The following is a 141913-nucleotide window of genomic DNA, read 5'->3' on the forward strand; positions in this document are numbered from 1 at the left end:
CTTGTTTAGTTCCGAAAAGATTTCGGATTTTAGTACTGTAGCATTTTCGTTTATTTATAGTAAATATTGTCCAATCATAAACTAACTAAGCTCAAAAGATTCGTTTCGCTGTACAATTAGTTTTTGTTTTTTTTCTATATTTAGTGCTTCATATATATGCCACGAGATTTGATATGATGGAAAATCTTAAAAAAAAAATTTGAATTTGGGGCTGAACCGCAGGAACGCCAGAATTGTAGAATTCGTTTGACCGCGACCCGGCAGACCGACAAGGAAAGCGACCCAACATTGTCCGCGTCAGATATCAGTCGTGCCTGTGCGCACTGCACCACAGGTCCACCCTGGACCGAAGAAGCTGCTGGTTGCACTTGCACGAGTCCACCACCAGGATATGCGCGGCTGTGACCGTGCCGTGGTGGCCCTTTCGGCGCAATTTCTGAATCGATCAGCATTTTCCCCACAGATGCGCTAAGGACTGTACTACTCGGTTTTGACACTAGTGTAGCTGTTGACCTATAGCAGATAATTAGCTGTTGACACTAGAGCAAACTAACTACAGCAGATAATTAGCTGTTGACCTATAGCAGCTAATGGATCTAAATAGACCATAAGCCTTTGGGTTTTCACTTCTGTCTAATCTAGTACTTCAGTTAGGCCAGTCTCAATGCATGTTTCATGAGAGTGTCATGCACATTAAATAGGGTGCCACATAAGTAAAATTGCTGACTTGGCAGGGTCATTAAATGAAGGAGTTTCATCAGATGAGAGAGGAGTTTCATCCCCATGAAACTCATATGGCACGGTTACCTAGTTTATAGTCTTGGTAACTGTGTCATAAAACTATGCATTGAGACCGGCAGTTTGAAGCATAGTAGATGAGTATCAAAAGATCGTTACTTCAATTATTAGATAAATAGTATAAACTTTTGTCCCAGCATAGACGAGTATCACAAGATTGCAACTTTTGTCTAGAAGTGACGTTTTGGAATTGTATGAAATCAGTCAGTAGAAACTTTGACTACAGCAGGTTGCTTTTTAATTACTTGTGCAGTTGGAATGTTTGGAGTGATATGGGGAGTTTGTCGAGAAAAATATTTAAATAGGCATTTGCTATATTGACGTGTATATATTACACAAAAATTAGTAACAAAAATTTAAATAGTTGACTGTAGACGACTTCATAACGCTATTTATTTGTGATTGAAGGGAGTATCTTTTTTTAACCAAAATATATATTGGCTCCCTATATATGTGTGTCAAATAATTACATTCAAAGTAGCAACAAGGCAGTTTGGGCACATCTATAACACTTAGAAGATAGACTTGAGTTGAACAGAACAATGTGTTGGGTCTTGGGTGACTTGGGGTCCTTGGTCCACTGTGTATATACTAGAGCTTAGGCAATGCAAGGGAGATGATAAAACAACAGAAAAGAATCTTTCGCCCTGGATTCTCAGATATCTTGAAGCTCAGTCGTCAGGATGAAGCATGATTGCCTCTAAAGGCCTTGTTTAGTTCACCCTGAAAACCAAAAAGTTTTTAAGATTTTTCGTCACATCGAATCTTGTGGCACATGCATCAAACATTAAATATAGATGAAAACAAAAACTAATTACACAGTTTAGCTGTAAATCACGAGACGAATCTTTTGATCCTAGTTAGTCTATGATTAGATAATATTTGTCACAAACAAACGAAAGTGCTATAGTACCGAAAAGTTTTCACTTTTCGGAACTAAACAAGGCCCAAGTATTATACGTGCTGTGAGCCTATCAGCCAATGACAGGATCATGATGAATTTGTACTTTGAGCAAGCGAATGGGCTGGCATGCATGATGGATATTATGTATCATATAATGTAGGCATAGCTGAATATGAGGTTTAGCTTAGGTAGTACTAGTACAAGCTAGTTATATTTGCCTCAATCCCAAAAAAAACAGTACTTATTGCAGGGTGTACCTGCCTGCCCCAACAAAAGCCATTATTCCGTGATCATTAGCTCGAAAGCCATGCAGCAAGACGGCTTTTTTGGAGGAAAAATGGATAAAATTTTGAAGTGGTGGCGTTATGTATAAGAGCACCACCGTCTGCTTAATAAACCCAATATCATTATATTCACTGGAGTGGAGCAGCAGTCACCTGCGCATTGGTTTGTCTTAGTTTCAAAATCTAAGAGAAAAGATTCCAACCTTTATTCATATAAAGTGTTCGATTAAATAGTTAGATTCACATTATAGATATAGCATATCATTATATATATATATACACACACACACACCATTTTGTATATACATGAAGGCCTTGTTTAGATCCAAAAACTTTTTAGATTTGAGTACTGTAGCATTTTCGTTTATATATTGACAATTATTGTTCAACTATGAACTAACTAGGTTTAAAAGTCGTTTCGCAAATTATAGATAAACTGTATAATTAGTTATTTTTTATTTATATTTATTGCTCTATGCATGTGCTGCAAGATTCAATATGACAAAAAAATTTGAAAATTTTTTAGATTTTAGACGTAACACAAGACCCAAAGCTGGCTATGAATTTAAATTTGCTAGCAGTCGTCCTGCAAGTGTGCAGAAACAGGAAAGTTCGATTCGTCATTCGTGCCACGAAAGACTACACAAGATCGAATCAGGCTAGCCCTGCAAAGTATATATGCGCAACTTGGTCGCCCGAAAGAATTTGCTTTCGGATTTGAGTAGTTTTTAATTTTTTGAAAAAAGAAGCCTTGTGTGCCGGAATCATATGCCGGCCTCTTTTTTGTGCTCGGGCGCGGCTTTTTGGCGGTTAGGGTTCTCCACTGGCAAATGGATATCTCGTTGGTTGCACTTGCTTGCATGCTGCTGAGGACAAAATCATCGATCAGATCAGCTAGTTGCGCATCCGGTCCTGGCATGGACGACTGAACAATGGATCAGGCCGGGTGACCAGAAGAGCAGGGGCAGAATTTAACCATAAACGTGGCGCGATGGCCGTGCACTTACTTGCACCATCACAGATTTGTTTTCTTTTTCTTGGGGTATGCTCACATCTTTGATCGAACCAATTCCTTCCGAATTTTGACCGCATGGAGATGGAGAGGGGAGCAAGAAATCTCGTAGGAGCTATTCTTTTTAGAAAATGTTTGTTTTATTTATATATATAATCTTTTTTACATTAGTCGAAGTTCTAGATGTTATAAAAAAATGACACAACTAATGACCGAGCGCGCAGGCAGATAATATAACTATATATATATATCTTACATCTATGCACCCGCAAAAAACATTGCACTCCGTTTTATTTTGTTCTAACTTTGCCGCAAAAAAATGGAACTCTTGCTTTCCCATGTGTCTAATAATTTGAATTTAATTAAGTATATACAAAAAGAACTAGTAATATTTATAGTGCATATATAATAAGTATAATCATTAGAATAAATATGGAATATATCTTGATAAATAAATTTATTTTAAGATACAAATGTTGATATTTATATTCTAAATCTAGTTAAACTTTAACTTAGAATGTTTGTCTCCGCGTGGAGTGTGCGCCTTCTCTCTCTCTTTTGTGTGTGTGTGTGGGTGGTGGGGGGGGGGGGGGGGGTGTATAACATTAGTGAAGATTTTGTGTATGGAAAGGGAAAAGTGTCACTTCTCTATCTGTGAAATTGAGGTGTTTTCTTGATTAGCTAATCATGTGCAATAAAGCATCCAAAGAAATGGATGGGGAGGGGATCGATCATATGACTCCATATCAATGCAGCCACACAACTTCCATCAAACAAATCGCAGGAATTATAATCGCTATAGCGTGCCGAAGCTGATGAGCTCTGAAAACTAGCTTATTATTAGGCGCAAAGGCTCTCTCGCTATCATATCTGCCGCTAGCCTGCAGAATGATCAGAGATGCTATTGTTCGTCAACGCACCCGCGCGTGTGCGTGTGCAGCATGTGAATCAATACTGTCGCAACTACCAAGCAACAACTATTCATATTTCTTTATTTCATTAGTTTTTTAGGACACAATAATTATTCGTGCACTATATGGATATGCATGCAGCACGCTCATACAGATACAGCAGTATATCATTTGCAGGCGCCAAACTAAACGTACAATATGTCCAGAGCGCATCCGATTAAAGATATTCCGGTTAGGTCAGGAGTAGATCGCCGGCCGCTCGTCCGCGCGCGCGCCTGCAAAAAAAGGCACTCTTTTTTCTCTCTACTCTTTTTTTGGATGAAATTTACAAAAATTCCAGCAAATCAGCTAATTTAAAAAGAAGAATGTACTACTATTTCTGGTGAAAATCATAGGCAAAGCATATTATTGCTTCTTGTTCATTTCTGGTGAAAAAGGCCCGCATAAACAACCTCAAATACTATACTTGCCAAACGGGACGATGAACATCTCCAAGAGTTTGCTAAAAGCACTTGCTATCTTTATTTGTTCTGATAAAATATAAAAAAATCATGGTCCAACAGTTTGTTAACTAGCTTGGCATAATTTGAGAAGTTGGTATTTTTCAGCACACCACGCGCATATTTGCGCGCAGCTAAACGCTTGCCATCCGCAGCTGCTCTTGCGTACGCCAATTGCATCTGCCAGAGCCAGCCAGGCCAAAAGGTGAGGGGACGTCCCCTTGCAGTGTCCGTGCGGCCTGACACGTTCAATTCATCGTTTGTCACATCATCTGGCCGGCAATCTCCTGTTATGGTTTTGTTTACTCCTAAAATATTCCCTAGAGTACTTCCTAAAATATTTTAATTTCTCTGTCACATTAAATTTTATGATACATATATAAAATATTAAATATTGAAAAAATAATAGTTAATTATATAGTTCATATGTAATTTATGAAACAAATCTTTAAAATCCACTTAATCTATGATTAGACAATATTTGTTAAATACAAACGGAAGTGCTACAGTAGCATTTTGGAAAATTTTATGGAAGTGATGCGACGGTAAAAATTAGTTGATCTAGTTTGAAAGTAGGCCTAATTTTTTAATTTTACCAAATTTAAATGGCAAACTATTGGAGATATAATCTTTTTTCACTTGCCATATAGTTTAGGCACTTGCCAAATTATAAGATTTGCCAAGTGAAATTTGGTAAACTCTTGGAGATGCTCTTACATTCTCATATCTCAGCAGAGTCTAAACCATAGCCAATATGCTCGCGAAGGTAGCTTGTATTAAAAAAATTTATGTTTTCTCAAAAACAAAATCATTGACCGTAAAATGAGCTAGAATTGCACAAAGATCAAATAATTTTCTTTTAATTTTTTTATGGAGGTAAATCCTACTTTTTTAATCTTTTCTATGTCAATTAACTTTTTTGTGAATGATGATCAACAAATACGCACACTCAATTCTATAAACACACTACCCTTATGAGTACCTTCAAAAGACTATGCCGGTACATTTCAAAATTGACAAAGTCACCATGGATTGTATGAGATATGGATCTAGGTGAAGTTAACCTAGCAACTATATAAATAACTCTCTAGATAACATTTTAGCATGTTGGCAAAAAAAAGTGGTGCTTAATTATTTCATTGCGATCAACACAAACAACACTTTAGATTCTAGACAATTCTTTTTAGCTAAGTTAATTATATCCTCTGTTAAAGTTACACTGAAGAAAAAAAACAGAGGAGTTTCATGCAGCTTCCAAATGAACTTTTTTATGAAAAGGAAACCTTGAAAGAAATTTTAGAATAAATACAGAAAAATACTATACCAATGTCGTCGTTCAATATCCTAGTATAAATTTAGAAAATGCGAGCACTATATTAAATCGAAGAATTAAAACCTTTTGATCAGCCAGATAGGCTCAAGAAAATAATTAGTGGCATATGATTCGTAGCAATAGCCACTGTAGGTACTGCTGAGGGTCTCCAGACTCTGGCCGGGCTGCGCCGGTGCTGACATCTCATCAGTTTCCCTTCCCAAACAGCAAGGCCGACCAGAAAAGACACTTGTTTTCTTCTTTTCCTCCGTCGGTGAGATTTGGTGACGGCCTGACGGGGACGCACCGCGCCGCGCCGACCTCGCGACCGCAGGGCCGGCCGGCTCGGCGGATTTGTCTGCACAAATGCGTGCCTTCCCCTAACGTCGTCTAGCGATCCAGCCTCCAGCAGTCCAGCTCGCTTGACAGCGGCCGGAGTCGGCGTGCTTGCTTGGCCCCTAGCTCGCATTTGGCACGCTCTAGCCCGGCCGAGCCCCAGAGCACAGCTGGGGATGCCATGCCGCCGTTGGAGTTGGAGCCGGGAGAATAATTCCGATGGATCCGGCGACGTCTAGCCGAGATATTCCGCTGCGGGTCGCCGGCGTTCGGCGGGACGACACGTACGTCGGGCCTGCCTTGCCTGTCCCCGCGTGCGTCCGAAGGAGTTAGGCGACAGTGGTGTGTATACGTCGAGCTGAGCTTGCCAGCCAGGTCGTACGTCGTCTCTTTCAGCTTTCAGATGACGACGATGTCTGCTGCTGCGGATGGTGGGAGAGGAGGGGAAAAAAAATATGGGATGGTGTCCTGTGCGCCAAAAGGGGATAAATGGCTGCCTTCAGGCTCGATCTCCCTCGACAACAGCAGCAGATACGCCCGGGATTTCTTGGTGGTTGCTATGAGCTTCCTGCGCGTCCGTCCATGCCCTGCACAGGTGTGTTTCGGCGTGGTGTTTGTCCTTGGAAAGTGATGTTTGCGTTAGGAAAACCGGCTGGAGCAACTAACGCACGGGTCACCAATGAAAGCAAACTGTCCTCTCCTTAAAATACCACTTTGGTCCTACCCATGCATGATGCATGGATTAGTAGGTGCCGTGCTGCTGATCTCTTATTTTTTGAAAATCAGTGTTTTATTCTGGCCACGGCATGATCGCAATCTCTTTTACAGTTATTACAGCCTTCGGTTTGTAAAAACGATCTCTTTAAAAGCTCCCGCGGTGTAAAAGAGAGAGTGAGAGTGGCAACAATTTGAATAGTAAGTCTATTAGAAGACTGCCACACCACCCATGTTTAGTAAACAACTTCATTGTTAATAGTAGCTCTGTGGTACGACTTGCCCGCTTTAACCTCGATCTATCGTATTCCTTTATGCTGTTAGAGGATGGCCCTAAAAATAAGATTGTAATATCTTTTTGTTAAAAACCAATCATTTTGTCGCAATTAAATAGACCAAATGATTGGACTTGCTTCAGCATAAACTTGAGAGCACATATTGCCATCTATATCTATACTTGTTCAAGCTGGTACAACTGATCTCTAGCTACGTATAGAGTACTTTTGCATATCATGTCATCGAAACTGGATGTAGATATTCAGCCTTAGAATTTAGAGTTGGTATTGGCTAGCTCCGAATAACAACTTTTCAGTTCAATCATTTGGCCGAGATGCAATGTTCTTTTGAACGAAGAAACTTGATCGATGTAAAGATTGTATACTAGTTTTCAGCACAACTGCTCCATCATCAGTACGCTGACGACTGATCATCTATACATCTAGGGTGATGCTGCGATCAAGTTATACAACTTATGCAGAAATGACTAGTACATTACAAATATTCAATATTCAATCAATGAACGACATGTATCATGAGATGAGCCTAACCCATCATTTTGTTCCCATATATACCAACTGATGTATGGTTTTCTTTTCTTTTCGGAACTTATACACATTTTCCCTAGAAGTTGGACCTTGTTTGCTTCTATTCAAATATTCTGCATGTGGTTTGTGCATTGTTTAGGCACAATATACATATATAATGTGGCCTAGTACTCTAGTGCACTATTTAACTCATAAAATTTATTTAGGAAATGCTGTTAATTATTTCTGTAAAGCTTCTCCCAGATTTTTTAAAAATTTCTTGTGTACTAAATGCAAATTGCAAGGCGAAAAGGAATAACAAACCAGGGCCCAGCGGTGCATTTTCAAATCTTTGCTTCCCAATGATTGAGTCATCTTTGCAAGCACCATGCGTGCGAATCTTCTCTCCCGGAAACTCCTATAAATACAGCTCCGCTCCCCTGCTGAACCTCACACCACAGCACAAACGCAACGCAACGCAACAGCTAGCAGCAAGCTCTGAAAGTCGCAATGGAGAGCTCAGTTGAGAGCTGGTGGGTGCTTCCCATGACCTTGATCCCGGCCATCTCCGGCCAGCAGCACGAGAACATGGCCACCATAGCCACTAGCTTCGTCTACCTCGCCATCTTCGCATGCCTTGCATGGGCAGGCGCGTCCCTGCTCTACTGGGCTCACCCAGGCGGCCCTGCGTGGGGCAAGTACTGGAGGGCGAAGGGGAAGCCGTCGTCGACGATCCCGGGGCCCAAGGGGCTCCCGGTCGTCGGCAGCCTCGGCCTCATGTCCGGGCTGGCGCACTGCTCGCTGGCCGACGAGGCGTCGCGCCGGCCGGGGGCCAAGCGGCTCATGGCGCTGTCGCTCGGCCCCGTCCGCGCGGTGGTCACGTCCCACCCGGACGTGGCCAAGGAGATCCTCGACAACCCGGCGTTCGCCGACCGCCCCCTCAACCACGCCGCGTACGGCCTCATGTTCCACCGCTCCATCGGCTTCGCCGAGCACGGCCCGTACTGGCGCGCGCTCCGGCGCGTCGCCGCGGGACACCTGTTCGGCCCGAGGCAGGTCGAGGCCTTCGCGCCGTACCGTGCCGCCGTCGGGGAAGGGATCGTCGCGGCCCTGCACGGCGCCGGCGGCGGCGTCGTCCAGGTGCGCGGCCTCCTGCGCCGAGCTTCGCTCTACTACATCATGCGGTTCGTGTTCGGCAAGGAGTACGACGTGTCGCGCGCCGTGCCGGCGTCCGGGAAGGAGGAGGTGGAGGAGCTGCTCGAGATGGTGCACGAGGGGTACGAGCTCCTGGGCATGGAGAACTGGTGCGACTACTTCCCGGGGCTCGCCGCCCTCGACCCGCAGGGCGTCGGAGCACGGTGCGCCGAGCTCATGCCACGGGTGAACCGGTTCGTGCATGGCATCATCCAGGAGCGCCGTGCCAAGGCGATCGCCGGAGGAGACGCGCGTGACTTCGTTGACATCTTGCTCTCCCTGCAGGAGAGCGAGAGGCTCGCCGACGCCGACATAGCCGCTGTGCTCTGGGTAAGAACTCATGCACTTAACTAGAGCTAGTAGAGGTAGACTGCCAACTTAATAACACATCTACTCGACTACTCCTACACCAAACTCACTTATACGAAGGGTTCAACCAGTATTAAAAAAAAATTGCTAAATTTTAAGAGCGTGGCAAATTAATCATGCAAAGTACTTTTGCTCAGATCGTATCTGAAAAAAAAGTAGCGAAAGCTTTAAAAGATTAAAAGTGCGTGCGTACGTGCAAAAATTCTACCAACTTTTCATCTTTATTTCCAATTCTTTACAATTGTTTATCTGTAGAAAGAATCCCATAAACCGATAAACGGATGGCTAGCTGCACCACTAAGCACTAGTAGTAGAAACTAAAGTAAGCTAGCTGCCCTTTGTATTCATCAGGAGATGATCTTCAGAGGAACGGACGCCATGGCCGTGCTCATGGAGTGGACCCTAGCTCGCCTCGTCCTCCACCGTGACGTCCAAGCCAAGGCGCACCGTGAGCTCGACGAGGTCGTCGGCGGGAACAGCCAGGTCGTCACCGAGTCGGCAGCGGCGCCGTCGCTGCCTTACCTGCAGGCGTTGCTAAAGGAGGCTCTCCGGATGCACCCGCCGGGGCCCCTCCTGTCGTGGCGCCACAGGGCGATATCCGACACGTACGTCGACGGGCACCTCGTCCCGGCAGGCACCACCGCCATGGTGAACCAGTGGGCAATCAGCCGCGACCCCGAGGTGTGGGACGCGCCGCTCGAGTTCCGGCCCGAGCGGTTCCTCCCTGGCGGCGAGGGCCAGGACGTGTCCGTGCTCGGCGCCGACGGCCGCCTCGTGCCGTTCGGGTCCGGTCGGAGGAGCTGCCCCGGCAAGTCCCTGGCTATGACCACCGTGACCACCTGGATGGCCACCCTGCTGAACGAGTTCGAGTGGCTGCCGGCGTCAGACGATACAGGCGGCGACGTCGACCTCTCGGAGGTGCTCCGTCTGTCCTGCGAGATGGCTGTGCCGCTGGAGGTCCGCGTGCGCCCGAGGAGCGGCATGTGAATGAAGTATCTGCCGATAGCCATGGCACCCCCATTGTGCAATGTGTAGCAGTAACCCTAAGCGTTGTGTTAGTAAACTGTGAATAAGCAGCAGCTGGTGAGGACTGTGCATACCAGCTCAGCTCAGTTCAGTATTTGGTTCAGGGTTTCAACTTGCCTATGTATCATATATATAGTGTGACCGTGAGTACAAGTTATCCGCAAAAGGTGTACAAATCACAAAGCTATCGAACGAAGATTGTGTGAAGTGTGTCATACTGGCGTCTAAACCTATATTGATTGTCTATAAATGGCCGCCCGTCGATGGGGTCGACGAGGTCCTTCTGGACTCGCATCGACGAGTATGTACCGGTCGATTCTGCAGGGATCTTCTTCTCCACACCTACGCCTATGTGTTATGGGGAGTGTGGAAGTGATGACCACAAAAATCTTGACTTCGCCTGCAAAAAAACTGGCATCACTCAAGGATGCTATATTGTGCATTTTGATTCTTGGAGTCTGATTTGTGGAGAAAGAGTCAGAGGTGCCGAGACTCATCTAGAGTCTGTCTCTCACATGTGCATGGTTCGGTAGCAAACAAAATACTTCTTTAATAAATGTGCATCGGTACTTCTACACGCATCGCTTCTAAATCTTTCATTTCAGACATCGGTGTTGGCATCGGCTCATAGTGTGGGCAATAATGCCTCAAATGGAAAGAGAAAATTTTAGCACCACTTCAAGAGCACACTACACAAAGGCCCAAGGCTGGGCACAGGCCTAAGGCTAGGCACGACAAGGACCTGGCCAAGGCACGACCGGATAGAGGTCAGGCTGGCACGGCACCGCTGACGCATCAAGCCATGTTGTACCTTTCTATAGGTTGCATATATAAGGCTTGAGCCATGCCGGGCCGGCCTGTCGCCATGGTGAGCCCACTATGCTTGAGACCACCCAAGCCTATTGCACCACCATTGCTGGTGTGCTTTGCTCCTCCCCTGCACATATCGGAGAAGACCGTCACGCCACCCTTGTGTGGATTGCAGAGGAGGGCGGTGCTCGGTGGCCATTGCTAAGAAGAGGAACTGAGAGAGAAGGGATTCCTCTACATAGGCTGCATACATCGAGGAACATGGGAAAGACGACGTGTGATCATGAAAGGAGAGGATGGGCATGGGAGAGGTGACCCTGGATTTGGTTGGGAGAGATGAATCACAACGAGGCGACGCTAGGAGGACAAGGTGATGTGGCCGAAAGGTAGGGTTTGGAGAGTTAGCACTCAACAGTTATATACTAGAAGTTAGTGGGCTCCATCGGGGCGACTAGTAATTAGGCAGGGCTGTGTTGGCATGTCATGCCGGAGTAGCATCCCAGGCACGACCCGCCTATCGTGGCGAGCCATGTTAAGCCTCAACTGATTGGTTGAATTGGTTTAAGTTACATGCTCGAAGTGTGAAGTGATGAGGAATCTTGAGTATGCATAACCAATGTGGCAAGCAGAGCTTTAAAGGATGTTTGACTAGTAGTTTAAAGGTCGTTAAGGATTAAGAGAGATGCATCATTGAGTTTTAGATAAGTGAAAGTCACCATCCAGTGCTGATGGGGGTGGTCCTGCCACCGCGGCTGTTGATGGCAGAACGCCTAATGCAACGACCACAACTTTGACCAAGGACTTCATTGTGACATTCAAGAAGCCATTCACAGTGCCTGTGTTGTTGTCGCCTGACATAACTATGGCTAAGCCAGGTGACCAGAGCAAGAACGGGAGAGCTAGACGACTCAGAGCTCGTCCCCAAGAGGAGCGCTAGGCTTGCCACCAAGAGGAAGCATAGGGAATATAATCCGGAGGCTTAGGTGCGGAAGGTGAATATGAAATGTCTAGGGCTTGATGAGGTGCTGATCGAGCTACCTGATGAAGCCTCCTTTGAGGAATTCTAGACCACCCTTCACCCTCCCCCAATCGACGTCGATGGGGATAGCTATGCATGTTCTCTTCTTAGGTAGGAACCAACAATTTTAGTCGCTCGCTTTTGTATTGTCAATTTGGTCACAAAGCACTTTTCCTATGCAATCTACTCTAAGTGAATCCAGAGTAGCTAGGTGACAAGGTGTGTGTGGTGTCATGAAGGCTTCTCACTTCACGTGATTGTGCATGGTTTGTACTGCTAATTTTTCCTCTTAATAAAAAAAGGGTGAATGGCCTGATCACAAAAAAAGATAAGTGAAATTGCTCAAGTTAACCCATGTGGGGAATTTGAAAGTGAGAGATAAAGAGATTTTGTGTTGATCCATGTAGCAAAACCAACCATGCCTTGATGGCTAGTTTGTGAGTGGGCTCAATAAGTATCTCCCCTCTCTCTCTCTGTCATGCTTTTGGCTGGTGCTATTGCTCTCCATTCATACACCACAACCATGAGTCCTTCACTACTCCCAAACTTCCCTTTGTGGGTGAAAGTGACTAGAGAGGTGAAATACTGCCTTGCTTTGTGAGAAGCCTTAGTGGTATTAGAGAGCTTGAGAGACTTGTGAGCCGTCAAACACATTGAACACTTAGAGAAAAGTCAAGTAATTTTAGTTGCTTGCGTTTGTGTTACTCATGGAGTTTTGCTCCTAGGCTAGACGTTACCAGTAAGCACCCAAGGTTGTGGGTTATTGCGTAAGTTTGTGAGGGCTGATCTTGCCCATAAAAAAGATTGTTTAGCGAAAGTATGAAAGTGGTTGAAAGAAGCTCAGCCATAGTAAACCTTTGTAGGTTGTTCATGGCTTCCACAATGGAGAGGTAGGATCTAAGGGGATCTGACTCTAGGAAACAAATCGTCGTGTCACTTTTGTTAGCCTCATATTTGTTCATATTGCTTATATTTATAGCGCTTCTGCTTGCGTCTATTTGAGTGTGCTTGTTTGTGGTTGCAAGGACCATGTGAACATACTCTAGAGAAGTCACACATAAAGTTTGCATCGACGTAAAAGAGACAAGGAAGCTCTAACAAATTTTCTATAGAAAACAACTAGGCCAGTATAGGGACCTGTTAAGCCTGGTTTGGCTATTGTTGACTATCAGCCAGGCAAATTTGGTCGGGGCAGGTTTGGCAGTGTGCACTATTCAACCATTTTAATTGTTGATGTTTGTTATAAAAGTTTTATATAGCGTATTCACCTTCACCCTCCTTCTAGGCATTAAATTTGTCATTCCATAGGTTAATCTACAAAGGACATCTCCACCATCATCCATTCTTGGAAACCTCTATACATTGTTGTTCATGTCTTTTATTAGGCATGTGTGTTGTAGTTGTGGCACACGCACAAATACATGTCGATGTGTGACTAGACAAGGTAGCATTTGTATTCCTGACAACAGCAGGCTGGCCTAACTATGGTGGTGATTCGGCAGAGCAAAGGGGACACTGGCGAGTAGGCAGCAAGAGACAGAGAGCCAATGGGAGAAGGTGTGGAGAAGGCGACAATGACAGGGCATCATTGGCTTCTCGGTAGGCGAGGTTGACGGCGGTAAGGCGGTGGGTTGACTACTTCAATTTGGATTAGGGCAAGGTGGAGCATTGAGGTGGCTGATGGCAGCATGGCCTGCAATCGGGTGCCGCTAAGCGGCAACCGGGGGTGGATGAAGGTATAAGCACCACTAAATATTGCAGTGCACACATCAGAAGTATGTCTTGATATGACTAGTAAATATACATGTGTGTTACAACAAAATTTATATTTTTTCCTCATTTATTAAAATATATTTTGGAATCATATTCAGCAGTGTGGTTAGACATATGCAATTCTAACTCATAAAGGTAAATGTAGTAAGATCACATTGCGGGCAAGGCAATAAATCCACTAGGACTATAATAATCTTTAATTCATCTACTATTTCTCTTCGTAAAACTGGCTAGGATTCTTGTGCTCCAGTGAGTGGAGACACACGAGAACATGAAGAGAAGATGGACCAAAATATGAAGGAAGAAGTTTTTGCTCTTTAATTTCTATTTATTACATTGATTTTGTATGTCACACTTTTTTATCGAAATTTAGCTACTAGCTAAATGGTCTCATAAATTAATTTTGATTCATTATTGAAATATTTTTCAGGCCCATGTGTTGTAATAATACATACAACTTATTACGTTGTGGTTTGAAGATTTATGCAACAATCAAGCTACTAGTTGTGTTTCTGACATATCTACTCTTGATGAACTAAAATTGTCCGACCCCACTAATTTGTGAATGTTCACTTAATTGTAGACCAACGATCAATCTGACATGCCCCACAAGTTTCGATTGTAAGAGAAAATGAATTCGCACCACTTTCCCTATCTGGACAATGCCATGCATGCGGTTCGTTCTCTTTTCGTGCACTCTGTTCTCAGACCTAGCTAATAAGTGATTCTAGCAGTCCAACAACTTTCCTTTTTTGAAAAATATATTTTTATAACTCTCCTTTTGGAAAGTTATAAAGTTATACTCACAACTTTTATGTTTAATGTTTTTGTACAAAATTATTACCATATTTTCTTAGAAAGTTGCAAAGCTATGCACATAAATTTTACATATAATATTTTGTAAAATATAACTTAACAACACAATTTTATTTTTTTAAAAAATCATTTATGAATTTTTCCTTTTTGTAAGTTACAAAATTATCCATATAACTAGTATGTGTAACTTTGTACGTAATAACTTATCATCATAATTTTCTATCATAACTTTTATTTTTTTAGATTTTTTTCATAACTTTTCATTGTTAAAAAGTTATAAGTTATATACATAAATTATATGCATAATGTTTTATGGGACAACTTATTATTATAATTTGTCATCATATTTTTTTGACTTTTATGTTTTGAAAAAACTATAACTTTTTATTTTTTGAAAATTACAAAGTTATACACACAACTTATGTGTATAAGTTACTATGTGACAAATTATCATCACAACTTCTTATTAGAACTTCTGTAGATTTTTGATCATAAGAGTTAATTAGATTAGAAGAAGAGAAAAGGTGAAAGAAGAAAGAAAAATGATGAAAACAAAAAAAACATGGTGCACTGTTTTGTACTATATGTTTACAGGCATAACCAGTTTTTATTTATGTCCTAGAATATAAAACGTGCTGTTTTTAGACACACGTAAATCAATGTAGTAGTACTATTAGTGTTGAGAGAGAGAATTAAATATAATCATTAGTCTTTGAAAAGAGGTGAACCAAAAAGGCCCAAACAGGAAGTGAGAGACAAGGAACAGCGGAATTAGGAAACAAACACTATTCGTGAAAATGGAATTTGGAAAACCGACAACTCAAGTACACCACATCCTAATCCAAAAACTTATTTTATTTAGACACTATATCATTTTCGTTTATATTTAACAATTATTATTCAACCATATACTAACTAGGCTTAAAAGATTTATCTCACAAATGTCAAGCAAACTGTGTAATTAGTTATTTTTTTACCTATATTTAATGTTCTATGTATGTGTCGTAAGATTCGATGTGACAAGAAATCTTGAAAAAGTTTTTAGATTTTAGGGTGAACTAAATAAGGCCCTGCTAGTAGCTGCATTTTTGTTTTCCTCTCAAGGCATTGTTTAGTTGGTGAAAAATATTTGGGTTTGACTACCGTAGTGTTTTCGTTTATAGTATTTGATAATTATTATTTAATTATAGATTAATTAAACTTAAAAGATTTATCTTTTAAATTACAAGTAAAATATATAGTTAGTTATTTTTTATCTGTAATTAATGATTTACGTTTAAAGATTTGATACGATAGGAAATCTTAATTTTTTTTGGTAACTAGGCGTCTAGGCATAAGCCAGCGACCTTGTCTGGCTCTGGCAGCCGGGATTTCCTTTCCTGCTCTAGAATTCCCCACAGCCAGACGGCACGAAACACGCAGCCCAGGCCCAGGACGGCGCGCGCGTTCCAGCTCATGGTCATGGCACCATCCATACGTCCACGGGCCACGAGCGCGCAACGTTTCCGCGCACCACACCCACACGCCTCGAGCCCCGTCCACCGACCCGCGGACGCCGCGCCACCGTCCGTCCGCGCCCTGGGCCCCCGGCCGAAAGGCGTAGCCAGCACAGGGCAAAGCAAAGCCGTGGCTGCCGTTGCAGTGCATTCACGCCGCACGCCCCACGCCGCCGACCGGCCAGGTCCCCACCGCACGCCGCAAAATCCCCGCGAAAAGCTGTGACCAGACAGCAAAAAACGCAACCCGCCAAAACCCTCTCACCGTCACCGCCCTCGCCGAGCACGCATCCCCGTACGGCGTCTCCCCCGCCGTCAGTGGTCGTCTCGGCGATTCGGTTTTGCTCCCAACCGCTCTTTTTTCTACTCTACTCCCCTGTGTGCGCCTTTGCCGCTTTGCGCCCCTCCCCACCTCTGCCCCTGCCCCGCCCCGCCTGCCTGGCCGCACGCGCTCGGCTCGCCGCGTCGGGCCGCCGCAGGGGCGAACGAAACCCTTGGATCAGGGAGGCTCCGGGCATCGCTGCTCGACCCCCATGACGTCCTGCGGGTGCCTGGTGCTCGAGAAGGTGGAGGGCGACGCGGCGGCGAAGGCGAGGGTGAAGGCCGCGCCGGGCGCCGGCGCCGGCGCTGGGTGCGGCTCGTGCGCCGGGGACTGGCGGGGCCGGTCCGAGGCCATCTTCCCCATCTACGTGATGGGGAGCTCGCGGGGGAGCACCGTGGCGGCGGCGCGCGGCATCGTCGACTCCCCCGAGGACCCCATATGGGTGGCCGTCAAGGCGGAGGCCAAGTCTGAAGTGAGTATGCTTCGGGACCTCGATTGGAGTATTGGTTGGAATGGATCGCAGCTTGCGCTTCTGTTTGCGCCACGCATATAATGAATTAATAAAGCTACGTTTGTTTTGGGTGGTTGTCAATTGTCATCAGCTTTTGGTTTTGAGCATCTTATTTAAGGACCTGTTTGACTATATTCTCTTTAGTTTCTGGTGGCAACACGCCAGTATACTACTATTAGTAACTTAAACTATTTGATTTTCACTGTAACCAGCTCTTGTAGTTCTTGGATTTGATGGAACCGTTATCTCCTTTTGCGCAGAGTACGCAAGTCCACATCTTTTTTCCTTCTTTACTTCAACGGTAGAGTGGATTGGCCACGATAATCTATTGGCTAAGCTTAGTTGATGTGACAAAAGGAACTGCCTTTAAAACTATTGGTAGTTCTGATTTGTTTGTGTGTGTGTGTGTTTGTAATAGTTTCAGCTTAGCCAAGGCAATCAAGAGGGCAAAAATGGATTCGATTTCAAACTATGTGTTTTTTTTCTAACTGTATATGTGCATATGCCATTGCGTTTATAACTTTATATGTTGCGCAGGCAACCCTAGTAAAAAGGAAACGTTGCTGGCAACTCAATTTTGATGATGCTGTGATCTGTTTCTACCAAAATGTCATGTGAAGATGCATATCTCTTGCATTTATTATGTAGGGAAGCTAGGTATTACTCAGTTAAGCTTAAAAAGCAGTAACACAATCCAGTTCAATGCAACTAACATTAAGCATAACTACAGTCTACGGAAGAGCTTTATGTCTACCTAATAACTGAAATAACAAATCTTGTAAAAAATGGAAAAACACCATTTTGATGTTTTTTTTTTCACTCATACTATTCTAACGTTATGCTCTCACATCTTTATGCAAGGTCATGTTTGTCATGATTTTACTGTTGTATTGGTTACCTGATGGCTGACCGTGCGATGCTTATATTCTACAGGCAGAAAAGGAACCTATTTTAAGTAGCTTCTTGTACGCCAGTGTGTTGTCTCATGACTGTCTGGAGCGAGCGTTGAGCTTCGTCCTTGCAAACAGGCTTGAAGATCCAACATTGCTTGCTACTCAGCTAATCGATATTTTTAACGATGTTGTGCTTAATAACAAAGATATGTGCCGTTCCATTCGCCTTGATGCTCAGGTGAGTCACTGTTATGCTGCTATTTCATTTTGTTTTATGTTTACATATTAATTCTTCTATCCATCCTGTTAATGAATTGATAACTATGGGAACTGCTTTGCTAATTCAGGCTTTCAAAGACAGAGATCCAGCTTGTTCCCAATATAGTTGGGCACTGTTATACCTAAAGGTGTGTAGTTATGATATCCATTCCAGGATGCTGTCTGAGTAGGGAGAATTTGGTTGCTCATTTTACTGTGTAGGATAGGGTTGAATTGCCTCTCGCACCCTTCTGTACCTTGTTACATGTTTCTGACAATGGTTTATCATCTAATTCTTACAAACATATACGATACTGATGTCTAGTGTCTTGTCATGCTGCTTGTGCGCTATTTTCAGGGTTACCAATCGTTGCAGTCGTACAGGATAGCTAATGTATTATGGAACCAGGGACGTAAAGTTTTGGCATTGGCACTGCAAAGCCGTATTAGTGAGGTGAAGCATGATTTCTTAATCAGCAGATAGATTTCTATTGTATCCATATGGTTTTCCTCTGTGAGTAACATTTGCTATCATTATTGCTCGCAGGTCTTTGCTGTGGATATACATCCAGGTATTTCATCTATGAATTTAGAAGACTAAATTTATGTAATATAATAATATCAAATTTATACATGCAACTCAGAACACTAGAAAATACACAGTGGGCCTTGATAGATCAATCTACTTAGTAGTGACTTGATTACTATTCATTTTATCTGTTGATCTGTACTGTTTGATCTTAAAGTTCTGGGTCATCATAGAAGTTTTTTACTTAATGCTTATGTAGCTATATCTATTGACATCCTGCAAGTGCTTTGTTGGTTTGTTCTTCAGGCTAGAAAATAAATAGCACGACTCTACAATGGGTGCTTACACCTTCTAAGTTTTCAGCTGTGAAATTCAAATGCTTGGTTATTTATTTATTTTTAGGTTGTATTCTTTGATAAATTATTTTTTAGGTATTCAGTGTTTTTTATTTTTAACATGCAGCTGCCAAAATTGGCGAGGGAATATTGTTGGATCATGGAACAGGCCTAGTCATTGGTGAAACTGCTGTAGTTGGAAATTGGGTTTCATTAATGCAGGTGAATGCATGAATCAACCATCTTTTTTCCATAAAGAAACAACACACTTTTTGTAGTATGATTTTTATTAACACAATTTGGCATGTTCCTTTCTTGTTTGAGAGATTGTTTCATTCTTGAAGTCCATATTAAATGCTGAGTGGTTTGTTGAAGTATGGTCCTTAGCGCTTTCCAAGATCCTTTTGGTTGTTACTTTCTTGTATTCTTATGGAGAATGGAAGATAAAGTAGTTGTTATTTTACGAAGCGTCTTTGTTTAACCATTGGTTGTTCTTTATATGTAAGTCAAGCTGGCGTGCTGCAAAATTTGTTGCAGACATACTTCTATCCCATCGACTCAGTGTTTGATATCTATCTTGAGCATCGACTCATACTTATTCACAAAAGTAGTGCATATGCAGCACATAAAATTGATGATGGTGTTATGGTAGCTATCACCTTAGCAAATTTGATGTGCTTTTTTCTCGGACACGGTGGACAGCTGCGTGTAATTATATTAAGGAAAAACCGGGTAGAGAAACCCTTACAAAACACAAACCAACACCCCACCATTCCCAAACAACTAGATCGCCCATGATACACCACAAAACACTACCATGACCAGGAGGAGAAAAACGTCTTTAAGTCCCCTCACGAGACAAGGCAGCTAGATAAGCATTGCCCTTAGCCCCTGCCAAACCCCCATAATACAACGTGATGCTCTCAAGGTTTGGTGAAGCGCCTAAAAAACACAGTAGTTACGATGGTCCAAGTTCTGAGAATTATAATGGAATTTAAACCTTGCCGAACCTGTCCGATTACCCCTCATTGATTCTACCAGCCATCGAAGGAAACTCTCTTGATTGAGGGGAGAGGTTCAGGAGCCCCATCGTTTGTAGCAGCCCAAACCAAAACTGCAGAGAGTAAACACATGCCACCAAAAGGTGATTAATTGTTTCACCTTCCTGATTACACAATGGACAGCAAGGGGGCATATTGCAAACCCTGGCAAGCCAGCGGGTCAACCGTCCAACATTTGTTGTGGGCCGCCAACCACATGAAGCGGCATTTACTCGGAGCCCAACTCTTCCAAATGCTCAAGGACCAAAAGAAACTGATCCTTGGAAGAAACCATCATAAGCTGACCTTACTGAATATTCCTTGGAAGGTGCAGATGCCAAATGTGATCAAGGAATTCAGCAAGGACACTGATGTTCAAGGCCCCTGTAAGTAGGTGATCCATGTCAGATTGGTGAGACTCCAGAACCATCCAGCTGTTGGCCCAATAGCTTCAAATTTGCTTCCATGTATAGCAAATTTGATGATATTTCAAACAATTAAAAAGACAGGTAGGTTAAACCGAAGCCTTTAGTCCCAGGCAAAATCATGTGTAAACAATTGAAATGGTTTGGTTATTCTCCATTCATCCGTTGTTCCTTTCATATAGCAAGTTGCATCCTTAACAGCTAATCAGTTATAGAACTAAAGCAGGCAGCAGGCAGAAATGTCTAGGTTTTTATCAACTGAAACTACCGATCTTCCTTCGATAACTATTTTGACAGCCATGTGTGAATAGGAAAACTTGGCAAGCCTATGCAGTATTATCCTATGATATAATATACGAACTAGATATAAACTTTAGACTGTAATATGCCAAATTAAGTAGACTTGTTGGATTATGTTTGTTCCTTAAATGATTTCTATGCACACATTTGTATTTATTCAATAAATATTTTGTGTGTGTAATTGCGACCCATTCAATTAAGTTCAGAAGATTTTCCATTTTTGTCTAGATTCTATAGGCATGAGAAACCTTTTGATGTGTGCATATACAAGTAAAATGGGAAAAAAGTGGGGAAATTTTAGGGGCATATGTATGCTTGCTTCGCAGTATCGCATTACTATTTTCCTGTCATTTTTTTCGTAAATCTTAAATGAACTTAGTCCTCGCTTGGCTACAAGCATATCTGTATCCTATAAGTATGCCTTGATTGCCCTATTTCTATATATTTTCATGCCGGTCCCTTTTTCATATCATAGACCAACCTAGGAGGAACTAGCTGGCGTTCCATTTTATTAATATTAATAAGAAAATAGTCACCCAAATTTGCCTGGACGAGGATTTGAACCTGGATGGTCTGGGTATACATGCACACCCTTGACCAACTGAGCTAGCTCAGCTTCCTTTTTTTTATCATAGTTAAACTCTATTAAGATTCCAAAGCTTTCTTAGGGAAAGTCGGAAGTTCACCATCTTATGAGTCTGACCTTTCGTACAGGGTGTTACACTTGGAGGTACAGGCAAGGAACATGGAGACAGGCACCCCAAGATCGGTCAGGGAGCTCTTATTGGAGCTGGTGCTACTATCCTTGGCAATATCAATGTAGGCGAAGGTGCCATGATTGCTGCTGGCTCCCTTGTTTTAAAGGATGTACCTCCCCACAGGTTAGAAACTATACTACTGTATTACAATCTTACATAATAACACCTCAGGTGAAAACTTTAAGGAACAGATCTGAACTTGGATGTTCTAATGTTCCTGCAGTGTGGATAGTCCTTGTAAAGAAAGAAAACATTAAGAAAATTATTAAAATGGTACTGTCCAGTGTCCAGCGCGTGTTATTCATATATTAACTGATTGAGTGTTTTCTTTTAAAAAATGATTGAGCTCCTAGAGGCGGCACCTATGCTCATTTTATGCAATGTCCAAAATTAACTATGTAAGTTGCAGGGTTTTAAAAAAATGGAGCAGAGCTTTGGTTGGAAACTTGATTGTACTACATTGCCAACAAATAGCCTGGCAGGTGGCAGCAGTACGACACCTACATCATCATGTGTCTAAAGGCCCTAGATCTAGTCTTGCTAACTAATCCCTCCATTTCAAATTATAGGTTGTTTTGGGTAATATACATAGTTTTTTACTAGGTATCTAGACATAGTGTATATCTAGGTGTACACCAAAAGCTATGCACATAGAAAAGCCAAACGACCTATAATATGGGACAGAGGGAATATATGATATGCGATTTTCCTGGATTTTCTGGGATTCAATCTTTATCTAAAAATATAAGCATTTGACATTTCAACACTTCAATGTCCTATTGATTGATCTGCTACCTCCAGTAAATTCGGACCTGACTTTGCTGGCTATCAGTAAAGAATCAGATAAGACAGTCCATCCAAAGTGCTGGTGGGAATCAGGCTTGTATGGGCCCATGGATCCTTTCCTCTCCCCTTCCAATTGGACGTACCAGAAAAGTCTATATTTTTCTTTTGTGTAAAGGTGTCCTTAGTGGTGTTTAAATGGAGATCTGTACTGTTAATAAGTGTCCAGTGAAACTTAGGGAGCCCAGGGCCAGGACGGCGCGCGCGTTCCAGCTCATGGCACCATCCACACGTCCATGGGCCACAAGCGCGCAACTTTTACGCGCACCACACCCATGCCCCGAGCCCCGTCCACCGACCCGCGGACGCCGCACCACCGTCCGCCCGCGCCCGGGGCCCGGCCGAAAGGCGTAGCACAGGGCAAAGCAAAGCCGTGGCTGCCGTTGCAGTGCATTCACGCCGCACGCCCCACGCCGCCGACCGGCCAGGTCCCCACCGCACGCCGCAAAATCCCCGTGAAAAGCTGTCACCAGACAGCAAAAAACGCAACCCGCCAAAACCCTCTCACCGTCACCGCCCTCGCCGAGCACGCATCCCCGTACAGCGTCTCCCCGCCGTCAGTGGTCGTCTCGGTGATTCGGTTTTGCTCCCAACCGCTCTTTTTTCTACTCTACTCCCCTGTGTACGCCTTTGCCGCTTTGCGCCCCTCCCCACCTCTTCCCCTGCCTTCCCGCCCCCGCCCCGCCTGCCTGGCCGCAAGCGCACACGCACGCCCGCCTGCCTGGCCTATGATCACATTAAGGCCTTGTTTAGTTCACCCTGAAAACCAAAAAGTTTTCAAGATTCCCCGTCACATCGAATCTTGTGGCACATGCATGAAACATTAAATATAGACAAAAACAAAAACTAATTGTACAGTTTAGCTGTAAATCACGAAACGAATCTTTTGATCCTAGTTAGTGTATGATTGGATAATATTTGTCACAAACAAACGAAATGCTACAGTACCGAAAACTTTTCACTTTTCGGAACTAAACAAGGCCTAATATGCATTTTCGTTAGTGCAATAATTAGTTTGTTAACGATTTGGTCACCATTTCTGCTATGACAGTGGTCTTTGATCATGTATATTATGTATTTATGTTATGTACCTCAACTTAACCATTGATTTTTACATTATTGTTTTCCTTTTATTTCAAAGTATGGCTGTAGGTAATCCTGCAAAGATAGTTGGTTATACAGAGAAAGAAGATCCTTCTTTAACTATGAAACATGGTAAGCATGTTCAGAGATTTTTACAAGATAGGATTTCTGGGTTACATGATCTACAATGCTAGGTGCTTACTTTATGTTGCCATTTTTCTGATTGGATGCAGATGCAAGGAGAGATTATTTTGAGCATGCTGCCGTCAGATTCAGATGATTCATACAGCTAATGATGAGTCTTCTCTCTATTCGTCTGTGGTGAGCTTATCGTTTTAGCCCTAGTACCAATGTTCCTATAACAGTCCATTTTTAGTTAGTTAGTCTCCAATTTATAAATATAGCAAATGCACTTGTAAAGAAATGGTTGATGCATGAATGTCGAAGTTGCTGCTGCCCTGAATGAACCTGTCTTATTTGCAGGAATGTTGTGGAGTAAAAAAGGTTTCGCTGCCTTATTGGCAAGAAGTTTGTTGAAGTAAAAAGAAAGGTTTCATCGTCTCATTCGCAGAAAGCCCAGTAAAAAAGTTTGACGAAACGCATACCAATGGCATTCTGGACATTTCGTCACTGGCACAAGGCTGGATAGTTGTGAGCTTTGTGTTCCTCTTTCTGTCCAGGCAACCTAATGAAGATGGAAAAGGGTCACCCAGGACTCCAGAATCTGCCATTTATAGTTTTATCCCCTTAAATCTTCTGTAATAACACCAAACATTGTGTTAACAAATGTGGTAGGAAACTAGGAACGGTTTATTTTCCAGAGTATGTAGAGATTTCCAGTTCAAACATATACAGCAGTATAAAGCAGGTCAGCAACAATTCGGCGTAGACATCGAGACGTGGACTGTGCTGACTAACCTTCATGAAGCTAATAAGTTATATCAAGTGTTTGTGGTAGAAACAGAGAAGCATTCTTCAGTGGTCTTTCAAAGAAGTTAACAAAATTTTGAATGCCGGAGTTATCACTGAACCAGTCTTTTTCTTTGACGGGGCAGTCCTTCCAGAAACTGAGGTGCCCTATCATCTGAAATTTTATCTATTCCCTACAGGCGTTATATTGTTCAATGTGTTTCTCGAGCTGTACAAGAGTTCAGTCTACCCAGGAGAATTGGCTGCTGGGCAGCGATCTGTGTGACTGTCCCATGCGAGTGCGCCGCCGTGCGCGCAGCGTCAGGCAAAGCTGCCTGGGTGTAACCAAACAACATCTAAATATTTATTGTGATGCAAATGAAAGTGGCATACTAGTAAAAAAAAAGGCTTTTGTTTTGCATTGTTCTGAGTCTTTAGTACAATAGTCTCTTCGTTCTAAAAAGAATGTAATTATATGTGAGATAAGTAAGCTTTCTTAAACTTTACTAATTTATTTCCAAATAGATTTATTGGGCATCATAAATATAAATATTTTCTTAGATGAATTTGATCAAACTTAATTTATTTGACTCATTGAGAAGTGAGAATTATATATGATTTTTTTGGGCGGAGTGTTCGCAATTGGTCCTATACCTTATCAAATATTTATTTAGACATTTTTGGCCCCTTTCAGAACATAAAATTGCAAAACCATAGGAATAGGAAAAATGTAGGAATTCCTTAGGAATGTAATTGCAGAACAGAGTATTTAAAAGTAGAAAATGGATGTTTGGATACTTATAGGAAAGCCGCAGAAATAGGAATATTAGGAAGTGCACAATCGCATTTATTGATTTAACTAATGGCGTGAGACTTTACCCATTTCAAAGCCGATTGTTTTATCCACTCGGTCTCAAGTACTTTTTTTTTGTGAGATTTAGTTTCTAGATGTTAAAAATACAAGTGCATATTTACCTTTATAAACGTACGCACCCACACCCTTGCCTCTTCTATGCAAGGAAGGAAAAATTAGGTTGTAGTGGATGTTTCCATTTCTATGAAATAGGTTCAAAATCGTCCTTTCCTATGCATCAATCCTGCAAACCAGATAATTTTACAGTATCTTTTCCTATGAATTGCTGATTCCTGTGTTTATTTCCTTTGGAAATCCTCCGTTCCAAAGGAGCCCGATCAATTTGTCAGAACGCCACTGCCTTCTTATCTGCTTCCAACAGCCGGTTGTGATATCATTTTTTATTCAGTTATACGACTGGGCGTCTGGGCATCTACTTGATTCTCAGGCTACTCTTTTTAGTCAGCTTCATCATATCCTATGCAATATGATAATCCGATGCCTGGGTGCATATTAAACTGACCCAGAGGGCGTATCTACTTCTTTTTGTAACACTGTGACTGTCTAAATCATCTGCTAATGTCTACTTTAATTTCGGTAAAAATCACTCTATACGAAGGGGTGTCGCTTCACCTTCACATGTGTGAACTTCAGCTCCAATTCTGTGCGAACTTCAGCTACTGCCTTGCTTTTGCCGTTCCTTTATTTTTCAGTAGCCAACGGTTAGTTTTAGTTTTCAGTTGTGCGGTGTTAGGGGAGGCTCACCGGTGGCTGAGCTTCTGCTGCCCTGTTTTGTAATTTTTGTACAGCTCTACTAATAAACTTACGATAAAGCTTTTATCGTCCTTTATAAAAAAAAAATACTGTAGTGTATAAGACAAGCTTATCTATCATCCAAGACGAGTGAGTGCTACAGCTACAGCTGCGCGGCCTGCACTCGCACTCGCACATGCCCTGTTCCTGCTGCCGCAGCCACCAGTGGCGTATAGAGACATGAGAGCCGCGGCGGCCTCTGCGATCCGCAGGCTACTTCCCCGCTACAGCACCAGCGGCAGCTCGCTCTCGCACTCTCACTTAGATAATCAGACCCGCTACTACTTTAATCCCCACTGGGATTACTCTAATCGCCTCGCACGACCTCGCACGCTGCTTAATTTCTCGCCATGCCACCCGCGCGGGTCGTTGCCTTCACCTCCTCCTCCTCCTCCTGCTGCTGCCGTGCCAGCAGCGGCGTCTCTGCTGTTCTTCTCCAGCCTCTCGGGAACAGAGGAGGGGGAGGAGGAGGAGGTGGTGGTGCTGGACATGGAGGCCGGCACGGTGCGGTGCGCGGCCAACCACGCGCCGCTGTCGCCGATCAGCTTCATCGAGCGCGCCGCCGCCGTCTACGGGGCCCGCCCCGCGGTGGTGTACGGGGACCGGCGCCACACGTGGGCGGAGACGCGGGGGCGCTGCCTCCGCGTGGCGGCCGCGCTCGCCACACGCTTCGGCGTCGCGCGCGGTGATGTGGTGAGTGCTCCGCTCCGCTCCGCTTGGCTTGCTCTCTCCCTCCCCTTTGTCGTGATTAGGCGATCGCGGATAAGTTGCCGACTTTCCACTCCATCCGTTGTCGTTAGTGTAGCACGCTGTCTTATCACAGCTTTCCCGTTAGAAAGGCCAGCGGGGCGGGGTTGAGCGCCGAGAGAACGAAGCTACTTGTGTTGGCCGTTTGGATGCGCTTGTATCGATCAATAGTGGAAAATCAACTAATTTCTATCAGTATGTTTCAATTTACATGGATGGAGGAGTGTACCTGAATAAGATCCGAGTTTCGAGGTTTTATTTGAATATAGTCGGATTCATATCAATTCAAGACGTGGAGGGAATAGAGTGTCACTAAATTCCACTTGAACACGTCGACTAAGTTAAATGCGACAACATCCATATAAAACTTGACATGGATAGAAAACACGAGGATAGTTTGCTGACTCAAAGAAGTCATATGCTCTAGTTAATTCGGCTCAACTTATGAACTGTAGTGTCAAAACAAAGTTATAATATGATAAACAAAAGTTATATTAACTAATTTCTACCTTAATTCATTCAAAGCACACATTGATTGATTTGAATATAAGTGTATCTAAACAAATCCTCAAACAATTTGTATCTCTATATAAACTGTAATAATAATAAGGTAGTTGTTTCTTGTTTTCTATAATAATATAGCCCTATATTTTTGTATACTTCCTCTATTCTAAATTGTAAATTATTTTAATTTTTTCTCATCAATTTTGCTATTATAATTTGAAATGGATGAGTACTATCTTTAGAGAAGCTTAGGCGATCTAAATCTAGATCAAATGGAACATGGACCCATTTGGCAAGGTTCTAGTAGAAATATAGAAAATGTCCAATCATGTAATCGTTGTCATTTCTAAGGTCCATGGCCCATGTGGACCTGCGTGTCGAAATGGGGATATGATTGAGTAGATAGAGACGCGTGCAATATAAAATTCGAGCATTCGGAATTCTAGGCCTTGTTTAGTTAAAAAAAATTTACAAAATAGGAATAGTAGCACTTTCGTTTATATTTGACAAATATTATCCAATTATGAACTAACTAGGCTCAAAAGATTCGTCTCGTTAATTCCGACCAAACTGTGTAATTAGTTTTTATTTTCGTCTATATTTAATACTCTATGTATGCGTCTAAAAATTTAATGTGACGAAAAATCTGAAAAAATTTGTAAATTTTTTTGAACTAAACAAGGCCCTAGTGGACTCTTTTCACAATGAGATCGAGATTTTAGTTTTGGGATGCTCGACGGTCCACAATCGATTTTGTTTATAGTTTTTTGCTCGGGCCACATTGGGATGGCGACTACAAAGCACGGCCTGTGGGCTCCGGTGTTAGTGAAAGTTTCATTTAAGTTTCATTTATATTTAATAGGTTGTTATATAGGTATTTTAGATGACATGACACTATATTTAAAAAGAAAGAAAAAAATATATTTCATTTAGATAAAACTCTATTATCACGATTGTCAACTCTCTATGAGTCTTGAAATTAAATGTCTATGAAACCATGGAATGAAACACTCCATTGAGAGTGGGTGTTTTATCCAAGTTTTATTTTATTTCATATGATATGGCAACCTTGGAAACAACGCTATGAAACTCTCCACTGAGACTGGCCTAAAGGCCATAAAGGCAGTCTCAATACATAGTCTCATGACACGGTTACCAAAACTATAAATTAGGTAACCGAGCCATATAAGTTTCATGGGGATGAAACTCCTCTCTCATTTGATAAAACTGCTTTATTTAATGACTCTGCCAAGTCCGCAATTTTGCTTATGTGGCACCCTATTTAATGTTTAACTAGCCTAAAAGCATCTCCAGCAGTTTCCTCTTTTTTAATCTCCAATGGGAAAAAATAATTATTTTAAAAATCTTATTACTCTAGCAGTCCCCAAACCCAATCATAATAATTTTTATCTCAATCTCTCAAATCCTGCCCCTCAACCCTCAAATAAAGGGGAGACCTCTCCCCTCCCAATTCATTATTTTTCTTATTAGAGATTGGATTTTCTCATTTTGTTAGAGAGAGGACCTTTAAAAGCAAAAACATAATTTGTATCTCCTCCAATAACTAATTTTTGGAGGTTAAAGTTTTCGTCGGAGATGTCCCAATTACATTTGGTCCGTTTGAGAAATTCGTAGCTATGGGCTCATCCCAGACAAATGGGCAAATGGCGAAGAATTTTCTTTATTACTAATAATAAAACAAAAAATAGCTAAAACTCACCATTGATGGTCGATGTGTTCACATTCAGGTCGCTGTCCTCAGCCCCAACGTGCCGGCGATGTACGAGCTGCACTTCGCCGTGCCCATGGCCGGCGCGGTGCTCTGCACGTTCAACACGCGGCACGACGCGGCCATGGTGTCCGTCCTGCTGAAGCACTCCGGCGCCAAGGTGTTCCTCGTCGAGTCGAACCTCCTCGACGTCGGGAGAGCCGCGTTGAAGCGCCTCGGCGAGTCCAACTCCGCCGCCCTTCCGGTCCTGCTCACCATCTCAGACGACACCGACTCCGACGACTACGAGGATCTCGTCAGGAACGCCCCCGACCGGTTCGACATCCGGTGGCCGGCGGACGAGCTGGACCCGATCTCGCTCAACTACACGTCCGGCACGACGTCGCGGCCCAAGGGCGTGGTGTACAGCCACCGCGGCGCGTACCTCAACACCATCGCCACGGTGCTCGCGTACGACATCACCGCCATGCCGACGTACCTGTGGACCGTGCCCATGTTCCACTGCAACGGCTGGAACCTGCCGTGGGGCGTCGCCATGCAGGGCGGCACCAACGTATGCCTCCGCCACTTCACCGCCGGGGTCATCTTCGACAGCATCGCGCGGCACGGCGTGACGCACATGGGCGGCGCGCCCACGGTGCTGAACATGATCGCCAACGCGCCGCCCGCGGACCGGATGCCGCTGCCGGGGCCCGTCCGCGTCATGACGGGCGGCGCGCCGCCGCCGCCGCGCGTCCTGTTCGCGGTGGAGGAGCTCGGCTTCGTGGTGTACCACATCTACGGCCTCACGGAGACGTACGGCCCGGCGACCGTGTGCACGTGGATGCCCGAGTGGGACGCGCTGCCGGCGGAGCACCGCGCGCGGCTCAAGGCGCGGCAGGGGTTCCACCACATCGCGATGCAGGACGCGGACGTCAAGAACCCAACAACGATGGAGTGCGTGCCGCACGACGGCGAGACGGTGGGCGAGGTGATGTTCCGAGGCAACACCGTGATGAGCGGCTACTACAAGGACCTGAAGGCGACCAAGGAGTCGATGGCCGGCGGGTGGCTGCACACCGGGGACCTCGCCGTGCGGCACCCCGACGGGTACATCGAGCTCAAGGACCGGGCCAAGGACATCATCATCTCGGGCGGCGAGAACATCAGCTCCATCGAGGTGGAGTCAGTGATCTTCAGCCACCCTGCCGTCCTCGAGGCGGCGGTCGTGGCGCGGCCAGACGACCACTGGGGCGAGACGCCGTGCGCGTTCGTCAAGCTCAAGGACGGCGCCAGCGCCACGGAAGCGGAGATCATAAGCTTCTGCCGGGAGAGGCTGCCCCACTACATGGCGCCCAAGACGGTGGTGTTCGAGGATATGCCCAAGACTTCAACGGGGAAGACGCAGAAGTTTGTTCTCCGTGATAAGGCTCGCGCCATGGGCAGCCTGACAAAGATTGCCAGCAGCAAAATGTAACATCGTTTGTCACTTGTATTGTCGTATGAATGTATGATCGATTCAACTATACATACGTTATTCTGTTTGGACATCTCGATCTCGTCCATTGATGTTTTGCTGGTGGCTAAACAGGCAAGCACTCTTTCGACTCCAAACATGTGTACAGCAAAAACTAGCACAAATTTTGTCAAACGTAGAAATGCTCAAATTAAAACTCCAAGGAAAATAACTAATCCTCTGTCTGAATCGGCAGATCTCTGGTATACCTGACAATAAAAAACACTGTCTAGTATAGTAGTATTCCTAATAGAATCCTCTCCTCCAACGCCAGCCGCCGTGCGCTCTCCCTCTCCCTATCTCCGACTCCGACGACTGGGTAGGCTACCGCCGGCGCCGCGCTACGCCAGGTGCCGACTCCTTCGCCGGCAAAGAACAACCACCAGTTATTCCCACCACCCTCCTCTTCGCCGAGATCCCTATTTGCTTGAGCTTATCAACCGAATTAGTCAGCTATTCAATAGTATTTTTCTATCGCGATAAATCACAATAAATCAGCCAACAGTACTTTATTATAGATTATCAGCCAAACGGGTATACAGGTATACTATGTACACCATGCCTTTTACTAGATCCACCCCCTGATTTGAAGTAACAGAGCTATAATCTGCAAATGCGTCGGCGATATTAAATGAAGACCGCTTTCTTGCTCTAGGGGATGGAACATGTCTGAAGTATCAGGAAATGGGCAAACCAAGTCGTTCAAGGGCCAGATCGTGGGGCTTATCTACACTACACAATTTCTGAGGATGCCCTTAATTTTTTTTGAAGGTCAACGGGGGGAATTGTTCCCCACCTAAATTTTATTACTTTTGTTGGCCCCGAAATGGCCCATAATTGCTCTCAATGTTCTTATCAGCGTTGGAAATTGGTGTCTGGCTGTGTTTGCGATGTGAAAATAGTACTCAAGGTTGCAGTAAATATGTTGTTCCTGATGACTCTAATGTGGATTTCTGTTATTGTTCCGGTAAATTAATTTGATCAGAAAATGGTTGTCAATGTACTATCATAGTATCTGTTTCTAATTTATAGTATCTATTTCTAATTTACAACTCATAACACGCTCTACAACTCGCTCCTCTACGATAAAAATACAACACATAAACATCTCTATTGTATAGTTAATAATAAATATAAAAATATATTCCATAATACAACCATATTAGTTTAATCAACATATGCCTAAATTATTTATTATTAAAATGAATTTAGTTCCAAAGATCAAAGAGCCTAGACCAGTCTCAATGTATAATTTCATGGCACAGTTACCAAGACTATAAACTAGGTAACCGAGCCACATGAGTTTCATCCATAAAACTCTCATCTCATCTGATGAAACTCCTTCATTTGATAACCTGCCAAAATCAGCAATTTTACTTAATGTGTATGACACTCTCATAAAACATACATTGACACTGACCTTACACGACGACGTGGGAATCGTTTCCACTTCTCATGCGGTGCCAAACGTATCACTGCTGATCCGTTTCTAAGGCAGAAACAGCTGGAAGCAATCCGTGAGTTTCTCACTAAAAAATTCTGTGAATTAGTATCATCTCCTCTTATTTGTATCAAAAGTTGGAACTATGCAAAATCAGAATAAAACACGTTGGAATGTTAATTATTTTAACACAAACTTGGATCAGTACGCCCAAACCAAGTGTTCAGTGGCTGGATGCACGAGTGCTTTTCGACAAAACCAAAGCCTCGCCAGTCTCCTGGTGTTAACTTCCGGAGACCGACGCAATTTCATGGCATCGCTTCAGAGAATAGGACCCTAGACCGACGCGTTTCTATTAGCACTTCAGCAGAATATACACAGATTGATCACATTCCCATCCAGACTACAGAATATATAGGGCACTCTCTCTCATCCACGTGGAATTAAAAACATTATTGCTAGCGATTTCGATACCTGTTGGGGACGCCCTTACCTTGGCTCTGAATGGCGTGCGGCCACAAGTTCAGCTGTTGGTGAACATCACTATGGGGGTTAAGAAAAAAAGCTTGAGCTTTACAGAATGAGTAATGGCCAACCGCCAATGTAAAGTTGCCCAAATTTGCACACATCAATGAGCTGATAAAAAATTCATCTGCTTGACTAGAGACTATAAAATTTCTAACTTGTCTTGTATTGTATGCAATCCATCAAATGGCTCCTTTCTTTGTTATCTCTTGATTTCATATTGTTTGGTGCTTTACTTCGACATACCTATAACAAAATCAAACACAATATGAATAACATATCTCCAGATGTGTGCTGTATTAAAAAATAAAGAACAGAAATATTCTATTTCACTAGTAAGCACAGTACACAGACTGCAAGATACGTTTAGGCCTTGTTTAGTTCCCACAATATTTTGCAAAATTTTTCACATTCCCCATCACATCGAATCTTGCGGCACATGCATGGAGCACTAAATATAGATAAAAGAAATAACTAATTAACCAGTTTACCTGTAATTTGCAAGACGAATCTTTTGAGCCTAGTTAGTCCATGATTGGACAATATTTGTCAAATACAAACAAAAGTGCTAGTGTTGCTATTTTGCAAAATATTTTGGAAGTAAACAAAGCGTGGTCATGCCACATTGTTCAAGCAATAGTTTACTGGAAATCTTACTGGTGGATCCTAAAAATATTTTTTTCTTTCACAAAGTACAAATAATGTAGCAAAAATGATGTGAGCCACATTTGCTCACAATTCATGTGCAAGTAAAATGTGAGATGTCAAGCCACAAGGACATGTTACTTTTCAATGTAGTGTAAGGAAAGCACTTTAAATGCGAAAAGCAGTTGCGCGAAGTAATTGTGCACAAAATAGATATAATTCTGGGCCAGGGATAAAATATTCAAACTACACATGTTCCTATGAGAAAAGAAACAAAATTATGAGATTATTATTGTTTAATTTCTCTTTCTTTTATAAGAAAGCATGTATCCACCGGTTTTATTATAGCACAAGACCGATTTGTGCACAATTACTTCTTTTAAGTTCAATATCTTTCTTTTCAAAATTAAAGAAAATACGATAGAGCAGCTAGTTAAATCTTAAAGTTTGAAGTACATGGTATCAAATGGGAACTTAAAAGTCAAGGATTCAAGGGCATACTTTGCAAGTGCTATACTTTCATTTAATAAATGGTAATCCAGAGTGTACTCTCTGTGCGTATTCATCGTACTCTGAGCCAAAGAACTGCCTCAAGAAAAATTCTTCATACCTGCTCTGAGTGAAGGAATCACAAGAAAAAACTAGTTTTACTCTTTTCACAAAGATGTTCATATTCAATGGGTGATGAAAACACATAAAGTGGTATGCTTCTGACAGTTCAATAATAGAGACGAAGAGTCTAAAATATTTTTTAGGCAGGATACGGTATCCGTTTTGAAAAGAATCTCCACAAGACCAGTGTGAATGCAACTGTTGATAATGGATTACACAGCATAACCTGGGTTCCTACTGCCCATATAAGAAAGCCAGAATACCCAGGATGGCGCATAAACCTGTATAATTAAGCAGAATAGAACAAATTAAACTTCTGAACTGTTGTAGTACAAATGTAAAGTAGTACCTCAATAACTTTGGAACTATTGCAAAAAGTAAAGAATCATTTACCTATACAGTCCATGGGTGATCAACTGATGCTGATCTTCATAATAAGTTCTTATAACGTGCGTGAAGGAACGTCCAGCTGTCACTACAGCAAGTTTACGGATAATTTCACCGACAATAACCATTACAAGGCCAGTATTACTGACAAACCAGTACTCCTTTACTTCCGGGAAAATAAGAATTTCTGTCAGGTGTTCCAGCATTGCAAAACCCATTGCCAATACATACTGCTTGCTAATAAGAAGTGCTGCAAGAGAAGCAACTTCATTACTAACAACACCGCCAAAAATAAAGATAGAATAATGCAAAGTATAACCTAAACTGTAAGAAATTAAGGAAAAAAACTAATAATCAATAGTATCAACATACGCATGCCAAATGCTTCTTCAGGAGCTGTTTGATCAGTGTCCAGTTGCTAAAGAAAAAAAGCTTTGGGCTTTTGGCTGTGTTACTTGAATACTGAATATCAACCCATCCTACAGTTTTGGTGGATTGGACTTCTTGTCCACAAAAGACCACAACAAGTTTGAGAACTCTTGATATATTCACCATCGCCATCAGAGCAAATTTAAAGATTTAACAGTTTAAAACAAAAAACAGCATCACGCTACGCTATGTTTCAGAATTATTTATGTATGTATTAGTGTTCTGAAATGAGAATATCATGAACGTTGGTGTGACCTAGTGCCTGTTTTGGAAGGAACCCATGGTTTGATCACATAATACATGAGCTGGCTAAATGCAAGCTGCAGTTGAACAAGCCCAGTTAAAAGTAACTAATCAGTTCATATTCTATTTGCTTTGCGGGGAAGAGAGTAAAGGCTCCAACAGAGATTTTATGTTTGATTTGTTCCATGCTGGTATATTAGGCAGGGCTTTAGAGATAAGAGGTTGCAACTCAGATGGAACATGGGGCGGTGATTCTGAAGTCGGCAGATTTGCAATTCCACCAGCAAGTCCAACAGAGGGGGATGACTCTCAGGCGATCATCAAGACTTGAAGGCTTCAGTTCTTTGCTGCTTGGAAGTCGGTCTTCGCTGGCCTGCGTGAAGTGGCAGCCTCATCTGGCTTGTATTAAGTCAGGTCAGTTTTCAGTGTTAGGTTCTTATGTCAGTCTCAAACCTGTTGTTTGCTGGGCGTGGCATAGCTGCCATTGCTTTTTTGGTTGCTTCTCTGGCTGAGCCCTTTGTGCTTGGGCTGGAGGGGTAGTAATGTCTCAGGAACTGGGCAGATGACTTGAAACCTGTGTAATATCTTTACTATCCGTAATGAAATTTGGTTCGTCCACTGTGGAAAAATAAACTGAGGACTTATGAAGCAATTAATTAGCTATAAGTTTCATTTGTCAAAACCTGCTTAATTGATGAATTTTGATCATACTTTCCAACCTTGGAGATTTTAACTAAAAAATCCCATTATGATATGTTCCTTAATTTCTAGGAGCAACACTTGGCAGCTTGTTTCTGTTAAATGGAATAGATAGGTGCTAGCTGCCAAAGTTGACATAGATCAGACAGCAAAAGCAGTTTACAAAGTATAGACTACAAAGTCTACTACAAATACTCTAGCTAGGCCAAATGGCAGTTCAGACCCAAGCAAGAAATTACCAAGACATAGTCACATCTTTACTCAGCAGCAATTTGCTTCAACTGCTCAGTGAGACTGCTAGAATCTAGTAATGAGACTGAGGTGCAATCTAGGAATAGCTCAATAAACCTCACGAGCACAATTCAACTCACGCAGCGATTTGCTTCAACATTTCAGTAGAGCGCAAGAATTTACTCCAGATTTAGGATTTGCACAACACCAGTTTCAAATCCAGCAATGCACCGAATTTCACGAACAGAGTCCAAGCCTGACTCAAATCACAAGAGACATGGAGTCATGGCACACTCACAAGTAGCGGTGACGTTCTGGCGGCCGTGGAAAGCGGCAGCGAGGACATACTCAGAGCCGTGGAAGAAGACCAGCGCAGCCGCAAACTGCCACGCCTGTCTCCGGCTCGACATGGCCAGGTTGGGGATCTGGAGCCCGAGGCTTGCGCTAGAGCTCTGGGGTGCTGAAGTGCTAGGAGGAGATGCTTCACCGCGGGGTGGATGCCGCATGCGGGCGCTTTTAGACCAAAGGCATGGCTAGGCTTTTTCGCTACTAGCCTGTACGGGAAAAGCGAAACTTGTGCCGGCGTACCGCGCCGCCACGCGTGCCGGTGCTGCTGTGAGACGGCGGTGGCGGCGAGAGGTTTGCGGCGCTGCTGGAGATGGGCCCACTGCGATGGAGAAGGAGAGGGGAGGGGTCGGGCTCGGCCGCACAGGAGCGCGTTTCCCCTGCCTTATTTTCTCTAGCTTCAGTTGGATGCTGGTGAATGCGGCGTGGGAGGCAGGCGCGGGTCACAGCCGCGACCGGCGTTTAGGGCGCGTCTACGGCGAGCACGTAGGCCAGCGGCGTGGGCGGCGGGCGCAGAGACGAAGGCAGGGAGCCGGCGGCAGAGTCTGAGGCGGGCGCACGTGGGAGGCGAGCGCGAGGGCGCGGCTGCGCCGAGCGCGTAGGCCGGCGGGCACGGAGGCGGCGGCCGAGCCGAGCGCGGCGGAAATACACGGACGGAAGTGGGAGGAAGAAGGATTGCGCAGCGCAGATGGGGAAAGGCAGCCTCGCATCGCACGGCTTTATCATGGCCGTCGATCGGAATCTGTTTATTTTTAAAGTCCATCGCGGTTTCTAAACTGGTTTGAGTGTGTCATCTTGCTCCATAAATTTGCAAAATAATTATTTATCTCTCTGTCCACAAATAAGTACACATCTCGTTTTTCAAAAAATTAAAAAAAAATTAAGTTTGACTAGAAATATATCAAATAATATTAACATTTGTATCTATAAATAAGTATATTATGAAAATATATTGCATACTTAACCTAATGATATATATTATATATGATAAATATTAGTATATTTATGTATATATTTGGTCAAACTTTAAAATATTTGACTCCTCGAGAAATGAGAGTGCATTTATTTGTGACGGAGGGAGTAGGTCCAAATTTGTTCGGTCCGGGTGGCTAAACTTAAAAATCATCCATGTAAATTCTCAAACTTGTTTAGTTATGTTATCCCGGTTCCTAAACTTGTGTTTAAGTCTCATCTGGATCAAAATAGAGCAAATATAAAAACTCTATATCGAAAATAACTCATATTTTTTCATATGAACTTAAATAAAGATAAACTTTATATCAATTGTAGCCAGCAACGCAATCTACAACTTTGTAGTTAAAAAAATTTTAAACTAAAATCATTTAGGGTCCTAAAATGTTTTTTTAAGTTTATAGATTTTAAAATTTAAAGTTTAAAATTAAATTTTTTGATACTAAATGACTTTAAATAAAAAACAATTTAACTACAAAGTTGTAGATCGCGTTGAGGGCTATAACTTTGATACAAATTTTGTCTCCATTCGAGTTCATATGAAAAAGTTATGATTTTTTTTTATATAGAGTTTTTATATCGTTTTTTTTTACCTAGATCAGACTCAACCAAATTCAGGGAACAGATGATACAACCGAACAAATTTAAGGACTTAAACGGGTGATTTCTAAGTTTAGGGATTGGGATGACATAGCTAAACAAGTTTAGGGACATAGATGATGCAGACGAATAAGTTCAATAATCTAAACGGTCAATTTGCGAGTTTAGAAACCGCGATGACATACGGTACAAGTTTAGAGACCAGTGGTAGACTTTACTCTTGTCATAAATAATGATGTAATGTTCAGCACATCTCTGCAGTAACTTCTCAATTTATATTAGACATCCCAATTTATTTATTTTTTGACAAGCATCCCAAATTATTATTGCTTCGATTTCTAGTGTCTGGGATTTCCAATCTGCAATGCGGCATCGATTTAATTGGGTACACCTGTGGTCTCCAGAATTGTTTGCTTAGCTTAGCTCTGAAATTTTATTTTATTTTTCAGGTTGTGTTCACAACAACTTAAGAGACTTGTGGGATTAACGTTATAAGATAGGGTTGGCTATACTGCTGGTGGCGAACTCCAGGCTAATAATCTGAAGCACATAGATACAAGTTATCCTTGGAAGGAAAGACAACTCCGAATCCACTTTGTCTACAAATAAGAAAGCTATAAGTAGTGCAACTATGAATTTCATGGAGAGTTTGATCCTAGCTCAGGATGAACGTGCTTAACAGTTAACACATGCAAGTCAAACGGAAAGTGGTGTTTCTAGTGGCGAACGGGTGAGTAACACGTAAGAACCTGCCCTTAGGAGGGGAACAACAACTAGAAACGGTTGCTAATGTTGCGAAACGGTGTCTGTTGGTGAATAGACACCTTATCACTAATGATCTCATCCGTTGATACAACAAGATTAGAGAAGTGGATTAGCAGTTAATCATAGGATTAGCAGTCAGTAATCCCTGAAGAGGCATGTCCCTTCGGTGGTTCTGTAAACTGAACGGTTGTGTCCGTACGGACATGCCCCCTTCACTTGTATATATTCTATGAGATCAATGAAAGACATAAGTTGTTCACTGTTCATTTACATACACTCTTAACACGTTATCAGACACGTTGCTCTACGAGAACAGACAGAGGAACAGAAAGACGACGCCCAACAGAGGCATTTACATGTCTCTGAACCCCCATCGGTAAGCATGGCCAAGATTAACTTACCGTCTCACATCGTTCGTGGTCTGTTCTTCGCCCTCCGTCGCATCAGTGGAGTACGTCGTGGCCCGATCCGTCACCACGGCCACCATGCACAGCGTCACAGCGTCTTCGAGCGCCTTGGGCCTCGTGTTCGTCGCAACGCTGGCAATGGAGGCCATGGTTCTTTCGGCCGCCTCTTCGACTCCGCTGCTCGTGGCATCCGTGCAGATGCTGTTCCTCGCCGTCGCTGGAGCCCAATTCGCCGTGTCCGCCAGGCTTCTCCGCAAGAACTTCGTCTGCAGAGCCAGCCACCGTCCCCTCGCCTCGGCGTGGATGGCGCTGGCCCAAGCAACGCGGCGCCACCAGCGGTTGAAGGTCCGGCGCCACCAGTCGTTGAGGCCCCGGCGCCGCTCGTCGAAGAAGTTGGTGCTGAGCCCGTCGCCGCGCCCGCGTACATCCCCATGGAGCCAATGTCGCCGGCACCAGCGCCACCGCGCTACTGGTGTGACTTCTGCAAGGAGTTCGCCTTGATGCCGCACACACTGGAGTACAACTACTCGCTGCCGTCGCCCACACCGGTCACTCCGACGACTCCAGTGGCGACCCCGCTCCATCCGTGGTACCTCGCCACGCAGGCTGCCCCTACGCTCGACGCTGTGAAGGTCGAAGAAGAGGAAGTGGTGACCGGCCCCGGCATCGGCTACCTCATCAACCCAGGAGGCACGCGTGCGGCAAGGACCGGCGTCCCACCATACTACGTCATGGACTTCGCCGGGCCCTCCGCACCTCCTCTCGCAGCAGCACCGGCCACTCCGCCTGCGACGCGTGCGGAAGCCGCTGCCCGCATGAAAGCGCAGGCACTCCCAGACCCTCCTCCGGCGGAGACGCTGCCGACTCCGACACTCCGGCGCCTCCTAGGCCGCAAGACGGCGGCAATGGACCAGCGTCCCGGTGTTCGTCGCACAGGTGCCTGGAACCCAGCGGATCTTGGCCTCCCGAGCGCGGAGGTCCTGAACATGGCGGTCGGCGGTGCTGGCTTCTACTCTCCCGACGAGGGGGAGTCCTCTTCGATCTGAAGGCAAGCAGCGGCGGCGGCGTGGTGGAAAAGAGACCTGGAGCAGTGGCGGCTGTAAGCAGTTAGGGATTTTACCCTGCTGACGAGCGGCCTAAATTGCCCTTTGCACGCTTTGGGCTGATGGCCTAAATCCACCTGCTCCTTGGTCCCACTCTACTGCACGCACGAACATGTTTCCAAGGGCCCGAATGTGATGAAACCAGTCCCAATTGGTCCAGCCGATTAGTTATTTTACTTATTTATTTTCAGCATTAATTCGTATAAGACTCTGTTAGTCTCCTATAAATTATGTGCTGTAAAATATAAGTACTAATTATGCTTAGTCGTTGACATTTATAATTGTACTTGTGATACTTTATATTGTTATAAAATATCTGTTTGTGATATTATTCAAAATATTTGTCCCGGTATGAATGACAAATCCAATAAATAATATCCTTGTTATTGTGACCATGATCTTGCAATTATTTATTTATTTCGCAATCGATCATTTTTTTTTATTTAAGTTCCTTTACGCTTTTAACTTTAAAGCACTACGCGCTTAAATAATGGATGCGACAATTTATGTGTAATTTTCTTAACAGTTATATAACATGCATGTTTTAGAGTCGTTTTGTTGGCCACTCCACAAGGTAGCACCATAGTTGCTACTGCGGGATCTACACTAAGCAATATTTAGTGACTATCCTCAACGTGCGTACCCAACATTACCACTTAGAACATTTGGTCTACATCTTTTTCCAAAGATGACTACCATTAATTTGCATCCCTATTGGCCATACACAAGGTAGCAACATTGTTGCTACTGTGGGATCTACACTAAGTATACTACTTAGTGACTATCCTCAACGTGCGTACCCAATTCGTTTGCAAATTAAATTAAGGTCTACATCAATTCTTGATGACTACCTTCAGACGCGTTATACAATTTGCATAATTAATTGGCATCTATTATTTACACATAATATGCCCAATTAGAGGTCTACACCCTTTTCTTTTTTGGTGACTACCTCCATTATTTTATTATGCATATAAGAATTTTACACCATTACCGATACAAGATTTATCTTGTTTTTAATTTGCATCCTATAATTACAACACACCTCAACATTTTAATAACTTAAAATGTTTCGATGGTTTTTATGTCATGTAGGATCAATGACTGTCAAAGAGTTTGAATTACTAGCTCTAGACGGCCACAATTATCCCACATGGGCTATAGACGTAAAAGTTAGTCTTTCGTCCCGTGGACTTTATCGAGCTGTGTTACCACCCGAAGATGGGGTTGCACCGCTTGAAGATCAACACGTTTATACAGCCCTATACCTTATTAGGAGCCACATTCACCCTGATCTTAAGGCTGAATATTTGTTGGAAGAAAATCCACACAATCTATGGACTTCACTTAAGCAACGCTATGAACAGCAAAAGGCACTTGTCTTGCCCGCGGCCAACTATGAGTGGACGCAACTTCGCTTACAGGATTTCAAAACTGTGAGTGACTACAATCATGCTGTCCATAGGATTTGCTCAAAATTGCAATTCTGCGAGAAAGAACCTACAGATGCGGATAAGATAGAAAAGACTTTGTCTACTATGCTTCCCTCTGAAAGGATTCTTCAACAACAATACCGTGAAAGACGTTTCCAAGTTTATTCAGAGCTTATCCAAACTTTACTTGAGGCCGAAAAACATTCTGAACTTATGGTTTGGAATAATCAGCAACGCCCTGTTGGGTCTGCTCCATTGCCTGAAGTACATGCATATACTCAGAATAAACCCATGTCTAATAATAGATCTGAAAAGAACTATCAACAAGGAAACTCCAAGAAGGGTAAAAACAAGCGCAGACGCAATAAGAAGCCCCAAAAAGGTGACTCCAACAAAGGTAAACCTTACAAAAAGGGTAAGAACATTTCCAAGAACAGGGATGATAAACCTGTGTGTCAAAAATGTGGTTGTTATAACCATACTACAAAGAAATGTCGTACCCCAAGTCATCTAGTTGATCTTTACTTAAAGTCTGTGGGTCGTGGACGAGCTACACCAGGACAGAAGTATGAAGCCCATTTCAATCTTCGACCTGACACCACCAGGGAAGAGGCTGGTTGTTCGCAACAAGTTCCTGAGGAACCAAGCAACAACATCATACGAGGAGGCGAGGATCTTGCTGATACAGGGAATATGATCGTGGAATATGCATCCAACGACATATTTGGAGACTTTCACTAGGCTCCCAATCCCTTAGATTCTAATGTCTTTATGTTCTAGTGATTGTAATAATAAACAATATTTATGTCCTATGTGTTGTAAATATTTAATGATGTCATCACTACTTAGTTTGGATATCCAATAAATGTATTGTACACATTTGATATTCAATAAATAAAGTATGTATTCTATATATTATCAGAGAGTTTTATATCAAATTCTTTATTTATATATAGTTTCTGCGGGGGTCGATCTGATGGAAGAGGAATTATGCCTAGTGGACAGCGGTACCACTAATTCTATTCTTAGGGAAACAAAATATTTCCAAACTCTTACTAAAAGACAAGGAAATGTTTTGACAATCGCTGGGCGCGATGCTACGATAATTGGTTCAGGTCGTGCCATTATCGTACTCCCCTATGGGTACCCAAATTACAATTGAGGATGCATTATTATATCCCGATTCAAAGCGTACCTTATTAAGTTATAGAGATATCCGTCAAAATGGTTTCCATATAGAAACCCTTGATGACAATAATGAGGAAATTCTCCTTGTTACTAAAAACAATGGATATGGCAAACAAATTGTTGAGAAAATTCCCTCTTTTCCGTCCGGATTGTACTACACATACATCAAACCCGTACCACATGTTGCGTACAAGGTAATTTTCCAGAATGTTGATGCATTCAAAACTTGGCATGATCGCCTTGGTCATCCTGGTATAGGGATGATGCGGAAAATTATCAGCAATTCAAATGGTCATGAGTTAAATACTGCTAAATTTCCAAAATCTTCAGATTTTATGTGCACTTCGTGCGCTACAGGTAAATTGATCTTGCGTCCATCGCCCGTCAAGATCCAAAATGAGCCACTAAAATTTCTTGAACGCATTCAAGGAGATATTTGTGGCCCTATACAACCAACATCTGGACCGTTCAGGTATTTTATGGTTCTAATAGACGCATCTACTAGATGGTCTCATGTGTGTCTTTTATCCACACGTAACCATGCTTTCGCAAAAATTATTGCTCAACTTATTAAACTTAGAGCACATAATCCTGAACATCAAATTCAATCAATTCGAATGGACAATGCTGCTGAATTTTCCTCAAAGGCTTTCAATGATTATTGTATGGCTTTAGGAATTCAAGTTCAGCACTCTGTCCCATATGTCCATACACAAAATGGTTTAGCAGAATCTCTTATTAAAAGAATTAAACTCATTGCAAGACCACTAATACAAAATTGCAATCTACCAACTTCATGTTGGGGTCATGCAGTCTTACACGCTGCTGACTTAATTCAATTGCGTCCAACTGCATACCATGTTGTCTCCCCATTGCAATTAGTACGTGGGAATATGCCAAATATTTCCCATCTGCGAAAATTCGGTTGCGCTGTATACGTACCGATCTCACTACCTAAGCGTACCTCTATGGGTCCACATAGGAAACTTGGTATCTATGTGGGATATCAATCCCCATCGATTATCAAATACCTCGAGCCTCTTACAGGGGACTTATTCACGGCCCGGTATGCTGACTGCATATTCAATGAGGACCATTTCCCAGCATTAGGGGGAGATTTCAAGTACCAAAGTGAATGCCAGGAAATCAACTGGAATGCCCAAGGCAATTCCCCCTCAGATCCACGTACTCAAGAAACTGAACAACAAGTTCAGAAAATCATAAACTTGCAACATATTGCAAATAACCTGCCAGAAGCATTTACTGATTATAAGGGTGTCACTAAATCCTCTTATCCTGCTCGCAATGCGCCCGAAAGAGTGGAGGTACCAATAAAAACCATTCAACTCCCACTTCCAAAGAAGAGGGGGAGAAGTACGGCCGCTCCTAAGGATAATGCTCCAAGTAAGCGTCCAAGGAAATCGAGAGGTAAATCCTCCAAATCAGTAAATCCAAGCCAACCTCAAGTTGGTAGACACCCAATAGTGGATAAAAATCCAACACCAGGACCAAATCCACAACCCGGATCAACGGTGCATCCAAATTCTGATCCTGGGACATCGGAACACCCTGACTCCATAGTTTTGGGAAATGTTGAGTCAAATAATGGGGTGAAAGAAATTTCCATCAATTATATTGATTCTGGAGAATCATACGATCGTAAGACTACTGTTGTAGACACATATTTCTCCGCAGCAATTGCAGAAATCTTTCTCAATGATCCAGATCCTAAGACCATGGCAGAGTGCAAAAAGCGCTCAGACTGGGCTCAATGGAAAGAAGCAATTAAAGCTGAGATAGCCTCGCTCACTAAAAGAGGGGTATTCACAAAAGCTATACCCACACCCTCCAAAGTCTTTCCTGTAGGCTTTAAATGGGTTTTCGTCCGGAAACGGAATGAGAACAATGAGGTGGTGAGATATAAAGCAAGGCTAGTAGCACAAGGGTTCACGCAGAGACCCGGCATTGATTATAATGAAACTTATTCTCCAGTAATGAGTGGAATTACTTTCCGATACTTAATATCATTGGCAGTTCAAAATCATCTATCTATGCAGTTGATGGATGTGGTGACAGCATATTTATATGGGTCACTTGATTCGGACATATATATGAAGGTTCCCGATGGAATCCAAATTCCGAATCCAAACGCAAATCGTAACATGTATTGTGTAAAACTACAAAAGTCATTATATGGCTTGAAGCAGTCGGGACGAATGTGGTACAACCGACTGAGTGAATTCCTTTTAAACAAAGGATACACCAATAATGATGATTGCCCATGTGTTTTCATTAAGAAATCTCAAACGGGATTTTGTATTATATCTGTATATGTTGATGATTTAAATATCATTGGCAGTCCAAAGGATATAGAAGAAGCACGCAAACATCTAAAGACGGAATTCGAGATGAAGGATTTGGGAAAGACCAAATATTGCCTAGGCTTACAAATTGAGCACCGTCCTTTAGGGATTTTAGTGCATCAATCAGCCTATATCCAGAAAATATTGGAGAAATTCAATATGGATAAATCATACCCTAATAAAACCCCGATGGTTGTTCGTTCCTTAGAATTAGGGAAAGATCCATTTAGACCACGGGATGTTGGGGAGAAGACGTTGGGACCTGAAATCCCATATCTCAGTGTCATTGGCGCACTTATGTATCTTGCAAATTGCACCAGGCCTGATATCGCATTTGCAGTGAACTTACTAGCTAGACATAGTGCGGACCCGACTCACCGTCATTGGACGGGAGCAAAGTGTATCCTCAGATACCTTAATGGCACAAAGGATCTTGGTTTATTCTTCAAGAAAAATCATGATCCTAATATGATTGGCTATACAGATGCTGGTTACTTATCTGATCCTCATAACGGAAAATCCCAAACAGGATTTGTATTCCTACATGGAGGTACAGCTATTTCATGGAAGTCTTCTAAGCAGACTCTGACAGCCACCTCTACTAATCATTCTGAAATTATTGCTCTATACGAGGCATCACGAGAATGTGTGTGGCTTCGCAGAATGATTAACCACATACAACAGTCATGTGGTATTGGTTCAATTGAATCACCAACAATTATCTATGAAGATAATTCTGCTTGTGTTACACAGATGCAAACAGGTTACATAAAGAGCAATATCACTAAGCATATTGTTCCTAAATTGTTTTATCCCCATGAATTACAAGAAAGTGGGGAAATAAACATCTTGCAAATCAAGTCATGTGATAATCTCGCTGACCTATTTACTAAGTCCTTACCAACTTCTGTGTTTCAAAAATTGGTACATGGAATTGGTATGAGGCGACTTCGAGATTTGCCAGAATCAGGGGGAGACATCTCCTAGATGCCACCTGTACCAGCATCATATTATACTCTTTTCTTTCACAAGTTTTACTCAAAAGGTTTCTTGTTAAAGTTTTTAATGAGGTAATATTAACATAAGCATGTGTCATATTTTCTATTTTCCCCACCGGGGTTTTTGTGGGAAATATCAAAGACACACATTGCCCTCCCAACTCATCCATGGTTTTTCCTTGAAAAAGGTTTTTCATGAGAGTTATTTCAAGAGGCAATACTTATAGTATGTCGTCATATTTTCTCCTGATTTTCCCACTGGGTTTTTATTGGAGTTTTAGCGACATATCTCTTAATATGGCTCCTCATTTTTTTCCTAAACGGTTTTTAGAGGAGTTATCTTTATGTCGTATCTCCAATATTTTTCCCCACTGGGGTTTTTAATTGGAATACCAATGACATAGTGGTTTGTTTAAATCACACAAATATATGCTACCTTCTCCTTGTTTTCCTATAAAGGTTTAAAGGAGTTTTACAGCATATCCATACATACATATTCCTCAGATTTTTCCCACATGGTTTTTCGAGGAATCTAAGCTTACAGCTACATTGATCTCAAAGGAAGATTCGATCAAGGGGGAGTGTTGCGAAACGGTGTCTGTTGGTGAATAGACACCTTATCACTAATGATCTCATCCGTTGATACAACAAGATTAGAGAAGTGGATTAGCAGTTAATCATAGGATTAGCAGTCAGTAATCCCTGAAGAGGCATGTCCCTTCGGTGGTTCTGTAAACTGAACGGTTGTGTCCGTACGGACATGCCCCCTTCACTTGTATATATTCTATGAGATCAATGAAAGACATAAGTTGTTCACTGTTCATTTACATACACTCTTAACAGCTAATACCCCGTAGGCTGAGGAGCAAAAGGAGAAATCCGCCCAAGGAGAGGCTTGCATCTGATTAGCTAGTTGGTGAGGCAATAGCTTATCCAAATCAAATTTGCATCGATAAAATAAATCTAAATTCCAGCAGTAGATGAATAATTGCAAATTTGTGTGTACGAGATTAGAATAACTCAAAAATAACTAACATAACACTAGAGCAACTTACCCATCGGCCACCGCCCCCCTACACTGGTGAATTGAAGATAAATAATTTTTTATCCTCTTTAGGTCTCATCTTATAGACTACTTAGTCTATATACATTGCTAAAAGAAAACAATAGCTATAGACTAGTTACGTGGATTCTATGTATATGAATTACTTGGTCTATATACATTGTGTTGCTCTTATAAAGCTTAAGTAGTGATGCCACGACATGATAAAGCTTAACTCTGCTAGCTCCGCCACTCTCCAAAATGTTTTCTATTTGTAAGTCTGAACTAGAAGATTGGACAAGAAGGCGAAAAAGATTGGACTGTTTTCTATTGCAAGAAGGCGAAGCGAAGGATTACGTACGAGTTACGGTGCAACCGATTACACAAGTCAACACAACTGAACCCATCTATCCTTGCACCTTTACTCGCACGTACAATGAAGATGATTAGTTCAGCTCATCGATGGGATAAACTTCAACGTGAGGTTCCAAAAATACGGCATAAACTGCCAGCAGCAGGACATCAGAATTTAAACAAGTAGACTAATAACAAAGTCAACAACCTACTGATATTGACAATTTTTCATTCCACTTCAGTTAAACGATAGACAACTAGTAGCCCCATATGGATTCTCCGTAAGGCACACCAAAGTTCCTATTGGATCTCCTGCCAACACAAAGCTTAATAACATCAGATCCAAATTGAAGAATCAAACAATAGTGTAACAATCAATACCATCTCATCTTGGTATTAGAGTAGCAATGCATTGTGGGGTCTCTGTTCCAAATTAGTCTGTTTTAGTTTTTCTTCAAGTCATTATTTCTAACTTTAACCAAATTTATAGACAGATATATCAACAATTACAATATCAAAAAATTGTATTATCAATACATATTTCAAGGTTGACTTATGAAACTAATTCAATGTGCTAGATGTTGATCAATTCTCCATTGAACTTGAACAAACTTAGAATAGTTTTGACTTTGGACAAAACTAAAACAACCTATAATATGATAGGTCAGTGTTGCTAATGCAACATATAATATGCCTCTGGGTTAAGTAACAATTGCAGATATACGTTGGTTAGCATTAGTGCCAGAAACACATTCACATCCAATGCAAACTAGTGTGTGAGCAGTATTTAACAACTTCCTCAGATTCCAAAACAACTGACTACATTATAAATTTAAATGGAGCAATACTGCAGTACCTCAAAAACCAAAATGAGCCACTTCCTCGTCTTCTCCTTCATCTTCATCTTCCTCAGAAAACCCAAAATCTTCCAATGCTTCCTCTTCTTCCTCCTCATCGGCATCATCCATCATGTCAGAAACAGAATTTTTGTCCTTCAACCCAGTGCTGAGAACCACAGTTTGTCCTTTGGATTTCATCATATCTTTCTGCAATTTTTCCATATTCTCCTTCCTGCGTTCTTCCTCCAATCTTTCCTTTTCAGCAATCCTCTTGTCAAGATCAGCCCTGAAACTTGTCAAATACCAATTAGTAACACAAGGTCATAGATAGGAAGATCAGTCTTCTAACTGTTCATCTGAGGAGACAAGACCTGTAGGTTTCCATGTATTCCTTGGCGCTTGCTTCTATAGCTTCAAAAAATGTATTGACTCCAGCACCAGAAATCGCAGATACTCCAACAGAGCGCAAATTCTTGTAGAATTCGTCAAGAGCCAGGGAGAGGCTTCGTGTATATGTAGCGGAGTACGATTTGTCCGATTCCAAAGCTGTCTGAAACGCCTCAAAGTCTTGCATCCACTGGTCAGCAATGAAACAGGGGCCTTGTTTAGTTCCAAAATTTTTTGCAAAATAGGAATAGTAGCACTTTCGTTTGTATTTGATAAATATTGTCCAATCATGAACTAACTAGGCTCAAAAGATTCGTCTCGTCAATTCTGACCAAACTGTGTAATTAGTTTTTATTTTCGTCTATATTTAATACTCTATGCATACGTTTAAAGATTTGATGTGACGGAGAATCTGAAAAATTTTGCAAATTTTTTTGGGAACTAAACAAGGCCCATGTCAGTGCCTAATAGTGAAAAGTCAAACTGGTTGAATGTACAGTATAATATAAGCACAAACTGGCTAATAAGGCAATTAACACTTTGAACAAAGCTTAAGGTCACAGACACAACCTCGGCAGGTTGAACTTATACATATTTCACAGTAAGAAAATTCTGCATGACATGCAAATTGTAACTTTGGGAAGATGTGAATGTATGGCAGGTGCAAATGCAAATCAACAACAAAGTAAACAATACTGTCATAAATGGTATACATACTTCGATAGCGAACTCATGTTTGGCAACATCAACCTTGTTGAATGTCAGGACTAGAGGGAGGCGAGTTTTGTAGAGAATACTGCAGGCATAGAGCATGTTGCTCATGAAAGTAACAGGGTTTGTTGATCTGGGAGTGTCAACAACATATGCTACAACTGTTGGAAACGTCGATGCAAAAGCTTCAGTAATGATAGCTCCTGAAGCTGACCAAGTGAAGATCTCAATCTGACCAGGAGTGTCCACCAGTACATAATCCAATTGGTCCGCACGCCTTTCAATGACAGACACAACCTAAGAATGAATATTAAATGTCATATTAGCTGAAGAAAATAAAGGTAACAGGAATGTGCATTTACCATATACCACCATAAGTACAATATAATTTTGCAGCAAAGTTAAATTATTCAGTGTGGCATCAGATAAACCCCCTGGTGCTCCTATGTGGATTGAATTGAGCACAATTTCTATGGGAGCTTGCATGGAATGGTAAGAGTTGACATGGCATCCAGAGTGTTTTATTAGCACATTTAACCAAAGTCATCATTCACAAAGCACATCAGTTCTCTGTCTTTGATCCCAAATCCTGTTATGTTAGTAGAATCTTAACAGTGCACAACATTCTTGTTACTACTGTTGACACATTGGATCAGCAAATTGAAATATTAGCCCTGTGTAGAAGTGCAGCTCTAGAGCTATCTAAAATTCTAAATACTATTTTGCCAAGCTGCAGGACTAACAGATTATTAGTCAACTCATAGGACAAAGACAAAAGAATTATTAGCATTCTCATATAAGCAAGCACTTGGTGCCTACACACAGCAGACTGGGCACTACAGTGGTGTAAGCCAAACAAAAAAAATACTGTTCGCAATGGTCGCCATGTTTGAATTACACATTTTTTTTCACCTAACTAGTTGTTCAAAATTTCAAACCAGATGACCCCTTTCCCATTAGATTTGACTGGAAATATAGTTCAATCCAATCAAACAAAGACAGGCAAGCACAAGTGCTAAACAACAAGCATACCTGAAGACGAATGGGGTACAAGTTTCCACCTCGAAAACTTGTGAACTTGGAACCAGAGAGATAACAGATAGAACTAATAAACAGACTAACAGGCCAGCAGTACTATGAAATGCTATCAAAACGACAGGAGTGATGGAAGAGATTATAGCAATCAACCTCATCAAACTTAGTGGCAAACAAGTTAAGCGAGGTGAGGATGCCACCATTGGGACCAAGGGTGTACTCCTTCATCACATCCTTATACCGCACAGTGTCACGAATATCAATGTTGGCCCCGAATGGCAAGGTCATCACCGCAGGGTCGAGGTTGACGACGTAGCCCCTCTTATTTGATCCCTGCGTATCGCATACCAGCCGGTGCATCAAAGTCGTCTTCCCCGTCCCTGAACAAGGGTTCAGAACAAAACTGTCAGCTCCCAGGTCGGTTGGGAGATTCATGCCATTGAATGAATGTAATTAAACAGCGGGCGAGCGAAATCGACGCACCAGCCATGCCGATGACGATGATGATCACAGGCTTCTTCTTGAAATTGGTGCGCCCCTGACCGATTGAGAGGCTACTGATGGAGTCCGCGAGCTCCTCGCCCTTCCCGCTCCCCTCCTCTGCCTTCCCCTTCCCCTTCCCCTTCGTGTCCGTCTGCACATGCGCCACAGCGAGGGCGCAGAACAGTCACTACCATGGCCCTAAACCCAAACTGAGAAAAGAAAAAATCCGAAAGGGGAGGGTGGCGGCGGCGTGCCTGTTCCTCGAGGTCCATCTGCGTGGGCTTGCTCGAGGCGGCCGGGTCCGAGTCAACGTCCATCGGCGGCGCGGTGGTTTAGCGGAAACGCTGGTCGACAGCCGGCGAGAGGAGAGGTGTAGCCGCTAAACCCTAGGCTTCACCGGAGGTCTGCTCGGACCGCTAAACCCTAGGCTTCACCGAGTGCGCGGCTGCGCCGAGCGCGTAGGCCGGCGGGCACGGAGGCGGCGGCGGAGCCGAGCGCGTAGGCCGGCAGGCACGGTCACGGAGGCGGCGGCCTCGAGCGCGGCGGAAACACACAGACGGAAGGGGGAGGAAGAAGGGTTGCGCAGCGCAGATGGGGAAAGGCAGCTTCGCACGGCTTTATCGTGGCCGTCGATCGGAATCTGTTCCTGCGCCCGCAGTTGAAGGGGTATTTTTGTCACAAATAATGATGTACAGTAATGTTCAGCACATCTCCCTTCTCCGCCCCTGACCCCTGTTGCCTGCTGGCTACTCCCCCCGTTCTCCTTCACTTCAAGCAGCTCTCTTCTCCAGCCCTCCCTCAGAGACTTGAGTTCGCTCTCTTCTCGCCCCGGCGTCTTGCCTCGCGCCGTCGTCGCTGTCCCCAGCGTCATTGGTTCACTGATGGCTCCTCAGAACCCCCGGCGTCTTGGTTCAGTACGGATCCATCTTGGTATGCTTGCCTAGGTATTAGATTTTTGTCTTCTGTCGAATGCAGTAACTTCTCAATTTATATCAGACATCCCAAATTATTATTGCTTCGATTTCTAGTGTCTGGGATGTCCAATCTGCAATGTGGCTTCGATTGATTGAGTACATCTATGGTCTCTGGTCAGAATTGCTTGTCTTAGCTCTGAAATTTTATATTTTTCCAAGTTGTGTTCACAACAACTCCAAAATGTTTTCTATTTGCAAGTCTGAACTAGAAAGGTTGACCAGGGTTGTCGTGGACATCTAGTATTGTGGTTAATTTCTTTTTTATTATTTGCGAATTGTGATACTCAATATATCTGCATGTTTAAGCTCTGCAGTTTATGTTTTTTCAAGTTGTGTTCACGATAATTGCAAAGTGTTCTCTTTTTGCAACTATCAAGTATAAACGTTTGAGAAATCTGCCACCGACCAGTCTAGTCGGGGAGATGTAGTATTGTTTTTTTTTTCTTTTTTCAAGTCTCAAGTATGATCGTCAAGACATCAGCATGTATCCACTTTATACTAAAACTTTAATTGATCGGGTTTATGGCTTACTTTTTTCAAAAGAATAAAACTTAAATATTGACGATAATAAATTAGATTAATCACTTATATGACTTGATCCAAATGTTAATTACCAGAAGGAATTTCAATTGCTAAAAACATATGTGTTCAATTACAAGGTGGAGGGAGCCAGGAGTTTTTTTACAGCGTTCACCATCTCTGCAGGTGTTATTGACACAACAGGGAACAAGGATTCTCAGTTAGTTGAGAGGATGAAGTAATTGTTATTCTTGAGTGAAAACGATGCAAGTGCCAGTGGATCTGTTGTCAACTCTGCTGCTTGTGTTGTTTGTGTTTCAAAGGTCTGTTTTGTTGCCAATGATTCACATAGTTGCTTTCGAAACAGGGAGTAAAGCAGCTGTTTGAGATTCCTTTAAGGATCATAATGTTACATGCACTGCAGTCAGTTTGCATTGTTTATCCTATTTTTATTGACATCACAGTTCAGAAGTTTCATTCCAATTTCATATTGAGTTTGAATCAGATCTCCTGTGCTGCATATTGCCATTGTCCAAATCTGCTAACATAGCCAGAGACATTGGTTCTAGTTATGAGCTGGCATAAGCGGGTGCTATCAAGAAAGTTTTAGACATCTTGGCAAAATGCACAATGCTGTTCAAGTTGATATTAGCTATCGAAAAAGGTCCATTCGCCTCGACTATTTCAGAGATCTCTATGACAATGTAACTGGTGTGCTAAGGATTATTGAGGTTATGATACAACACTAGATGGATTGTCTTTCTCATCTGTACCAATTATAGAAGATTGCTTATCAAAACTTCAAATTTTGTAGCAATGTCGAGTTATGCTTTGTCGACCCAGTTCATAAGTTCCTGTAGTGTATTCACCATGACTCAATGATTCACATTTGACCTTGTGATACCAAGCTCAAGCAGCTCACTGGTCAGAAGAATAAGAATAACTATGTTGAAGCTTCAAGGCCAAACCATTCAACGGTTACAAGGTTGGTCAAAGTGAAATCCATAAGCTATGTCTAATATATTGAATTTTATCAATCCTGATCGTCTGAAAAATATTATTGCTCAATATAGAAAATAGTAATGGATGGAGGTGACTACTTGAATACAAATGCAATGAGGTCAAGTTTCATAACGAACCATGTTAGGCATGTTCATTTTACTCTTCCATTGCTAGATCCTTTTCTTTTACTTATGCAAATGAAGACATATAAAATTTTGCAATATATGTTCCCTCCATGTCCTTGTACTGCAAGATTTGTGTATTTATTTCTGATTCATGCAGCTAAATATCAGAAAAGGCTCAATTGAAAAATATGTGCCGAGTACAAAGGGCAGAATCTTGACAAATTAGTTCTTTCCGAGTTTCTGCATGTACACGAAAAATATATGCTCAGTATAAAGTGCGTACATTTCACTAATTTGTTTTAAAGTTGCTCCTGTTATGGTGTTCTGGAGTGTTCAGAGAACATTTGGCTAAAAATGTTGCTCCTCTTATAGATATCTGAAGACAGCTTTTATTTTCTGTTCTAAAGTTGCTCATGTTATAAAAAGATGATGGTACAAATCAAGTTGCTTGGTGTTTAATACAATAATAAATTAGAAATATTTAGCTACATGTCAAGGTTTTTGGGCATAAACATAGATATCCTGAATTGTTTTGACAAAGCAACTCCATTTTGACCGAATGCCTTGTCTTGCTATGTGCATAAAGTTAGTCTTATCCTGAGTACACAGTACAGTTTTGCACCACTTAACAAAAAGAAAACTAATTTTGGTTCATGTTATCATAGGGTCTTGTGTATGGGCGTCGTCACAGAATTTTACAACATCCAACATCAGCATAATATTCAGTAATTGGCAGGAAGACAAAGAGTGCTCCAGAATACATGATTATGAATTTATGATGCAGGATCTTGTGGTCATCGAGGGCCACAAAAGTAGTAAAAGATTGTGTTCCCTTGTAGGGGAGCTTTTGTGTCATGCAAAATTTGACCTTTTGGGTAGATCACTGAAGGAAGAATTTAATATAAGGCCTTGTTTAGTTCCAAAAAATTTTGCAAAATAAGAATAATACCACTTTCGTTTGTATTTGACAAATATTATCCAAACATGTACTAACTAGACTCAAAAGATTCGTCTCGTCAATTCCGATCAAACTATGCAATTAGTTTTTATTTTCATTTATATTTAATACTTCATGCATGCGTCTAAAGATTTGATGTGACGGAGAATCTGAAAAATTTTGCAAAATTTTCTGGGAACTAAACAAGGCCTAAGGAATATTATTGAGATATGATAAGTGCAGATTCAACACTATGCTCTGTTCCAACTTTGAGAAGAGAAGATAATGATACAACTGGAATCATCCTTGTCGAAAGACACACGCACACAACTGCCAAGAGGATATGAAGACAACCAAATGTCAAGACTGAATGCGATGCATGCTGCCCACAACACGGCGTTTTGTAATATGATGATTTTAGCTAGTACTGTGCACGAATATTCTAGAAATTTCGCAAGTGTATCATTATTCCATTGTGCAGTCTGAGTCATAAGGTGTATCTGATTGTCTTGTGCTTTATGATAAGTGCAGCCATGAATTTAATGCAGAATGCCCTCTGTACACTGTAATTTTAGGTGTAATCATCCTAAAACCTATAATTCATGTTGGATGTTGGATTACTTTGTTCCGGGCGTAATGCAATCATTTCTGGGTTTCAAACAGCTGGCAGGTGCATGTTGCAATCATGGTAGTACAGATCAGCCACTGTCTAGTATTCCTAATAGGTACAGATGAGCTGCTCATAGAATAGTATATAGATGAGCTGCTAATAGAATAGTATAGGCCCTGTTTGGTTCCTCTGCTAAATTTTAGCTAGCTAGAGCCATGAGAGCCGCGGCGTATTCTACTCCCCATTTCATAGCTTAGCCTCGGATCACCGATCATTTCACAGCTCCAGCATCAGCGGATCAGCCTGCACATATTCTACTCCCCATTTGGATTCTCGTGCACTCCTCTCCCATTGACCCATTCTGCTCTCGCAGCTTCATTATCCGCGCCGTCACTCTCGTCTTCTCCGAGTCCGAGCAACCGAGCCGCCTGATCGAGAGCTTCAGCTGCGTCGCTAGAGCCATGAGAGCCGCGGCGTCCCTTGCGTTCTTCCGTAGACACTTGCACCAGTGCAACAGCGGCATCGGGCCACACCTACAGCACCAGCCACGCCGCTACGCGAGTCGTCCGCACTCGGATCACCTCGCCCGAGCTCGCGCGCTCGTTACTTTGTCGCCATACCGATACCGCCCGCGCGGGTCGGCGGAGGAGGCGCAGGCGCGGCACGGAGGCGGAGAGGCGGTTCTGGACCCGGCGGAAGCCGGCACGGTGCGGTGCGCGGCCAACCACGCGCCGCTGACGCCGATCAGCTTCGTCGAGCGCGCCGCGGCCGTGTACGGGAGACGCCCCGCGGTGGTTTACGGGGAGCGGCGGCGCACGTGGAGCGAGGTGCGGGGCCGGTGCGTCCGCTTGGCGGCCGCGCTCGTCACCCACTTCGGCGTGGCGCGCGGCGATGTGGTAAGTGAAAAAACTGACACTGCTCACTGTTCTCGCTCGCGTTGTCTCGTGATGTCGTTAGCTTCGAGCCTGGAGCTACAAGAGAGGTCAGAGGTCAGGGCACACGCCCGATCTCCATCCGATGGTCGACAGGTCAAGCGGCCAAGCGCTTCAACTCTTCTAGTGGGCGATATCTTGCATGTCCATCGATTTTTTTCTTCCCTCGCCATTGGATTGAGATTCAACTACTTGAATTTTTATGCTTTGATTTGAGGGTTTGGGCTCTTTGTTGAGGTCGGTGAGCTTAGAGCATCTCCAAGAAATTAATTATCCCATCTCTAATACCAAGAAAAATGTAATATGAAGAATTATCCAACGAATTAGAGTAACTCCAAGGACCTTTTTATACCCATCCGTATTGATAGAAACAGAGATTTTAGTATAAAAAAAACCTCCAATAATTTTTTCAACTAAATCTCCAAATATGATCATCCGCTATTTTTGGTTTCTTGCTAGTCATAGATGAAGAGTGTGAATGACTCTTTAGAGTACACACAAGATATAGCTAAAGAAGTTGTTAGAGGGTGAAAGATTTATAGAGAGACTTTTATTCAAATGATTTTGGAGATACTCTTATTCTATCCTCAATCAATATCTACAAGTTTTGATCTCAAAATCTACCTCTCCCACAAATATAGGAGGTCCACCCCCCTCTCCCCTATCCACTTTGAAAATATTAATAAATTTTTTGAGGAGAAAAATAACCTATATAAGACTTTTAAGAGATGGAAGATAGGCAATCCATTTGAGATGCTCTAATGATATGTTTGGATTGCGGTGTTCTTTTGCACCGGCAACATGATGAGAGAGGTGCCATTAATCATTAGAGAGCATATATGCCATCAACACTATCGCCACACCACACCATGTATCCGCGAGCACGTATGACACATCATTCCTTCTCTTTCAATTCACAAGGATTCCACCTATTAAAATGAAGTTAAACATCTCTCAGTTTTCCATACAAGGATAAAGTACTACGCTGCATTTAGTATTGACTTCAAATTTTATTTTGATTTATCAAGATAAAAGATAACCCAAATAAATCCAACAGAAAGAATGCACCGAGAGTTTGGCGGGAGTGGGAGCAGTGTGGGGCGGTGGCATTTGATTGGAAATGGCATAAGAAAGAAGAAGATAGTTGTACGATTTTGGTGTCACAATCTGATCAAATATATAAAAAAATTTGACTCATAGATAGACAATTCCTCAATCAATTGAAGATGCAGACATAGAGTATACCCTTGTTTGTTTGCAGACCTTGTCATTTCATAGTCATTCAGTCTATCTCCATAGATTCGACGCCTGCATTTTCCTTTTCAGATGTGATGGCATGAGGAAGATCCTATGAAATGCTATTTGTCATATAGTTGATGGCAAGCTACTGTCTTTTTCAACCTGTTATGCGCGGAGTATTAATGAAATCAAGGTTTGTGGTAACAAACTAAAATAAAATTGTTATGGTGAAACATTATAAACATTGTAATTTTGAAAAGACGGATTACCTTTTGGACGCAAAATCAAGCCGTGTTTCTAGGACGCGCCTCCTCTACACTATTGCTCTCTACAGTTGAGTCACAAGTAAGTGGGACGAATGTAAACAACACTCTAGAGAAGTTAGATCTAGGTTTCTCATGATACGTTAGCTAATCTGAAAATAGAGAAAATACATCTAATTTGTTTTAACGTCGAGCATGAACCGAGCCGTCGTAAAATAATCAATAGATTTTTGAGATCAACGAAGGCATCAAATGTCTTTTCGCTATCGATGGTCATGTCTCCTATCTTTGGAAGCTTAGCACTATTAAATCATGAAAATAAACTAGAAAAATACAAGCATCAGCATCCAATCAGAGATTTGAACCTGAGTGTGTTGGTTTTGCTGAATATTGCTTAGTTTGCAATCTATAACACATGAAAAAAAAATGCATGCAAAGCTATGCAAACTCTATTAGCCTATTACATGTGGGATTTGGAGAGCACAATATAGCTAGAAATTAAGAATATTTGAGCTTGTAGATGATTGTTTCTTGACATGTTGTTACCAATCAACTATGTGGAAACACATTGCAGCTTTAGACAAAAACTTGTGTAAGAGAAAGAAAGAGAAATCAACAGATATATCGTCGGTTCATCATTTGATTGGAATGTTTCATGCAATTTAATAAACTTCACTCACCATTAGAGATAAGATCGTCCATGTGTGCTCGGGGCCTTGGGCCACCCGCATGCACGGAATGAGAGCCCTAGAGGCCATATCTGTGCTGCGCCTCACTTTAACGGCCCCAATAAAAAAACATAAAATAAAAATCAAGTCATAGGGCTCAAGCTATGGACGTTCACCCGTATCAAATTGAACGATCAATTTCAGACATACCTTATTTGAAAAAAAAAATCTCATCCCTTTCTCTTTTTGGCAACCAGACGCACATACACAGCGCTTCTTCCACACTTCTACATTCATACGCGCTTTTTAAGGATGACTGTATAAAAAGAGAAATATTTATTTCAAAATACTATAACTTCTGAACGATGTATCTTTTTTTAATTTCATCTGCACTGATGTGTTCTACACGACAAGACGAACAAAACTAGACCCCACTTGCACATGTTTCGAAGATTTATTTTTTCTGCTACCAATTTATGTATATTAACTTACATCATATAACTTATGCCATGAAAATTATAAAATATAACTTATGCGAAAAACTTAAAATCTTAAGAGTTATAGAACACCTTTATGTATAAAAAGTCATTAAACACAAAGAAACGAATTAACTAACTTGTGCCAAAACTGCAAACACAAAAGTCATTAACAGACACATAAATAAACCAAATTCTAGAAACACAAAAATTATGAAACACAACTTATGTAAAGTTAGATATATAAGTTATATTTAAAACTTATAAGTTATATAACTTGATGAATGGCTTAGATGTAAAGTTAGGTGTATAAGTTATATTCAAAACTTAAATGTACAAATTAGTATCACAACATATTAGTAGAAATATGCTAAGTTATATGTTATAAGTTATTCTTATAAGTTATAGCCTATAAATTATATGTTATTCTATAATACACATAAATTATTAATAAAATAAAATTCTTCGAAACATATGTAAGTGGGGTCTAGTTTTGTTCGTCTCGTCACATTGAACACAGTGATGCAAACGCAAATAAAAATAGATACACTATTCGGAAGTTATAACATTTTTGAAATAAATGTTTTGCTTTTTTCAACATGATATCAGCGATGACGTCAACAAAGGGGAGAGAGTTAAGCTCTATCGTTTGTTGTTGGATGGTTCGCTGGAAAAAGAAAAGAAAACGGGAACGGAAAAGAAGAAGACGTGGTCGGATCGTTCGCTGAATGACCGGAAAAGTGGAATTGGGACGGAAAAGAAAAGAAAAGAAAAAGACGCGGTGGGATCGTTCGTTGGGAAAGAAAACTCTGAACGACCGGAGAAGTGGAATTGGGCTGAACCGAGGCGTATGATTGATGTTTTCGTTGCCAAACCTAAACCGTTGAAAGTATGTTTTTAATTTCGTTATCGCAAAAATTTCGGCCACCACCGAAATTACCGAATTTCGCGAAATTCGGCCGAAATTTCGCCGAAATTTTTTTAGAGACTAGCACATGAAGTATGCTTTTATTTTTTAAAAGATTAGATCTAAACAAGTATCAATATGATTTATGATTACACATCTATTGAATAAAAGAATATGCAATATAAACAATATAAAATATGAGTCTAAAGTTATATAGCACATGTATTAGTATATAATAAAATTTCGGATTTTTCTTTCGGCCACCACCGAAATTACCGAAATTCGTTGAACCTTTGAAACAAACCAACAACACAATCGGCTATATGTTTGCTTATTATTCAGGTCGCTGTCCTCAGCCCCAACGTGCCGGCGATGTACGAGCTGCACTTCGCCGTGCCGATGGCCGGCGCGGTCCTCTGCACGCTCAACACCCGGCATGACGCAGCCATGCTGTCCGTTCTACTGAAGCACTCCGGCGCCAAGGTGTTCTTCGTCGAGTCGCACCTCCTCGACGTTGGGAGAGCAGCGCTGAAACTCCTCGCCGAGTCTAGCCCTGCCAGCCTTCCGGCTCTTCTAACCACTACAGACGACGACGGCGAACCCGGCGGCGCCGCCGCCTCGGGCCGCCGCACGTGTACGGACTACGAGGACCTCATAAAAAACGCCCCGTCACAGTTCGACATCCGGTGGCCGGTGAACGAGCTGGACCCGATCTCACAAATCCATTCCCGCGAGCGTTCACTCCTTTCCGTTTGAGCGAACGATCCCGAGACGGACGTGTGCTGTTGTAGGTGCATCATATTTATTCCTCCACTGAACATGCGCTACCACAAGTACATTCATCTTTATCTTTTTTATATATTTTTTCTTTTTTCTTTATATTTTATTCTTTTATATGTTAACTAATTTAATTTTATTTGCACTATTTTGATCCCTTCTTTCACCTTTTCTTCTTCCTATTTTACTTAATCTTATGACCATAAATTGTATAAAGTTATGTATATAACCTGTTTTTTCATATGTATGCTATCTAATTTAGTTAATTAACTTATTATACAAAGTTATATATGTAACTTGTGTTTTTATGTGTATGCTATCAAACTATTTGATTAACTTATTGTACAGAGTTATATGTATCTAACTTTTGTTGTGTGTGTATGCTATATAACTTAGTTGATTAACTTATATTATCCAGAGTTATGTATGTAATATGTCGTTTTCATATGTATGTTATCTAAGTTATTTGATTAACCTATTATACAGAGTTATGTATCTAACTTGTGTTTTCATTTGTATACTGTCTACTTATTTGATTAACTTATTGTATATAGTTATGTATGTAACCTATTTTTTCATGTGTATGCTATGTAACTTATTTGGTTAACTTATTGTTTGAGTTTTTTTTTTAAGAATAACTTATTGTTTGAGTTATATGTACTTTTTATGTGCATGTATCCTAACTTATTTGATTAACTTATTGTAGAGTTATGTATGATTAACTTAGTTTATTAACATAATGTATAGAGTTATGAATGATTAGTTTCTCAAATGAAAAGAAAATGCTGATGAAACCTAAATAGAATGTTCTATAACTTAGCACGCTTAACTTATTCTTTTGAAGTTATGTTGTGTAACTTAGTTTGTGTAAGTTATGTGCGAGAGAAAACATAACGATAGGTTCGTGTACACGCGCGTGAAAAGAAAACGAGATCAACACGTCTGCACGCGCAACAGATAAAAAAAATGTCTGCTTACCGAATAGGGAAAGTGGTGGGATTTGTTTATTCCTAAAATAGAAATTGCAGCCGCTGTCGGATCGTTCGCTTGATTCAAATCGAATGAACGTTCGCGATTTAGTCAGGTCGACCCGATCTCCCTGAACTACACGTCCGGCACGACGTCGCGGCCCAAGGGCGTGGTCTACAGCCACCGGGGCGCGTACCTCAACACCGTCGCCACGGTGCTCACCTACGACGTCGGCACCGCGCCCACGTACCTGTGGACCGTGCCCATGTTCCACGGCAACGGCTGGAACCTGACGTGGGGGCTCGCCATGCAAGGAGGCACCAACGTCTGCCTCCGCCGCTTCACGGCGAAGGACATCTTCGACGGCATCGCGCGGTGGAAGGTGACGCACATGGGCGGCGCGCCCACGGTGCTCAGCATGATCGTCACCGCGCCGCCCGCGGACCGGAAGCCTATGCCGGGGACGGTGCGCGTCATCACGGGCGGCGCGCCGCCGCTGCCCCACGTCCTGGTGGAGATGGAGAGGCTCGGCTTCGTCCTGTACCACGTCTACGGCCTGACGGAGACGTGCGGGGTGGCGACCGTGTGCGCGTGGACGCCGGAGTTGGACGCGCTCCCCGCCGAGGAGCGCGCGCGGCTCAAGGCGCGCCAGGGGTGCCACCACTTCGCGGTGCAGGACGCGGACGTCAAGGACCCGGCCACGATGGAGAGCGTGCCGCGCGACGGCCGGACGATGGGCGAGGTGATGTTCCGGGGCAACACGATGATGAGCGGGTACTACAGGGACCTCGACGCGACCAAGGAAGCCATGGCCGGCGGGTGGCTGCACACGGGGGACCTCGCCGTGCGCCATCCGGACGGGAGCATCCAGGTCAAGGACCGGGCCAAGGACATCATCATTTCCGGCGGCGAGAACGTCAGTTCGATCGAGGTGGAGACGCTGCTGTCCAGTCACCCGGCCGTTCTCGAGGCGGCCGTCGTGGCGAGGCCAGACGACCACTGGGGCGAGACGCCATGCGCGTTTGTGAAGCTCAAGGACGGCGCCAGCGCCACGGAAGCCGAGATCATAGGATTCTGCCGGGAGAGGCTGCCCCGTTACATGGCGCCCAGGACGGTGGTGTTTGAGGATTTGCCCAAGACACCGACGGGGAAGACGCAGAAGTTTGTCCTCCGCGAGAAAGCCCGGGCTATGGGCAGCCTGACAAAGACTGACAGTGGCAACGTGTGAGATCACTGTTCGACTGATTCAGACAATTTCTCTTGTATGATTGCGCTGTTTATTTTATTTAGTATGAGGAAATCGTGGTATTATTGTAGGTTTTTTTTTGACAGCAATGGTCTTGCGATTTTTTATTCCTGGAATGAAACGACCGGCCATGTTTTAGACCACACTGCCCTGTCCTGCGTCTTCTTGGATTGGAACTGAAACATATTCTGAATTTCTTGTGCGGCAGATGAGTTCGTAGCATTGTCGTCATCGCCGAACAGACTGAGATTTTTTAGTTCAAGTTTGTGCAAGAAGTGAATATTTATCACAACCAAAGCAAGCGCTAAGAACCCCCGCCGCCGGCACCCTGAGCTTATGCTCTGCTGACGGCATCTCCCATGTCCCACGGTGTAAGCACCTCTGGAGCGGGGCTCGTGTCTGGAGCGGCAGGAGGAGTTGCCCTCTTCGTACTGGTGACGATGCTAGGCGGCGCCGTGCAAAGGCCGCTGCTGAGACAGCAGGCGACAACAACACTGCAGCAGCCAAGATTGAGGCTGCCGCGGAGTTGGTGGAGGCGGACCTCGTTTGTTGGTCGAGGGCGTGCAACCGGAGGCTGTAATTAGTCTATCTTGTGTCTTGTCTTGTACTAGTATCTATCATGTGCGTTAGTCTCTTCAACTCGTCAATGTGTAATCTCTTGCTTGGGAGAAAAAAATCTTTATCATGAACCAGAACACGAACAATGAATATCAAGTGGAGGCACGAATTAACTTGCAACAAACCAGTGATTGATGACAAAAAAAATCCAATAGCATCTATCTAAAAAATACTCCAGACGGGGAGGAATCCACTTCAAGTTCACAGACAATTTCCGCGTGCTCGAGAAAAGAAAATTGTTGCTAACCTGTCCACTCACCTGGCCATATGTGAGCATAGAAGAAGGCGATTCCGCTTGCATGATGCCGTGCCCGTGATGTTACATTCGTACTACAATATTCCCCGTTTGTTTTTGCCTCAATCATGCTCAAGTGATGAGTACAATAGTATAATGAACACTTGCACTTAACAAATGCACACGAAATGCATGTGACTGATCCAACCGGCCTCCTAAGCGTCCAAAGATGACTCTCGCTCGTCATCATCTCTTTTTATAAAAGTGTTCTAATCTTGTTAATCATCTCGTTATCCACATTGATCGATTGGCCGTCGGATGGTTGCTTTGCCACTGAGGACGCGTCTCCGACTGGATTGGTCGTCGAGGTTGCTGAGGTGGAGACGGATGCTTGGCCGTCGGTTGGTTTGCTTTGCCACTGAGGACGCGTCTCCGGCTGGGTTGGTCGTTGAGGTTGAAGAGGTGGGGACGGATGCATGGCCGTCAGTTGTCCTTATCTGTTGCGGCTCCGAACACTGCTGGCTACCTAGGTGTTGAGTTGTCCTTTTTGATTTTGGCTTAGCTGTTGGGTTGTTAGGTGGAGGATCCCCCTCGTGTTTCTTGCTTTTGTTTGTGTTCTGGGTTTCAATGGTAATCCTTGGATTACTTGCGAACTCGTTGTATCGGTTACCTGCCGTTTCCTTCGGCTCTTCTTCTTAATGAAAAACACGTGAAGTCGTGATCTCGAAAAAAAAAACATTGATCGAAGGAGCAGCTCTCCCATCTCACACACGTTGCCATGGATGGATCCATGTGGGGCGCTGCCAACTACGTGCCTCTAACGCCGCTCAGCTTCCTGGAGCGCGCCGCGATCGTGTACGGCGACCGAACGGCCGTCGTCTGCGGCGGCAGACGGTTCTCGTGGCGCGAGACGCGGGAGCGGTGCCTCGCCGGGGCGTCCGCGCTCGCGCATCTCGGCGTCGACCGCCGAGACGTGGTAAGCCACTGGAGGATGACGACGAGCTGTTTGGTTTTCCGTGTGATGAGGAACGGCTGGTGATCTCTACTTTTCCGTGCGCTGTGCTGTGCTGTGCTGCGGACCAGGTCGCGGTCATCGCCTCGAACGTTCCGGCGATGTACGAGCTCCATTTCAGTGTGCCCATGACTGGCGGCGTCCTGTGCACGCTCAACACCCGCCACGACGCGGCCATGGTGTCTGTCCTGCTGAAACACTCGGAAGCCAAGGTCTTCCTCGTCGAGTCGCAGTTCCTGGCCGTGGCACGCGACGCGCTCAGGCTCCTTGCCGACGCCAAATCCAAGCTTCCTCTCGTCATCACGATCTCTGACGCCGCCGCCAGCACCGGTGGCAGCAGCAGCAACGACGGCACCGTCATGGAGTACGAAGCGCTTCTGCGGAGCGCGACGCGCGGATTCGACATCCGGTGGCCGGACGACGAGCTCGAACCGATATCGCTGAACTACACGTCGGGGACCACGTCGAGGCCCAAGGGCGTCATCTACAGCCACCGCGGCGCGTTCCTGAACTCGCTTGCCACGGTGCTGGGCAACGAGATGGTGACCATGCCCGTCTACCTCTGGACCGTGCCCATGTTCCACTGCAACGGGTGGTGCATGGTGTGGGCCACCGCGGCGCAGGGCGGCACGAGCGTCTGCATCGGGAGCGTCATCCCCAGGGTGATCTTCGACCACATCGTGCGCCACGGCGTCACCAACATGGGCGGCGCGCCCACGGTGCTCAACATGATCGTGAACGCGCCGGCGGCGGAGCAGAAACCGCTGCCGAGGAGGGTCCGCATCTCCACGGGAGGCGCGCCGCCGCCTCCGCAGGTGCTGGCCAAGATGGACGAGCTCGGCTTCGACGTCGTGCACGGGTACGGCCTCACCGAGACGTACGGTCCGGCGACGGTGTGCGTGTGGAAGCCCGAGTGGAACGCGCTGCCGCCCTTGGAGCGCGCCCGGATCAAGGCGCTGCAGGGCGTCGCCCACACCATGCTCCAGGAGGTCGCCATCAAGGACCCGGCGACCATGGAGACCTTGCCCTCCGACGGGTGCGCCGTCGGCGAGGTCATGCTCCGCGGCAACACGGTCATGAGCGGGTACTACAAGGACGCGGCCGCCACGGAGGAGGCCGTGCGCGGCGGGTGGCTGCGCACGGGCGACCTCGGCGTGCGCCACCGGGACGGGTACATCCAGATCAAGGACCGGTCCAAGGACATCATCATCTCGGGCGGCGAGAACATCAGCTCCATCGAGGTGGAGTCGGTGCTGTTCGGGCACCCCGCGGTGCTCGACGCCGCGGTGGTCGCGAGGCCCGACGACCACTGGGGCGAGACGCCGTGCGCGTTCGTCACGCTCAAGAACGGAGCGACGGCTACAGCGGATGACATCATCGGCTTCTGCCGGGCACGGCTGCCGCACTACATGGCGCCCAGGACGGTGGTGTTCAGCGACCTCCCTAAGACTTCCACCGGCAAGACGCAGAAGTATCTGCTCCGGGAGAAGGCGACGGCCATGGGAAGCCTGCGCAAGCCAGATCGAAGCAGGCTCTAGTGGATCTGTTGCTGGGAACATGCCCATTATATTCGTGGAAGTCTGCTGGTAGTATATCTTGGTCAACTCTGCTTAGCCATCATCGATCAGGGCAGCCGGGGATTCGGTCATGCACTCATGCATGCTTTGACAACCACCATGTTGCACATGAACTTGTATGGTGAAATGATATTCCAGGACTTGGCTATTCATGGGATGCTTTATTGGATCATCCAATTTTAATAAATATATATATTCACTCCCACATGCAAACTTATGTTTGCTTTATTCAAACAGCTAGACCAATCGACAACAAAATCTGGATAAACCAGAACAACGTAAACATCACTCGTAAGTTACAAGAGCAATCCGAGTATCTGACAGTGGAACATCATATAACATCTACAGCTCTAACCTCTATAGCATCAAAGGAAGCAGATCAGGATCAGCGCCATGAGGAAAGCGATGGCGGACGTCCTCCACATGGACCCGGCAAACTCCGATCTCGCAGCTCCTCCCTCTGAAAGACCAAAGTACCAAACAATTAGAAACCTATCATAATTCAGGCACACAATATGCTCAGAGAAATGCTAACGGCTGCAGAGTTGCAGGCTGTTACTTACTCTGGCACGCAGTCTCATTTGCAGGCACAAGGCTGGTATGTATGGCGAGAGACGTGGTGTTGGTATAACCGCTGTACACGCACATCCTGGACGCGCAATCGGTGCCGTTGTTTCGCCCGAGCGTCAGGCCTCCACTGCAAGTCGGCACAGCCGGGCACCTTCTGCCTTGCACTGGACTGCAGTCTAGGCTGGTAATAATCACATGGGAAAAAAAAATTGTGAATCGTCATGTCGTCGCTGATCGAGACACGGGCAAACAGAACACGGGAGCTTACTGTTCGTAGTTGCTTGCACTGCATTTGCATTGGATGCAGTCGTCGGCGGTGAGCACGTAGGTGCCATTCGGGACGAGCAGATTGTAATCAGCCTAGGTGTTGCTGATGGATGACTGGCAAACTGAAAGCACAGACTTTCCAATAACAGTTAGTACCGACCGGGTTGCGAGATCCCTTTTGTTAAAAAGAGAGATAATGAGCAGTAGTCAAAAAGGATGCGTCCAAATATCTATCACAACTGTGACTTGTGAGCAGTCTAGCTTTCTGTGCTAGTGGCATGTTCAGAGTTCAGACACAGAGTCAGACAGTTTGCCCGGTGATAGCAACGTATAACAACTTATTTTGAATAAAAAGTTGATCTCTTGAACGAATCCTGAGTTGTGGTTTCTTGAATATTCAATCAAATAGGTAGACATGTCCTGGCACGCAGGATGAACCAATAGCTACTTGTCTAAATACTCCATGCCGTCCACAATGGTGGTCTGAGGTCTCGGCCTCTAGTCTGAACTCTGAACAACGGAAGCATGCATGTGCAACAACCTTGTCCAGCTCACCAAGTGGAATATGAATCTCCACCCAAGGGAACCACTGTTGAATCCAATTGTCTAAACAATATACTATTAGAACCCTGCATTTGCTTGATGCATTTAGCAGACCTATGTTACCAAGGAGGAATTTATGAAAGCGAAACAACTGGTCCCTCTGCTTCCCAGTCATGAAGTTATCTTTCTCCTGTAACTAAAATTCACCACTTCTATGTCGGCTACGTTAAGCAGAACTACGAGCATTTTTCACTCCATCATCCTCACAATTCACTAATCACAACTAGGTATGGACTCATAAGACTGGAAGCAACATGTGTACCCAGCAGCAGCGTAAAGCCGTAAACAGATGAAGATGAACAGGCTTACCAGGGAGGGGGACATCCAGGATCTGCCCCTGCTGCAGGCTCTTGGGGTCGGTGATCTTATTCAAACTCAGCAGCGTGCTCTCGGTCACCCCGAACTTGGCGGCAATGCCGGGCGGGTCATCCCCCTTGGCGACGCTGTACGCGAAGTGCATCACGTCGGCTCCGTCCACCTGGTCGCAGGTGCAGGGCAGCGGGATCCTGAGCTTCTGCCCCACCTCGATGAGGTTGACGTCGGAGATGTTGTTGGCGGTGGCGATCTCCTGGTAGGTGACGAAGGCGTCGAACACATCCCGGGCGATGTGGTCCAGCCCGTCCAGCGGGTACACCACGTAGATGGGGCCCCCGTCCGACTGCCCCACGCCGTTGCTCCCGCACCGGCACCTGAACGGGACGCGCACCGTGGTCTTGGCCGCCAGCGGCGTGGACGCCGGCGTCGTGGCGAGGAGGCCGTTGGCGCCCAGGAGCCCCGCGAGCGTCGTCGTGGTGTTGAACCGGGTCGCCAGCTCGCCGTAGGTGGTGGCGTTCGGCACCGCGTAGCCCATGGCTGACTGGCACATCTTGCCCACCGTCGCGCAGGTGAAGTTGGTGGCCGAGGCCGGCGCCGGGAGCAGGAGGACGAGCAGCAGCAGCGCGGCCGGTGCGGCCAGACGGGCTGCGAGCGGCGTCATGCTGCTGCCTGCGCCGCGGCGAGGAGGAAAGGCTTTGGGAGGAGAGGTTTGACCGTTTGAGTGCTTGTTTGACGAAACGGGACAGATCATATGGGCATGGGGGAGCTCCAGTCGAGTGGCTTTAAATGCTCGCAGTGTGGACCCCTCTCCGTTTGGTTGCCTTGGCCTTGTTTACTTCTGAAAAATTTTGAGAAATGGGCACTGTAGTATTTTCGTTTGTATTTGACAAATATTATCCAATCATAGACTAACTAGGCTCAAAAGATTCGTCTCGTCAATTTCGACCAAACTGTGCAATTAGTTTTTATTTTCGTCTATATTTAATACTCCATACATGCGTCTAAAGATTCGATGTGACAGGAAATATGAAAAATTTTACAAAATTTTCTGGGAAGTAAACAAGGCCTCTAATGAAAAATGGAGGAAATGAACTTTTCTCCAAAATCCAGCAGGGAAAGTTGGTACTCGCACTGGGCGTTTACTTTCAAATTTTTTTGCAAAATGTGAATAGTAGCACTTTCGTTTGTATTTGACAAATATTGTCTAATTATAGACTAACTAGGCTCAAAAGATTCGTGTCGTCAATTCCGACCAAACTGTGTAATTAATTTTTATTTTCATCTATATTTAATATTCCATGCATATGTCTAAAGATTCGATGTGACGGAGAATCTGAAAAGTTTTGCAAAATTTGTGGAAACTAAACAAGGCCGGCTTCCGGTTTCCGACGGGCGTTATCGATGGTGGCCTTGGGGCGTCGACCGGAGACCGAGACAGGCTGGATGGACCTTGGACGCGAGGAAAATTGCCGAGTTTCCAGCGACCTGAGGTAGATCAGTCGACATCACGCGGACGCGCACTGAGCTGAAGCGCGTTCGTGCTGTGGAAAGCTTTGTCCACTGCCTTGAGACCAAGTCAGAAGCACACAGGGGCAACACAACCATGGTGGGGCGTTTGATTATTCCATTCACCTGGTTCCCAAGCAAAAACATCCCAATCAGAGGAACGCTAGGCCATGTTTGGGAGGAAAGGAAAGCGTAGCAAAGAATGAACCAACCAATGAACCAACGGACGCAGGAAACAACGGGGTCCATCAACTCCTACAAAGAATGTTGTTCCCTTACAGGCAAAATTTGGAGCCTAGAAAGAAAAATTCGTTTGTGCTGGCAGATCTAATTCACTCAATCCAGAGGGGAAGAAGGAGGCATGCCCGGCGGAGCGTCCTTTGGCGGGGGTGCGGAGCTGAAGTCAATGGCTGGGAACACTCCGGGAGGCCTCTCCACGGGTTGTATGGACAACAGCTGCGTCGAGTCTCCGACGACATCGGCCCATCCATAGTGAGGCTCCGCCCTGGTTCAAATGTTTGCAGTTTGATGAGATTCAAATGTGACCAATCCTTGGACAAATTAGCGCCATGGAGATGATGTTTCAGAGCATCAGCAGAATAAAAGTCTTACTCATAGTATGTCTCCTCGTCGACTACCAAATCCCAGCTCTCGCCAGTCGTGCTCTTTCCATACTTATGGACTTTTCTGAAATCCAAGACGAATATGGTTTAGTTGTGATCCAAGTCACCATGTGTAGCAAATTAGCAACAGAATAGTCGGCTTCAAAACAGTTTACAACTAGTATCGATATCTAAGATATTAATCATTTGCATGTCTAAAATACTAATAACATGTTTGAAAAGTCTGCAGTCTAAATGCAGCCCAAATTCCAGTCAAATAATACGTACAGTGCTAGACCAAAACATTATTATGTCACGTACCCGTTACCAAAGTGTTCTTCTCCCCAAGTTCTTGACCAGCCTGAAAGTTTCAACACAAGTGAAGTATCAGCCTACATATTATTCCAAGCAAAAGATGGTACTTTATATCTCCATCATAAAGTGGTGGGTCCAGCACCATCACAACAGAATGATAAAAGGCTGTAGCACATTTCAAAAGTATACATGATATAAAGGTACGCTGACATACTGGCCCAGATTTCAAAACATATTTGGATATTGGCATGGTCTTCAAGCGACCAATTTCGCATAAAATGCAACTAGCATAAAGACATCAAGTAGCAAACCTAAATGTTTTCAGTCATGATGGCCATACTTAGAAAATAATTAGCGTATTCTAAAAACACATTATGTTTTGCAATTGGAGGGAGTACCATATCTTAGTTACTTGCATACATACGAGAAAAATGCGGTGCATATACAGTATTTAGTGGTGATGGATCTTACGTTCACCGCCAGGAGATACATGCCATGTCTCCCCTTGTCGAGAACCAATTCCTGCAAAGAATTTCTCCTCCCACTTGTCCCCCCATTTGGTGCCTAAGTCTGTCTCTGCCCACTTATCTGTCCTGTTAAGAACATTCATGCAATGCAGGTGTTACCAACCACACTGGCACTCGAGCAGACAAAGTAATGCAAACCAAAACAGCTTTCCGATGTCTGAACTGTCGATGCAAAATTGAATTAGAGGGCATCAAGTTGTCCCTCAGAAGAATAACTCCCTATCACAGTATCACTACAAACTATATGCCAGTGTCAGACGCATATCTTAGAGCAATTAACCAACAAATTGACATGCGAATCCACATACTAGTAAACAATAAAATTCGCTACTGTAATGAAGAACACATGAATATGGAAATGAAGTTTCAGGCAATAAACATTGAAGATTCAGCACGACACCAGCTGTATAAGGATTTTCTCCTACGGGCCTACGGCCATATAGCTAGTGCAAAAAACATTAAGAGGCTCACCATTTCAAAACAAATCCACGGCCATCATAATGTTCACCCCATCTCTCCCACCAGGACTGCTCATTCAACCTTCCATATTTGTGAGCACCTTTCTCTGTCCAGCCTTTGGCATCATATTTCTCCCACCTGTTAGAGAACATTGATGGATAAAAATAACTTTACAGAAGACGTACAACCAGAACCATGCAAAAATATGATCCATTTCTCACCATTTCTCATACCACCCAGCATTTTCTACACCTGATTTTGCTTGTTTTTCAGCACTTCTCTCTATTCTTGCAAGATTGCTGTATTGGACAAGGTAAACCATGTCAGTGTCCCTCAAGTGAGATTGTTCTAAGTTCTAACTTTGGATGGAAATCAAAGAAGAAACTGACACATATGGCAGGTATCATTTAAGTGAAGGTTGGGCTAGAAGTCCGACACATACTGACAGACACACCAATGGATGGGCTGGATCTCCAAATAGGTATCAAGAACAATGACATAGCTGATCATTTGTTTGCAGATTGTATTGGAATCCTGTCCGTGCAATAACAGCACACTAAATTTCGGATCTAATGATCTAAAATAGCATGGATGTTTAACTATTAAACAATGTTATAAACTGCAAACAGGTGAAAACAAATCTTAAGTTCTCAGCAGAGCTACGGAATCACCATTGATTTCAATGTAGCCTTAAAAATAAGGCTAAAAGAAAGTCTGTATACAACTCTATGTTACAAAAAAGGTGAGTTAAGCTTGCAGTTGAGACTAAACCTTGTGTCTAACACAAAGGCAGGACAGGTATACTTAAAATATCAGAATCTACAATTTAGCTAATTTACCTCCATTCATCTTGGTACAGAACTTCTTTCCATTTCTCCCACCAAGAATCACCTTCAGCATTCTTCCCAGATTTCTCCGCACCTAATGTTTTATAATTATTACATTTAAAAGTTAGTCACGAGCTTGTGACAGATGGAAGCAATAAGCATACATTTAAAGAACAAAAAGCAAAGGCATTGAACACAGCTACGAATGAAATTTGCGTGCTCATGCACAAGAATCATGCTGAGGCCTTGTTTAGTTGAGGAGGTGAAAAGTTTTTGGGTACTGTAGCACTTTCATTTTTATTTGGTAATTATTGTCCAACCATGGACTAACTAGGCTCAAAAGATTCGTCTCGCAAATTACAGGCAAACTGTGCAATTAGTTATTTTTTTTTAATCTATATTTAATGTTCCATGCATGTGCCGCAAGATTCGATGTAACAGGGAATCTTGAAAAGTTTTTGGGTTTTGGAGTGAACTAAACAAGGCCTGATTAAACACTTTGATAGTATGACTATGCTATCAAAGAGGAAGAGCCTCCATTATAAAAGAATAATTTGCATACCTAATTCCTTATATCCAGTCCAGTCACTTTTCTCCCACCACTGCCACACAGAACGATGTTGTTAAGATTTGAAGTAAACTAAACAACAAGATTGCTGAACTTGCAAACTTCAGTAGGTCCTTTGATGAAAAAGAATGGTTCTTAGACCAGTATTTTTGTAATTTTCAATGGAGTTGAGTGTTTAGCTTTGGGGTCTTGCAGTCTCAAACCTCTAAGCTGGATTGAGTACAGTGAAGTTGAAGACAGATGAAAGCTTGCATGCTAGAGTTTTCGAGCGATTCAATAATTTTCATGACTATGGAATTACCTAAATTCAAAAGGTAATGTTACAAATGTTCAAAATTTAGCATCAAGAAAATCAAAGGAAACCCAAACACTAAAAGTCATACTGACAGACACATAATAGTAATAAAAAGGTATATTGTGCTTAAAGTTGAAATCCTACTCAAGCACATCAAGTAAATAAAAGTAAGATTAAATGCAGAAGGCAGAAGCCCCGCACCAATTATTTAAAGCTGAAAGCATGTTGTAAAGGCAACTGAACTGAATGTAAAAAAGCCAAAAACATACAGTCTCTTTCCATTCGGTAGAACCATCATGGTTCTGTCCTCCCATTCTTGTCCAGCGGCAGCGGTACCCATTCTCGCCAACATCTTCTCCACTCTCCCTGTACCAAGTGCTTCCATCTTCATTTATTCCAGACTCCTTGACTGCTTCATCCGGCAAGTTGATTCCCCATTCCTTCTCACTAGCAATACCAGTGTCTATAAGGCAGGTGTCAAACAAACACATGCATTTCCTTAGCAAAACAGGGAGCTACAATTGGGACTCTACAAGTGGGATCATTTCATTTCGCAGTAAACCAATATTCCTGTGGGAATGTTCTTTGGAATTGACAATGTCAGCAAGGGACCAACCTCTCTTGGGCGGGGTATCACGGGATTGAGGAGCCGGGCCCCTCGGAGTGCACCGCGGGTAGAAGTCCTGTTGCTTGAACTGCCTTCTAGAACTATACTAGTAAACAAAAAAATGAGTGTCAGAATTCCATTCCCTAAGCAATGTGAATTGAACAAGTACATACGTGAGGTTTCTGATAAAAGCATTTTGACACATAATCTGTCATTACGCAATCTAATTAGCAAAAAAAAAAAGTCCGAATGATGCAATCGACTGATAGCTGTAAAATGCGAGGCCGGGCACACTCTTCAGTCCTTATAGAACTACAAAAATCCCTAGATGCGACGTGGCCAGCCGCCCTCCCACGTACCGAGGTGCAGGGAAGGGGAGCGGGGGCATGGCGGTGAGGCTAGCGCGCCGCCGGCCCGGTGCCGCGGCGGAGGGCTTGTTCCCATCGATGCGCCACTCCTCGGCGCGCTCGGGCGCGACCGCGGCCGCCCTCGAGAGTCGCCTCCGCGGCAAAGGGTCAGCCCCGGCGCAGCAGCACCGGATCACGGCACGCTGGCGCGGCCAGGACGCCGGCCCCCTCGCCGTGGTCAGATCGAACGGCGGCCACGCGAGGCCCCTGGAGCACGCGGCCATCTTCTCATGCCACGGCGAGGCGGGACCGTGGCGGGCGGTGGCGGCGGCAGCCGGGGCGGGCGCGGGTGTGGATGGGCCTAGCAGTGGCGGAAGGAGGGAGGCGGAGGGGAGGGTTTTATACGAATGGTGGGGCGGAGGCAGGCGGTGCGCATCGCTGCTCCGAGCCAACGAGAGCGACTGATAAGGGTTCGCTCCCGCGGGTCCGAGGAGAGAGAGACGAGAGAAGTTTCTATGGGTTTTATTAGATCTTTGATGAAGATTGTTCGGGTGTGGAGATGGAGAATGGCGAGGGAGCGTCCACTCCCCCATGATATGGGGCTGGGAGAGACGGAGACGACGAAGGGAGAAGGTGGGGTGGCCGGACCCACTTGTCGGTGACGGTAGATTCAGAGTTTCAGACCGGCCTGGTTGTGTGTCAGGGGAGAATGTGACGTGGGGCCATGTCACGGATGCAACCGTGGCTGGGCTGCCAAATTGGGGAGGGTAATGATTTGGGTACTGGTTTACATTAAAAAAAGCAATTCGCTTCTCTTTTTTATATTTGTTTTCAAAGCAGTGTTTTTCTCTCACAATATTTCAACCATAACTTTTTAGACCGAGCAAACTCTCCTATTTTTTTACTAATTATTTTTCTTTACTGATTATCCGTTTGTTTATTATTATATTATTATTGATGGTGTGTTCATTGCAAATCTAACTGTATTGGGTCTACGGAGTATTCCTCTGTGTATTAGGACTGTTGTTGGTGCTATACTAACATGTGAGGAGGCTTAGAGGCGCTGCTTTTCAGCTTAAATGAACAAGAATCGTGTTTTTTGTCAAAAAGTCATGACTAAAAATATTGTTCGTTAATTTATTATGAGAGAAAGATATTATTGAATGGCTGATAGATTCGGTAAATAATCTCAAGCTAATAGTATTAGTTAAAATTATTGATCGTAATATCGATTGAAAATTATAAAGTTTAAATCTTAATATACACCCTTTATATATGATTTACAAGTTGTTCTGGACAAGGTTTAAATCAAACATTTTGAGAATATAAATCACTAATAACTTTTTAATTGTTGAGTTTGCAAAATTGAAAATTACATGAATAGATTTCTTGAAAATAACTTCATAAAAGTATACATATATTTTTTTCTAATACTTTTATAAAAATAAGAGGTGGACGTTGTGTTTTGGAGACTATGATACTGTCCTAAACGACTTCTAAACTCTATATAGAGGGAGTACATCCAAACAAAAACAAAAAAAGGTGCTATGGAATACTAATGGATGGATAGAGAGGAGAAGGAAAGGGAGGAGGATGAAAAAAAGTGTTGAAGGAATAAGAACTAAGCACGTGACCACTAACCACCCATATGAAGTGAGCTCCGAATAGATGGAATGTCATTGGATTTTTGACTCGGGTCTCGTTTAGTTTGCAAAAAATTTCAAAATTTTCCGTCACATCAATTTTTTGGACGTATGCATGGAGTATTAAATGTAGATAAAAATAAAAAATAATTGCACAATTTAACTGTATTTACGAGATAAATCTTTTAAGTCTAGTTAGTCGGTGATTAGACAATAATTATCTAATACAAACGAAAGTGCTACAACAGCCAAAGCAAAAAATTTCTAAACTATAAATTATGAAATAAATAAATTATTAGTAAAATATCTCTAATGACAAAATAAGTTTTAACAAAATATATAATATTTATGTAAAAAATTAAATAAAACGAATGATAAAATAAGATATCTAAAATTTTAAAATAACACTCTTTTTGAAACGGATGGAATAAGAAAATGAGCACCTAGCTTATGGGGCGCCATCAGCAGGTCCATGCGGGCATTTCAACGTGACACGATTATCATAGAACCTCGCACCTTGTCTTACGGGGCTTGTGTCTCACGCACGCTACAAGTTTTCCACCCGAGGACGCACAATACCAGCAAAGGCCAATTGGCTGAGTAAATATATCGCGTTCTTACGCAACTAATTTCCTAATCACTAACTATACAAAAATTAGTTCAAGAGCCTCCAAACAGGAGGGCTAATAAATGAACTAATTTTTAGACAAATTTTTAACCAATTGTAAATCAACTAGCTAACCAACTTTAGTTAATTAAGCTAATTTTTACCCCAAGAGTAACTAGTCCCAGTTCATCCAAATAAACCCAAAGTGTTGTAATAAAAGCTTCTTTGGATACACATGGGCACATGGCTAGCTAGACTAGAGCTCAAATTAGCTATGGTTGTCTAGCTACTTGGCTAACTACTCTCTCTGTCTCTAAATAACTATCGTTTTCCGTGAGATACTTTGACTAAATATATAAAAAAATATTAAATTTTATGGAAAAAAGATAATATCATTGATGGTTGGTGGAATTTATTTGTAATAATTTTATTTAAAGATATAAATATGACATATATTTTTTACAAATTTAGTTAGATTTACGGCACAGAAATCAAAAACGATAATTGTTTAGAAATGGAGAGAGTACTAGTTAAACAAAACTAACACACCTATTAGCAGGGGCGGAGACAAGGGGCGGCCAGGCCCAGGCCCTCCTATCGATGTGAATTTTCCATTGAAAATTTTGAAATTTAAATAAACTTATAATTCAACACTATTGGTCTCCCTTAATATTCAAAACTTTAACTTTCTGACTCTGTCACCGTAGCATTTTCATTTTTATTTAACAAATATTGTTCAATCATAAACTAACTAGACTCAAAAGATTCATTTCGTGATTTCTAGGCAAACTATGCAATTAGTTTTTATTTTTGTATATATTTAATGGTCCATATATATGCCGCAAGATTCGGCGTGACGAAAAATTTTAATTTTTTTTGGGTTTTTGGATAAACTAAACAAGGCCTAAGCTAATTTGTAGTGAGCTAACTAGTATCAATAAAGCTCGTGTATGAAATATGCCTCAAGTATTGTAGATTGCACTGGCAACATTTCGAAATTAGAGCATTCTTTACGCCTACACCACGTTACCCGACATGGCAGTACAAAGGTACTGCTACTTCAAAAGTTCAAGTTCTTCAAAAGTCCGACGTGGCTCCACAGCGACCCGGAACATGTGGACAACGCTTCCTGGGCCAACGTGGCGGCGGAAACCGGATCAGGATCAGGCCCCCGGCAGCGTTACGTGGAAAAGCGCCAGCTCTCGCGGCCACGGATCCTCCACGCCGACGGGAGCACGGGGGGACCGGTTCAAACGTGGCAGGCAAGGCGCCCCCAGGTGTTGTCGTTGAGGTAACTCGTGGCTCAGCTTCGCCGAGGGCGAGCCAGGAGCCCAGGACTATCCTCGCCCCCGTCCCCCCGGCGTGGCGATTTGGCCCCAGTGCCGCCGGGGCCGCCGTGCCTTTTCACCCGACGCCGACCGCGCGAGTGGATAAAATTGCTGATCTGGATCTAGCTTCCGGGTCGGTGACTCGGAGTGAGGGACCGGCGCGACGCGCTGCCGGCCGCGGATGCATGTTTTCTTTTCTTTTTTTTCTGCTTCCTCCTGCTAGGCATGCTGCAGGCTCGGCGAAGCGGATAAGCATTGGCGTTGACGGTGGTGCTTGGGTTTTGGAACGTACCAGCGCTTGGCTGCGGTGCGTTCGGAGCCGATCACGTCTGCTGCTGTCGCGGAAAATATGCGTGGGGTCGTCCGTGTGGATAGTGCGAGTGATGTGGGTTTGGATTTGGATTTGGTTGGAGATTTCCAGATCGATCTCGCCCGTGGCACCGTCGCATCGCAGAGTTCAGTTCCATTTTGTCTTCCGTCATCTGGATTTGTTTCGGTCGAATTCTGCATGATGCTGACTTGCTGAGCCAAATCAACGGAATGGAACAAATGGGCCGAGTATGACGACGGCGGCAAGTTCCACTGGGCTGGGCTTAGTTGAATGGCTTCAATCTTTTTCGGGCTTTCTGCAAGCCCAAGCCCACACCTTTATTCGTTAAAAACTACTAGTACTATACTACTGTACATGGTAACAAAGCGACGTGTACAACTTGGCACGTACAGAGCCAAGTAATAAAAAAGCAAGTAGTACTTGTGTAATAAACAGGCAAAAAAAAAAACAACAATAACAAAGCGTGCACCCAAGGCCAAGCGCGGCGCTCGGCGCAGCCGCACAGGCGGCTACTACTGGATGTAGGACTGTCCGGTGATGTCGAGGTCGCGGTCGCCGGTGGACGGCGGCGGCGGGTGGGTGGGCCACGTAGCGGCGCGCTGCTCCTCCGGCCCGTCGGCGCTCTGCGTGGCGCTGGCGCGCGGCCGCGCGGGATCCCTCCGCGCGTTCTCATCGGTCCCGTACATCCCGCCGCCGTATGCCTCCCGCGTCAGCGGCTTCATCTCCGAGATGTTGGGCGGCTGGTGCTCCCGCTGCAGCTGCGGCTGCTGCTCCGCCACCAGCGTCACCAGGTCAGGCTCCGGGTCGCTCGACGGCACCTTGGGCTTCTCCTCCCGGTGCTCCATCGCCTTCTTCGTGCTCGGCACCAGTCTCTCCGCCATTGTTGCTAGCTCTGGGGGTGGTGTTCGACACGACACGGGTACAGAAATGGCAGTGCGCCCACTAGCTTGCTTTTATACCTGCGTGGTGGATGGATCGGGACGGAGAGGCAGGCTCTCCTTGCTCGCGTGAGATCTCACAGTGTTGCGGCAGGGACGCGCGTGTCGCAGAGGCTGCATGGCCGCGTGGGGGGGCGATCGGGACACCTGGGTTTGGTCGGTGCCTGCGATGTCGCTGGACGTGACTCGTGGACGTCACCATGCCGAAATTGCCGCCGGCGCCGCCGTCATCAGAGTCAAACTTTTTATTCGTTTAGAATACTGTCAAGTTAATTTAGGCCTTGTTTAGATACAACCAAAAACTCAAAACTTTACAAGATTCTCTATCACATCGAATCTTGAGGCACATGCATAGAATATTAAATATAGATAAAAAAGATAACTAATTACACAGTTTACCTGTAAACCACGAGACGAATCTTTTAAGCTCAGTTGCTTCGTGATTGGATAATGTTTGTCAAATAAAAACGAAAGTGCTACGGTGTCAAAATCCAAAAAGTTTTTAGATCTAAACAAGGCCTTATTATAAAACAAAATTATTGTTGAATAGTTGAAAAATTTAAATAATAAATTCAAGCGAATAAAACTAAAACTGCTTTTATACGGAGTAGCGTCATGCGACGAGACGAGAGGCGAAATCTCTAGGTCGAGATTTGCCTTGTTCAATTGAATAGGTCAAAAATTTGTGGGTGCTCTAGTATATTTGTTTTTATTTAATAATTATTGTTTAATCGTAGACTAAATAGTCTTAAATGATTCGTCTCTTAAATTACTGATTAATTTGTTATTTTTATATCTATATTTAATATTTTATGTATGTATCGTAAAATTTGATGTGACAAAATAATCTTGAAATTTTCTTTTGCCTTTTTTAGAACTAAACAAGGCTCATCTTCAAAAAAATACGAATCTTGTAGCTCTCTAGCACGTAGTTTAGCCTATCACCTATTTTTCTCACACGATGGCATTTAATCAGACGCTTCGACAGACAAATTATGGCCTTGTTTAGTTCGCAAAATTTTTCGTTTTTGGGTACTGTAGCATTTCGTTTTTATTTGACAAACATTGTCCAATCACGGAGTAACTAGGCTCAAAAGATTCATCTCACAAATTACAGCTAAACTGTGCAGTTAGTTTTTATTTTCGTCTATATTTAATGCTCCATGTATACGATCAAAGATTCGATGTGACGGGGAATCTTGAAAATTTTTGCGAACTAAACAAGGCCTATGTTTCGTCTCGCCAAAAAAAGACAAATTATGTTTATGCGGTCCTTGTCTACGATAGTTTGTTCATTTATCTTATAAGCCGTATTTTTTTATCAACTAATAATATATTTTTATAATAAATTAACGAATAATTTTTCTACTTATAGTTTTTTTGACCAGCGAGATGCTCGCGCATCTCTCCCCTCTGTCTCTCCCATCCAATGCCAGCCCCACGAGCCACCACGCCATACACGTAGCTCCTCTCCTGTCGTTCATTGGCCAACAAGACGCCATAGAAGATGTTAGCCACACCGAGCACGACGGCTGCCCGGTCCACACTGTGGTGATACCGGTTTCGGTACCTCAATGCCTTGGGGTGTGTTTGATATGGACTAAGATTCCCTAATCAGGCTCTGAAGCTGCAAGAAATTGTATTCGATACATTTGGCCTATCTTCTAGTCTGGCTTCTGGCCTGCAAAATGCTTGCTCTCTCCTATCTCCTCAGAAACGCTCCTCTCCTTTGTTTTTCAGAGTCAGGCTGAGCTCGAGCTCGCGTGAACCATTTTTGAGCAGACATGAGTAGTATTGGGTTGCTAGCCAGACTTTTAAATAAGAATCAAACAAAAGATCATCCGAACCGGCTGCTTTTTTTTTTCTAAAATACAATCAAACAGAGCCTTGATCTATGACAGTCAGGCCATGGCTGGCCTAGCCCTCGCTCGGCGGCCTAGCCCTCCCGAGTCAGCAGATCAAACGCGCCCTTGGTGTCCTTGGCTGGCCTCGCCAGTACCTGCAGCCAGGCGCAGACGAGGATGGCAACGCTGATGGCCTTGTTGGTGGGCATGGGGCCCTTGTTGTCGTCGAGCCTAGTGGCGAAGCTAGGTTCAGCGGCTGGGGTTGGCCGACACCGGTGCACCGCCGATGCTTTCTTCTCCAACGAGGACCCGGTGCTGTTCGACGTCGAGAACCACGACTGCTGCAATTGGGGCACCGACAAGCTCGCCTCGTGGAGGAAAGACCTCCGGGGGTCACACCGCTTCCTTCGCGACGACTGCCATAAGATCGAGTGTGTCAATTGTCATCGACATCTGGTGCCACTTCCGCTTCGCCTTTCGGGACCCGTCAGCACCGCGCTCCTGCAGTTTGCCTACAACGGCAGCTTGCCCATCGTGGATGACCTGAGCGGGGACGGCTATAGGAACATGTTCCGGCACCTGCTCCTTGCTGCAAAGAGGTACAACGTGCGGAGGCTGTTGGCGATCTGCGAGTGCGTCCTTTGCCGTCGATGTCGACACCGCGGCAGCCGGCAGCTACACTGGCGATGGCCCATCGTCACGGCTTCCAAAAGCTCAAGGAGGCGTGCTTCCAGTTTGCATCGGAGCCAGTGACCTACGGCTTTGTGCGGAAGAGCAAGAGAGATGCTGAGCTCTGGTGTGCCTGGGCTGGGAGTCTCTCTCTCTAGAGAGAGATTTACGGGCAAAGCATTGTGAGAGAAGCGGACAGCGTGTCCGTTTTCTTCAGCTGCTGGTAAGCACACCTGGCTCACTGCTGGCTCAATACTTTGGGAGGGCCAGATGCCACAACAGCAGCTGAAGGAAATAATTTGCTTAAACTGTAATCACATTAAATATTTAGACATATTTATAAAGTATTAAATATAAACTATTTACAAGATAAAAACACGACTAGAGAATAATTTACTTTATAATTTTTTAAATCTAATTAATTTATAATTAAATATTAATAGCCATAGTTATAAATGTGCTATAAAAACTTGTCCAGTTCCGGACCCCCAGATCCCGTCCAACAACGCGTTCTTCTCCACCGAAGTTGGCCGCGCCATTTTCCTCCGTACACCGGATCCGGCGACGCCTTGTGGTTCTCGGCTGGCGATTCCCACACAGGCACACCACCGATGACCCGTGCCAGGCAGCCATGGCGACACGTGCAGCAGTGCAGTACTGGGCCACTGGCAGCAGTGCCCGGAGACGACCCGTGCCAGTCTCCATGCGATTGCTGCGATGCAGTCCCGAAGTCGTATGTACTGTAGGTGTGCCGCGCCGGCGCCCGCGCACCGTACCAGAACGCGTAATTTCCAGGGTACTGCGGCGGCAGCAATCACGGATTGGCGGAGGAGTTTCCATGCACCGTTCGTGGGCGACGACATGGTCACGTGGCATGGAGCATCACGCATCCGACTTGCTGTCTCCGGCCTCACTAGCTGGTAGTCAAGCTCAAGCAGTACTGTCAGCTGCAGTGGTCTCACTGCTGGCGCAAGCACTGATGACTCACTGCATGTATTGCTTGGTCACGTCGTACCGGGTAGTACGGTCCTTGCCCCCGCAGAATGTTGAAACACGGAGGAAACTACGATGAACGTACCTGCGCGAGACGTTGCCACTTGCCAGCCAAATGAAACGATCCTCCGCGCACCACTCTGATCTATAGCTTCGCAATGGCGGACAGCCGAACATGCTGTCGAGTTTTTGCGATAGGATATGATACGGGGGGCTAGCTGGCCTCACGGATCGGAAGGTCTTGTGGGTGGACGGACGAGGACGACTCCACCGGGGAGGAGTCGTGTCGTGTCGTGTGTTGACTTGACCGCGCGGTGCGTGATTTCTGGCGGCCCACGCGGACTAGTCCACGCCGAGGTCTCCGCTCCGTCGTCCTTCCCCTGTTCTCGAACCAGAACAGGACACAAACTGACACACTACTGCTAGGGCCCTCTTTGATAGTGCTTTGCTCAGCAGCTTCAAGAACTGGGCCTTGTTTAGTTCTAAAAGTGAAAATGTTTTGGTACTGTAGCATTTTCATTTGTTTGTGGCAAATATTATCTAATTATGGATTAATTAGGATCAAAAAATTTGTCTCGTGATTTACAGCTAAACTGTGTAATTAGTTTTTATTTTTCATCTATATTTAATGTTTCATGTATGTGCCATAAGATTCGATGTGACGGAGAATCTTGAAAACTTTTTGGTTTTCACCGTGAACAGCCCTGGTCTGAATATAATGCTGGTACACACCGAGGGCGACCGATCGGGCTGTCCGGTTGCGTGGACGCAATGAAATTCAGACACACTCTTTGGCCTTGTTTAGTTCGCAAAATTTTTGGGTTTTGACTACCTTAGCACTTTCGTTTTATTTGACAAACATTATTCAATTATAGAGTAACTAGGATCAAAAGATTCATCTCATAAATTACAGGTAAACTGTGTAATTAGTTTTTATTTTCATCTATATTTAATGCTCTAAGATTCGATGTGACGGGGAATCTTGAAAATTTTTGCGAACTAAATCAGGCCTTTGTTGGCCTTGTTTAGTTTTAATTTTTTTTTGCAAAATAAACACTATAACATTTTCATTTATATTTGATAAATATTGTCTAATTATAGACATCTCGTAAATTACAGGTGAACTGTATAATTAGTTTTTATTTTTATCTATATTTAATACTTCATGTATACGTGTAAAGATTTGATGTGACTGGGAAATAAAAAAAATTTGCAAATTTTTTTAGAACTAAACAAGGCCTTAGTTTGCATTTCCAACTCAAGGAGCGAGTGCAGAGTTAAAAAAAGACACTGTAGCATTTTGTTTGTATTTGACAACATTGTTCAATCGTGGACTAACTAGTTTTAAAAGATTTATCTCGTAAATTATAGATGAACTGTGCAGTTAGTTATTATTTTTATCTATATTTAATGCTCCATGCATGCGCCACAAAATTTAAAATTCAATGTTACGAAATTCAATGTTACGGAGAATGTGAATTTTTTTGGAACTAAACAAGGCTCTGCAAAATTTTTCAGATTCTCCATCACATCAAATCTTGTGGCATATGCATGGAACATTAAATATAGATAAAAATTTTAACTAATACACAGTTTGTCTATAATTGTGAGATAAATTTTTTAAACTTAGTTAATCCATAATTAGATAATATTTATTAAATATAAATAAAAGTGCTACAGTATTTATTTTGCCAAAAAAATTTGGAACTAAACAAGACTCTTGTTTAGTTCCAAAAAATTTGGCAAAATATACAATATAGCACTTTTGTTTGTATTTGACAAATATTGTCTAATTATAGATAAACTAGGATCAAAAGATTCGTCTTGTAAATTACAGCTAAACTGTGTAATTAACTATTTCTTTAATTTATATTCAATGTTTTATATATGTGTCGTAATATTCGATGCGACGAGGAATCTGCAAAATTGAACAAGCCTCCGGAGACGAAACAGCGTCGCCTTTCAGCTTTCACTGTTCGGCTGCCGCGATGGGCACCACACTGCTCCGCTCCAAAAGATTTTCAACCATAAAAGAAAAAGAAGAGACGCCAACGCCATTTTTTTCCATGCCAAACCGTAGAAAAAGGCAAGCGGGGCCGTTCGGCGCTCGCTTTCTTGATCGAGATTCGAGAACGGTTCAACATGGGCTATATGGTATTCTGCCAGCGTTGTTTGGTCTCGTAAATCGATCGCTCACGACCAACCGATCTGTCTGCACGCCCAGCCAAGGAACTGCGTTTGAATTCAAACGACAGGCACGGGGAGTTTCAATTCGGCCATTCTTGCTTTCATGGCTCCCTCATCTCATCTGTAGACTGTAGTGTAGGCATTCCTTCTAGCGTTCCGGTCGCTGTCTGAACTCTGAGAACCTAAAAAAATAGTACTGTGTTCACACAAGCTAGTAGTGTTCACGTATAGTCGTCTTATTTGTTTGCCTGATAAGGCCTTGTTTAATTCACACAAAACACTAAATACTTTTCAAAATCTCTGTCACATCGAATTTTGCGACATATGTATGAAGTATTAAATATAGATGAAAACAAAAACTAATTACACAGTTTGCCTATAAATCATGAGATGAATCTTTTGATCCTAGTTAGTACATGATTGGACAATGTTTGTCAAATAAAAATAAAAATACTACAGTACCAAAATCCAATTTTTTTCGAAACTAAACAAGACCTAAGTTATGATGATGAAAGTGGAGAGAGGATGTCGGAGCGGTCTCGTACAAAGCCAGTCCACATTCAAAGTCGGTCAAGATGACCAAAATTTCCAGGCGCAGCCACACGAGCTACTGTACTCTTCTGGAGAAAAAAAAAAAGTTTGCATGGTTAGCACCAAGCAAGTTCTAGTATTTACTGCACATTCATCCGTGCATGGTAATTAATAGTTTTCTTCCCATTTCTTGGGGCTGAAGTCGTTCACTGCACTGCAAAGAAGGGAGTGTGAAGAGAGTCTTTTACTTTCTGTTCTGACTTCACTGTAGAAAATTCAAGCAGTGAAACAACAGTGTGAAGGAAAGACTTTTACCCCAGTTCGATTCTTCAGTTCATGCACCAGGAAATAGGCCTTGTAGGTCTTATTTAGTTATGCCTGAAATCTAAAAACTTTTCAAGATTTTTTATCACTTAAAATCTGTGGCACATGCATGAAGCATTAAATATAGATAAAAATAATTATTTGTACAATTTATATGTAATTTGCGTGATAAATTTTTTTATCCTAGTTAGTCCATGGTTGGACAATAATTACCAAATACAAACGAAATGCTACCGTCCCCAAAAACTTTTCACTCAGAGAACTAAACAAAGACTTATTCGCGAAAATAAAATTTTTAGGAGTCACATTGAATATGTTGAAAGGATGTTAAGAGAAGTTTTTGATAGTTTTCATTTTTTTTTATTTTGGAAAACAGTAACACTTTTATTTTTATTTGACAAATATTATCTGATCATGAAGTAACTGCAATCAAACAGCAGCCGCAGTATCAATGACAGCCACAGTTTTCGGAGTGGCCTACCTCGGCAGCTAACCAAACATCAATCAGCTCTTGGTGGTAGCCACATGTGTGATGTGGCTCACGTGGTCGGTAACCAAACACTCTAAGAATGTCTAGTCATAAGTAAACCTCAAGAAACAGCCAGAGCTACTGCAAACTGCTCATTAGTTCAACTTCAAATTGGGTTACCTGATCAACAGATAATCTTAGTGTGGTCGATTTGGGTCGTCCCGGAGAATAGTATTCTAGACGTCAAAATCGTACGTTAATATGGACTAGGACTGATATATATATTGAAATATCAATAAGACCAGCTGTAGTGCAAATGTACATCTATGGACTATGGTATTATGGTATATATGGTGATAGACTGATAGTAATTTAATGGTAACTACCGCTGTGCAACTCATACTCACGCATGGTGGATTAAGCTCCAGCTGAGGACCATACCTGAGCCGTGTTTAGTTCCTCGAGGAAAAAATTCGCGACACTATAGCACTTTCGTTTATTTGTGGTAATTACATTCGTCTCGTCAATTCCAACCAAACTGTGTAATTAGTTTTTATTTTCGTCTATATTTAATACTTTATGCATGTGTCTAAAGCTTCGATACGACGAGAAATCTTGAAAAAATTTAGGTTTTAAGGTGAAACTAAACAAAGTCCTGATGACGAAGAGATAAAACAAGTCACGTAAAGTCACTCTTGCAGCCTAAAATAATCGCATGGTTCAAGCTGTTTTTTCGAGACGGGTGAATCACGTTACACTACTAGTTCGAGAATTCCTCCAGTGCCCACGTTTTAGTAACCAAATTATTTTTTTAATGTCAGTAACCAAATTATTAAACCTAGCACACAGGACAAAAAAGGTTACATATACCGCCGCCTTTAAGAAAACTAACAATAATGCAAGCATACTTTGCATGTAATTTACGAAACAATTTTTTTAAACCTAGTTAATCGATGATTAGATAATATTTGTCAAATACAAATGAAAGTGCTATAGTCTTTCATTTTGCAAAATTTTAAAACTAAACAAGGCCTTGATGAAGCTCAAGATTGAGAGAGAAAGAGAAAAAAGAAACATGCGTCCACATCACACTTTCTTACTATGTATATTCAAAGTAATGGGACCTAGCTACTTGATATTGACATCTTCAAAATTGAAAATAGTCGCCATCTCAAATTCTCAATACAACGAGCTTATACTGAGTCTAATATCCCGTTGATGTGGACTTCTGATAAGTTAAAAAAGTAAGTCCAGTCATACGTTTCGAGAGGCTGAACAATGTGGAATTCAATTGCTTGCTTAATTCAAACGGAAAACGTTGCATACATTCATGTGCTTACTGGAGAAGTACCAAAGCAATCACCCGGTGTTTTAGCTAGCAATCTAGCTAAACTTTCGATACATGCTTGATTCATCACTCTCGTCACTTTACAAGGTTGATGAGCCGTCATAATGGAGACTTTTACCTGTCGAGTTGGAGGAATATATAATTCCTCATGGGTAGTCCATCCGTACAAGGCACATCATCGATTTTTCTTTATTGGATTTTTTTAGCAAGACTGCAGCTACAGTGATCTAGCCAAGCTAAAAATGCCGCATGCAAACCCCAAAGACAAAATAACTTATCCATCAAAAACACCCTCTTACCTAAAAAATAAATCAAAGAAAATACTCAAAAATGGATCTGGTTTCCTTTGGGGTTTAGGGTTTAGGGTAAATAGAGAATGTTAGCAAAGTTCAGGGACAGACATATCTTAGCAAAGTTCATTGGCATAATCTCTTAGCAAACACTACTCCAAAACACATATCACCACTAGCACTATGATTGTCGGTTTGTGGTAACAACCTAGATTTTCACTATTATCACCAACCGGCCAGTAGTGATAGATAGTGATATATCATGGTCGGTTTATAGATATGACTAATAGGTAAAATCCATTGGTTTGCATGAATTTGATAAAGTCGGATAAAGACAATTTATATATCAAAGTTATAGAGTTCAACATGATCTAAAATTTTATACTAGTTAAAGACCTTTTCATCTGAGATAATGTCCAAATATTCAACATAAGTTCTTAGACCTATTAAACAGTCTCGAATGGAGACAAAATTAACGCTAAAGTTTTAGTTTACGGTAAGATCTATAACTTTGTAGTTCAATATCGGCTATATAGTTACAAGTTATTACTATGTACATAATATGATAAGAATAATATGCATGTGGCCTCAGTCATTGGTTGGAATCCTAAGAAACACACATTTTATTTTATTTCTGTAAGTATCACTGCAAGTTTAGAACAAGCGGCCATAGGTATTTTCATAGCAGTGAAAGCACAGTTTTCTTTTTAAAATATGCTGATCGACCGGCAATCCAAGAATAACTCCATTTTGAAACTAAAAAAAACCGAGCACAATCTTAGCAAGCAAAAGATAGAGATGAAAATGCTTCCTAGGAGGTGGAAAATACATCGGTGAACCACGAACTAAATCATTTTACTCGTCAATGAACCAGGCCTGATATTTTTTGTTTTAAATAGCTAGACATCAAAGCTATAACTGCTATGCAAAAAGTCGAAAGAAAAGACTGGTATGCAAGAAGACATCTTCTATTACAGCATTAACAAGTACAGTAACAGACTTCAGTGTTTTTCGGTAGTTCTGAACCGCTAATGGGCAAATCATAGATTATATTATATATAGGCATCGATGGTTATATTTAGTGCTTGAATTCTTCTTAATTAATGACGAATCTGATGGATCATGAAAGTGGAATAGAACCTTCTAATGCAGCATTCGACCATTAGGTGTTCGAAGTTGGACACTCACTGCCATTATTATTCAAACACAACCAGATGGTTATCTCTTTTTTAGATGTATAGAGAAGGGTCAAAATGTGTGACTTAACTAGTCTCCTGAGTCCAAATACACACTCTAAATGAAATAAAAAAAACCTGTCTGCAAAATACACTGAAATTTTTATTGTTGTTGAGCCGCCGGGCCGAGGGCCCAAGTGAGGAAACAAAAAGTACTTGTCCTTTTCAGTGCTGTTATATGAAACGGTGACCGCTGGTCTCCTTGAAACCGCGTGACTTGAACCCACACTTGTTAGTCTATATAAGCGAGCGAGCCCGCGAAACACCACCACGCCCTCTTCACGATCGTGCTCCAGTGCAGCAAGCAAGCAGAGCAGAGCAGCCGAGCGTCCGAGAAGAAGACTCACCAGAGCAGATCGTCGAACGAGCACTGATCGATGGCAATGATGGCCGCGGCGCCGTCCATGGAGGTGGAGCAGGATCTCCCAGGCTTCCGGTTCCACCCCACCGAGGAGGAGCTCCTCAGCTTCTACCTCTCCCGCGTGGTCCACGGCAAGCAGCTCCACTTCGACATCATCGGCACCCTCAACATCTACCGCCATGACCCCTGGGACCTTCCTGGTACGTCGTCGTCGATACGTCCGCCATGATGCATCATCCAGCAAACAGCTTGTCTCTGTGTGTGTGTTCTTGTTGAGACGGGCGATTGAGCGCAGTGGCTGATCGATGGAGACGCGTGCATGGTTTTGCAGCGATGGCGAAGATCGGGGAGCGGGAGTGGTACTTCTTCGTGCCGCGCGACCGCAAGGCCGGCAACGGCGGGCGGCCGAACCGGACGACGGAGCGCGGGTTCTGGAAGGCCACGGGGTCGGACAGGTCCATCCGGAGCTCCGGCGACGCCAAGCGCGTGATCGGGCTCAAGAAGACGCTCGTCTTCTACCAGGGGCGCGCCCCGCGCGGCACCAAGACGGACTGGGTCATGAACGAGTACCGCCTCCCCGACCACGCCGCCGCCGGCCGCGCCGCGCCGCCGGCTCCCAAGGTAATCCAGCAATCGTCCACTCTGTTGCAGTTCTTGCCTAGGAGTTTCGCTGTCCTAGAACTCAGCTGGCACCAAAATCATATCAAGCACACAAGCTAGTGTGAAACGTTTACTGATTATTACATTACGTATTGAACTGTGTAGTACGTATTAGTTTAGCTGGTTAGGTATGAAATTGCCAAATCGGTGTCCGGCTTTAACATTAACCGGGGGAGGCAAATTGCTGATCGGCTTCCTGTTCGCGATATCTCTCTCATTTATCTAATGTTGGTCAGTTTTGGTAAATGGTAACAGTGATGTAGACATCCATGAACGCAAGACTAGACATGAGGAAATTGACGTGGTTGACTTAGGAGTTGACTAGCTTTTTCCATTAAATTGCATGGAAATTCTTCCATGCAGTCACGGCAGACGAATCGACGACACGAAATGCCTGACGCCTGTGTGATTCTGCTTCTGCAGGAGGACATGGTGCTGTGCAAGATCTACAGGAAGGCCACACCACTGAAGGAGCTGGAACAGAGGGCCTCTGCCATGGAGGAGATGCAGAGGCGCAGCAGCGCGGCCAGAGCAGCATCCCTGGCCCAGGCCGCAGGCTCCGCCGTCGACGACTACCTGTCGGTGTCGTCGGAGGACGCCCACGATAGCACCTTCCTGCATTTCCCGTCCTCGTCCTCGTCCCCGCCGTCGGGCGACAGCTACGGCGCGCCGGCGCCGGCGCCCAGGGAGGCCAAGACGGAAGCCGCGGACGCCACGACGGTCACGGTGGCGTCGTCGTCGTCGCTGGTGCATGCCTCGAGCATGGCCGCCGTGCAGCCCCCGGCGGTGAGGCACGGTGACCTGCCCACCCTGCAGGTGCCGACGAACAACCTCGGAGTCGCGGACTGGACGCAGATGCAGGACCCGTTCCAGCTGCGCAGCCCGTGGCAGGACCAGCTTTTCTTCTCTCCCTTAGCCCACCTGCTCTACTGAAGTGTGAAATGAGGAAGGGGAACACTTGGAAGAAGACGAACCAGTGACCGAGCCAGTGTAGTCGCGTCACCAAAATGTGGTTCGGCTTTGCAATGGCGAGCCACAATGGTAGCTTAGATGTGGATTCCGTTGTACATATGCTAGTCGGACTAAGTAGAAGAGTACTCGTAGATGCTCTTTTTTGTTTATTATGCATTTGGTACGGGACCTTTGACATGAAAGTCATAATAAATTAGTTAAAGTTCATTTTCTAATCTCTAACCTGTATGATTTCCGATTTTAAACGCTAAACTATGAAACCAGGTACAAATGATTCTCCAGTTGCCAAAACCGGACACTTTTAGTTTTCTAATTAGTTCCAAAAAAAAGGTGTTCTTGCTACGGTTGCCACATGGGCCTGAACACTTTGGAGTTGGGCCGAGCCTGCCTCTTGGGCCTTGAGGTCGAAGGTGCACTTGAGCTGCTTCGTGGCTTCTTCGGTTGCCCAATCTGCTATTTTTTTCTCACAAATATTATCTTTAGAGTAGTCGACGCCGTCGGTCAGGGCACTTTACTCTATCATAGAGTCTAATGTTACCTTAAACAATGTGGACTTAAAGTCTAAATAAGACTTGAAGTCTTATTTTTTCTACCTCTTTCTTCAAAAATATGCTGCCACATCAGCAAAGTACCATAAATAATATGTAATTAATTGTCTTGGACTCTGTGATAGAGTCTTCCATTGTGAGGGCACTCACAATGCAGACTCTATCATAGAGTCTAAAGTTATTTATTACCTCGAACAATGTGGACTTGGAGTCTAAATAAGACTTGGAGTCTTATTTTTTCTATATCTTTCTTCAATAAATATGCTGCCACATCAGCAAAATACCATAAATAATGTGTAATTAATTGTCTTGAACTCTGTGATAGAGTCTTGCATTGTGAATGCCCTGAGAGCACTCCCAATGCAGAAACCATCGTAGTTTCTATAGACATTTAATTATGGTGCCACCTAAGCATTTTGCTGATGTGGCAAGGTAGTTATTGAAGAGAGAGAGCAAAAATCATAGAAACTGGTCTAACTAGGCCAGTCTCAATGCATAGTTTCATGACACAGTTACCAAGACTATAAACTAGGTAACCGAGCCACAGGAGTTTCATGGGGATGAAACTCCTCTCTCATCTAATGAAACTCCTTCATTTAATGACCCTGCCAAGTCAGCAATTTTGCTTATGTGGCACCCTATTTAATATGCATGACACTCTCATGAAACATGTATTGAGACTGGCCTAGAAACCATGTCTACGCGAGATCCAAGACATTAAGTGATATGATTGGTTGAGAATAGAAAGCGAATGAATGTGATTGGATAACAAATTATTATATAGAAACTATCCATTGGGACCATAGTTTCTATGCATAGCGTCTATAGAAATTAATAGGTATAGAAACTACATGTAGTTTCTAGCAGTACTCTGAGTTCCATAAGGACAGGCGCAGGGACGCTGCTGACAAGCTACCTCCGGCAATCTATTCATGACATGCGCCCAAAGTTGCTGAGAAGAAAAAGAAGCTAGTAACTTGCTTCTCCGAATCCGAAGCGTCATGAATGAATCCACGCAAATTGTCAGCCGGTTGGCGTCCGACTCGACCGGGATACGAATCCTCGCAAATTGTATCGGACTCGGAACTCATCGCAGTCTACAAAAGGGCACCAATCGATCGAGCGATCGATCTCATGTTCTCTACGGTGTCCCGGCGACGGCAAGACAGAGGCTGACGCCGTACCATATGGGCTCCGTCACCGACGGCGACAGCGAGAGGAACCAGGCCGCCGCCGGTGGCAGCGTCAAGTGCGAGGGCGTGGTGTTCACGTTGACGATGGGCAACGAGGTGGCCTTGGTGACGAGGGGCGGCGCGACGCGCGCGCTGGGCAGCGAGAGCTACCGGGACGCGAACACCCATACGCGGCACCACTTCGTGGACGTGCAGGGGAAAGCCGAGGCCATGCTGTTCTTGGTGTCCGTGCGCGAGGACCAGCGGTGCATCGTCGCCGTCCGGAGGTTTTCTTAGGGTTTAGTGATGATGCGATCGTTAATCTGCTATTTCTTCCATCGCGGGTGAGAGAATTTGTTTTCCATGTAATGGTTGTGTGCGGTGCAGGGTGCAGCTTATAATATACCCAAATGAAACAAGACATGAAGCCCCAATTGACACAGCTAGAGCTCAAAGCTACACCTCTATCTAAAGTTTGTGTGTTAAAATCAAGAAACTTGAGACTTTATATCTTTTATATATAGAAATTTATTACAATGTTTGGGAGGTAGTAGTACTTTGGATTGCTCCACTCTAAAGTAGCGTTGACTGTTGACCTAAAACGCGCATCAAGATTTGAACTCATACGTATCGAAATAATTCATAAATACCAGTTACCGTATTTATTTATATCCACGTCGTGTATTATCATTTGGATCTTCTTTAAAGAATAGATTAAATTATTCAACCATAGACGATGTGCCGAATACCACAATCAGGGGTACTCAAAGTTAGGGTAAAAACCTCACTTGCTCTTCCTAGACCGTCACATATCTTCCATCTCGCTTGAGGCCTAACGACGAGGCCTCAGATACAGCCCGAGACCGATCATCTCTTCGACTCGCCCAAGACTGACTCGGACGAGTAGCCCCGTAATCTCTGGCTCGCCCGACCCCGGGGATCGAGCGTTGCCCTACTATTGGTGCGCTTGAGACCCCCTGTGACGTAAGCCACATCATTCCCACGAAATAGGGGTCAAATCACCACTCTGCCCACAACAGCACAGGACAGGGTCTGACATGTAGGTACTATGCTACCAACTCTTGTCACTGTGCGTACAACTGATGCCTGTACAAACATACAGGCGTCATTCCAAGCTCCTATATCCACAAACCCGTCAGAGTCGGGGCATGACTCCCAATTCGAGGAGCCTCAGATCCCCTATCAGTCAAACAGCCAGGCTCGACACATCATTTACAGGGTCGAGTCTCTACAGGGACCAGCATGGGTCAGCACGCCGAGCAATGTCATCCCCTGTGCCCACAGTGGGTGAAGGATTACAGCCATCCCTCGACTACGCCATGACATGCCTCTACTGCGCCACACCATGCGGTCCTAGGACAGAATTACATGGCCTCAGATCTGAGAGGAACTATAATATATAATACACGCGTATATGTAACCCAGCACCCCCTTGGGGCTATAAAATGGAGGGGCAGGGACCATTTATACACACGTTCATAACACTCGAAAACAACACTCCACAATTACACATGGAGACTTGGGAACTTCTCCCTCTCTCGCTGAGATTATAACCCCTACTACAAGCACTTCGGTGCAAGATAATACAAGACCTCACTCTCTCACTGAGTATAAATCGCTTGTGTTCTTCTTGTACACCATCCGGATTAGAAACATGTAGATACAAATTTACTCGTCGGTGAGGTGATCGCCAGATCACACACCGACATGATGGGTCTATGAACCATACACGATGGAATGGTCCAAGGTGATACAGGCTCGATACAACCATTTACATCTAGGTTTATCGAGCCCATGACATATATTTTTTCGTCAAAAAAACATGTCCTTTTATTACCTATTTTGTAGTGCGATCCAAACTCAATATCAATCATCCATAGCCGACACATCATCATCCATGACACAAGGAAATTGTTAACAATTTTTTTGGCGAGGTACTTGGGGACTGATGAGCTAGATCTCGTATTTGGCATTAGTCTCCTCCAATGCTATTGTGCACCTCGTCCGTCCACGACAACACTACTCTTCCTCGGAACCATATGGTCTCTCCCCAAACCAGGGAATGGATTTTATGGGTTCATTTTCCTCCTCCTCCTCCTCCTCCTCCTCCTCCTCCTCCTGCTTCTTCTTCTTCTTCTTCTCCTTCTTCTTCTTCTTCATCAGTCCTCTCTCTTTTTTCTCATTTTTCCCTCTTCCCATTAACTTCATTGAACTTGTGCAGGTAGGGGGCCTTGAGACCATGCAACCCTCATCTTGACTGGTCGCGGGTGAGGCAGCCATGGAGATTGCCACGACGTAAGACCTTGGGTGACCGAGTGAAGGTTGGATTTAGTCGTGGTTCATCTTTTGTTCTAACTATCGTTGTCTTGTCTATGGAACTCTTTTTTGCTCGGGTCTTTGTGTAACTTTGTCCCCATGTAATATAATAAGGATACCATATACTCCATTTGTCTCTAAATAAATAGATTTCTAGAGTTCTCTTAAGTTATTTTTTAAAAAAATTTGACTCTTTTTAAAATACTAAGATTTATGGTATCAAATTAGTTTTATCATATATGTTGATACCCTTTTCTATAAAAAATTGATTGATACGGATTCTAGGAAATTATTTAATAGGGAGCAACGACTGTTATCATATGTTCGCTTCATCTAATGATTAATGACCTTACTAGAAAAAACTGGTGCGGCCAATATCTCTATGGAAAGTGGAGTATCAAGCAATTAAGTTTTGTTTGGCTACTATGCCTTTATGGTAGGGGGCTTGAGCCCCCTCCCTAGCCTCCACACTAAATCCGCACCTTCACTAAACCTAACTTCCCACTAACTTCTGTGTTTGTTTGCCTTAGATTCTCTACATCCAACTTGACATGTGCCAGTACAACAATGGTATGGCCCGTAGAGCAGGAGTTGTACGTTCGTGTTGCACATAGTGATGCATCTCCCACAGACGTGTCAAAGTTAATAGTTTTTAAATAAAGTTTTCTGCCATGTAGAACTAGCTAGTAAATTTGATGGTACTACTTGAATACAAACATGCCCTTATAACTACATAATGATTAAGTTCGACTATTTGCAGAAAAAGAATCATTAAGTCTGACAGTAGGTAAGAACAAATGTATATTTAATTTACAAGATAGGAATGGATTTAGGTAGTTCATAACATTAGGAGTTAGATAGCTTGTATGTAATTAGCATTGTTTCTTTTCTTGATTAATAGCTGACATGTTTAAAAGAGGATCTTAACAACAACCTTAATAGCGATGGAAAATTATTTGTCTGGGGTGGAATTATACTATATACATTCTCTAGGCTCATATCAAATGCAAATTAATGAATTTATAATGTCAAGATAGGCAGAACTTATATATATCTTCAGATTTAAGGTGTATATGACCGAACGAAATGTATATACACAAAGTATATGATCATACTAGACCATCTAAAGTGATATGTATGTTAAGTATGCATGGATACATAGAGTATATGGTTATACTTATTGTATATAATGTAGTAGTGGTATTTTAGTAATATATTTGAAATATAATTTTTTTTGAAAAAAAAATTGCGTGGTAAGATCTAGAGTATCTTAATATGAGTATATAAACATACTCAAACCGATAAACAAGCATGAATACATACACAATGTAGTTTATTGAAGATGAGAGTAACTGCACGTACGTGTAGAAAGGAATTTCCCATTATATATATATATATATATATATATATATATATATATATATATATATATATATATATATATATATATATATATATATATATATATATATATATATATATATATATATATATATATATATATATATATATATATATATATATATATATATATATATATATATATATATATATATATATATATATATATATATATAAAATAACTTATAATGTGAAGCAGTGATTACTTTAAATAGGAATAGGAATATGAATAATGCAAATTTGCACAACTAGTAGGATGAATTAACAAATTTATTTATACCAACATTGTTGTTTGTAGGAGGATTTATCATATCCTCTAGGTCTTTTTTGTCTTGAAATGACATGGAAAATTAGTTCGTGTTCTTCTTATAGCTCTATCTTAAGTCTCTAATTTCAACTCCAAGAGATTAGGTAAATCATTTTGTAAATGTAAATATGGCTATTATTAGTAAAAAATCATCTCCAATAGCTTTTTCATCTCATTATCTAGATATAGTCGCGAGCTATTCCATGTTTTTCGCTTATCATACAAAGCGAGTGAGGCTCACTTGCCGAGTCCACGTGAATCGCGGCAACTAGGACCAGCCGCATGCGAGACAGATGGATAGCAGAAGAGAAAGAGTTTGTTATTGTGTGCTCTAGTATTTAGAGCAACTCCAACAGATATGCTATATATGTTATCTAGGTTATTTTTACATTTTTAAAGTAAAAACTAAAGTCCAACAGGTGCGCTATCTGATTTGCTAAAATAATAGTTTTGCTATTGCTAAACTTTCACTTGTCATATATAGCATATCGTTCTTATTAGCTATCCTACAAATGATGTTGTAGAACTCTATAATTTGAATGAGTTTTTTTATTTTACATAATGGTTAAATGTTTACAATATCCGAGGCCTGCCCATGACTCGTGACTTGCCATGGTTTTGGTCACGCACCAGGTCTCTCTGAACTTGCCAAAATCGATGGCGCATGTGTACGTGCTGAGCTAGACTCGAATGAATAGCGGAAACATGACGCAAATAAAATATATATAACCATTGATTGGCGCCATTATTATTCGTAATCATGCATCCAGAGATGTGACGGTACTATATCATCTCTGAAGATTTATATGATATAAGTAGACACATGCCGAAGCTAGAGGCTGCCCCGGCCGGCCCTGTACGTTTGCTAGCTTGATCTTTATTTTCTTAGCTAGAGAGGCAAACACACGTGAAAGGCTTGCAGCAACCATAGATCGATCGTTGTCAGCCTCCGTAAGGCTTCTGGTCCTTGCAGGCGATGTTGTCCCCGTAGCGCACTCGGAGCATATCGGAGTACCTCTTGTAGTAGCCGACCCGGTCCTTGGCGGCGTCGGTGGACTGGCCCTTGCCGCACTCCATCCCGCCGTTGATGATGTTGGTGGTCACGCCATACCCGGGGAGCCTCCCCGCGGCGCGGTCGTCGGCGGAGGGCGTCCAGCTGCCGGTCATGACGGCGTGGCACGACGGCTTCGGCGACTGCGGCGTCATCCAGAACCAGATGGCCGTCTTGAAGGCCACCACGGGGTCGCTCGACACCAGGTCCGGGTTGCCCACCAGGTTCAGGTTCAGCGCTTGCCCAGCTTGCCTGTAGTTGTACTCACTGCGAACCCGCAGGATCAACAACAGGTTGCTTGTTAATTAGTAACATACACATGCATGCTGATGCCGAAACTACATAAATCATGAAATGTCTGTGGCTGATCTCATCTTAGCTTACTGAGTTAGCTGTATGGGTCCTCGTCCATAGTAGGGTGGGTCCGTGGGGTTCTGTTCCTTCACCCGGCAGTATCCCCAGGCAAACTGTCCACCCGGAGCAGTTGGCCATCCACCTGCATGCATGTCAATTTGGCATGCATATATAGCGAGCCGAGGCTTAATTAGACGGCCGAAGAAGAGTCTACAACCAGCGAAAAAAACGCTGTCCACAACACAAGGCATACGGCCGGCATACCGGTAGTTTCGTGGGACGTCTGTCCGAAGAAGGCGGCGAGCTCCCGCCTTCGGGTCTGGTCGTCGCCGGTGGTGCCGAAGCCGGGGAACTTGCTGGCGGCCTCGATGAACGCGTCGTAGGTGTAGAACGCGCCCTGGCAACCGCTGTCGCCGCGGTGGCTCAGCATGCTCTGGAACATGGGCCGCGTGATGATGCTCCACACGCCCTGCTTCGCGCTGGCGCCGCCGGCCGCCGCGAGCAGCGCGGCGCCTGCCAAGACCAGCACCGTCGCCAAAACCCTCGCCATGGCTGGCTTACGCTCTCTAACTCGCAGTCGCAGGTCTGCGAAGCGGTGGAGTGTCACTGTCACTTGAGCGTGGCTTTTATAAAAGCCGGATGATCGCGAGCTACGGTGAAGTCCGGTCAGGTCACGTCTGAGATCTGAATGCGTTCTGCCAGCTGCGTTGTGTTGACTCGTTGGCGACACGCTGCCAAGTCGTCGGCTAGATAATGGTAAGCCTGCGCATGCATGTGAAGCGGCCGGCTTGTCTCCTTCAATCCATTGGCAGTTCCCATTCGCTTGCCATAGGATACCATACCATGCATGGCTCCACACGAATTTGAAGTTTTCGTTCGCCTATATTTGTGGAAAACAAAAACCATTTTATAGATCAGCATGACTTTCCCCCTCCGCTTTTCTCTTGCTGCTCGTTGTTTTTTTAGCCGTGGTAATCCGAGGATCACTTGTGAGTTTTTATACTTCATTCAAACTCTACTTTCCTTTAATGAAAATATGTACCTCACACACACACACACACACTTGAGTACAGCTTATTATTAGATCGTAAATCACATGGGGACAGAAAGTTTATAAATACATCGGATGATTTCCAACATAGTTGTAAGTTTTTTAAAGAAAATGCATAGTTGTACTTGAGCTAGATTTTTTTTTTTCTGAAGAATCCTTGAGCTAGATTGAATGAAATAGTTGTACCCAAAGCATTTTCATGAGGCAAATAGCAAGCGCTACCACTCGGTCTGGTCTTGCCGTCTTATCCTGCGTTCCAGCATGCAGAAAAGTCGTTGCTTAGGTGCTAGCCGGCAGTTGAGAAGGAAAAGCTAGCTGCATTTGTAGACGGTGCCAAACCGAGAAGACTTGGGTCGTCTTCTTGAGACTGTGTGTATGTGACCTGTTGAGTTGCGAGAGAGATGGAGAGTTCATTTTTTTTTCAGAAAACACATGAAAAATTCTTATATATTTTTTTTTCAGAAGAAGACCCCAAGTCACACAGCCAAGTCTCGTCGCCGTAGCACGAACGCAAACTAAACGAAACAATGTCGTATATAAGATTCCATGTGTTCTTTTACAATCCTTACATGATTAAGCTCTAGCTAGTTCTAATTTATGGCATGGAAGAGCACATAAAAAGCTAAGAAACTCTGAGCAAAAGCTAGACAAGGTGCTACGCGAGAGGGTATTGGCCGTGGCGAGGCTTAAGGCCTTTAGTTCCCACTCTAAAACTTTATATCCTATTCCATCGAATATTTTGACATATGTATTAAACATTAAATATAGATAAAAAATAACTAATTTGATAGATTATAAGTACTTTTAATTTTGAGATGAATTTTTTAAGTCTAATTAGTCTATAAGTAGATACTAATTGATATAATAACACATGTACTACTGATAGATTAATTAGACTTAATAAATTTATCTCACGGTTTATTAACATATTCTGTAATTTATTTTTTATTAGTTTCTACCTCATACAACACGACTCAAGATTCGTCTCGCAAACTACATACAAACTATATAATTAGTTATTTTTATCTATATTTAATATGATATGCATATATATTTATGGATTGGGTAAAAAAATTTGGGTGGGAACCTACTAACACTTGATGCTGCCTGCACTGTGTGCTGCCCTGGGAGCGGGGTACTTCTGATTCTCGCAGGAAAAGTTGCCATCATCTGTCACTCCAAGCAATGTCCTCCTAGGTAGTAGCCGACCCGGTCGTTGGCGTCGCCGTCTGTTTGCTGGCCCAGCTGGCCGCACTCTTTCCCGCCGTTGACGATGTTGGTGAGCATGCCGTACCCAGGTACCCTCCCGGCGCCGGACGCGGTCGTCGTCGTTGGGCGTCCAGCCGTTGGTTAGCACGGCGTGGCACGACGGCTTCGCCCCCCACGGCGTCATCCGGAACCAATAATGGTGGATCGGAGTGCCGTTGCCATTTGGGCACGGCTTTTATTTATAAGGCCGAGCGAGCTATATCATGCATTGGCTGGTGGTCATCGTCGTCCAGCCGACCCGGCAACCAGTAGTGTCACCCACACCTTGTGGCAGTTCCCGCGCAGTAATGGCAATGGTAAGGGTTACCGTGAGGCCGTGGCATGTCCACTTGGACGAGCAGCTAAGCTCTATTCAGACTGTTGAATTATATATTACATGTTGTGGTTAGATTTAAATTTGAATTTATTTTTTTTTCTAAAAAATCAACTGTAGGGGCAATTGTAGATTGAACATACTCTATAGATACAGACCGTAGGGACAGCTAGTGATCCAATGTCCTTATACAAATACTATTTGTAGAGGCGGCTGAAAACAACAGCGGCCTTAACAAAATGATGTCCGTCCAGTCACTCTATAGTGACATGATTTGTAAAAGCTCCCTGAAAGAGGCGGCTGTGGAGCAAGACGTGTGTGTGGCCTGATAGTCTACTACTACTACTACCTGGATCATAGGAGAGCCTTCTAGGATTGGTTTGGTTCCACAAACTAAAGTTTAGTTACTCTTACATCAAATTTTGGACACTCTAATATCAACCGTAGCTGGTGCGACGACGAGAACTCCAATCTGCACATGTGGGATGAGGCAGGGCACATCTAGCGCCTTAGCGCCCTTGAGGCACGTGTGGGACAAGGCGAGGCATATGCCCCATGTGCATCACATGGGGCTCGTGTTTGGGACGGGAGGAGTTGTTCTCTTCTTTGCGGCGACTACACTCAATGATATTGTCGTCATATTACATTGGAGGCAGCGTTGTGCAAAGGCCATCGTCGTTGATACTGTGTTGCGACCAACGAAGCCGTTGCTTCGACGACGATCAAGGTGGCTAGAGCCGGTGGAGGCGGTCGTGGAGCTTGCTGCGGCATAGGACAACAGCGACCGGGCGAGGGCGCGAGGCCGGAGGCTATTGGCCGCGTGATGATGCTCCACACGCCCCTGCAGCGCGGCGCCTGCCAAGATCAGCACCGCCAAAAGCCCTCGCCATGGCTTATTTCACGACGCTCTAACTCGCAGGTATGCGCAGCGGTGGAGTGTCACTGCCAACATCACGCACGTGTATTCTTTTTTAACTCCTGGATGCTCCTGTAAAAAAAGAACGCTCTCGTAGAAGAGCCATTGCCACTGATACTCCGTGCGCGTTCTCTAATGCGAGGAGGCAGGCAGTAATACTACCTTACTTATTGCAACATGCTAGAGTCCTCGATCCATAAGCCCGATGGGCTGACTAACCTTGGAATGGACCAATTCGGCTCATGTGATACACATCTGGAGCCCAATAGCCCACCAACGTTGATGGTGGTGTCGGTGCTCGGAGTCGGTGCTGAACCTGCCAGGGCTGCCACGAACTCACGCAGGATCCACTCAAAAAAAAAAAAAAAAAAAAACACGAACTCACGCAGGACCAAATCCATCTAGCCTCGCCGGCCGCAGTGCTTCTGCAGCCCGCATCCGCAGCTGACCTGCGTCCAGTTCGCCGGTCGTCGAACACGGCGTGCACTGTTCAGACGACGGCTTCGGGTCATCCGGAAGGCCAAGGCCGACTACAGGGCCGGTGGTTTGGTGACCGAGAGAAAAATCATTGGCCGGCTCGGCTAATGGTAGGAAGATAGGCAGATCGGCGGCGAGCCGTACCCCTGAGGGCCAGGGAACTCATTGTCAACGACAGGCGGGGCGGCCATGAAATTGATTGCACCGGAGCCTCCAAACTCCAAAGCTACGGCCTTGTTTAGTTCCGAAAAGATTTCGGTAGTGTAGCACTTTTGTTCGTTTATGACAAATATTATCTAATTATGGACTAACTAGAATCAAAAGATTCATCTCACGATTTCCAGCTAAACTACGTAATTAGTTTTTGATTTCGTCTATATTTAATACTTTATGTATGTGCCGCAAGATTCGATGTGACGGAGAATCTTGAAGTGAACTAAACAGGGCCCACGCATTACTTGCTGTAGAACACGACAGCCGTGCAGAAGGAACCCGTCTCCTCAGCACTTGTACACAGCACTCACAGCACTTGTACACAGCGTCTGTATGGGCTAGAACAGCAGTCAGAGAGATCAAACAGGCTTTAAAGGTTTCCCATCACCGATAATTGCTGCAGGAATTCAGATGTACTCCAGTACAGACCGAAACCTTGACTGAGCCGTAAAAGGATGTGCTTCCCATGTCAGTACAAGCAGCACACGGTCCATTAACCAGACAGAGACTCTGGAGCTAAACAAGCTCAGATTTTGACAACCAGAAGTAAAATTCCCTTGCATTCTGCCTGTTTCGACCTTTGTCAATGTAACATGTACACGGGCCCAAAAAATGCATCACAGAAATGCCAAACCAGGTAGTGACAATCACAGGACTCTACAGCACACCCCCCAGTTACATTCCCAACCCCTAGACCAGGAACTAACCACAATGTTTAGGAAGGACCGAGCAGCATGTCTCAACATAAACCTTTTTGAGCCGCAAAAGGAACCGGGGCTGAGAGGGTCTTTCAAGGTTTTGTGTTCTTCTGCCGCTTCTCTTCAAGCTGCGACGCCTCATTCAACATGTCTGTAGCGTCGCTCTGCATATTCAGCTTTGAGAGCGCAACAGCTTGCATGTAGAATGCAGTTGGCCAATCTGGGTACACACATTGTGCTTGCATTGCGTCGCGGAGGGCGGCATCAGGTTGGTCGCACATGAGGTGGCACAAACTCCGCCTTGCGTACACTGTTGGTGATATCATCGTCCCCACATCAACAAACTGCAATATAATGAAGAGGTAGCAATGTGAATTGGCTGCATTCTAGCAATTTTCTAGAATATCAATGTGCTCCTGATATAACTAAGATGTGGCACCTGTGTGTAGCAATCTATGGCTGCCTTGAAATCTTTATCACGAAAAGCAAAGTCTCCGCGTTTCCTAGCTTCCAACATGTCCCTCATCTGCTGTGTCCATTCCTGGAACGATAGCTGCAATAAAGACGCCATTTTTCTTAGATTACCCTGTCGAAAAGTCAGCAGACAGCAACAGGAATGCTCTGGTCTTTACCTCATTACTCCCTTCATCATCCCTGTAATGTGTACTCACTAGAATCTGATGGATAGCTGTCAAATCCATCCTAGAACAGGCTTCACCCATGGGTGAAAGAGGGTGTTGTGGTTGTGGAGGGGGAGATGCTTCTTCTTCATACCTTGGAATGCCAAGCATCTCATAGGATGGTACCTGTTTATCATTTAGAAATGTACCAGACATAAGTACAAACAAAAAAATTGCCTTGTTACCAAAAGATAATAATTGTATGCAAGCCATGAATCACAACACGATAAACAATCGATGCCAGAGCACAAAAGGATTTTTAATTGAGAAGGATAAAAATGTAACTGTTACCTCTGATTTTATTTGCAAGGGCTCAAGTACGGAAACCAGCTTTTTAGTGTTGGGCCGATCCCTAGGTTCATACTGTAAGCACTGAGAGGCAAGGTCAACCAATGTGGTTGCCTCATCTGTTGAGTAGTTTCCCTCCAAATGTGAATCCATCAGTACTTGGATATTGTTGCCTTTTATCATATCAAGAGCCTGAGCGAAACAAATCTAATTGTTAATGATTAAGTAGTTTCACCAAACAATTCTGCTACCAAGTCACATTCGCAAGAAAAATATGTCCTCTCAAAGACGATCAGTATCACACATTTGGTGGCACTTGCTCAAAGCAGATATGCACAGAATAGTATTAAATACAAAGGTATTTTGCGAAAGGGATTCTGTACTTCTGTATCACACGGGAACTTGGAAAGAAATAGTTACTAGTAAGAAAAACTTACACGGGAAGGAGGTATACGCTTTCCACTTAGGAGGTCCAGCAGTATAGTGCCAAAGCTAAATATGACACTTTCTGATGTTACTCTTCCTGGAGCAGCAAAGGTTGCCATGGAAATCCCATCATTACGAAAATGTTAGCCATTCTATTTTCAGTAAATAACATGTACTGTTATTTATATCACTTCTAAATACCCTAATTAAGCAATTCAAATAAGATTTATCTTTGTCATAGATAAATCATATGTTACCATTTCTCAAATATTCTGGAGGTGTATATGCAAGATTTGTGCTATAACTTTTCCCGTCCCTGCTGTTTTTCATCAGGCCAAAGCATGAAAGACGAGGATCACCATTCTGCAAAAGAAATTATATTGGTTGTTCAGTCCACACAGGATTAGTAGAGTTATGGTGTGGGAAAAAAAAGGATTCGCGGAGTTTGAGAAACATGCAAAGTGCTGTAACATGCAACTGACGTCATCGCAAAGAGCATTCCTCATAAGGATACTAATCATGTTTTCGAAAAAAGAACATGTTTGCTAATACGGCATTACTATCTAAAGGCCTGCCTTTAGGGCTGAATATACCATTTTTAGCGAAATCTTAATGAAAAAGAGCTGGCATTTCTATTTTAATACAATTTTCCTTCCAACCACTAGAGGTGGAAAACAGGTGGCAGCAGACCCCTCCACTTCCAATTTCAGATGAGGCAAAGAAAACATCCATGCTGATGGTAAAAGCAAATGGCATCAATAGCTGCCAGAGGAACACAGCAATACTTGGCTGTTGCACAAGAGATATTTGTAGTGAAAACAATATTACCCGCATTTCCTCAGCTTTATGATACTATAGTCTATTGGCAGTTCTCCATATAACTCCATTGACCATAAGGAAAAAATGAAAATCAAAGTAACAGTTACCTCATCAAAGAGGACCCTATATGCATTGAGGTCATGATACAAAGGCCTTCCCTCAGTGCTACAATACTCCAGTGCTTCAGCGATGTAGTATGCAACTCTCAGACGCATAGCCCATTCAATTGTCTGATTTTCCCCTGAATAAGAGTAAAGGCAGAATCATATAATGAACTGACCTACACCACAGTTGCTTGCTTACTTTTACCAAATTGTCTTCCCACAAAAGGTGGCACGCCCTAATGTTTACAAAGAAATTAATCACTGTTTATTAATCGGCAAGCGTTACCAACAAACCCAAACCTTGCCCATGCACCCTAGGGTCAGGCTGTTCATCGAAAACAAATAATATATATCCAAACATATAGTTCATACATTAACTGGTTAATTTCCAATAGGCATCCTAGAACACATATCAATTTCCTAAAGTTTAGCAGTGAGAAGATTCGTCCACATTTCTCCTCCGAGGGAATTCTAGTCAGCCACCCGTCCAAAACAATGAACAGGACTTGTGAACACAGAACAGTGATGCATTAAAATTATACCATGTGTTCAATGCAGTCGCCATAATCTGATTCTATGGATTCACACAACGACCATGCCAACAAGAGCCAGATAAGGAATTGCATATGACAAAGCCTAGCCCAATCATCAATCATTCGTTCGGTACACCAAATGCGGGAGGCTGCTAAGCGCCAGCAGTTGCTCAGAGCACACGGATTCGTCTTTTTTTGCCAGCTTCCGCACTAATCAGGAGGGATCCAATCGGGCAAGGACAAAATCTTTGCAGGCTGTATTTACCGAAAATGGCCAGCGAGATATATCTCGCAGCCAACAAGAAATCCAGAAAGCGACTTTATCAGAAATAGACCAATGACCAAAGGATCGGTAAGAGCAAAACGTACAGTGGAAGAGGTGCTTGGCGAGCGTGTCGTTGGGCATGAACTCGGCGACGAGCAGCCGCTCGTCCCCGTCGCAGCAGTAGCCGATCAGGTTGGCCAGGCGGCAGTGGCGCAGCTTCCCGACCCCCTTGGCCTCCTCCTGCGAGCAAAAGAAGAAGCAAAGCTTTCAGGACAGCAAATTCCCATCCCGAATCGGAGGGGGGGCGCGCGCGCGCGTGCGGGCGGCACCCAAACCCCGAGGCCGAGGCCGTCCTGCTATAGGGCGCAGCGGCGTACCGCGAACTGCTTGGGATCGGGCCACGCCATCTTGGTGAACTTCTTGACGGCGATCGCGCGGCGGCTGGCCTCGAGGCGGCCCTTGTACACGAAATTCGGCGCCTTTTCGCCGCTCTCGGACACGATGTTCTCCGCCGCGAAGCCGCCCGTGGCGGCGCGCAGCTCCGCGAGCGAGAACTCCTTGAGCAGCGGCACCTGGCGCCCGCCGGCACCCGCGCGAGCAGCCGCGGAGGGCGTCGGCGCCTGGTGCTGGTTCAGCGAGTAGGAGGGGCGGTGCGGGGGGTGCGCCCCCGCCGCCCTGCCCGGCGGCTTCTTCTCCGGGTGCCTCCCCGCCCGCAGCGAGGAGCCACAGCAGCCCATCGGATGGCCCTCCGCTGCGGCTGCGTATGCGTGGCGTGGGCGACCCTGTGCGTGCGGGGCGGGGCTGGGTTCTTCCCCTGGCTTGACGAGTAGCCGAGCAGGGGAGGAGGGGAGAGAGAGCAAGAGCAAAGAGGAAGAGGAAGGAAACCTTCGGGGTGGGGTGGGGTGGGTTGGTTGCTTTTGGCTGTGTGCGCCTCTGCGGCTCTGCTGCCTTTGTATGAGAGGGTTCCGTCCCGTTCTTGGCTGCGGCGGTTGAAGCGTAAGCCGCCGTGCCCGTGCGTGCGTGCGCCGGGTGCGTCGCTATCTTAAGGCTTGCTTACATACGCCAAAAAATCCAAAACTTTACAAGATTCACCGTCACATCGAATCTTACGGCACATGTATAAAGTATTAAATATAAATAAAAAAAATAACTAATTATACAGTTTAACTGTAAATCACGAGATGAATCTTTTAAGCCTAGTTACTCCATAATTAGACAATGTTTGTCAAATAAAAACGAAAATGCTACAGTGTTAAAATCCCAAAACTTTTTATAGCTACGACGATCCTACTCTCATCAGGAGAGAGAGAGAGAGGGGTCAAGATTTTCACTCCCAATCCATGGCTCAACCAACAATGGTGTTCATACTTGATACTATGTACTTATTATATTATATACTGGTATAAAAGAATAAAAAGTTGTATTACGCAACACTAGATTTAATCAAAATCATATAAGAAAGCGTTACAATGATGATAAATTGGGTTACTCCTAAATCTATATCATCCAAGTTAACTGACACGTGATATAAGCAACGGTCAATGTTCCTTCTTCAAATTAAAGAACAAAAGTTTCTAGCAATAACGAAGAAAAGTTTAGTTTTCTTGTTACGATGAATAAAAGTACTAGTGGTAACAGAAAAAATAGGTGTATAGTGCTGTAGACGCATGAGTGGCTTTTTACGATATCATCGTAACTATAAACCACGTGGCGAGTGTTATTGTACGATAGATCGGAGGATCAAGTGCTACGTGACATAAGCTGAGACTAAACTCAATTTTCACAGATGATGCTCGAAATCTATGTCTTTCTCAACGTTTTCTCTCTTGCTCGAGTGCATTTTCGTGCATTATTCTTCCTCCTATATTCATTGTTCACATTAACAGTTTGGTAAGGTGCTAGAAATAATAGATAGAGTTTTTTATTGTGTGACCACACAAGTGAATAAAAAGTACTAGCAATAAGAGAGAATATTTGTATGGCATATTAGCCACACGAGGGACTTCCTATGGTTCCGACTTATATCAAAGTCAGGTGACAATTGTTACAACACCCATGAACCAAACATGTAAAATTACATCAATCAAGTGCTATAACATATAACATAGACAACCTAGATAGAGCCTCTTTATTTATCAGAGCTATTGAGTAGTTCACCTAATTTGGCTTATACCGCGGAAAGCTGCTTCAAATTGTATTTCTATTTTGTTTTTCTTTTTTTAAAAAAGGCTTGATTTCCGCGGACGCCGCTGGAAATTCCTTTTGCCTTTCCAAAGGTTCTCCTCTCCTCTCCCGCCCGAGCACGCATTATTCTTCCTCTTGTGGCTGTCATTCAGGGCAAGGACCGTGTTGGCATCTGAAGCCCTGTTCGGTCCTCGCAAACGGGTCGTCTCGTCCATGGGTTCGCGACGGCGGACGGGAGGAGGAACTGGAACTGAGCCGAGCGCGCCACACAGAACCGTCCGCCCGCCCCGCCCGTGTGGCTGGCTGGATGGATGCCGTGCGCACCGCGTCCCGGGGATGGAGGCGGAACGGATCGGAACCGCCGCCGTCAGCAGGCAGGCAGGCAGAGCCCCGCGCATCCGGCGACCGTGTCGCCGCGGTGCCAGGTCTCCGCACAACTTTTCGGCGACACGCGGGCATCCATCGCCTGAACGGTAGCGTAGACACGGCCGCCCCTACCCGGCATGAAACTGACGTCTGCTCGTCATCTAGTAGCGCGCGCCGCAGCATTCTTGGCAGGTGACACGAGACGAGGCCACAAGGGAGGGCGCGTCTACTTCCATAGCCATTCTTCCGGGTAAAAACGAGCGGTTGCTATCAGTTTTTTTTTTTTTTTTTGCAACCGATTAGGTCTTGTTTAGTTCTAAAAAATTTTGCAAAATTTTTCAGATTCCCCGTCACATTGAATCTTGAGGCACATGTATGAAGCATTAAATATAGATAAAAAAAGATAACTAACTGTACAATTTATCTGTAATTTGCGAGACAAATCTTTTGAGCCTAATTAGTCCATAATTAGATAATATTTGTTACATACAAATAAAATTGCTAGAGTTTCGATTTTGCAAAAAAAAAATAGAATTAAACAGGCATAATAGTTTCCACCCAAAAACTTTACTTAGACACATACATGAAACACTAAATATAGATAAAAAATAATTAATTATATAGTTTGCACATATTTTGCGAGACGAATCTTTTAAGTCTACTTAGTATATGATTGAACACTTTATAAATGTGTTACATTACCTATTTTGTTATTTCACAAACTAAATAAGATCTTAGAGCATCTCCTAGAGATTTTCTAAATCACTCTCTAAATCATCATTTGGAGAGCCATTTGTATAAAAATCACTTTCTTTTTTTTATTTTTCAACAGTTTTGCTAAATCTCATGCGCACTCTAGAGAGTCATTCTCGTCTTCTATATTTGGCTAGCGAAAACCCGGAATAAACAATGACTACATTTGGATGTCCATTTAGAGAAGCTGTTGGAGGGTAGTTTTTCACTAAAATTGCTATTTCTAGCATTTAGGAAGAATATACAAAATCTTTTGATATACTCTCACTGCACATAGGGAGCGTTTTGTAAAAAGCTGCTGATAAAGCTTTAATTCCTGCAAATGGCTGCTACAACTGACGCAGTGACCTTTTCTCTGCTATAATTCCAGGAGTTAAATATGGCCACTGTTTTTTTTTCTTTCGGTGGGAAAAAAAGGAGGGAAAGGAGCCGTAGAAAGCAGCAAGAACTGGTCCGAGGAAAGGGTCTGAATTTGATGAGTCTCAATTACCCTGACCACAAGGTATGGAAACACCTGCATTTGAACTAGACTTCCGAACTCCCTCTCCCACGACTCACACACGCAAAAAGGACCGGTTCGTTTGTTTAATGTCCTTCGCTGTTTATTCTATCTAATTAAGATTCACACTTCACAGAGTGATGATGATATTGGTCTGTTTGTTTAATGAGTCAATCAACTGCATGATGAGAACGTTTCAACAAGTCTCCCGGATGACCTCGCTTGACCTGCTGACCAGGTCAGGTCAGTCGTCGTCGGCCTGCTGCTGCTGCTGCAATGGATCCACCACCGTCTTTCGGTCTTTAAATTTTTTTTTTGTACCTGACACCTGTACTAGACCAAAGCGAGTGATGACCGGGTTTGGGAAAGTTCTCACATTTGCAGACTCTTCTGGAGGGTAACCGAAGAGTGAATCCGGCAAACACAAAGGATGGCACCCCCCCCCCCCGGTTCTAAAAAAACAATGTCATAGTATCATCTATTTTAAAAAGTTTAATCAAATTTATATCAAAACCTCTTTGTTTATGATGAAGCCAAATGAGTATAGTTAGATTTGGCATAAGATATACTTAATATGCTTATTTATTGTTATAAATATCGATACTCTATTTTATAGACTTATTAGTCAAACTTTAAATAACATAACTAGAATCACATTATTTTCACAAAAGCAATTCGAAGCACATCAGAGACGACCACTAAAGTAGCAAACCTAGCTCAAGTAGTTAGATTTTTTAAGTGGAACCCCTCAAATCAACGATATGTGTGCGTTTAGGGCCTTGTTTACTTCCACTCAAAAATCTAAAATTTTTCAAAATTCTCCGTCATATCGAATCTTTAGACGAATGCATCACAACCAGATTTTTTAATTTCTCATAGTAATGTGGGGTTCTCCTAGTGTTTTAGCATTTAAAATTTAGTATAAACTTTTCCTATTAAATGCCTCCTAGCGAGGATTCCCTAGTGTTTGACTAGTGGTAGTGTTTTATTACTAACTAAAACACTAGGAGAACTCTACCATTTTGGTAGTGCATGGAGTATTAAATATAGACAAAAATAAAAACTAATTGCATAGTTTGGTTGAAATTGACGAGACAATCTTTTAAACCTAGTTAGTCCATAGTTTGACAATAATTAACAAAAACAAACAAAAATACTATGATATCTCGAAATTTTTTCGGTCGCAGACTAAACTCCGCGTCAGTTTTTCAACTTTAAAAGAATGGCATTGGCAAGCAGAAGCAGAACGAGTACAAAGGTACAGCCGTACAGGCACCATTCACTGCTGCAGATGCAGGACAGCTCGGCCCAATTTCCAATGTTGGGGTTGGGCAGCTGATCTGGCACGCACACGGACGGCGCAAGTCGCCGTGTCACGTACTCCTGCAGTCCTGCGCTGCACTCCACTAGCAATACGGATGCGTTTATTTTAGCGGTGATTAGGCAGGGCAGAAGCAGCTTTTGTTAACTGCCAGCTGCGCGCTGGCGTCGCTTCTATCGCTGTCCTGGGTAGGAGTAGTACAGGTACAGCACGAGTGTCAAGATTAGCACGCACGAACTCCATTAACAAATTCATCATCGGCTGCGGCGCCAGCTAGTCTACTTGTCCGGGCGTCCTGGCGATCTTCTGGTGGCCCTAACCTAGAGCCACCAAAAGGTTTCCTCGACCGGATAGATGAATTCCACCTGTGCTCACGTGCACTGACAGTCCCGGTTAAGATTAATAATTAACCTCAAGTTGGAGAAGATTATACAGCAGGGCTGCAGGAAGCGCACAAAAGGTCGTTGGGCGATGGCTCCCAAGTGGTTCGTAGTGTAATGGCTAACAGCTTACCACCACAGCAAGAAGATGGGTGTTTGGGATTCTGAGTTTCAGAACCGTCCGTGGTTGACTAGCGTTGAACATAGGGGCAATGCATGGTGATAGGTATTAGGTACTAGTAACGATCATTATGTATAGATTGGCCTTCCTGTTTGTGGTAAGTTGTACTCATGTACGTGAAGGGCTATGATTAATTAATAAAAGGGCTTACCTAAACCAAGGTGACAGGGGGCATCTCTGTACTTGATTTTTTTAGTGAATCAGCAGGAGCAACCACTATATATACATGTGATATTTTAAAATATTGTTACATAGAAACACACCAACTAAAGAGTAACTATGTTTCAAAAGACAGTAACTATGTTTCCTTCCTTGTTTCGTCTGAGGGCCTCGTTTGGTTCCGAACCACATTGCTTGGCCAGTTGCAACCAAAGATTGCGGGCTGCCAATGCAAACAAACATTTCCATGGATGGCTATAGGTGCTACAACCCAATCTGCATCCACGCGTGTCTTGTCTTTTTATATACAGTACCATCCTGCCTAGTACCACTACCTCCACAGAAAATCAAAGGGGAACGTGCTAAATACACTGGCCACGACATCTAAAATCTGATCAGAGATCCATCCGAGAATTTCCACACAGGTGGGCGGCTAGCTAGTTATTGACGTGTGTACGTGGATCGGTGGCTGCTGCTGACGAGAGAAAGATTAACGATTGACCAAAGTGCTTCCGATAGTAACTAAGGCCCCACGCGCTGCACCTAGGACGTACGTACAGTACACATCACACACGTCCTCGCGTCCTGATGGTACGTGCCGAGTGCCGACATACTACTCCTAGTCCTAGTGGATGAGGTAGAGTTAACAGCGGAGCTTAAAAATGGATAGAAATTCCGCACATTCAGGCCTTGTTTAGTTGGCAGAATGAAAAGTTTTTGGACACTATAGTATTTTCATTTGTTTGTGGTAAATATTATCTAATTATAGACTAACTAGTCTTAAAAGATTCATCTCGCGATTTATAGGCAAACTGTATAGTTAGTTTTTGTTTTTTTATATTTAATACTCTATGCATGTACTGCAAAATTTGATGCAACAGAAATCTTAAAAAGTTTCTAGCTTTTTGGATGAACTAAACATGGACGGTCGACATGGACGCTCACCGGTCTCGCGGTTGGATACGGAGTACATGGGCGTCGCCATTGCCGCGGCCTCTGCCCGCCACTGCCACTGCCACTGCGTGCCCGTGCGAGCAGCGAACTAGTGCAAGAGACGATCTGAGATACCAGATGCTTTTCTTTTTCTTTTTCTTTTTCTTTTTCCAAAAGGCGCTCCTAACTAAACAAGGCCTAAAGCATGCACTCCTCGCTGAATGATTATGATTATAATTATTACTCGGCACCAGGAAAGCACGCGGTTACTAGCACCTAATCCAGGTCAAGGATTAACCAAAAGAAAAGAGAAAGAAAATATCCTCAGATAAGAGGACAGCGACATGTACCGAACCATCAACCATACATTCCATCGCCAAACAAACAGCGGTTGTGTACTCGATCTCTTTCGTCGAAATGTTCTTTTATATATATATTTAAAATATTTAAGGAGTACTGGTAGTTACAAAAATACTAATTCGTCTGACTTTTCTGATTTTTTTTTTGCCTGATCTGAGTCGCCGTCGGTGTGCCAAAATGGGAATGGGGAAGGGAATTAGAGCATCTCCAAGAGACTAGGTAAAATTATATTCTAAACTACAAGATTTAGCCATTGTGTAAAATAAAAAACTCACTCAAAGCATAGAGTTCTACAATAGCCTTTGTATAGAATAGCTAGTGAGGACGACATGCTATATATGACAAGCGAAAGTTTAGAAATAGCAAACTTGATATTTTAGCAAACCAGATAACACACCTGTTGGACTTTAATTTTTACTTTAAAAATGTAAAAATAGTCTAGATAACATGGATAGCATATCTGTTGGAGTTGCTCTTATACGCTGATTTTTTTTCCGCGTACTGTCATTCAGTTCAAAACCCGGCCCATAAGTCGATTTTCGTGGTGAGATGATGGGAGTAGCATGTTCTTCTGACATTGGTCGAATAAATAACTCGAAAACACGACTGTCACCAAAATAAATGGGATAAACTATAATTCAAGTGCCTGAAATCTAATTTATTTTCAGGCAACAACCAGCACCCACTGGATTAATATCCATTGGCCATAATCTGATTGCATTTTCTGCTGCATGGTTTGAAGAATAGGCACACACATCGCCCGAACGTTCAGGCACCTGACGTAACCAGCGTCACTGGTGCCATGCCAAGCCATTCCCCGGAAAAGCGTTTGAAAAAGGGTTAACAGCTCCAGGTGGTCGGCTCCGTCCGTCTACGCGGGATTCGGTGACAAGAGGCCGCCCACTTTGCGCTTTTTTCCATTCCCTGCCTTTCGGCCTTCCCGATCTCGACGACGATCGCGATCACCATCAACTAGGCGCGCGTACGTGCTCGGTGCGCTCGGCTGGACACGGCGTGCACGTCCCGGTGACAAAAGGCTCACGCTGTCACGCATACGAAGTACGCACACGCACACGCACACGCACGCGCGCCTTGCAGCATGCGTTTCCGCCCGCCGCGGCCTGGCCCACGAAAACACCGGGGTGCCACTGCCGAGGCAAAGCGTGTGCTGCAGTCTGCAGAAGCCTCATCCGCCTCGCCGGATACGGACTAGCAAGCAGCGGCAGGAGGCAGACCAGCAGTGCTCCCTGCAGCTGCAGGACTGCAGGGGCACGGCACGGACTTCGGTGCACGGCTGTAACTCGCTGATGTGACGACGGGTGACCGCAGCAGAGCTACTCCTGCCATGTTTTTCGGCGTTCTGTGCCGTACTCCGGCGTGGCGTCTGCTGCCTCGTGCCCTCGTGTTCGCTGTCCGTGAGACCGCGAGCGAAGCGAGCGTGACCCTCTTCCACGGCCCACTGGCTTCTTTCGTGTACCTGTAGCAAATGAGGCCCAAATACTACCAACAACACAAACGTTTCTGCCGGCTGGAACTTAGAAATGAGACCCCCTAATCTACCAAGACGAACACAATGTTTCTCGCTGAAACTGGTCCCTAGCAAATGTTGGTGGTGTGCGCTTTATCCGGATCCTATAAATGGCACGGATGCAACTAGTAGTAGTTTGTAGTACATACAGTAGTACAACGGAGCAACAAGGACGACGACATGCAGGAAAGAGCCGGGCGCCCAAAGTCAGTACTTGAGCTGTCCTCGCCTGATGATGCAATTATTCACCGACAATTGTACGTGTGGCCTGATTGAGAGCCGCGGTACCCGCCGTCGTGTTTGCGTCCCGCATCAACTGGTCGCCCACTCGCGTCACTGTCCTAGTACTGTACTAGCAAGCATCTCGCGAGCCAACGCTGGGCCGCGACCCGCGACGCGCCGAGAGTCTCGTTTCGTCTCGATCGGTGCCTCTGGGCTCTTGATGGCAGGCCCCATTGTTTGTCTTTGATAGCGGGGGTTCTAGGCCCAACTCGTTTGGGCCTAACAAAGTACTGGTACTGTAGTCAACACAAGGACCGAACATGCTACAAGAGGACAGCAGGAAGTGATTACCCGTCCCTTTATTTCTCGGCTACTGAACTTCTTCAATCAACAATCGATTTGTTAACACGTCCGTTTGGACTCTCACCAGTGCCTTAATGCGTAATGAAGACCTAATCATGCATTTGCTATAGTTGACAATGTAGTGACACTAACCAACTTGTTTCGGGCAAGCTTTGCAGTACAAATAAAGCCGATCTATATCATTTCAGAAATCATTTGCTGAATCTGCCCCTCGATCGCAACCTTGCAGCTAGATCTATGATGAGCTGCTTTTGGATTGTGATCGCGACTTGGCGAGCATGCAATACTCAATACTGACATGTACACTGTACCGGTTCATTGTTAGAAATGGAAGCTAGCTCCATCCTATCCTATCCTATATATCTTACTAAATGTGCAGCTTTTCTTGCTTAGCACTTAATCTTGCTCGAGAACTGCAAACAAGTCCTACCCGTAATTTGTCACGATCCTCCTGATGAATGTAAGCAGTAAGGCGAGGGTTGCAGGGAATTTAGCAGCAGGATGAACTCAGTGCTGGAACTTCTGAATCTCTACTGCATCGTTGCAAATTTACTGAACATTCATTCTGCTGATGCTCATGACAAACTGCCAAATCTATTCTCATGTGCAGAGATGATGGCATGCTCTAATCTTTATTTAAGTACTCGATGCACACTAATAGATATTAATGCGCGTTGAAATATAATTATACTCCTAGTCCTAGTAAAGTACAAAGATGGTCTCAGAGAGAGCGAAGGCTGGATCCAAGCTAAAGACGCCAAACATCAGCAAAGAGATTCGAAGTTTGTTGGGCTGGTTCCACTGTAACACATTGACTCGATGATGGAAAATCCATGTGACGCCGGACCGGCCTAACGACCTACGCAATTTAACATAGATTCATTTCGCGGTTGTGAATATAAACAAAAGAGGGAGCACATGCACATGCTCAATGTAATGTAACGGCACTCTTCGTCAGTTCAGCGCAAACCCAGCACTGCGGTCGCATCGTTGCATGGATGGAGCTCAAGCTTGAAATCTGAATCAGGATAACCTGTCATTCAAATACAGCTGCCTCGAACTGCCAAACTTTATGGGCACATTATGGTCTCGTCTCTATTCGAATCTGGCCCATACCTTACGCTTAAGGTTTTTTTTTTAAAAACAAAAGAATATATTAATAATATCCTAGCATCTTCATCAACTAATGCATATAGCTATCGCTCTTTTTCCCAAAGAAGGATGTTCATGTTTGTACTATACTTGCCAAGTCCACCGTGGCACAAGAGAGCAGAAGAGCCAGCGGACTCGTGAGATGTTTACCTCATGTGAAAATCTGGATAGCCAAGTTTTACAAAATCTGGATTTAAATACATGAACTTCTTGAGGAATGGGAACAAGAGCAACTCGTCTGTAAAAGGGTCGTTTTCAGTTCTGAACAGAGTACGTTTTTGAAGACAATGTGGTTGCAACTAAGAGCAAGATTTTACTGAGAATTTTCACCTAATTACATTTTCCATTCCATTTCGGAACGATTACTATACATCATGTACACTTTTGCACACGATCTACAGAAACGGCAATGCTAGCATCACTCTACTCAACCTCCCTGTGCGCTGCTAATTTTGAAGTGAAGGCATTTTCCCTCCAAAAAGACGGGCGGATCAAAAGCACGGGGTGAGCACATTGAGCAGCGACACCCTCGCGTTAACGAGCACCCGGTACACCTGCTCGCAGCCGTTCTCCGCCGCCACGACGCAGTCCTCCAAGCTCCGCAGGCGTTCCATGGCCGCCATCCTCTCCTCCTCCTCCTCGCTGCAGCACTCGGCCTCGAGAGGCACCTGCTCTTTCGCACCGGGCCCAGAGGACTCATTGGCAGCGGCGACGGCCACCGTGCGGCGGCGCCACCTAAGGAGGTCGGCGACCCACCACACCGGCGCGGCGGCCACCTTCGCGGGCGAGACCACCGACGCCAGCGGGGACGGCATCTCGCGGGAGGCCGAGGAGGCGGAGGCGGACGCGAGCCCGGCGAAGATGGCTGCCGACGCGGCCGCCGCGGCGCACGTGGCGGCCGCGACGGCGTCGGCGACCGCGGCCTCGCCGCCGTGGTCCGCCGCCGCCGCGGTGGAGACGGAGGCGCCGGACGAGGAGCGGTGGGAGAGGCAGCGCAGCGCGGAGGCGAGGCGGGAGAGGTCGCGGTCGGCGCGTCGCCTAGCGCGGAGCGCCGCGGCGAGGCGTGCGGCGTCGCGGCGGCGCAGCGCGGCGTGCGCCTCGGCGAGGAGCTGGCGCCGGGCGAGAAGCGCCTCGCGGACGCACCCGTGCGCGTCGGCGAGGAGGAGGAGGTCATCCAGAAGGCGCTCGGCCCACTGCGCCGGCTTGGTGTTGCCTCGGCGGTGGTGGCGGTGCAGCGGGTCCCGCGCCTGCGGGTGGTGGAGCAGGTCCGTCAGCGCGGACAGGAGGCGGCCCAGACGCGCCGCCCCGTCGGCGACCCACTCCGGGCTGAAGGCCTGCGCCGGCTCCTCGGTCCAGACGATGAGCGCGTTCGCCGACTCGTGCAGGCCCGCCACCACCGGGTGGAACCGCCCCGGCAGGCTGTTGCAGCGGACTCGGGTGTAGGACAGCTTCTTGTGCCGCGTGCGGCGGAGTAGCGACGACGCCTTCGGGACGGTGAGCGCCGTGAGCCGCCGGCGGAACCCCACTGCCATTTGCTGCTCTTCTTGTTCTTCTCCTTCTTCTTCACGGTGTAGTTTGGCTTGTCGCGGTTGCGGTATGGGTAGCTTGGTGTTTGACTTGCCGCCTCGGTGCCTCGGTGGTGGTGGAGTATGGATATTGCAGGCAACTTGTTCGGGTGTGTTTATATAGGGGGGTGTCGTGCATGATGTGGTAGAGCCCGCACGGGTGGGTTGGCTGCTGATCTTGCTCGCAAGCAAGCCATGAGGAGCGGAGTGGCTGGCTGACTGGCGTTGTGGGCACGTTGGATAATTTTTTAGCTTGGAGGATGGGAAGCCAAGAAGGCCGCTGGAAACGGGAGGGCACTGCGGCCTGGGCCTGCGAAAGGGAGCCATGTGTGGCGCGGACACGTGCACCCAGTCGGCGGTGCCTGGGGCCCCGCGCTCACGCCCCCGCTCGGCGCGCCGGCGGCCGGCCCACCTCGCGCACAGCGCACAGCTCACGCCCGGCCCGGGGACATTCAATTCGATGGCCGCGCACGTCGGCGTCGCGGCACCAGACGTCCCAGAGTCCAGACCCACCCAACCCAACGCCGGGGACGCCATCCGTCTTGGGCTCCTGGGGACGCGCGGGCCGTGCACCGCGCTGCGTCGCATCGAGACGGGTAGCGAGAGGAGGCTGCCAGTGCCAGGCTGGGGAGCCCCGCCCGCCCTCGTGCGATCGGGACGGGACACGCCACCAAGCGAGGGATGGATGCATCCATCCATCGCCGCATCTCGCGAGGTTAATGCTGCGCGTCGCCGTCGTCTTTGCGCGGGGCTGGGGGTGGGGGGGCCGTACGGCAGGATCGAGTCGAGATCGGTTTCGCGCGAATCATTGCGACCTTGCTGAGATCGCCATCGCCATGGCCATCGCCATCGCCATCGCCAGCCTGCTCTGCGCGCGACTCCATACCTTCGATGAATCGTGGTGGGGTTTGCTTCGGCCCCGAAGCCTGATGATGAATCATTGGATGGCGTCGTGGACTCCGTGGTGCCCATTTCTGAACCCATCGTACTGTACTGCAATGTACCCCCTGTGCGCTCTGTCTGGTCCCGGTTTCATCAGAGATTTCGGATCGTCATCAGACGGGGTGCACTGTGTGTTTCGGATCCTCAGCAAGCAGCAGGTCGCGAAACTAGCTGACCGTGTGTGGGTACGTTGGGTTTTGTCCTCTGCTCCGACACTTGTTGCCGTGTCACCGTCTTTGCCTGGACTTTCGGATACGACTCTCGTTTACCTTTGCATTCTTTCTTGACGTGCAGCCTACCGGGGTCTTGTGCTCATTATGGAAAACAATCTCAAAACTGCACGAGACCGCGGAAAACAATCTTATTACCAGAGCAGCAGTGCGCCACATGTATGACGCACACATGCTATTTGTATCTGAAGGACATGTGAAATCTTTCAACGGCCACCTGGTAATCTGTATGGATCAGGCATACATGCAGTCTACTCCTCGTGCTCGGCGTACAAGGCCTTCTTCCATGGCCTCACGCTCCTGCCTGGTGCGCGTCAGCTCTGGAGGGCTTCGGTTTCGCCTAAGGTCAAGTTCTTCGCTTGGTTGGCCTTGCGTGGTTGCTTATGGACCAGTGATCGGCGTCACAGGCACGGTCTGCAGGGCGATGCTTCCTGTGCTCTTTGTGACCAAGAGGACGAGACCGCCGACCACTTGCTGCTCGGCTGTGTGTTCGCGAGGGAGGTCTGGCACCGTTTGCTTAGCAGCTTCAATCTACCTCTGCAGCCGCCTGCCGCACCCTCGACCCTCGTTGATTGGTGGTTGTCCTCGCGTGGCCTGCTGCCATGAGCGCTACGCTGGGGTTTTGACTCCGTTGTTCTACCAGTCGCTTGGTCCATCTAGAAAGAGCGCAACCGGAGGACCTTCGAAGGCCTCCGCTCCAGCGCTCTTGAGGTGGTCCGATCTATCGTCGAGGAGGGGCAGCTGTGGGTGTCGGCAGGGTTCAGGGCCTTGGAGGTCATCGTCGCGCATTCCCTTAGCGAATAGTCCGCGTTGGTGGTGCGTTGTGGGTGTCTCCTACGCCTGTCCTTTTTATCCTCTCTTTCTCGCTTCCTAGCATCTCGCCGGGGGGTGTTGTTTTGGTTTTTCTTCGTTGTAGTACTGTGAACTTTTTTCCCTTCTTAATGAAATACATGTGAAGTCGTGTTCGGATCAGGCATAAAATAGGCACGGCTACATTTGCCAATGCAGTAGTACGTCATGCTCCTGAGCCTCCAGTAATCTCTGTTTGTTTGTTTATGGATTCCTATAAGATACTCCTCCCGATCGATCCACATCGATGCTTGCGAGTAAAGAAATCAGATCCCAGACCCCAGTGGCCTACTACCAGGGATCGGACAGACAATCAAGGGCATATGCAGGGGCGCACAGTCAGATCAGATTCAGTGCACTGGCCACAGTTTAATGGAGGACAACTGTACTCTGATTAAAGATAAGTACTATCCATAAACACATCTCATTTACTATCGATCGGAGCTGTTCCCGACTGGCGAGTGGCCCCGGGTCCTTCTCTGGCGTACACGTTACACGTACGAAGCAGAGAGAGCAACGCAGATGGCTCTGTTTCTTCCAGCACCAGCACTCGTCCTTGTCACTGCAACGGCGACAGGGTCGCATCCTGTGGCGTCATCGGAGGCACGGCACGGCATGAACTGTGGTCAATACGAGCCAGCGAGCGTAGCTTGACCACCACCATGTTTACGTTACGTGCGCTAACAGTCAGCTAGTGGTCCTTGTGCTGATGCTGTTGTGTATTGTGGACTTGTGGCTGTGACGTGGCATACGAATCCGCGTAGCCTGGACGACGATGAAGGAAGATCCAAACAGGCGTATGGTATGGTTGCAGTTCGGTTACTGCAACGGAACGGAACGGTGCTGAATATTTTTGTGCCTGTCTGAACCTAGGAGTCTGGTGGCATAGACCATTAACAACTCGGGACAGTCAGCATGAAATGCAGTAGTATCCATACTCTGCTCTCGGTTGCAGCGACGTCAAATTGACCAGCTCAGGTTTCGTGCATGAACATAGTAGTCTGGAATTGGCTTCGATCGGACTCGTACGCATACAAGGAAAGACTTTAGAATCAATTAAAGGTTTTTATTTACATATATACTCCGTACATGAAAACGAGCACGTCATTGAGGACCGAATTCCGAGGCAAATCCATGGTGGTTTAGAGCTTGTTTATTAGATCCAATATTTTTTTGATTTTCTATAGCACTTTCGTTTGTGTTTGATAATTATTATCTAACTATAAATTAAGTCGGTTCAAAAGATTCGTCTCGCAAATTACAGACAAATCGTGCAATTAAATATTTTTTCTCGAATACGCAGAAGATTTGTGTATCATTGCTATTAAGAAGAAAAGAGTTTGCAGTACAAACAACGCGCATATCGTGCACTAGGTGGTCTAGCAACCGAACCAACCTAGTAGATTAAACCTCGATCTGATATTATAAAAATGGGACAACCATCGTGCGAACATCGCCACGCCCAATACGTCAAAGGGCCCTCCACCTGGCCCGAAGACAAGGTTCTAGAACGCAAGGTATCGAGTAATCCCTTTGGCGTAGATGAAATCAAAGCGGCCGGCAGCGCGATCCTTATCCGCTGCATGAGGAGTACCTCGCCTCGCCAGGAGGTCGATATGTGTGCCAACAGTTGGGCAGAGATTCGTCTGCTCTTGTGTCTGATAGGCAGGGGCCTCCTCGATCTCGCCCTCTGCCGTGGTGGGGAGGAAACCACTGGTGGGGTTCCAGTACGACCTGTACCTCATCAAGAAACCGTGCGAGGCGCCGAGCGGCCTTGCATGGCGTGGGCGTCTCATCGCCAATCTCAACGTCAGTCTGACCCACTCGAGGAGGCGTGAGCTGCACCAGGTCCTATGCCAATGGCTGATGCGAGGAGACAGCCACCACCAGAGTCGCCTCCGCGGACCCCGGAGAGGCAGCCGCCGCAACAAAGCAGCTCATGACGAATGCGACGGCCAGGAGCTCCTCCAGCATCGGGTCAAAGGAGACGGCCAAAGCAGGAGGACCATCACCCGCACACATCGCCTCCGCAAGCGGGTCGGGCTCAAGGAGGCACAACACGGGCGCCACCACCGAGGAGCCATGCGGCGCTTGGCTAGCCTTGGCTGAATGACTGTTGCTGTCGGTGGCGACACCCATTGCCACCGCGATGTCATAAGGCTGGGCGATGCCCCCAAGCAGAGCTTCGGGAGCAATCGATGTGGAGGTCGGTGCTGTCTGCGCAGACTCAACCGGCCGCTCGCGATGCCTCCGACACTTGCGTCGCCTCTGCCTTTGCTGGCACTGATGATCTGTGGAGGGGGCGTGGTGTCGTGGCTCCACCATGGCCGCACGAACCACCAAGGTCCAGCGACCCAATGGAGCGAACCAAGGCACGACTGCTCGGAATACGATTGCCCGCGTGCCTTGGTCGCCTGCAGCCATGCGTGATGTGTTGAAAGCCCCTCCACTGCAAGCAACACTGGGGCAGCTTGCAGGTGGACACTCGGTGTGAGGAGGAGAGGCAATTGAGGCACTTGCCGTCCAGATCGTCCGAGATGTGCCCGGTGGTCGATGACTTGCTGGCTGACCCCCGTGAGCAAGCACGGGAGGCACAACCGAGGCGGTCGCCAAACACTTCACCTACCGGTGGAGGATCTCCCGCCACCCATCAGCGTCAGGGGTGGAGACCCATCAATGGTAGCCGAGATGCAGCCATCCACCGGATGAGGCGGCATGCCGTGCACCAACTATAGTGCATGTGCCGCAAGATTCAATGTGATGAAGAATTTTGAATTTTTTTTTTGAATTTTAGGGATAACTAAATAAGGTCTTATCGAGCTCCAAGACCCCAAGTGTCCAACTACCGTAAGAGCGGGATGTGATTCCATGTCATGTGCCTATTCTTTTGTCTCCAGTGCCACCGGCCGCCGATTTCGTCGGCTAACTTTAGTTGAGCATGACACGTGGAATCTGTTTTCTACAAGTTGACTATGGTTCGACGGTTCGACCATGTTCAGCTTGTTGACAATCTAAAGACCACCAACTTGTTTTTTTTTCCCGGGCGAAGTACTTTTCTAAAGAAAAGCTGGTCTGCAAAAGGACAAAGAAGAAAGGAGTTTATAGGAATTGATTCTTTGAGGAGGATACCCGCAATTAATATCTGTGAAAAGGTGGTGACGTTTAGTTTGTAGCCAAATCTGGCTAAATTAATTTTGCCAGATATAAGGTTACATGAGTCTAATAGTTGCTCTCTCCCTTCATCGTGTAATATATATAATGTAGTATGACTTCTAAAAATTGTATTAATGTATAAAATATTCTATCTGGTGTCTATGTTTGGATTTAGCAAAGTTTTGTCCAAAAATAAAATCATAATTTAAAGAAAAACTCTTTCACTAGGTTTACCCCATGGTATATATATGTGTCATCTAAGTATTAGCTTAAGTTGTATTATAGTTTTTGAATGTACTGCATTACACATGACGAAGAGCGTAGGTTCTGAATTGACGATTCAATAGTGACAGCTATGTATATGAGAGAGATATTGCATTTAGACTTTTGCATATGCTCATAACCAACAACTTCTCAGTTCTTTTTTTTACAAACACGCTTATGCATGTATTTCATTAAGTAGGCAGCAGGGATTACAAAACATCGCTGTCACACAAGCGAGATGCCCATATTAGGTGATAAATTTATAAAGGCTTTTCAAGCTTGTAGAGATGAGTGGAGTACCAAACTAAAGAGATAGTAAAATATATTCGGTACTGTAAAGAGATAAATAACTTGATCTTTTTTTTTTTGTACAGAGTTTGTTAAATTGCGACGGTTTGAGCAATATTTAGTTATGGCGCTGGTGGGTGCGTCGCGTGCCCATCGCCTCTTGCATCTGGGGCATTCTACTTCTAAGCTGTATTTCGAACTCTCCTATATTTCTCACTAAGGCCTTGTTTAGTTTTAAAAAATTTTATAAAATAGATATCGTAGTATATTTGATAAATTTTGTTCAATCATGAACTAACTGGGCTCAAAAAATTCGTTTTGCAAATTACAGGTAAACTATCTAATTAGTTAATTTTTATTTATATTTAATACTTCATGAATGCGCTGTAAGATTCGATGTAACGGAGAATGTAAAAAATTTTATAATTTTTTTTGAACTAAACAAGGCCGAAACACGTGTGAAATGAATACGTTCACGAAAAAAACGAATTGAAGGTTTTTATTTATAGTATTTGCTTACATGAAAAGATTGGATCGAATTCTGAGGCAGATCCCTCGTGGTTTACGAGGTGCTCATTCATTTATCTGGAATGCCACCGGCCGCAGATTTGGTCGGCTAACTTGAGCATGGCGCGCGAAATCCGTTTTCTACAAGTGAGTATGGTGCGATCATGTTCAGGTCGTGGAAAATCTAACGAGGAGTAGTGAGCATGTGCGGCTGCTACTATAGGCCCTACTAGTACTACTTTGTATAATAGGGACGTCGGCGAAGTATTTTCTGAAAACTGATCTGCCAAAAAAAAAGATAAATAAGAAGGGAATTCAGAAGTGACATTAATTAGCTAGCATGTTGATTCTTTGAGGATGATGCTACATTTAGACACTGTAGTGTTTAATACAGTCGTATACACACATGGAGAAGTGGCAATTTAGTTTATACTAGGAAATTTGCCCATGCGTTGCAACGGGAGAAAAAAATAAAACAAAATATTACAATAAGAAGTAAATTGCACATGATCAATCCAATGTTGCTAATGTTGCAACAATCCTCCATGTTGGCTAAACTTGTCTCTCCTTTATTTCAAAATGCCCCCTTATGACCTGACACCCGCTCCTGTTGTGTTTCATTGGCTTGTTGAGTATGACGCTATGTTAATGTCGCTTTTTATTTACTCTGTTGTTCTACATGTCCTGACACATTGCATGGTTGTTGTCTCATGAACATGGAGATACATAATACATTTAGTTACTGAATACGAGGTTACTTTTCATTCAGCAAACTTTTAGTTTAAACAAATAATCAATTTGGATATGTTTTGGATATGTAGAAACATAATGCTGCTTTGGATATGTTTTTTTTTAGTCCACTGAATGCAACTATAAATTATGCAACGTCTCCGTCGCTTTCCCACTTGACAGATCGTGAATGCTCCTTGATGTTCTCACTGCTTGCTGGACCATGAATCCTCACCATCTCATCCACATCTGTAGAAACAACTTTTCTCTTCATTACCATGCTCCGATCAGGCATCACCAAACTGATGAAAAGTTAATAATAGTGCTCAGAATGATAAACTTGAAAAAAAAACAGGAGAAACATAATGCCACACTATCTGAAATAGTTCACCGAAGGAGAGGCCATCATTATTTTAAGTGCAATATTACACCATGAGAACTGAGGTTCTTCACTGAGAAGATGGGAAAAATAATTAAATTGTTGAACCTCTGTTTCCCATATCATTGGACAATGAGGTCTTAACAAACTCAATGGTAGTCATCACAGGCAGTCGACAGTCACATTTGGCACCCCTATGTATTTCACTGAAAATTCATAACCAGATAAATAACAAAACATTAAACCTATCGCCAGCTTCCATCTATTGTTCAAGCAGGGAAGGAAAAAATTATAAGCTAATATGAACCCACAAATTTTGTTATCCATATTTTTGAAAATTGCTAACCAGATTTTTCAAGTTTGGTCTTATCTGGATGCTAATTCCCTCATGGGGAAATCGACATCACCAGTAAGATGTGGAAGGTTTGGAACTCCAGTTATAGTTTCTATAAACCAAGTACACACATGAATCAAAGACGCAAGGGACAACAAATCAGTCCTTAAAAAGTAGTGTGAAAGCTAGTAAGCATTTTTTTTGTGTAGTGAATTTCAACTCCTTGTGATTGTCTTTTGTCAAGACAATCATTTCTTTCCAGTCTGACCATGATATTGAGTTTGATTATGTCTCCCCAACTTCACATGTGTAGATGTAAAATCTTGCAAAGTTAAGCACCTATCAAAAAGAAGAAAGAAGGTAACTGACTTCACAATGTAATGCAGTGATACTAATCTCTTGGTTATTCTGACATGTAATAAATAGCATATGGTTGAAACAATAAAAAATACCTGATGTTTTTTTCCTGAATCTAAGATATGTGAATTTATCATCACACCTGCTGTGTAGACAAGTGCAATAGTAATGTAGCATGAACATCCTTTGTCATCAAGTACCTGGAGAAATTTACATTGCATGAAAGTAAGAAATTTAGCATATCATCAAATCATTGAGGCAATCATCAACTTTATTATTGCACAAATCATCGGCTATCTTGGACCCGAAATTGTGCTAAATTATCTCTTCAAGCCTACAACTAACATTTAAAGAATGGTGTAAATTGGACTTTAAACATCAGCTAATTGCCGAACTACAACAAGAAGGAAAATCAATTCATAATTGGGACTTGCCGTTTCCTTTTTGGCCCTTCTATGACGTTGCTGCAGCAGAACGATGTCCATCCTAGGCATGGTGCTCTGCTTGTGCATGGTGGAACGATCAGGATTCAGGGATTGCCTTGCCGGATTGGTCACTCATCAGTGGACACAGTCTGCTGGACGACGAAACTTCGAACCACGAGTGCATGTGCACCATGGTTGAGGAAGCTGACAGACGTAGAGAAACAACTGCAGATGTCGTCAGCCATGGCTGCCAGGTCTGTTGCTGCATGGTGGGGAGGCTCGTCGGTGAGGAAGCCTGCGGCCGCTAGCTAGATCTCGTCATATTTGTGGATCCACCCCTAATCTGAGCAGACTCACCCCTATATTGATGGATCCTGCTAGTGAGATTCCAATGATATTCCAACCAAAATCAGTAATATATAAGTAGCAAAAAAAGGAAGAATCGAAAGAAATTCGAATAGAACTTGGTGTTCAAGTCCAACATACCCTGGAATTGATTTTTGTGATTGGAGGATAGGAGTTGGAGTCTTCGATCGATTCAATTCAATTCGAATCCTATTCCAATTCCGAATTGCTCAACCAAAACATCGCCTTTGTGCTGTTGCACCTCCTCCACGACATTGCATGGCGCCGTCAATGCCAGCTAACGTGGCAGGCTAGGTGGACAGCGGTGCAAGAGTAGCCTGCACGTCGGTGTCCATGCCTGAGTCGGACGCGGCGCGCTGCAGGAACGCAGCGACGAGGCGTTGCAGGCACCGCGATACGGGAAGCTCTCAGACGCGGAGGCAGCTCGCATCGGCTGCGTGCACAAGGGTGGCGGGCGTTTTTTATCGAGAGGAAGACGGGACAGGATGACGGGATCGGGAGGCATCTAAACACTGGGCCGAGTCACGGGAGCGGGCGTGAGGGACGGAAGCCAGGGAATCTGACTCTGTAGCCCAGTTGTTGTGTGCGATAAGTCATGGGCTGAATCGAGCTCGGATGCCCAACACGGGTCTTACCAGTTTTAGGCCAAAATTAAATAAATAGTTTGACAGACCAAAAAATATTTTGAAAGACAGATCAAAAAATTTCCAGACCAAAAAAGAGGCTGAAATTTTGCCTCTTTATTATTAGGTATAGATATAGATATAGATATAGATATAGATATAGATATAGATATAGATATAGATATAGATATAGATATAGATATAGATATAGCCAAATCTACCAAAGTTTTGCGACATATAAGCACTCGAGTTTGACCGAGTTACTTAGGATTTTGATTATAGCCTTGTTGCCACAAGACATGGGCTGGCGGAGATAGACAAATAATGAGGGGGTACGGCAGTGTGGGCTTATTTTACCCAGCAAATTGCTTAGATCCAGCGCCGGCCCTAGGATTTCGAGGGCCCTCTGACGAGCTCATCGCGACGGCCTCTCTAGTCTATAATATATAGGCTAATTTTACTTATAAAAAAAACCAAAAACAATAATATATTTAATATTAAATATGGCTGATAATTATCAATAGGGAGAAACAATGTAGATTAAAAAGCAATATATTTGTACTTCTAAAATTAATATGATTACCTTGAAAAAGAACAGAACTCCATCATATTCATTGCTTCTTATACAAATATATTTCTTCGTGGATTTCTTGATGCAAAATCATCAAGAACGGTATTGAGATCAATAGTGTCCAAGATATCCCTCTCGATGGTGCACATAGCCAAGCCATCTAACCTTTCTTGTGACATAGTTGATCTCAAATAGTTTTTCAACAACTTCAATTTTGAGAAACTTCTTTCGGCCGAAGCTACAGTCACAGGTACAGTTAAGAGAATTCGATAGGCAACTGAAACATTTGGATAGCAATCTGCATCCATAATAAACTTAAGAATTTCAGGCGCTGACATCATAGAATCTGGCAAAGCCATTTGCAACACCTTTAATTCTTGGAAAAAGTCATTGATCTCAACATCGGATGAGTTATCATGAGAAAATTTATCCACAAAAACCTTGCAGTGCGCCCAAAGATCAGCTTCATCCAAGGATTTCAATTTTTTTGAGTTGAACAGGAACCCAAAAATATTATCAAATATTGTCATCTGCTCAAATCTACTATTCAATGAACCAATTGCATGGTCCATAGCAGACTGTTGTATCTCCTCGTCTTGGTCATCTTGATCATCAAAATATCTCTTGCTCTTTCGCTGACGTTTTGTAGGAAATATTGGCTCTATATCCAATTCAGATGCAATGTTTTTTGCAGTTTCCATACTAGGAATGAAACCTTCGTCTCTATACTTCTTAAAATATGCTATGACACCTTGAATGTGCTTGAGAGTAGCATCTATACTCACAATTTTAGATTGCAACTTCTTGCTGACCTTATTTATGGAGAATAAAATGTCCTGCCAAATAACCAAACCAACTAAAAATTCAAAATTCTCAAGTGCACTCACCAAATTGACAATCACTGACTGTTCCTGGGTCATCAGTTGAAGCCTTCTCTAATGCTATTAAAGCTGATCTTATTTGAGGAGTTTGGAATCTGATAGCTTGAACACTTTTTATTCGGCTTTCCCAACGCGTATTAGACCATGACTTAACTGTCAATCCTGGGACATTGTCAACTAAAATCTTCCACCATTTCGTCGATTTTGCAAACAGGGTGTATATACGTTGGATAACACCAAAAAATGAAATAGCTTGCCTGCAAGATTTCAAATATCACAAAATGTAAGATCCCAAAGTATGGCATATTATATGAAAACAATGTATGACATATACAAGAAATAGTAGTTTACCTACAAGAGTTTCCCATATCACAAAGAGTAAGATTCAGACTATGACATGCACACGACATATATAATGCTCTTGGATTAATTTCAAGCAAGCGCGTCTGAACACCTTGGTGTTTCCCCTTCATATTAGAACCATTATCATAGCCTTGTCCCCTCACATCATCAATATTCAAACCAAGAGAGGCCAATGCACTCTGTAGTGCATTAAAAAGACCCAATCCTGATGTGTCATCTACCTTCAAAAACTCAAGGAAGAACTCCTCTATCTTTGGAACATTTTCAGATATATTTACACATCTAATAATGATGATGAATCTCACTATTTTGAATCCGCCTAATATGGTCTTGCATCACAGGATCAAATTCACCCATCATTTCAACCGCGCCCAGAAAGTTACCATTGTTAGGTTGATATAGTTTCTCATTTTGCCCTCGGAAAGCCAAATTATGTTTAGCAAGAAACTTGACAACAGAAACAATTCTTACTAAAACTTGTCTCCAACGCTCCCTCTCCTTTGCAATTTCTCGTTGCAAATCATCATCAATTGTTTTATTTTTGCTCAACCGCAGCCTAACTTCATTGTAGTAGTTTTGTTTGTATTTAGTAATTATTGTTTAACTATGGAATAACTAGGCTCAAAAGATTCGTCTCATAAATTATAAATAAACCGCGATAGGAAATCTTAAAAAGATTTTTAGATGTTGAGGAACTAAACAAGGCCTCACTGCAACGGAATGGTGGTGAATATTTTTGTGCCTGTCTGAACCTAGAGGAGTCTGGTGGCGTAGGCCACTTAACAACTCGAAATAGTCAGCATGAAATCCAGTCCTATCCTCCTCTCGTTTGCGGTGACGCCAAATTGATCTCGTCCGAGCATCTCCAGCAGGGCCCCTACTTAAACCTCCATAGATAAATATAGGAGCTCAGAGCAAAAATCGTGCTCCAGCAAAGCCCCTACTAGAGCCCCAAAATTTAGTCGGGCACCCATATTCACCCTCCGAACCCCATCCTTGTTGGCCCAATACCCTGGCCCCCATTCGGTCTTTCTTCCCTGTGTGTCCGTCCGCCTCCCCTCCGGCGCAGTAGCGAGCAGCCATGGCCGCTGGTGGTGACATGTTGCTGGTGGTTGTGTTGACAACGACGGCGTCCTGCTCAATGGTAGCCTTGGCTTCCCGCTGATGGTGCCCTCCATGGGGGACTCGGTGGAGGTCGTCGATGCTGCCGAGACTCAGTCCTCGATGGCTCCTCTGCTCCTCGATGCTTCCCGGCGTCTCGATCTACTCCTCGATGGCTTGATCTGGTCCTCGACGGCTCGTCACACCGTTGCTGCCGCCGGGCAGAGGATGGAAAGGCCACAGAGGTGCTGATCTGGCAGAGGACGGAGAGAACGGAGAGATCGCTGTTGCTCCTCGATGCGGATGGTCGGGTCACGAGAAGCACGCCAGGCTGGAGAGGCCTCGGGCGCTGCCTTTGTTGCGCCGCCCTGCTCGATGCGGACGGTCGGAGCGCGAGGAGCGGAGGTTGGGGACGCTGGTGGTGGAGAAAGAAGAATGAGGGAATGACAAGCGAGCCCATTTGTCATTGTCGAGTAGAATAGATTTGGGAGCTTAAGTTTAGGTGCTTCTGTTGGACTGAAAATAAAAAATTAAGCCAACAAAAGTAGGAGGCAACACCTAAATCAAAAGTAGAGGCCATAATTTAGGTGCTCCTGCTAGAGTTGCTCTACATGAACGTACTAGTACTCCGGATCGGGTTTGGCTCTGATCGGACTCGTACATACGTGCAATGAAAGGCTTCAAGAATGAAATTGAAAGTTTTTTTACGCGTACAGTACATGAAAAGAGCACGTCATTAGAGACCGAATTCCAAGGCGGATCTATCCTAGTTTAACGAGGTCCAGCTACTAGAAGAGAGCGCGCGTCTGGGATGATCATGTCATGTGCCCGTTCTTTTGTACATCTCGAATGCCACCGGCCGCCGATTTGGTCGGCTAACTACTTGAGCATGGCGCGCGGAATCCCTTTTCTACAAGTTGATCAATATGATGCGACCATGTTAAGCTCGTAGAATATCCAACATCTAACGGTGAGTGTAAGCATGTGCGGCTGGCCCGTCTTTTTCGTTGGCTTTTTTTTAAAAAAAAATTCTCACAATTACGTTTCTGATGGTTTGATTTTAAAATCTAAACCTAGGTCTTGGCGCTATCGTCACTGGCGCTAAACTAACACTGTCTAACGCCAGTAGTAACGTTGCTTGACGCTAAGCTACTACTTGGCGCCATAATGGATGACGCCAAGTTTGACGCCACCACCGATGGCGTAAGGGTGCGTAGATGTGTGCCTGTGTATGGTTTGTGGGCTTGGCGCTATCGCCACTGTAGCCAAGCAGTGTAGCTTGGCGCAAGTGACAATGGCGCAAACCCTAGGTCTAGATTATGAAATCAAACTACCAAAAGTATAATTATGAGAATATTTCAAAACAAATGTTAGAAGACAAAAAAAAGACGGGCGGTCGACCGGCTGCTTGCTACTAGGCCCTACTATACCTTTTTTTGGTAACGGGGACGACGGCGCGGTAAACGTACTTTCTAAAAATGGATATGCAAAAAAAAAAAGACAAACAAGAAAGGAGTTCAAAATTGGCATTAGCATGTTGATTCTTCGAGGAGGATGCTACATCTAGACCATTGCAGTGTTTACTACAGTTGCATAAACACACCTAAAGAAATGGTAATGTTTAGTTTATAGCCAAATCTTTGCTAATGTTTACCACATCTAAGGTTACACGAGTCTGATCAGAGTTACATAGGTTCTTGGTTATAAACTTGTAGTCACTGTCCGTGTATGAGAGGTTTAGGGTTTAGACTATTGCAAAGGTTTGTAACCAGCTACTTCTCGATCAGTTGTGATAAATAGAGATAGATATATATACTCTCCTCGTCTTAAAACATAAAGAGTTTCTTTCAAGCTTGTAGAGATGAATATTAATATCTACCATATTAAAGAGATAGATCAACAAAATATATGTTTCACAATATATCCGATGAACCTTTTTTGGTATCACAAAATATTGTTATTTTTTTCTACTGACATTTGTCAAACCACAATGCTTTGATTTTTAATATAACTGGAAATTACTTATATTTAAGGCAGTGACGGACCTAGGATATGAGAGCCGGATATTGCTATCTCTTAAGTCATTTTTCCAATAAATATATGCTAAGTTTATTGTACCATAAATTGATACATATTTTGTTCAAACTAAACCCATCTCAAATGATAAATTACAAAAAAAAAACGAATATTACATTTTATATTTGCATTGCTTCAGGTCTTCGTAGCATTTATTTGATGGCGCCATGGTCCTTAACTTCCACGGGAAATTTCACGTTCAACAAATTTATATCAGCACATATTGTAGTTGGTTGAAGCGATAATGCGATAACATGTTCCTTCACAGGACAACCCACAAATATTTCAAGTCATTAGATCTCTTCTCTATTTTTCAAAGTCCTTACACCAGGGTGACCTACATATAATCGTGTGTTTAAAAGATGCATACCCCTAAGATATTTTTCATTCATCAGTTACCCAAGGAAAAAACCAAATATCCTCGTTTACAGCTAAGATCACTAACAATATTGTATATCACGTAGTTTTACTAAGCTATACCAGTATGTAGTAGAAGATATTTCATTTGGCATTTTATAGAAAACATAAACTTTAATTTATTATGTATTCAGACATTTAACTAACTAAAAATTAATAACACAAATAATGAAATACATGAACGATGCTCTAGGAGAACATGCCTCCATGCCCATTACCAGCCGTTAGCACTCACATATCCTTCAACATACTCATTGCTCTCAAAAAAACATACTCATTGCTACAATCAATATTTATATGCATTCCATCTTGGCCGTTCGGTCGGGAGAGGGGGCATGTGCCCCGAGGACACTGCCTTCCTAAAGTCAACGGCGGCCTAGACTGCGACCGTAGAAGCCTTGGTCTTTTCCTTGTCTGCGGCCACGACGTCGCTGCCCCGCTAGCGCGATGAGATGGGTAGAAGTGTTGGTTTAGGCCTTGTTTAGAGCGAAAATTTTTTGGATTTCGCTACTATAGCACTTTTGTTTGTTTGTGTCAAATATTGTCCAATCATAGACTAACTAGGATCAAAAGATTCATCTCGCGATTTACAGTTAAATTGTGCAATTAATTTTTATTTTTGTCTATATTTATGCTTCATGCATGTGCCGAAAAATTCGATGTGACAGGGAATCTTGAAAACTTTTTGGTTTTGGGGGTGAACTAAATAAGGCCTTATTTTGGTGTTGTTAGGGTAGTTCCAATGTTAAAACTATATCTAGTTTCTATACATATTATTTTTCATAGAGACTATATATAGAAATCATGGTCCAGATAGATAGTTTTTACAGAACTATATTTTATCCAATCACATGATTTTCTCTCCATTCGCTACAAATCACATCCCTTCATGTCTTGATTCTCATGTAGATATAATTTTTGCTCTCTATCTCTCTCTCCAATAGTTGTCTTGCTACATTAGCAAAATGCTTAGGTGATAGTATAATTAATGTTCATATAAACTATAGTGGTTTCTGTATTTAGAGTTCCCTTATGTATGTCGGTAACCCCCATCAATACTACCTTTAAGTTTTCAATGCAAGTTGGGCTAAAAGAGCCTTTAGTCTAAAACAAACGCTAGAACTCTAAACTCTATGCTATAGGGGTGCAAAATCTTTTCTCTAAGGCTATGTTTGGTTTCTAGGAATTGTGAGTATGTGAGGGGAAGGGGTCTTGGGGAAGAGGTAGAAGGGGATTCGGAAGAAAGCTTCATTCAGATAGAATATTTGGATAGATGTTCTTTCATAGTTCATCTCTCGTTCTCACCCTCTCTTACATATAGCAAGACGTCAAAGAATCCTGGCTGGGCCTGCATAGCGTTGGTTGTGCCTTTGGTTCCCCTTGGGCCTTGGGCCGGCTGGTGGGCCAAGTCGTAGGCGATCCCGCTGGTGGATCTGCTACAGTATCGGCAGCATCCTCCAGGCTGCTGACAGAGCAATTGAAAAGTAATTTGATAACAAAGATTGTTTAGTTGTGTGTGTTAAAGTTTAACAATACTATAGTATTTTTGTCTTATTGACAATTAGTGTTTAATCATGAACTAATTAGACTTAAAAGATTTATCTTGCAAATTACTATTAGTTATGTTTTTAGTATCGTAAATAGTCTATATTTAGTACTCCATGCATGTGTCTAAACATTCGATGTGATGGAAGTTAAATTTTATCAGTGCTAACCAAATAGGGCCAAAATAGACAACACTTGGGAAAATCTTCCTACAAAACTACTACCATAAATAAAGCTACTACCCGCCTCGGTCCATGATTTAAGGACGGATGGAGCATGAGAACAACGCTGATAACCATGTGCAGCGTATGGAATCCTTGTTCATGTCAGCTTAGTTCTCCCAAAAAACAAAAAAAAAATCATGATTTTCTGACACATCGAATCTTGCGGCAAATGCATAGAGCATTAAATATAGATGAAAACAAAAACTAATTTCACAGTTTATCTGTAAATCGTAAGACGAATTTTTTAAACCTAGTTACTTCATGATTGGACAATGTTTGTTAAATAAAAACGATAATGCTACAGTGTCAAAATCCAAAACTTTTGGATCTAAACAAGGCCTCAATCGGATGGCACGGCAACCTCAACCTCAGTTTTCGAGTCACCAGCATTATTGTCATACTCCTTAAGCAGACCATACCAATATTCGTTAATAGATTCCTGAAACTGTTCAGGGCTAACCTCATCCTTAGGAACCATGACGCGGCCATTCTTCTCCAAGATATTGCGTGCCCATTCTTGGTACTGAAAGAACTCGTCCTCAACAGCCTGTAACCATTCGATCTCCTCCTGCAGGCGCTTCAGCTTCACGGGGTCGCGGGTGCTATAATCGTCTAGGGTAGGAACAGGGTCGGTCTCCCTCGTCTGCGCCAACAGCCAGTTGAGATAATCTTCAGGCATCTCAACGAACTCCTCTGATAGCTCCTCACTAACGTTAGCAGTAGCAGACTCCACAGCAGCGTTGACAGAAGCCTTGTCCGCTGCCTCCACCTCCACCTTAACCTTTTCCAAGCCAACGGCGAGGAAATTCACCATCGGATCTTCCTTGCCAGACATCCCTGTTGCAGATCCGCCGCTCGCGGAAGTCGATTGCGACCGCAGGCGCCGTCGACTCAGGTGACGCGGTGCTATGTGGAACCCTAGCTTCGGGATTGGAGAGGGGATCACAAAGGCGCCGGCGGTCTCGCCATCCCCTAGGTTTTTGTTCACGACTACCCAGGGCCCCAGGCCCATGTCACCACGAGTCGGAACAGAGCGCTTCACCTTGGGCCGAAAAGGCCTTCCACTGCCGGACTTGTTTTTGACTTTTTTTTATATAATATAATAATGGGAGTTTATTTCAACTAACAAACATGCTCATGTGTTGCAATAAAAGAAACAATATCACGTAGTTATTTATGGTTTTCCCTTTTCAAAAAAATTAAGGGCTAGTGACAAATCTAAAATATAAGTACATGTTAGCAATGACATGACAATGTATAATTAAGCTTACATCAAATTAAAATAAGGTCCTAATAGATTTTTAACGAATAGACACATCTACATTCATAAACTAATTAGAGAAGGTGGACTAAAAGATAGATTGAAATTTTGGTGGTTTAATATTAGCTATATATTATATAGAATAGAATAGATAATGAAAATAAAAGATTGTGTATATCTCTACAACTAAGGGCCTGTTCAGTTCCCCTTGCTAAATTTTAGCCAACTAAAATTATTTTAGCTACTCTTGGATGACTAGTGGGACTAAACTACTTTGAAGGCCAAAAGATGATTGTCACCTTTTGTAGGGACTTAGTCGTGGAGCCGTCACCTGGGACTTACTGTACAACTTCAACCTATATGGCTTTGACTTGATGTAGTATCAGGACCTCTACTAGTAGGATGTGACTTTTTGGGTAGACGTAAGGAACTAGCTTGGGTATTTATATTAATAGGTCAGTTAGTTCGGAGTCCCATTGCTATGGGCACGACTGCCACATGCTCCGACCAAAACTTACGAGTTGCACTCTATTAGGTGGAACCTGTGAATAGTCTCGTACTGAAACGTTGCCTGCTCACCTTGGTAACAACCCCAGACAAATGGGAATCACGACTTGAAGTGAAAGTGTACAACCTTTGTAGAGTTTGGTCAAACTAATATATCAGCCATGCTCACAGACACGAGCGACCTGAATCCTCACACAACGAGAAATTAGACTCACATGGAACTTGGAGAAGGATACATTGTTGAGATGGCTACCTTGTGCTTTGTCAGGATTGCTATCTTGTGTTTTTAAATAGGATTGCTATCCCATGACCTTAATGGGGTTGCTACTCCAAATTACTATATGAGGTTACTACCTCGGTAATTAATAATAATAGTGACATTGATTAATAATATTGTTAACTTTACTTCATCTAGTTAAGGGTTGGGATGCTCTACTCACAATTAGTAATATGTTCTTTTAATAAAAGTGTTGTAAAAAAAGTTTACCAACTTAAAAGCTCATCTGCAGTTAAACTGTATTAGCTTTTCCTTTGATTAAACTTTACATGTCATATACTTTCCGCATGTACTTGTTGAGTTTGATATGAACTCACTCTTGTTATTTTCCCTACATCCTAGTGTATAGTATAGTGTTGCTCAGAAGAGAAACAAAGATGCTATGAAGTGTTTATCAGAAGATCAATACTAGTGTTTGGCATATGGAGCCTGAGTTAGCCGTCCCTTAGAAGAATAAAGCTTAAGAAATTTAGCAATTGTTTTCATATATTTGATAATTGTAAGTGTTAATATAAGTATATTTTTCGTTTTATATAATATTGTTTTTAATTTTTTTATTCTTCTGTTGTATGTTGTATGAATGACGTGCTGAGTACACGTATGATGATCTGATCTTCTTTTGAAAATCAACGTGTGATAACGGCGGGAGTTGCGTGGTACCGGGTCGGCAGGAGCCCCGACTGGAGGCCCACGTACTGGCTGCTGACGTGCTACTACTGCTACTGCATCACGGCTGCTCTCAAAGCAGTAGCAGCAACACTGCAACTGCGGGAAAAACAACCGGGCATCTCGCTTGCGTGCCAATGGACGGCACCAAGGTCTTTCTTCCTTGCCTGCATCTGCATTAAGATGACACGTGTGACCATGTTGTGGTAACGTCATCGCAGTACACGTATATGATTTTAGTGTACGTATACTTAAAAAGATACGGTATTTGACTAGAGGGTTGTCTGACAGTTTGATGAACTTGGCTACGAGCTCACATGTGTCGCCTGCAGGAAGGGTCTACCATGAAAATCGTCTGAACGGACTGAAACTTTTCCTTCCCCCAACGTGCTCACCGGCATTCATTCACCTAGAACGCCACATGGCCCGTGCATATGCCGCGATGCTTCTTTGTTTCCTGCTACTAATAGGAATTGCCAAGATGTGATTTCTTAAGCACCTGAACAAGTTTTTCAACAAAGAGGACGTCCCATGGGTGTCACTAGTCTGGGAAAGCTATTATGATTCAGACACCTTGCCATGTCAGGGAAGAAAAGGTTCCTTTTGGTGGAGAGACATTCTTAAATTGTTGGACAAATTCAAAGGAATGGCAAAGATGAACATAAACAATGGCAAATCCTGTTACCTATGGCTTGATATGTGGGATGATAAAGTGCCCAATCAAGCTTACTAAGAACTTTTCTCATTTGCAAAATCACAAACAACTACTCTGGCAGCAGCTAAACGAACCATTCCTTTGTCAGGCCTCTTCCACCTCCCATTATCTCAGCAAGCCTACTCTCAATTCCTGCAGCTTGATTCAGAACTGCATCAGTTAACACTAAATGATGATCCTGATAAGTGGTCTTACCTCTGGAGCTCTGGTAAATTCTCTGTTGCAAAAGCCTACAAACATCTTAGTGGCCACAATCATATTCATTCAGGGTTTAAATGGATTTGGAGCAGCAGCTGTCAAAACAAGCACAAAGTCTTTGCTTGGCTTATCATGAAGGATAGATTAAGCACAAGAGAGTTGTTAAAAAGGAAGAATATGGAACTTCAAGATTATGATTGTGTCCTTTGCAACAATAGAACAGAGGAATCATTGTTGCACTTAATGCTTCTCTGCCCATTTGCTCAAGCATGCTGGGCATGGCTTAACTGTCATGTCATTCTGCAAGAGGATCTCCACAGGAATATAGAAAGTTTTAAATTACAGCTGCATGTCCCATTTTTTATGGAGATCATTATACTAATGGGTTGGTCCATTTGGAATGCAAGAAATGGTCTAATCTTCAATCAAGTGCAGCCATCAGTAGAAGCCACAAAGCGGGCATTCAAGTCAGAATTTGCATTGATCCTTCTTCGTGTAAAAAGAAGTTATTTTCCTTCTATAGAGCTATGGTTAAACAATCTTGTTTAATGTTTTTAATTTCTCTTATTTTCTTTCTCTCTTTTTTGGTCTCCTGAACCTCCTTATCTTGCTTTGTTTCCGTGTTTGCCTTGTACTGTACTGTATTTTTTTAATAATAGTTTTTACTGTAGGGGTGTAAACCCCTCCAGTTTCTCTAAAAAAAAATCACTAGAATATTTCGACACATGGTCTTCTCTCAGCAGGGTCTGCCAATGCAGTAGCCACCAAACTTCATCAGTAGGAAGAACAGTGACAAAGCGTGACGCCCGATCCTTCTGAAAGTAACACCAGCCATATCTGTGCAGCAGCGTCTTAGGCCTTATTTAGTTCACTCAAAAAACTAAAAACTTTTCAAGATTTTCCGTCACATCAAATCTTGTGGCATATGTATAAAACATTAAATATAGATGAAAACAAAAACTAATTGCATAGTTTGCTTATAAATCACGAGACAAATCTTTAAGCTTAGTTACTTTATGATTTGGACAATGTTTATCAAATAAAAATGAAAGGGCTACCGTGTCAAAATCCAAAAAAAAAATTAAATCTAAATAGGGCCTTAGTAATTAATTAGAAAAGATAACTTCGCATTCCCTGTGGTGTCAGGACTCATGAATAATGCTACCAGTCCACTTCGTCATCAGATAAAAATATCTCTGTAATTCGTTCGCCCGAAAAAAAGTTCAGAAAGTGACTGTCTGTCTGTTACTGACCCTTGTAGTAGTAGTTATATCAGATTGCTAATTAAGGATGACCTAACAAACAGAGTCACCTAATAACTGTTCTTTTGAATACAAGGCAATCAGTCACCTAATAACTGTCAGAAAGGTACTAGTGCGGTGCAAATACGAATTTCACAACGGCGAGACCGTTACGGTAGGTGACCAATCTGCACACAAGATTCAAGCAAGCAATCCATGTCCCCCCAACCCAACCCAAACAGATGAACGCATGAATCCGACCTATACTTGCTCCCCCTGTTTAATATCCACGTTGCAACCTGCTCTAGGTTAAGGATAAGAACCAAGCGGAGAAGAGATATGCATAGTGTTACATCAGTACTGCCGATTGTGACCTTAGCTACTGATTGTGAGGATCATAATAGTAATCAGATGCCAGTTCTGGTACACTGAACCTAACACGTAGACGATCAGTCCCTGTGCTAGTTCTGACAAGAACAAATGATCAAATCATAGGACCAAAATTTTCAGAACAGACAGAAAAAAAGCTCAAAGACATGCGCTTGGTTTCCCACTGCTACCATTCAGATGACCTAACATAGCTGCACGACTCCATCAGATCAGCAGGTAGCTCAGGGCTGGCTGATGATGTGCTCTTGTTTTTAGGAACAAGGACAAGACACAGGGTAGTGGTGCAAGTGATTTTAAAAAGAGGCTATTGCGTTCTTACCCTTATTTAGAAGTCTAATTGTGATTTTACCTTTATTTTTGTCACTGTTGCGATTTTACCCTTGCTCTGTGAAAATAAAGCTTCAGTTTAACCTTACTCCGTGAACAGCAGAGTAACGGTGTTAAATGGGCTCGGTAAGGACAAGTTTGCCCTTGCGAAAATACCCCTACTTTTTTGAGTACATTGTGATTTTACCCCTGTTTTTTAAAAAAATGGCAGTAACATTGGACAACTTGTTACATATAATTTCACACAATATGCAAATATAGATAGATAATATCACATCAAAAGAAAGTGTAGCAAGCTGAAGCTATGCATGTAAACAACTTAAAGTAGGCAAGGTTCTACCATGTTGCCATGATTTTGGTCCCCCATCTGGTAAACTGAAAAATGACAGAAACTCTAACAACTAGATTTAAATTCATGTTTCAAATTCATGTGATTTTGCCTACAAATTAGAGTAACTGAAACCAAATTAGTGCAATTGTCTAAAGCCTGAGGTTAATTCGTCCCACAGTTGATCAATACACACTCAGAGATCAAAAAATTATACCTGGACACCAACTCCTTGGCTCTAAACCCGCTACCCTCTGGTTCCATGGACGCCTACCTACCTACCCACGCAGCTGTCGTCTCATGCATTGGCCCTATGCGCCTGCGGCTGCATCACTGGCCAAGCCACGCGCTGGATCCGCGACGGCAGCCTGCGATAGCCACCCGCGCTGCACGGGGCACCGTGACGCTCGTGACCCTGACTGCGAGGGACTGAGGGGGTGGCCTCACAGGGCCCTGCCCGCACGGCGCTAGGAGCTACAGCCTCCCTCGTTGCCCAGACCCGACACACTAGGGTTTTTGTCCAAGAACAGGAGTACGGGAGTACGCGAGGAACGGAGGGTTTCAGTTGTAGAACAGGAGAAAGAAATAAGTAGAGAAGAGAATGGGAAAGGGGTATTATTATCTTTTGGTCTTTCTGTGAGGGTTTTTTTGTTTTTTATTTATTTTATTGCAAAAAACTAATAGAGTTAAAAGTAGGGGTAAAATCACAATGTACTCAAAAAAGTAGGGACATTTTCGCAAGGGCAAACTTGTCCTTACCGAGCACATTTAACACCGTTACCCTGCTGTTCACGGAGTAAGGGTAAACTGAAGCTTCGTTTTCACAGAGCAAGGGTAAAATCGTAATGGCGAGAAAAACAAGGATAAAATCACAATTAGACTTCTAAATAAGGGTAAGAACGCAATAGCCCCTTTTAAAAAACATCCAAAGTAGCCTTCGGAACAGAACAGAAGTTCATATTAAATTTGAAATTGTTCGTTTTGGATGGCTCCCAACAACTAGATTCGAGTCTCCTTTCCCTATGGGTCAACCCGTGTGATATTACGCGCGCGGCAGCAAAAGGCCAAGTGTACGCTTGCTGCCCGATTTCCTAATGCAGGCAGAGAGACGGACAGCGAATTGTGCCGCGGGGCCGGCGCCTTTTCTGTCTCACTGGCACCGCTTGTTCTGTCCGGCTCTGATCAGCCATTCAGAGTTTCTGGTCCGCATCAGAAGAATATATATAAATCATCCGTCGCATTACACATTGGCCTTGTTTAGTTCAGCCTGAAAACCAAAAAGTTTTCAAGATTCTCCGTCACATCAAATCTTGTGACACATGCATAAAACATTAAATATAAATGAAAACAAAAACTAATTACACAGTTTAGCTGTAAATCACAAGATGAATCTTTTGATCCTAGTTAGTGTATAATTAGATAATATTTATCACAAACAAACGAAAGTGCTACAGTTTCGAAAAGTTTTCACTTTTCGATACTAAACAAGGCCATTGTATTGCAACGAAGCTACAAGTGCTGGGCCCTAAGTAATCAGGACGCTGATCATCGATTGATTGACGCTGCACGCTTGATGTACGGCAGGGTACCTAACCATTCGATCTCTGGAAGCTAGAACATGCTCAGAAATCTATCTGATGATTGATCTGGCCTTGAGCAAAACGGCATTAAACATTTGATCCCTTTGCACTGCACCCTGTGTTCATTTCCTGTTCCTGGGAATGAAAGGCGTGACTATGCTGTGGATTTGTGCCCCTGAAACACAGAGGCAGCCAGGCAGGAAATCCGCGGCACCTACCGACCGGACCGGAGGATTGCACGGCGCGATGCCACTTGTACTGTAATTTGCCGGTGCGCGAGTTCCACCGGCCGGCCTCACCGGCGTCATACACATGTTTTCGTTCGAT

At 43.9% G+C, this 141913-nt stretch overlaps 13 protein-coding genes across 13 annotated transcripts; 7 read left to right on the forward strand and 6 right to left on the reverse strand.

The window, feature by feature from the left end:
* On the forward strand, nt 8038-10378 carry LOC8057410 (cytochrome P450 78A9). The gene is made up of 2 exons (XM_002465869.2): nt 8038-9098; nt 9489-10378. Exons 1-2 carry the CDS (start codon nt 8085-8087, stop codon nt 10122-10124), a joined length of 1650 nt encoding a protein of 549 aa, XP_002465914.1. The 5' UTR covers nt 8038-8084; the 3' UTR covers nt 10125-10378.
* Nucleotides 16192-24688, forward strand: LOC8085673 (probable serine acetyltransferase 2). Its single transcript, XM_002465870.2, has 10 exons — nt 16192-16870; nt 17843-18040; nt 18150-18209; nt 18419-18514; nt 18608-18632; nt 19052-19146; nt 21404-21570; nt 23432-23505; nt 23607-23694; nt 23857-24688. Exons 1-9 carry the CDS (start codon nt 16610-16612, stop codon nt 23651-23653), a joined length of 1023 nt encoding a protein of 340 aa, XP_002465915.1. The 5' UTR covers nt 16192-16609; the 3' UTR covers nt 23654-23694; nt 23857-24688.
* LOC8085674 (probable acyl-activating enzyme 1, peroxisomal) lies at nt 25809-30521 on the forward strand. The gene is made up of 2 exons (XM_002465871.2): nt 25809-26641; nt 28948-30521. The coding sequence occupies exons 1-2, from the start codon at nt 26129-26131 to the stop codon at nt 30382-30384; spliced, it is 1950 nt and encodes a 649-aa protein (XP_002465916.2). The 5' UTR covers nt 25809-26128; the 3' UTR covers nt 30385-30521.
* LOC8085675 (probable protein-S-isoprenylcysteine O-methyltransferase) lies at nt 32018-36672 on the reverse strand. Its single transcript, XM_002468514.2, has 5 exons — nt 35934-36672; nt 34040-34283; nt 33799-33927; nt 33536-33644; nt 32018-32635 (listed from the first exon to the last, which is right to left on the reverse strand). Exons 1-4 carry the CDS (start codon nt 36139-36141, stop codon nt 33554-33556), a joined length of 672 nt encoding a protein of 223 aa, XP_002468559.1. The 5' UTR covers nt 36142-36672; the 3' UTR covers nt 32018-32635; nt 33536-33553.
* LOC8057411 (GPN-loop GTPase 1) lies at nt 47156-51244 on the reverse strand. Its single transcript, XM_002468515.2, has 7 exons — nt 50915-51244; nt 50661-50811; nt 50331-50557; nt 49149-49439; nt 48416-48621; nt 48062-48330; nt 47156-47517 (listed from the first exon to the last, which is right to left on the reverse strand). Exons 1-6 carry the CDS (start codon nt 50975-50977, stop codon nt 48063-48065), a joined length of 1206 nt encoding a protein of 401 aa, XP_002468560.1. The 5' UTR covers nt 50978-51244; the 3' UTR covers nt 47156-47517; nt 48062.
* Nucleotides 54984-62374, forward strand: LOC8057412 (probable acyl-activating enzyme 1, peroxisomal). Its single transcript, XM_021464615.1, has 3 exons — nt 54984-55723; nt 59655-60025; nt 61185-62374. The coding sequence occupies exons 1-3, from the start codon at nt 55289-55291 to the stop codon at nt 62284-62286; spliced, it is 1908 nt and encodes a 635-aa protein (XP_021320290.1). The 5' UTR covers nt 54984-55288; the 3' UTR covers nt 62287-62374.
* LOC110430993 (probable acyl-activating enzyme 21) lies at nt 63921-64196 on the forward strand. Its single transcript, XM_021449373.1, has one exon. It carries the CDS (start codon nt 63936-63938, stop codon nt 64194-64196), a length of 261 nt encoding a protein of 86 aa, XP_021305048.1. The 5' UTR covers nt 63921-63935.
* On the forward strand, nt 64244-65896 carry LOC8085676 (probable acyl-activating enzyme 1, peroxisomal). The gene has a single exon (XM_021449367.1). The coding sequence runs from the start codon at nt 64271-64273 to the stop codon at nt 65705-65707; it is 1437 nt and encodes a 478-aa protein (XP_021305042.1). The 5' UTR covers nt 64244-64270; the 3' UTR covers nt 65708-65896.
* LOC8057414 lies at nt 65924-74139 on the reverse strand. Its single transcript, XM_002468518.2, is given in 17 exon segments — nt 65924-66206; nt 66310-66497; nt 66585-66705; nt 67496-68326; nt 68572-68713; nt 68951-69133; nt 69347-69512; nt 69620-69694; nt 69931-69970; nt 70396-70517; nt 70923-71048; nt 71132-71209; nt 71750-71831; nt 72300-72339; nt 72870-73063; nt 73217-73308; nt 73567-74139. Coding segments are annotated over 17 exon segments (2847 nt in total). The 5' UTR covers nt 73839-74139; the 3' UTR covers nt 65924-66111.
* On the reverse strand, nt 76746-78372 carry LOC8057415. Its single transcript, XM_002468519.2, has one exon. It carries the CDS (start codon nt 78342-78344, stop codon nt 77976-77978), a length of 369 nt encoding a protein of 122 aa, XP_002468564.1. The 5' UTR covers nt 78345-78372; the 3' UTR covers nt 76746-77975.
* LOC8057416 (NAC domain-containing protein 35) lies at nt 88556-90499 on the forward strand. Its single transcript, XM_002465874.2, has 3 exons — nt 88556-88852; nt 88984-89273; nt 89736-90499. Exons 1-3 carry the CDS (start codon nt 88669-88671, stop codon nt 90243-90245), a joined length of 984 nt encoding a protein of 327 aa, XP_002465919.1. The 5' UTR covers nt 88556-88668; the 3' UTR covers nt 90246-90499.
* On the reverse strand, nt 96745-98105 carry LOC8085678 (chitinase 11). The gene is made up of 3 exons (XM_002468520.2): nt 97719-98105; nt 97485-97596; nt 96745-97367 (listed from the first exon to the last, which is right to left on the reverse strand). The coding sequence occupies exons 1-3, from the start codon at nt 98002-98004 to the stop codon at nt 96992-96994; spliced, it is 774 nt and encodes a 257-aa protein (XP_002468565.1). The 5' UTR covers nt 98005-98105; the 3' UTR covers nt 96745-96991.
* On the reverse strand, nt 102225-106425 carry LOC8057418 (probable serine/threonine-protein kinase At4g35230). The gene is made up of 9 exons (XM_002468522.2): nt 105884-106425; nt 105611-105746; nt 104712-104845; nt 104043-104148; nt 103797-103882; nt 103363-103551; nt 103024-103197; nt 102831-102944; nt 102225-102735 (listed from the first exon to the last, which is right to left on the reverse strand). Exons 1-9 carry the CDS (start codon nt 106241-106243, stop codon nt 102484-102486), a joined length of 1551 nt encoding a protein of 516 aa, XP_002468567.1. The 5' UTR covers nt 106244-106425; the 3' UTR covers nt 102225-102483.

The sequence above is a fragment of the Sorghum bicolor genome, chromosome 1, assembly GCF_000003195.3.
Source record: "Sorghum bicolor cultivar BTx623 chromosome 1, Sorghum_bicolor_NCBIv3, whole genome shotgun sequence".
Taxonomy (NCBI): Eukaryota; Viridiplantae; Streptophyta; class Magnoliopsida; order Poales; family Poaceae; genus Sorghum; species Sorghum bicolor.

Excerpts from the sequence above, each read along its gene's own strand:
- LOC8057410 (XM_002465869.2), top strand. The coding sequence starts at position 8,085 with ATGGAGAGCTCAGTTGAGAGCTGGTGGGTGCTTCCCATGACCTTGATC. Across the intron at positions 9,099-9,488 it reads ACATAGCCGCTGTGCTCTGG|GAGATGATCTTCAGAGGAAC; the intron begins GTAAGAACTCAT and ends TGTATTCATCAG.
- LOC8085673 (XM_002465870.2), top strand. The coding sequence starts at position 16,610 with ATGACGTCCTGCGGGTGCCTGGTGCTCGAGAAGGTGGAGGGCGACGCG. Across the intron at positions 16,871-17,842 it reads AGGCGGAGGCCAAGTCTGAA|GCAGAAAAGGAACCTATTTT; the intron begins GTGAGTATGCTT and ends TATATTCTACAG. Across the intron at positions 18,633-19,051 it reads TGCTGTGGATATACATCCAG|CTGCCAAAATTGGCGAGGGA; the intron begins GTATTTCATCTA and ends TTTAACATGCAG.
- LOC8085674 (XM_002465871.2), top strand. The coding sequence starts at position 26,129 with ATGAGAGCCGCGGCGGCCTCTGCGATCCGCAGGCTACTTCCCCGCTAC. Across the intron at positions 26,642-28,947 it reads GCGTCGCGCGCGGTGATGTG|GTCGCTGTCCTCAGCCCCAA; the intron begins GTGAGTGCTCCG and ends GTTCACATTCAG.
- LOC8085675 (XM_002468514.2), bottom strand. The coding sequence starts at position 36,141 with ATGCGGCATCCACCCCGCGGTGAAGCATCTCCTCCTAGCACTTCAGCA. Across the intron at positions 34,284-35,933 it reads CCAGAACGTCACCGCTACTT|CACTTCTTATTAGCAAGCAG; the intron begins GTGAGTGTGCCA and ends CTTCTCTTGCAG. Across the intron at positions 33,928-34,039 it reads ATCACCCATGGACTGTATAG|GTTTATGCGCCATCCTGGGT; the intron begins GTAAATGATTCT and ends TTAATTATACAG.
- LOC8057411 (XM_002468515.2), bottom strand. The coding sequence starts at position 50,977 with ATGGACGTTGACTCGGACCCGGCCGCCTCGAGCAAGCCCACGCAGATG. Across the intron at positions 50,558-50,660 it reads CATCGTCATCGGCATGGCTG|GGACGGGGAAGACGACTTTG; the intron begins GTGCGTCGATTT and ends ACCCTTGTTCAG. Across the intron at positions 49,440-50,330 it reads TTGCCACTAAGTTTGATGAG|GTTGTGTCTGTCATTGAAAG; the intron begins GTTGATTGCTAT and ends ATTCATTCTTAG.
- LOC8057412 (XM_021464615.1), top strand. The coding sequence starts at position 55,289 with ATGAGAGCCGCGGCGTCCCTTGCGTTCTTCCGTAGACACTTGCACCAG. Across the intron at positions 55,724-59,654 it reads GCGTGGCGCGCGGCGATGTG|GTCGCTGTCCTCAGCCCCAA; the intron begins GTAAGTGAAAAA and ends CTTATTATTCAG. Across the intron at positions 60,026-61,184 it reads GTGAACGAGCTGGACCCGAT|CTCCCTGAACTACACGTCCG; the intron begins CTCACAAATCCA and ends GGTCGACCCGAT.
- LOC110430993 (XM_021449373.1), top strand. The coding sequence starts at position 63,936 with ATGGATGGATCCATGTGGGGCGCTGCCAACTACGTGCCTCTAACGCCG.
- LOC8085676 (XM_021449367.1), top strand. The coding sequence starts at position 64,271 with ATGTACGAGCTCCATTTCAGTGTGCCCATGACTGGCGGCGTCCTGTGC.
- LOC8057415 (XM_002468519.2), bottom strand. The coding sequence starts at position 78,344 with ATGGCGGAGAGACTGGTGCCGAGCACGAAGAAGGCGATGGAGCACCGG.
- LOC8057416 (XM_002465874.2), top strand. The coding sequence starts at position 88,669 with ATGGCAATGATGGCCGCGGCGCCGTCCATGGAGGTGGAGCAGGATCTC. Across the intron at positions 88,853-88,983 it reads TGACCCCTGGGACCTTCCTG|CGATGGCGAAGATCGGGGAG; the intron begins GTACGTCGTCGT and ends ATGGTTTTGCAG. Across the intron at positions 89,274-89,735 it reads CCGCGCCGCCGGCTCCCAAG|GAGGACATGGTGCTGTGCAA; the intron begins GTAATCCAGCAA and ends CTGCTTCTGCAG.
- LOC8085678 (XM_002468520.2), bottom strand. The coding sequence starts at position 98,004 with ATGGCGAGGGTTTTGGCGACGGTGCTGGTCTTGGCAGGCGCCGCGCTG. Across the intron at positions 97,597-97,718 it reads GACGTCCCACGAAACTACCG|GTGGATGGCCAACTGCTCCG; the intron begins GTATGCCGGCCG and ends ACATGCATGCAG. Across the intron at positions 97,368-97,484 it reads GGACCCATACAGCTAACTCA|TGAGTACAACTACAGGCAAG; the intron begins GTAAGCTAAGAT and ends GCGGGTTCGCAG.
- LOC8057418 (XM_002468522.2), bottom strand. The coding sequence starts at position 106,243 with ATGGGCTGCTGTGGCTCCTCGCTGCGGGCGGGGAGGCACCCGGAGAAG. Across the intron at positions 104,149-104,711 it reads ATAGGGTCCTCTTTGATGAG|AATGGTGATCCTCGTCTTTC; the intron begins GTAACTGTTACT and ends TTTCTTTTGCAG. Across the intron at positions 103,552-103,796 it reads AGCGTATACCTCCTTCCCGT|GCTCTTGATATGATAAAAGG; the intron begins GTAAGTTTTTCT and ends TGTTTCGCTCAG.